The following is a 121,896-nucleotide window of genomic DNA, read 5'->3' on the forward strand; positions in this document are numbered from 1 at the left end:
CCGCGGCTGACACAGCCACTCCATTCTCTGGACAAACCACATTTCTTAAATACCATACACGACACAAGGCAGTCGGGTAGATATGTACATCCAAGTTGGCGGCTCGATGTTGTCCACTGGTTAACAAAAATCTTTCCAAAGCCCGTGAAATTTCATCGCCGTGACTCAATCAATTGCTTATTTTATATTTAAAGACCTACCTAACCTAGATACTACTAATAAGTTTTTATGTAAATAAAAAAGGCAAAAACTCTTGTTCTTTGTCGAGCAACATATTACTAATATTACAATTCGTATAGATTCATCGTCATAAGGACTCGTTCCGGAACATTTTCTATTATTATCAAAAAGTACATAATGGTATTGTAATCAGGAACATTCCACACAGCGGCCGTAATTGTGTGCGTCGCGTCGGAAGGCAACGTCTTGTGGCCGTTATCAGTGAAACGGCTGACAAGATTCTAGAGACACAAGACTCGACTCGACACACATAATTTAGTGAATATTATCTACTTGCGGTGGAGAGACGAGTGGAGTGTGCGGTGACGTCACAGTGGCCGCCGCGCCGGGGCCCGGACGTGACGGCCGACAGGCACACGCTTTCACATGGCACGCTCAAAACGCGCCTCGATCTGCAATGTTGCCTTTCTGAGCAAAACATCGTGTAGTCACGCAACAGCCGTATGTTAAATATAATGAAGGAGAGTAAAGCGCGAGACCATCAACTGGCATTAAAATAAATTTTATTATTAGCCAGAAGTGCAGTGTCGTTAAGCAAATAATCTTACTTTTGGACTCAAAGTACAAAAGTAAGATTATTTACCGTATGTAAAACTAAACAATTATAATATGCGTTAAAGTATAAATAGAAAAATGCTCACATAGCATAATTGCGATCATCGACAAACGTCACTCTATAATTAGGTGACTACGTTATTTTTTTTGGTTTGTTACTAATTCAGTTCAAATGCTTTGTTATGCAATTATTATTTTACATGTTTTGTTACTTACACATAATAAAGACAATTTTACAGGTAACAAGGTTGCAACATAGTCAAAACTTATGATTGAGTAATATTTCATGCTTCATCAAATTACAAGTAAAATCCACACAACACAAAACTCCAGCTCAAATAAAACAAAATTTTCACAACCAACATGCATTGAACTGCATACAGATACAGAATGCTGAGTGCAAGTGAAACATTAAGGTAACGCGTCTCTCCCCTGGCGCGCTAGCGTCTCTAGCGAGTTGCCATCAAAGTTCTCCGCAGAATACTTTATAAAAATATTTTTGTTGTACTGCTGCGGGAACTGCATAAAAGCATCCTGCTTGTAATCACATATGTATTTATTTGAAAGGTCAACATTTGTATAAGAGAACACTGTTTTCACTCAGAGGTGTTGTGAGATGCGGTACGGTGCGGTGCGGTGGCGGACAAGATTTCAATTTAAAACGAAACCCCCGCGAGTCGATTTCATTATCGAACTCCACACAGGACATCAATTCACGGATAACAATTTATGCAATGGTATTCTAAATGCGCATTTCAACAAGCTCAATACTAACTATCGGATGAATCAAGGGCACCCGACAGCTGCAGCGGTGACGCAGGTTTCGAGATTATTGTTTGGTTTCATGCGTGCCTTCTTTGTTGACTTAACCAGTTTGTAGTTTATTAGATTTGACTACCTTGAGCTTTTTTCTGTTTAAAAAAAATAGTCCTTTGTATTATTTTTTTAAACGTGTCCAAGTGAAAGCATCGTTATGCAGAGTTGAAAACTTACTGCTACGTACGTACTATTCCTATTATGAGTGTGGGCAGACGCGCTCCGTCACCTCGGCTGAGCCTACTAAACTGAGACTATCGAGGTGGTGTGGGCTACATGCACGTCCCCATCTGGGGGGTTCGAGCCTGCCTTTAGGCAACCACGTTCTCCAAGTGCGAATTAGTTCACTTCAACACACATCTTTTGAATTTCTCCATCGATATGTGCATATTGTATCACGATATTTTTCTTCCACCGTAAAAAGGTCGGAATATCGTAAACATACAAATATGCAATTCGAAAGTTGAAAAACACATTATATGGCGGAGTCGAACCCGGGACCTGTAGATTTACAAGTCAAGTGCTAAACCCCTGAGCCACCGACGTTCTTTGAACTCTTTAAACTCTAACTATAAATTATCTTAATTGCTTGCATCTAATCTACAATATGACTGTATCAATGATTTTGAATTTCTTATTGAATTTTATTATTATGTGCATTATTGTGTCTGCAAAATAAACCCTCAAGAGATAACTGCATTGAGAATACAAACAATGTGAAATGAGGAAGAGGTATTATCGTTCATTCAGCATAATAATTCTTGTGCTAAAAGGACACGATAAAAAAATAAACATACAGATAAAAATACAACTTATTTCTCATTTACATTTATTCATACATGGTTTATGCAATATTATGTATATAATTTTGTACAATATGCCGTTACTTGCGGGTCGACTGGCGTCTGGCCTGCAGCCTGCAGCCTGCAGCCTGCAGCCTGCAGCCACAGCGTTTTGCAGGGAGCACGCTGGACCTTGCCGTTGCATGCTGCTACACTCCGCTGCCACGCTGCAGTTATTGCATTCTGATAATCACCGCAGCGTGACATTTGAATGAAAATATTACAATGAACTGTTGCGTTACAAAGGTAACATCTAATTAACACTTACTTCACAAACAAAACTAATTCGCTGCATAGTGATGCTGGGTTGTCTATCTTAATTCGTTGTGTTCTGTGGGCGTGGGGGATGACCGATAGTTGTTTCCGAGAAAAGAATGAAACTAATGTTACATACAGATTAACGCATAATATATTATACACCTGTATCATCAATTATCATTAGTCCGCCTCTACTTCTCTACACAGCGCAGCGTACTAATGATCGGACAACAGAAGGCTCACCGATAGTACAGTGATATTCATTGAGAGATGAATGACAAACTATTTATATCCACAGTATAATAATTCCTATGCGATCAGATTGCGGCAATTACAATGTTCATTACAATGAATATAAATGTATTTGCATAAACAACGTGGATTTAATGTGTTCCGGTGCGGCGCAGTAAGTGCAGTCATTTGCAGGCGCGCCGCGTGTCCCTGCAGTGCGCCGGCGCCGGCACACAGCCGTACCGGGAAGTGATCTGCGAAGGCAGCTGCCATCAGAGGCCGCACCTGACGCACTGCCGGCACTCGCATTATCATCAGAATACTCACGTACAATGTAATGATATGGTTTCCATGATTGACTGTTACAATACTTACATATTATAAGAATTGTAATAAAAATTAGATTAGTGATCCTTACTACATCAGAGTGATCACTCCTGATATCTTGACATAAATCATTTAGTTAGGAATAGAATTCGGGACTCGCCGCATAACAATGGCCCTGTGGGTTCACTGAGATAAGGGAGGGTGCATACCAAGTGCCTCAAATTGCCCGCGCCCCCGATGACAGCTGTAGGTTATCACAGATAGCTGGTGATGACATCACATAGTTATATTTAAACTGCATATTTAATGAAACATTGTAAGTGTGATGTAGCACAAGGAAGTGCCATGAGCCGGCTCAATGTATATGGTTTTCGATCCAATTAATATCGGTTTAAAACAATTCTGGTTTTCGTCGGGTATCTGCGCATTCTCACACTCATTTAGCTGATAACAAGCACACGCTGAATATTTATTTCGTATCGACACAAACGAAGCAGTTGAAACGATGTTATCTTCTTATTCGTAAACCTTTAAGGATTATAAATAATCACCTTAAATTCGTAAAAATAAATAAAGTATATAGTTGTTTGTACATATCCGCTCTCTTCCGCATGGAACATGTTCTGTGCCGTTTATAAAATCGTTGATCGTTTGCGGCGCAACCGTTTACTGTTTACTGTAACTGTGTTGAAATTAGAGTAGGGCGTTAAACAAACCCTGTTTCTTTGTAATCACACCATTGAAAAAATACGAAGATATTTTAGTTTTAGTAAAACAAAACAATTATTTCAGGGAATTGGAGAATAAAGTCTTACAAAGTATTTTGTAGCGTTCAATTAAGCCAAGCTGACACCAGTAGAGTTTATCGCACAAAGGCCGAAGAAAAAGATCTGGCATTCTCGGAATTTTGCCTGGGAATTTTTTACCTGGCGAGGCGATTATTAACTAATGTTGTTCATTATGGTCAATGCAATGCAGTCGACTTCGGAGCGGACGGACGGCTACTGGTATGGCAACACTTACTAATAAGGATAGATGACAAACAGTCGGTAAGGTTCGTCGACTGGGCGTCTTGTCAGTAAGTCGAGTTGATCTAAATATATCTGTTGTTATTGTTTGTAAGTCACGGTAAGAGAATCGTGTTCTGGCGGCAATGGCTGTAGAAGAGTGGTGTATGGTTAGCCGAGGCAGTGGCGCGGCTCAGCGCGGCACTGAGTGCTGACACGGTCACCGCGCGCGCTACTGTTGTGCTAACGGTACCCGCACTGTGGCCGCGCCCCGCAGCCCCGCAGTCCCTGCGACCTCCTGCCACAACCGTACATGTCGCATGTCACTGCCTCAGCAGTACGATGTGCTCTCATTACTCAGTACTTACCATCAGGACCCACATTATCATCTCGTTACATTACTTTAATATAATGATCTAATGTTCGAGTAAAAATGAAGTAACGCGACAATGCGATACTACTTACTAAAATTTCTGATATTCAATGTCATACTTGTGGTTGTGTTCATATCTACGATGACACGGTATCGATTACTGCACACAAGGCGAACGGCTTGTTCGTTTCTTATAAACTCTTTTATTATAATTCCGCCGAATTCCCGGTAAGGTGAGCGCTATCATGTGTCAGGCATCCGAGACTCCGACCCCCTTCCTCCCTGCACCCGCGCATGCCGAGCCTGGCTTCCCCTACAAGGCCGGCCATGTATCTCACGCACAAAAACGCAGCGAGTTGACCGTTACGCCCTATAAGTGGACGACATGTTTCATTGAACAATTTAATTGGCATCAAATAGCAACGGAATACAAACATATTGTAGAGCGATTGAAGTAAGATAATAGTCAGCGAAGCAGCACGAACAATGTGTTTATGTCGGCAGTCGCAGAGGTCGTAGTGCGATGTGCAACGGACTGGGCGATCACTGACCACGTGACCAGGTGAAACCTCAGCTGCGCGCCGAGTGGCGAGTGGCGAATGACAGGAATGCTGCCTGTTGCCCTTGTGACGCCGAACGCGGCTCGCCCGCTGGTCTCTACAAGTGCAGTGTGACAGTGATATAGAGCAATAATTAACTTCATATATTAGTCCAGTATTAGGGAAATCTTTTTTTGAAGTTTGAGCTACAAATAAATCTTGTTAAAGCGTCCGATGAGATCTGTATTTATACGTGCGTCATTAGGCTGAGCATAAATAATCATTTTAAATTTATTTACAGCGAGATCGTCGTTTAGAGTCGTAACCTGCCGCCGGGACGCCGGACGCCGGACGCCTAGTCGCCAGTGCCCGGGACGCCCCTCTCACGTTCCGTTTGTACATTCTCAACATACACGTTAAAAATTATTTTAATACGATTTTATTGATCTTTAAAACCGAGACGGGCGCCTGCTGCGGAGTAAAGATTACTTTGTATAAATTGTACTAAAAAATAATATTTTTATAGCGGTAATAATCTGATCAAAAAAATCATGATCGATTATATGACCGTATGACTATGAGTTGCAGGTATGTACTTAGGTACTTACTCGATGCGCTCCGAGTGGAATGACTTATGTAGGTATGACGTGAGTACTGAAGTTAACATATGTCCACGACAACTCAGTGCTACAAACAAACACCATTTTTATCATCTTGGCTTATTTCTGCCGGCGGAGCGGGTTTTATTGCAAAAAAGTATAAATTATGTGCAGCGCGGCACAAACACGTTGCGATACTCAATAAACATATGGCCAGAGCTGGGCATTAACTCGTTAATCCGTTAATCGTTAATTAACGAAGTTAACATTTTGCTTAACGGATTAACTTTTAAGTTAACTTCAAAAAGTGTTAACGCTTTTGTTAACTTCCGTTAAACTCAACTTCCGTTAAAAAAAGTCCGTTAATCGTTAAATTAGAAACTTGGAGACGTGCTGTCATTTTGTTTAAATTATGCGCCACGCCACGCTCGTAAGTTCAACTATGTTGGGCGACTGGCGGCGACTCGAATGGTGAACGAAAGAGTTGATAATTGATATATGTGAAGTTCGCGTGCAAGTGTGATGCATCAGAGCGTCCGGGAAAGACGTAACCAACAAGCAAAATCAAAAGAAGGTTCGAAATAGCATATTTCATTACGAGTATGTAATAGCCCACATTCCGAACGCTCTTCGTCCCTGTAATGCACCACTTTTTGAGCAACTGTATTAAAACACTTTTTTACTCGTGCTTTTTCTTTAGATTTTCCAAACTCGTGCATTCTCTTTCCCAACTGTCAAAATAATGTCTGTTAAAAATACAGTTGAATTGATAACCTCTTTCTTTTTGAAGTCGGCTAAAAAGAAAAACCAACCACGAAGTTTTTACAAAAAAGAATCATTGAAGTTTTTATGATTCATGCAAATATTTCTAAAAAGAAGCCCCTAATTTGTCACAATATCAGATTTAATGATTTGATTCAATGAATTAGGTTAGTTTTCATTTTATTTCATCTCATTAAATTTCATTTTTATTTCACATCAATAAAAATAATCTACTGAAGACTTAGTTGTTTGGGCATAGTTCCCTTTGCCTACCCAGAATGGATGAAGAAAACAAAAAAATCTCTGTTTGTATTCTTTTACGGTTGGCGCAATTTTCCAAACATTTTAGTTAGTTGAGCTTATTGTGTTTTTATTATTCTATTAAATTGCTTCATTATTTCGCAACTGTATCAAAAATAGTTGTTTAGTACACGTGCGAAACTGTCATTACAACTGGTTCCTACTGTCAACCCTCACCTTCGGCTGCGTCTCGGCTCGGGTAGACATTTGTCGGAACTCTTTGCAATGACAGGCTTTCCGCACTCGTAATGAAATATACTATAATGCATTCATACTTGTCTCTAATACTAATGTGTACATTCTATAAATGTATAGTCAAATTACTATTTTAAACAAGTGTCGCTACATAAGTGTGAAATTAGTATGTATAATTTTGGTATGGTTAACTGTTAACGATTAACTTTAACTTGCGTTAAATTTTCGAGAATTTAACGCTTTAACGATTAACGAAGTTAATTTTTTAATTAACGAATTAACGATTAACGAAGTTAACTTTTCGATTAACTGTGCCCACCTGTGCATATGGCTAACATTGTTTGTTATAATACTTGTCACTACACTGTATTAACAAATATCTTATAATAGAAAGTTAAACAAAATCATATTAAAGCCCATAATTAATAAGACATGTTTACTATGGAATGTTTCATTATCAATGGAACACCAATCGAGTGAGTGAGACATTTGGCGTGTTTGAATGATGATGACAACTAGGGCGACCTCGTGCGTTGCGGTGGATGCTCTAATAATAAACTATGTGAGCTGGAGCCGCCTGCTCGGTTCAGCTTGGTCTGGACGCACGGCCGATGTAGGCCGCCCGGCTGAGGAGCCGACGTGATCGGCTTGGCCTGGACGCCTGCTTGCAAGAACCCAACAGGAAATTGTTTAGTAAACAAACACGGATCGCACCCGAACCACCGTAACACATTAATCATACTTGTTAGATAAACATGCCGGACGAGACCTGGCGTGAAAATCAAAACAGTATTTTATAAAAGTAAGTCTGTGTTACTTCCACATGATTGGACAGAAATTGTGGATTTCCACTTTGTGTGGTCCTTTCATACCTGTTTGCCTCACTCACTTGCACGTATGTGCATCGCCCGCCGTTCGCTATTGCAACATATTATTTAAGGCTTTCTCCTCACCTCGTATTCTCGTATCGTTGCGGAACAGTAATGTGATATGCGGTTTGTGACTAAAATAACTGAAGCTGTTGGGAAAAACTTTATTTATAATTATTATGTCTATCGATGTCTTAATTGTTGATTGATTAATCAATGATACAAGGTGAGGTCTCAACTTCATTACTTATGAATTACGGTCGTCGTTGATATTAATACAGATCTAGGAACGGAGGCCAAACAGCTTTGCACCTTCATTGTCAATAGACGTGGTCACTCGTCAACAAATGAAATCTGTTTGCGACAGATTGGATTGAATGCACTTTAACAAGCCTCAATTGGCTGAATAATTCCTGAATCAAGATTCAGCGAGGCCGCGGCGACGATCAGCCGGCAACTGCCTTTGTACCCCAGCGGACCTACCTCACATTGAAATATACAGACTTTTCTCATATTTGATAATATTGTTTCGAGGCTCAGATACATATTTACTTACCGGTAAGGACAGCTTACTTCGGATGAAACAAAGGGAGAGGTCATTTTGTGAATTTTTAAATGCTAGTCATTTTCCAGATTCCATCGCACAAGAAAATGTACAACAGCTGTTTTATATAAGTGTAAAGATACGCAGATTCAAACAAACATGATCGCCACCGCTAAGCAGCAATCACGGATCTCTGCACGTCATAAGTACCACAAAAACAGAGCCGACATGTTTACATCAACGGAAAGTTTTGCTGAACGATTGATCGATAAAATTAGTGTGTAGTTTGTTACGTGTGGTAAGTAGCTCTGCAGACATGAATGTAATCCTAGTGCGGTTCAAATATACCTACAACGTGTTGCACAAACTATGAAATCCTTTTAACTTGAAATGTTGCCAAATTCTGCAGCGATAGGATATGGCAGGGCTTGTGTCCGATGCGCCACAACGGGACAATAAAATACGGACGCTAAGCTGATAGAGCAGTTTATTTCCGCAATTTGGCCGCGGAATGGAGCACGTGGTTAATATATCAATACGTTTAACTTATGGTTTATTTTCGTATAATATCTCACACATCTTCAAATAAACAAGTAGATAACATTTATGTTTTAATTTAACATCAAATAAAATCTGAAGCTACGTGTTTTATCGCAATCCTTTACTTTAAGTAAGGTACTAATGGAGTACTGGATACTTCACCGGCAACTTTGTATGTTAATTATAATATGTTAGTTTCCAGCGCAGTAATGTTGAGTAAAATACGAAATCCTAGATCCTCGCTTTCGTTTCAACGAATAAAACGTGACGCACTCGACGACACAAGGCTTTCTCGACTCGCTCCCGTGTGCGTGATAGAGCACATGGCAGTAAGCACAAGGCACTAGGCACTATACATGATGCACTAGGCCCTAGGAAGACAATTCGAGTGTTAACGAGGTCACTCGGTTCAGATTCCTGAGATGTCTTTGTCAACTAATTAAATGCGTCCTTAACACTTATTAAAAATGTCCTTCCAAAACATAAATGTAATATTTGATTTTAATTGAATGTAATAATTCAGAAGGTTTTAATTAAATGCCTCGCCTCGTTGACGTTTGAATGGACTGCGCCGCGTGTGCGCCGCGTGCTAGTCACGTGGCCAGGTTCATCTGCGCACCACACGCGGCCGCCGGCATGTTGCCCACTCAGAAGCTACGCACGGCTCTCATCATATATATTATCATGTACTAAAATATCTATAACTACTCAAATAAATATAAAGCATTTGAATAGTCCAACAGACGATCTATCAACAACAGACTCGCTTCGTGAGTGTAGGCTCGCAGCTGGGATATCGCCGGCGGCGGGTTCCTGTCGTGTCCCGATCTTACAAATTGAATTTACTACAATTTATTCTACATTTTCTTCGAATACTCACATAAATGCGATGTATTATATTTTTATAAATAACTATGTTGAAAAGTATTACCATATTTTGAAAAAGCATCGCGTATTAATTAGTCCAGCTTATTTCCTGCAAGTTATACAATCGAAGTACAGAATTAACAATGTTTTATTATCACGAGTGTTTACTATGCAGTTCAGTTAAACATGTTGTGCCTTCAATGAATATCGTATTTATCTTTAGCACTGTTTTATTAATAAGTGTGCGTACTAGCATACCAACGACGTACAAATGAGGTGTAGGTGTGAGGCAGGCAGCGAAAAGCACAGGGAAGCTAAGAACATAATAACATAACACAGCATCGTGTTACTATTTCAACCCATAACTGTATTGCGTTATCGCCTAGGTAATTATAATTATGTGGGCGAGAGTTTATGAGCTATGGATGGTTGCGTTTATTTCGCGACTATATTAAGACTGAGTCGCTGCAAAAAGACTGTGTGAGTAACTTAGAGTGAGATAGTGCGCCGTGACTTTTGTAGCTGGCATTCCTAAACGGCGTTATTCTCGCCTAATTTCTTGCCTCGTTGAGGAATGGTCTGTCCACGGCGGTATATCCAAACCAGAACGCCTTTTAAGAGTCTTTCAAGAAGTGAGCGTATCAATTTCTTAAAGATCATCAAAGCATCTCCAGTTTCTCAGGGTTCCCGCCGATTATAAAAAAAAGGCTATAGTGTGGCCGATGGCCTCAGTGTTCAGTCGGCAGTCAAGGGACATGAGTGATAAGGGTACTCGCAAACTTGGCGCGACTCGGAGCAGTGGCGCCGGCGACATCATTAGTTGCAGCTTTGAGTGTTTGTGTTCGTATTTGACACTTTGTCGTGGGAATGCAGCCCACATGTGAACTCCGTCTATATGAAATTATATTTTGTACCAGTACAAATTATTTCTTATAATAAAAGAAAAATCCTAAAAAAAAAATACCTACTTCTTCAAAATATTATTTTTTATGTAAGTTGTGCTGCGATGATATTCACTTATATTTGTATTTAGCTTGAGCTCCGATTTCCCGCGAGACTGTTCTATTCACAGGCACGGTTCTGACGTGATAATATTATTTGTATTGAAGGGAAGGTAAAAAAGAAAATAAGAAATATAGTAAGTACCTACTTTTATGATCAAAAGTGAAAAGCGATATTTATGTTAGCAATGGTGTTGTTTTTGTAGTAACCGACTGCTGATTTCTTTAATATTCATATTGTATATAAGTTTTATGAATTAAGCAACAATAAAGCTTATTATTTCCAAACAAATACAAGAGACGCAAAAATTATTGTAATTTATTGTACAAATGAATTTTGTCAAATAATTTCGACTCTCACGACCGAGGTTCATGATGGAGATGACGCGGCTGGCACTGGGACAAACAAAGTATTTACTATATAATCCATGATCAATGAATGCTCTTTTTATGGGGACCTTTAACTTTTAAATTAAGAGTAATTAAGTAATTAGTAATTAATAAGTATTAAGGGTAAGTATATAACATAACGCTAATTATTTACTAAATAAAATCATGCCATTTTCTTTGACTACAAATATAATTTCCTCGAAAGAAAATTTATTAAAAAGAATTGAAGTTTTCTATTTTCATGTCGGTTGGCGCGGACTTCTAGGGCGTCTTCCGGTATCATATGGCAGTGAATTGGTTAAGAACATCATGTACCCTGCCGCTGCCCTACCCTGCGCCTGTCCTGCGCCTGCGCACTTCGCACAACACACATTACTAAGTTCTGAATCATGCCTAGACATGAGAATTAGTCTCGAGTGTTTGACTCAGCCACTCGATACCCTAAATTTATTAAGAACAAGTGCGAATTGCGCGCCGACAATATTAAATAAGGTGCGTAAGTCCGCTTACATAGTGTATTTAAACTGGCGATTCTAACACAAATAAAATAACCATAATTTTGTTATAATACATAATTATCATTTTTTATAACGTTTGTTAAAAACAATACAAGTTACTTTATCCGCACATGGCTTTTATCGACGTCATCATAATTAGGGTACCTATGTTTCGGCGCACGAACATGCGTGGAACTACATAACGGTGTTATAAGTACCTAACCTGGGAATGCTTATAGTTATTGCAAGTAGCGCGAATCCGGCCGGAGATCGATTTCGGCGTTGGATAACGTGCAATAAACGTAAAACAAACGCTATAAGCCTCGCCTCCGCTAACAATAACAAAGCAATTCTCTCCGCAATTTAAAATGGTTGCGAGTAGAAATTGCGAGAAGCCGATATAGCTTTTATTAATGCAGTTATTGGAAAACAAATGAAATCGTATTCCCTTGCGCACACCGACATCGACACTGACACCGACATCGACACCGACACTGACACCGACACCGTTTCACAATGATATAATAGCAATAGATAGTGAAGCTGATGTTGATGACTTTTATATGACAAACTATCAATAAATTGATACAATAAGGAAAATTAAAACTTTTAAATAATAAAAAATTGTCAAACAACAGCAGTAGGTGGTAAAAACTAGGTAAAGACTTCATAATTGCATAATCTTTACATTACATTAGCTCTTTTTGATCTAAATCTGCTCGTCCGAGAATCAAAAAGTCAATCTAAAAAAACAGAAGCCTCACTTTACCGCTATACCAAATATACTTCCGGGAATAACAAGAATCAAATAACTATCTCACCACATCCTGTAAAGCCGGTTGAGCTGTTTCGGTTACAAGCGGTCAAGATGGTACGGGCAAGAGTATGTCGATGCACGAAACAAACAAACCCGCGACATACAAATTTACAAGCCTATTTACTACCTGGGACAAAAACTTTCTCTCCCAAAATGCCTCTTGACTTTTCAGAGCAATGTTACTATAAAGAACATTGCTATTGTGATTATAATGTATGCATTTCATTTTCAATAATTAAACAGTTTAAAAATTCGTACGTAGGTTTGTTGTTTAGGAGATATGTCAAAATCACGGGTTATCATTAGAAGGCATCTACTGTTTTATTTCTACACTGTAGCAGTGTTTTGTGTTTATTTAAATCCCTTTGTCCCAAACGTAGTAAAACTTTGGAAGAAAAAAATAACTCGTCAATTAAACGTGAAGTAACGCGCGAAAAGAAACATAAAAAGTAAATTAACAGATCGGTTTATTGTCGTCGTAAAATGAGAGCATTGAGAAGACAGGCCGTCATCGCGGCGCGGTCGGCCATTGACGCACGTGCTTATATCTCTGCTGTAGGTGCTCTGCTCACCAAACCGGGGCGACTGAATACTTTGATCCGCCACAAATATTCCTTTAGATATTTGTTTTTATTTGAATCTTTAACAAACCATGTTAATTGATATAGGTTCTTGCCTAAGAAGATTTCAAGGTAAATAAATCTAAGCTCCAAGCATTCAATGGTTTATTCAAATTGGCACAACGGTCTGTATTGTGTTTGTACGAGGTCTGCCTGAGATATACGTCTCCAGCAGACGCTTCGCTTTGTATTTCGCAATAATATTGCTTGTTGTTTATCGGTCATTCATGGTTTAGTTATTAGTTGGCATTAAGAAAATTGTCTTCTATTATCTACGAAGTAGGTTAAGGAACTTTTAATTCCATTTCGACGTACCTTTACGCCCTATTTAAGTTCTAACATTATTAATAATGATTGAAAATTCCATTGCACTGGCGGCATCCGGCGACCGAGAGCGCCTGGCGTTTGGTATTTCTGCAATTACATTGCTCCTAGTTTATTGAACGAATCAACGATATAGGGTAAATTTTATTTTATACAATGTTCATACCTATACTTAATAATTGCATAATTCTATTAAATAATAATAAAATAAACTATTTAACACAAGCAAAAAAATAAAGTAAATAAGTATAATGGTATATCCCACAATAGAATGGAATTTATATCCCTAACGCAAAATATTACAATTAGTTACGGAAACAATATTGCTTTGTTCTCCTTCATTAACATTTCAGACTTGCAGTGGAGGGGGGGCGGTGTCGGTGCGGGGGGGGGGGGGGGGTTACAGCTCTCCACAACTGCACTGATTACTTTAGCCTTAAATTGTTTTCGGCTGCCAACATTTTTTTGTCACGTTTTTTGTGCAATGCGACGACGACGCGAAGGACGTCGTTCGTTCAGTTACTAGGTTAAGTTTGCGTGTTACATTAATTGTATGCGTCCTTTTAACAAATCTTTACATACGAGGGTTTAGTTTTTATAACTTAAACTCTGAAGACATATTTATGTATACGATTCATACAAATAACATTACGTTATCTCGTAAATATTGATAACAGCTTTACGTATGTAAAGCTTATCTTGCTGATGACCGAGCTTTATAATTCATGATATTATCGAAAGCTAACAAATATTTGTGGATACATTACGCGAACGATCTGACTCTACACACACAGTGCGATACTGAGATGTGCCAAATGTTTGGTACACATTAGTATCGAATTTCAACAGCCGTTCGTCTCGCATCGCCACGACGTAGTATATAACTCAAGTAAGTAAATAATACAATGTGTCGTACATTGTGGGCACTACCGATAGTTGGTAATATTTTACATTTTCATGCAATTTTTACATCAAAATTTCTATATGTTCTTTCTGTATGTTAATTTCTGAAAGCTTTCTCCGTACGATAAAGTGATCGTATATTTACGATATACGATCACTTTATCTTATATCGTAAATATACGAATATAAACATCGTTAACTCCTTTTTTGCATTATTCTCACATCGTGTCTGAGACCATTGAAGAAAATTACATATAAATGTTTTTGTATTATATTCTAATCTATGGATTAATTAATTAAAGGTGTGATGAACTCAAGGCAGATGAAATGCAAGTTAACTTCAAATATCCGCATAAATAGTAGGAGTCGGCTTGTCGGTGTGTTACTGTTTGTTAAACAATGATATAGAGCAGGCTCGGCGCCGCTGAGACAACAATGGAGTGAAGACGTTACACCATACATGTTTTATGACACATACAAACCGCCTGAGACATTTATGTAAGTATTCATAAAATGTTATTACCGCATTAAAAATTAAGTCAAGGCAACAGAGACACGAACTTATAATAGAGTCGTTATTTAATATTCAAACATGCATAAAAAGTAAATGATAGCTTGTTACAATAAATTTGTGTTGACACGGAATCGTTTTCTATTTACGTTGAAGTGAAGCGGGTGGCACTTTTACTAGATATTTGGATTTAAATTGATTTAACAATAATACGTAAGAACTTTATTATACGCTACGTGATCTCAATTATAGGAGGCAACGTGATCTCTCCTTGAGTTCCGAGCAGCAAACACGCCGCTCACCGCAAGGACACCAGCACGCTCTATTTCTGCAATCATACGTCCTTCCTGTGACACAGTGTCACAACACGTCTGTTCACTTTACCTCATAGTACACAAAGATGGTGTCGGCTAGAACAAAGATATCCGGTGAGAATTGATATATTTGGGTCGCTTAGTTCGCGTCTCGGGTGGCGGCGGCTGGCGGAGGGTTGGAGCAGTAAATAATAGAGTACACCTCAAACAACCAACTACAAACAAAAGCTGATATACATTAATAACTGCTCAATTAAATGTAGGTTTTTAAAATATACGTTTAAATATTCAAACAATAAATCTTGGCTTTTTGTTTTGCCGACGAGATAGCCGTATAAATTACAATAATTTAAATTGAAGAGCAAATGTTCGTTTGTGAGGCATTTAATACATTTGCTCTAATATGTATAATGCTAATTTTATTCACGAAGCTAACGATATACGTCACGAAGCGAAGATATTCTCTGTAATTTTCCTCATGTTTCGTTCATATTGCGATATTTCACTAAGGCCGAGGTTAATTTGAGTTTTTACCACAAAATTAAAACAAAAATAACAATGCCGATATTTTCTTATTTATGCGATACAATTTATGTCTATTTTCTTTTTTAGCTTCAACTTTTGCCTCCTAATTATGTACCTACGTATTGATGGAAAATCATTGTACAAAATGTTTCCTTAAATTCTTATTTCTTTTTTATCTGCGTGCTGACTTCTTTAGTTCATTATTTGTTATCGAAATTAGGTACGTTGATGTAATTATTGTTTAATTTTCTCAAGTAAAACTTTGTTACCGTTGGTTTCTCAGATCTCTGTATAAAACATATCGTCAATCCCGTCATTATAATAGACAAAACAGAGATAACACTTTGTTTTAAAAAGGAATTTTGGTCTCAGAAACCCACGGTTAGTCATACACGCGGATGGATAACATAGATGTTGGGGTTTAATGTAGTATAATACAGTGAGTACATACGATTATTGGGAGGAGATTGGGCAATCAGGGCGGGCAGTCATGTGTGAGGTGAATGTGTAAAGCTCCCTCGTGAGGCCCTCACCTCACACCTCGCACACCACCTCATCTCACCTCACACACCACGTGACCCCAACCTAATCGCCAGTTATTAGATCTGGATTGTCATCTTAGGTGTTGGTGTCGCTCAAATGATCTTACAAGTGCCCCTTTTAGATATTAATAATGGTTTTGAAATAAAAAAAAATATCGGGACTATTTGGAGAGCAAATGTGAAGAAATATTGATTATAGGTTTACTTATATTTCTTAGGTTCTGTTTTAAGTACATATACTCAGTACGTTGTAATACATTAGGTACGGCTGTTGAATTAGAAGTAGGAATTGAAATTCGTTTGTGTGTTTTGAACAAAAACAAGGGTTTTCTCAAAAGTTAATTCATTTGTCTTCCCTTTGGAAAGTCAAGTTTTATTTTCGTCTGGAATGAAAATTGAAATAAGTGATCCCGTCCTAATGAGGACGGCCAATCCCCGAGGAACCGCCTTCTTTTCTCTTCTATAATGAATTATTTTGAACAGTCAGCGTTTTTATCTCACCTCTCACCTCTTAGTATGCTAACTCTTAGAGCTACTCAAGTCCGTTATGACTTTTCACCTCACGAGAAATATTTTTAACTTTTGAAACAAAAAATCGTACATTCATAATATAGATTTTTTTCGTGATATGATATTATAGTTGTAGCATTTCATTCGTCATTTAAGTAAGTTAAACTGTGACTTCTTGTAATAATTAGGTTTTAATATTAAGGTAAAAAGTAGTAATCACGAGGTTAGAGCAGCTCTACAGTAGTAAGATTTGATGTTGTATGGACTACAAAAATTAGATTAGACTAGAATTTCAGTCACTGGATGCAAATAATGTCACAACAAATTATTTGAATAAAATTACAATAGTATTGTCAGAACGGATAAAAGCCCTTCATATCGCCCTTTAAATTTTCCCACGTTTGTACAAGACAAAGGGCGTGCTACATTATGTATGTAAAATAACTTCCAAACTTTATTTCACAACTTTGATGTAAAATATATTCAATTTGCCGAGTCCACTCTACATTTGATACGGTCCGCCTGACGCATTGACATCGTATATCAATATCAAAGTTACTCTATAAATATGTAACACAAAACACTCAATTTACGAGGGTTCTTCAATCTATATGTTATCTTGCCCTTTGTAAGTTTGATCCGGAGGTCCCGAGAATCATTCGTAGTGCCAGGAATGTCCTTCGTAACGGAGCAGTTTAGCGCCGCTCGAGATAAATTGATGGACAAATGTTTCGTTTATTGTATTGTGTGAATATATTTTATTTTTACCTGACTGATTCAGGAGGTTATATATTATTTAAGTTATGTGCGCAGTAATATTAAAGAGACAGTGTGATGTTCAGGTATACATTGTTATTTTGTTGATAACAAACAAACGAAATCACAATTTCATTTCATTAAAGGAATTGTCAATTACTTACATTCGTGAGTTACATCGCTAAATGTTCTCACTAACAATTAAACAAAAAAAAACAATGCAAAAATAATACCGTCTAATAACTTTCAAACTTTTATTCAGCTGTTTTTCTTGTACAAATTTCAGATAAAATTTAAATACAAAGTGAAGTCAGCCGCGGATCATTTTTTAATTTAAATTACAGTATGTAAATTAAGTTAAAACTTTCACTTTCACGAAGTCAATTAGTTAAAAAATTAGAAAACAAATTAACATATAGAAAGTACTGTAAGTTATTTTTTTATAAGAAAAGAGGGCAAACGAGTGGCGGGAACACCTAGGTGATCAACGACACCCATTGACATCCGCAACACCAGACGAACTGCAGATACGTTGCCGGCCTTTAAGGAAATGGTATGCTCCCGTCTTGAAGGTCCCAAAGTCGTATTGGTTTGGAAATACCGCCGAGGACAGTGGTAGTAATAATATTTAATTTTTGGTTGGTAAACAACAACTGCTGTTCTCAGAGTTGGATGAAAGATAAATACATGCGGCGGAGTGTTATAATTGCTTGGGCTTAAGACAAACCTGGGATCATGTTGTAATCGAACGTCGTGTTTGTTTAGGGTCGTCACTCGTCTCCACTCTGTTGGCTTTGACTATGTTAGCTACGTTTGTTCCGGCTTATTTGTGTCACGTTACCGTCTTCCGAACATGTAAATATAATTGTTCAAATGTTATAAATATTGTGACCAAAATAAATGACATTATTATCATCACAATTATCTGCAAATATTGAATAGTTGCATAAGCTCAAAGATAATTATTAATTTACGAGACTGAGTTTCATTTATATACATCGTAGGTACTTAATTTAGCGGAAGGCGACGCTGCGCGTTTTATACGTTTGCGAAGGACCATCTGTAGTTTTATTTATGTTTGCCGTGACACTCAACGCGGCATCAACCAGCCGATAAAATTACATCAGTTGAGTGAGTGAGTGACTTGACTCTAGCAGTGAGTGAGCGGCTCTGCCAGTGAACTGGCGCCACGCTCTATCTATCATTAACAGGCCATTAAGACGGTCATTTACTCATCGATGCCTTGCACATGTATGTTCACATAATAATTAAGTTAAATGCATCTATTTAGAGTGAATCGCATCAGCTCAGTGGTTCGAATAACCGTCTTCAGTTCGATTCCCAGACAACACTAACAATCTTATGAAATTTAACAAATTGCAGGATGTCACAATAGAATGGGCAAATATACATGCATACAATATTAAAAAACAACTAATAATAATCATATAGGTACATACACCTGCGAAATACATTATCTTCTGTTGGAAAAAACCTTTGTGTTGCCGTTTGATGTATCTATTTTTGTTTAGTTTTCTATTGAATTGTTTGTTTATAATGGTTTCAATTAGCGTATTTCTGTTGCGTTTCGTAGACGTCTATTTGCACGAAAATTACGAAGTTGAAATGAGATTAAACGTTAAATACCAGTTATCGATATAAACTAAGCAAAGTCGTAAAGTTGTCAAAAGGTAATCACGAAGCGAGATAATAAATGTAAGCGTTTAACGAAGAAAGTTGTTAGCGAAGTCGTTACTGAAGTTATTAAGTAAATTAGGCGACGGACACCCGCGGATATAGATCACTACAACGATGGATTATAGAGAAACGGATTACTATGTACCTAACATTCTGGCCCTTTGGTAAAGAAAAAAAAATATTCATCAAAAACCTAGTAAAGTGAGCCAAGGTTATAATGAAACAGATGTGTAAAATGTACAATAAAGATTTATTCATAAAAATTTACAAATTAAAACGTCTTTTTGAATGAAAACTAACTCATAAGTTTGTAAACTTACACAAAACGAGCACACAACCCAGCAAGTTTAGACGTCATTGTTCTTTTTTCGACAGAGGGGAATGCACACTTGATAGGTCTTTTTTTTACACGCGTTTTATCTAAAAAATTAACTTTATCTAAAGCACTAAAGATTAATTTCTACTACATCTTGTAACCGAAAAATAACAGCTTATGCAGTACAGCTATATATTTTAAAGAGAAAAAGTTGTCTGTCTGAACATTCCTCAAATATTATCTCAACAAATAGTCTGTAAACTCAAATTAAGTCTTGATGATATTTTAGCGCGTTTGTTGTTGTTGTTGTGGCGGTGTTGTCGCGGAATGTAGGGAGGGACGCGGGTCTTCAGCAATTACCTCAGTCCTCCGTGCGGCTAATTAAAATTCTCCGTAAATTTTATATTAAATACAACTTAGTCTAAGTTATCTTTTCTTTCGTTGTCAACGTTTTATCAACTATGTATAGGTCAGGGCGGAGTGATGCCGGAGCCGACGCATAATTAACATTACGTTTGTTGCAATTAAATCGCTGCTAAAAATCACCTTTCTTCAAATAGACCGATTAATTACGAAGACGACACATTATTGAAACAAAATTATCGGCAATAATTTGAATTGGTATCGTTTGGGAATCCAATTAACGAGTCAGTGAGATTGTGTTGGGATGAGTCTTTACCTCGGTGACCGGGAACTAATTATAAAGTCAAATTCCCGTGTGCAATGGCTCACGCAGTGCTCAAAGCGATGGAAAATTGCAGAATATAGTTTTGCATATTTTGTAAATATACAAAATCTGATTTAGGTGAAATGTGCGTATGGCGTAAGTCTACATTTGTCTCAACTAAGGTATTGTTGTTCTATAGCCGGGATGGTGAACCTGGATATGGAGAGATGCTTCCATATTGAAGTGTTTAATGGTTCGCGAACTGAGTGAAGTGTTGTATTGCGTGCAGCTAACATGTGACACTTGACATGGTACTTACCGGCTCTGGCGGGGCGGGGGCGGGGCTGGGACGGGGGCGGAGGCGGGGTGAAACAGTAGAGAGCAGTAATGTCTAGACGTTGTCGATGCGGTTACACTGGGTAGATGTGCGTCTGCAAACACCAAATGTGTACGGTTGTCGAGTATTCTTGCCGTCTTGTGACGCTGCTCTTAGAAAAGTAGCCACTCTGCGAACGAGACACAATCTGCTATGTATGTACGTCGCTAGACATCTGCGTATAATAAAGTGGAATTGCTGATATAGTTTAGAGTTTTATTAATAAGCGGTTAAACTATGTATCAGTTGGTATCACAAGTTGTTTGTGTCAAGTTACCAACAGCAAATGTAATTAAAACACAACATATCTTTCGGACGATTTTTTTTTTATCATGAAAAAGTTCATGCGATTTTTCGAAAAGTTAATACTAGGAATTGATAAAAATACATACACATATAAGAAATAAAATAAACATCAGATCAAGTGATGGGAGAACTGAAATACAGTTAGCGGTAACTTCTTCCTCGCCATTAATGTTGAAAGCGGAAAGAGGTGCTAAAGTTGAAGCGGCCGTTTGCTCCGCTCCTGCACTAACTTAGTTCCGGAGCCTGAGTGCATTAGAGCTCGCTGTCGTAGTTCGCTGGCGACGGTCACTCCCTCCTCTGCACCGATGCGAAGGCGACCTTTCGCAACACTTTTGTTTTATTCATTGCAGTGATAGAAAATTCCATTTTGGAGCAAATGGAATCCTTTATTAAGTTATTTTACGAGAACTCCTGCATTTTACGACTAAAATGGGTATATTTATTTATGCAAATCATCATCATTATTCCTAAATAATTAATTAATTTATTCCAATCAATATTGAAACATTTTACACCAGTGCACTAGAAAACATCGTATTTTAAATTGGCAATCACATTTCTGTGATAAATTCTTTTGTATACATAAATCTACTTATGTTTGGTTCACTATCCTGACTGCTAACCATACGAGTTTATTAGTAAACAACTTAACAAGCCCTTACTGTACATCGAGACACAAATCAGAGCAAGCAATGACGCTTACTGGCAATGAGTTCGTCGCCCTCGGAACGGGGTGCTGCCTGCCATATAGAGCTGCCGAGCTGTCGAGCTGTTGAGCTGTTGAATTACCGAGCTGGACTAATTTCAGCAATCTCTGTCGTATGCGGCATGAGCGTAATGACAGGGTATTGAATAGCAAGACGCGACAGCTTTAAAAAGAGACTACGACCGGTTCTTGGTCATTCTAAATGTGAGGCGCGTGTACAAAAATTGTAACTGAATAGCTTTGTAAGATATTTTAATCGTGTTTATCAGTTATTAAGGCACTTAGTCTGTTATTTTTTTTGGCCAGTAATTATGTTAAGTACTTTACAAAATACTACCAGCAATGTTTAGTACCTTTCGATATTCTAAATATACGAGTATTGTGTGACACCCTCCTTGGATCATATAGTTTGTAAGAAGCGGGTTAAATGTTATCTTTACACTAAATAAAGAAAAATAAAGAAAAAAGTTTTTAAAACATGCTTTTTGCATGTAAACACTGCCACTATTTATAAGTAAGTCGTGTAGTACGTACGTGTCTGAAGCTCGAAAAGAAATTCAAGATAAATATGTTTTACTTAATATGATTGCGAATACGATCGCTGGGAGGAGGTGAGTCGCTTTCTCAGCTAACATTTGGTATTTGAGACGTCGCGTCGCTCCGTGTCACTGCCGTGCCGGCGACGCTAGCCGCGCCGCGCCTCGCCGTTTCGAGCCGAGGACAAAGCGACGTAAGCCCCTCATTGGGATGCAAGTCTCGTCTGCGCAACATCTGCATTAACTTTTCAATGCACGCAGCTCATTCAGCAAACGTTAACTAAATGCAATAAATATTGCTTTATGCAAGAACATGGATTACTCGAATCCCTCTGTAGTTTTGAATAATTCTTTACAATAATCCTCCATATTAACTTTGTCATATAAGATTAGCCGATGAATGAACGTACACGTATGAACACGTTAAATGATGATGTGATTAGAAAAAAAACAGTTAGCCAAAAGTTATTTGTAGATGTTAAAATAATATTGTTATTCATCACACACCTCTGTTGTACTAAAAGTCAATAAGTTTAATACAAGCAACAAACATGTGAGAATATTAGTGCTACGTCTCTATCAACCCCCTCCCCCTGACCTCGCCTACGCTCGCGATCTTTTCGAGTTATTTATTGTTGTACATACATGAGTGGAGCTGGTAACGGGCGGCGGCGGCCAGCTGTCTGTTCGTAGTCAGTACGACAGCGCTGACAAAGTACCCACTGAGATTGACGGCACAAGATTCTAGTCTACGTTGAAATACTTTTATATTTTCTACTTGAAAAACAAAAACTCGCAACAATTTGTTGTCTACAATTTTATTTAACAAGTAGATGAATGTGTTTCGTGCGATCGATGTTTTTTTCAATTTGACTTTCTCTAGTAAATGTTAGATTATATCTTCAAACTATTGTGGAGGTAAATTTGTTTACATGCGAGCAGAACAGTAAGTAACTTCAGTCAGTATGTGTTGTGAACTGAAAATTTTATCTGGTGGATGTAAAAGTTTTAATGTAAAACTTTAAGTAGATCATACAAACTAAAAAGGGCGTATCAAAATCCATTAAAACGTGTGACTTTATTAAAAAGGTTGTTTTTGGGTCTGGACTAACTCGGTTACAATTTACATTAGGCGGTAGCGAGGGGGGCAGGGGAAGGGGCGGTGATGAGGAGTTGTTTTTAATTTTGTTACAAAAGTTTGTCGATATCCTGTTTCGTTGTGAAGTCTCATGATACAGTTTGTAATGAATCAGTTGAGCTAAATGAATCTGGAGTGAGCACAACATGAATACAGAGGTCCTTGTTTCAGTTCCGGCCTAAATAAACTGATGAGTAACATCACATTTAAAATGTAATTCTATTGAATGTATTTATAAACATTATTTCTTTGCTCCTAAGAACGTACACAATCAATGCGAGGGATAAATATTTCTAACAACTTTTGTCTGAAACTTATCGAATCAGATGAAAGTCTGAGCAGAAATTTCGAGCCAAGTAAAAAGGGACGAACAAGCTTAAAGAAAAATATTCAGTCAGAAAGGATTACTTACATCGCTCGTTAAAAAGTACCTTCACATCGTCCTTCTTCGACGTGCATTAAATGTAGGAGTTTGTATGCTTCAAGTATCTTTTTAGAGGTAATTTTGAACATGGAATAATAAATAATTAGATCGCAGTATTATCACTTGAATGTAGACTTACTTTGTGTCCGCGTTATCAGATGCAGTTAATTGGTGAGATAATTGTGTGAGTATCTTATCGATTGCTAAGTCATCAGGTATGCAGCTGCGGCGGTCGGCTGTCGCAATCGGGCTCGATGCCCTTAACCTAACCATCGGATGAGAGCTCTTCTTCTTCAGCATCGCGTACGCGGCACGGTTCAGCCAATACTGGTATATATTACATCGGTGCTTCAATTGCACAAAACAATGTCTATACTACAAATGCAGAAGTCTGCCTTAAAGTATATAAATATTTGTGTATTGTCTTGTGTTGTTATCAACACGTGTCAATTACACATCACACATATTTACATCAATATTATGCTTCTCTAGTCTAATCTCTAGATTATTAAATATTACTACAAATTATAAGATGAAGTTTATCGTAGTGCATAATAACAAGTGCAGCAAAGTCGGAGGCTGCAGATTGCTCGCGCCGGGTATGACTAGATCTGATCGGAGCATTCTTATGTAAACGTAGTTCATGTTATTTTTATATACAAAAGGCTTTATTGCTGCAAAAGCTGGTTCTTCGTACACGAGAGAATAATAAAGTGCAATTTGCTTCGGTGTGTTGTATGATGCAGGCTTAAACGTTTTATATTTGAATGACTACAATCTGTATTTGTACTTAATAATTAATAGAAGGACAGTTGATATTATTAGAATGTCCTGTTTACTTTATTTAGAAACATAAATATGCGCACACTAAAGGTTTCGTTAGGATTTAGAGTATGTAGCTAACTAGGCAGAGATGTGGAGCTTCACGGCTGATTTATCTGTGTGTCCGCAGCCAGCCGCAGCTCCGCGCTAATGAAAATGTAAAGCCCCCCCCCCCCCTGCGGACCCCGCGCACCCCGCACCCCCCGGCGCCGCACCACTGTCGCTAATTAATTGGACTAATTAAAATTTATAAGTGCTCAAATACGAAATGTAAAGCCGCGATATCATAACAGAAGAACTGTTTGTGCTGTGAATGTAATCGCTTTGTTAAATGTTGGTATTGTTTAATATTATACTTGAATTATTATGTAACTGTCATATTCGTATAAATATCAAAATGAATTAAAATAGGTAACAAAGACGACACCAGCTGATGATAAAGTGAAGGCAAGTGGTATTTTTTATTTCAAGGGGAACGTTTATCAACATGTTGTAGAACTTTTAATAAAATACTGATAAGTAGGTTTACTTTCAATTTTACATTATTTCGATTCTTTTGGGATGGCAGCAGCAGCTCCTTGCCAGGAAGGTATGGTTATTGTTTTATAATTTGATGTTACAATAATCTTTATAAAATAACAACATAACAAATAAAATTATTAACTAACTAAACTCCGCTATAAACTGACTAAGTATTAAACAACAGCTCGTCAGTCTGTTTGCTAATGGTTCAAGTGGAATGTCGTGTTCTCTCAAGTTTAGATAAAGTGCTCTCACATATAATAGTTAGGGAAATATTTAACTTCGATATTGCTTCGTTACTTTTATTTATTAGATTAACATAATTTTATAAGTAAACTAGCGACCCGCCCCGGCTTCGCACGGGTGCAATGCAAAATATACCTACTACAGAATAAATGCACAATTTATTTAAGGTACTTAAATGGATAAGGATTAATGCTGTATTGTTTAAAATCACTTCGTAAAAGAATAAAAATGGTTATGCTGGGTTATCCCTAAGAGATAGACATATACCATCGCGGACTTTTTTGTTGAACTTTTTAAGGTGAACAATACTGTAGTACATTATTTTGGTCTATCTCGTAGGGTTCAGCCAGCGTTTGCAATATAAGCGCAAAAAAACGTGCTTATTTACGACATCACATTAGAAAACTTTAAATTTATCAATGTTTCTCTACTATATTATGCATTTATTATACATACAAACCTTCCTTAAGAATCACTCTATCTATTAAAAAAAACCGCGTCAAAATCCGTTGCGTAGTTTTAAAGATCTAAGCATACCTACGGACATACAGCGAAAGCGACTTTGTTTTATACTATGTATTGATAACTTTGAAATAGCTTCGTTACTATTATTTATTAGATTAACATAATTTTATAAGTAAATATAACAAAAGAATCAATTAATACCGTCGCCCGCGCCTCAGGTCGCGCCGGGCAACACAGGAACGGGGTCGGGATCAATGAAACAAAATGTGCTAAAAATGGTCACCCCTTGCCCCTTGATATCTCGTTAAAATGAAGCTGCTAAAACAAATTCTTACAATTATTACATTCCAATTTATTAAATGTCGGCATCTATAATATTTTAAAGAACTTTTCGTCGCTTCAATTTAACGTGAATTTTAATAACTGTCAAAGTTCTAGAAATTTACTTCATCTAAATATGTTTATACGTTGAAAAAAAAAAAGCGTAATGCGCTTTAATTTTAGAGTTTTACTACCACTTACTTAACACAAATCTATAGATAATTGTCTTGGACTTAAAACAACGGTGTTAATGCCCTTCGGAAATCCTTTATCGATTTCTTCTTAGGGACAAAAATGTATATACTTAATGTAGTCTACATCATGTGAGTTAGTAGTTATTGTATTATACTGCACAAATTTTTAACATTAACTTTTTACTTTACTGGCCGAGGAATAGACAACATCTTTATATTCTTGTGAATTTATAAAATATTAGTAATGAATATTTATGTAACCTTGTGTACGAAAAGCCTTACTTTTAAAATATCATATTTCTTGGACATGTGAAACTAAGAAACTCATTAAACTTTCTTTGTAACAAAACACGTTATCTCTTACTTTTCAATCCAATATGGTTTGGTTACCATTTTTCACATTATTTTTTATTATCTACACTAATATTATCTTTTTTTATTCCGCGCGGACAAACTCGGGGTCAAAATCTAGTTTTATAAAAAAAATCAGCTTTAAAAGACTCGGTAATAGATTCAAAGACTCAGTTGTTTTTATAAGCCATAGATATGACTGTATACCTTTTGCTTTCACTAAAGCGAATTTATTTTAAAAAAAGATAAACTCCGACTAAAAGCCAAAAAGATATAGTGAGCTCCTGACTTATGTATTTTTCTTTCATTTTACAGTTGAGATATTTCACTGGATATTTCTTGTGTCGTCACCTTTTTTTTTACTTCAATGAACAATTTTCATGATAAAGCAACAATAACACTAACAAAAACATAGACAAATTTTCAATAGGCTCGTGACGATCATATTGACACAAATAAAATAATGAAAAATATAAATACGAGCGTTTTGAGAACGAAAATGGGAGCTTAATCAGTTCTAGGTACCTTTCTTTTACTTATATTCATTTTTTCTTTCATACTTAAGATTATATTTAGTATAATTTTTAATTAAAAAAGTTTGTATTAAATGAAATTTATATCTTCATTTTGTCGAGTTTAGCGATCGAATGCAATCATTGCTGAGGTCTGTTACTTGAGGTCCGAGGGTGGATTGTTCAGGGCATGCCGCAATGTTCCTATCTCTTGGAAATCGGTTCGTCTTATACATAGATAAATAGAAAAGTATCATTTATGACAAAATAGAATAAAAGCCTCAAAATAGATAGAAATCTCATGTTACTTAAGAACAAAATAATTTATTACATTTTAAGTCAAAAGTGATGAGGTTAAAATTAATAAATAAAAATACGGGCACAAAATATAATTACTTCAGATTAATTGCGAGCAGTCTTGGATAACATTTTTAAAATGTTGCCATAAGTTACATAATCCTTGAGAAATCAACAAACAAACGTACTAGTGTTTTTTGATGAATGGGCGAGGGACACGCGGGGTGTTTGCGTCATGCTGGGCCGACACTGAGCCCTAATCTCTGCCCACGCACACACACCCACGCACAAACACGGGAGAGGGAGCTTTAAATTCATAAAAGGGGTCAAAGTTTAATATTGCTGATTTAAAACCCACTGCCTAGTGTCTACTGTTCATTTAAAATGTGTCAGATTTCCTAATAAATTATAAAATATCTCTCGATCGACGTTCTATATGTCGTCATCATTAAAACCACATGAACTATGTAATTTATATTACACTATAAAAGAGGAAAATAACGACTCGTATTATAGATTCGTAAATGATACGTCAAAAGTACAAAAAGCACACATCTCGCATTTTCACCTAGTGCTGCATAAAACAGTAACGACGGCAGTAACCGCCAGAGGGCGCCACCCCCGGGAGGAGATCTCACTTTACAACACCTCTTACGACACACGTCCTGTGTCACAGTTTACAGTCGTCTTTATGTTTCTACATAATTTAATTAAAGAGTAACCTAACCTAACACTGCTTTAAACATCATTTAAATTGCTACCGATGTTTTTTGCACACATATTCAATGAGAAATCATTATGTAATATAGAGTTATCGGTGCGGAGTGCTGACATAGGACAGTCTGGTGGCAATGCTGACGGCGGCGGTTGCCGGCAAATGCATTAGATGGCCATGCTTTTCGGAACCTCTAATTAGTCTTCTAAGACTCGTAACAGCCTCTTAACTAAAATGTAATTTCTACTATGTTAAATTCTTTCCATCAAGCATCGTAGTAACGTGAGAGTTAACAATGTAAATTTACGACCAAGTTAGCAGCGAATTAAAATATTACTGTGCGTATACAAAGGCTTTAAGACATTGAATAATGGCAGAAAGTTTTTGCAAATTATCAATGAATTTTTATAGATAACAACCAAACTCTACATCTTACTTCTTACTAATATCATAAATGCGAAAATTTAGATTGTACTTGCTTATTAAATTACATTTCTGAGGCAAAACAAAGCCTTGTAATATAATGCAGCAGATGTAAGCTGCTTGCTTTTGTTCCTAATTATATTGTCTTATTTTCTAGAATCTAGATAGTAATAATTTACCGAAGAAGCGCGTTAGCAAATAATTTGTAGAAATAATTTATAAGAATAGATTTTAAACAATAATAGTGTGCGAGACTAATTATACCTACAGGTTTTCATTGATTTTTTTTTTATGAAAGTTTTATCAAGAAACGTTGTGAAACATTTGTTATCAAAACAAGTAAATTAATTTTTATGAGATAGTTTTTTCGCACAACTTTAAAAAAGGTAATAATTCATAGAAACGACATCATAAAAAATCAACCTTCTGTTTTGCAAAGCGCTTATAGCAAGTTTACGATCAATTTAAAGATCGTTCACAGAACTTTTACTGCGTTTAATGAGCATTTTAACTGCGAACTTATGTTATGATCAGTATCGGAGCTAGAACGACGTCAGAGCGACGCAAAAGTGCAGCGACGAGACGAGGCTGACAAGCAAAAGACTTACGACTTATTTTGCAGCCAATGCTAAGGACAGTGGATTTTTCAAAACAGCTTGTTATTTATAAAGAGTCAACTATAGCTTTAATGAAACATACGCATACAAACCGTTACAAATCCTTACTTATTATTAATATTATAAAGGCGAAAGTAACTCTGTCTGTCTGTCTGTCTGTCTCGCTTTCACGCCAAAACTACTGAACCGATTTAAATGAAATTTGGTACACAGATAGTCTAGAGCCCGAGGATGGACATAGGCTATATTTTAACAAGAAAAAAGGGTTTGTAAGGGGTTGAAATTGGGGGTGAAAGTTTGTTTGGAATTATCGTAATTTTTTACAAATAGAAGCTTGAATCTTATTTTTAAGGCTACTAATTTGATATAAATAAATATGAAATTCAACGTTTGAAAAAATGTTACCCTCAAGGGCGCTAAATAAAATAGGGGATGAAATTTTGTTTGGGAATATTTTAGACATTTGGCACGGTCCTGGCACACATCTCTCTATGTTCTTCTACATCCATACATCAAATCATAGCACGTCGGTTAAATAAAATAATTAGCCTAAAAAAATTCTACCCGAAGACAGAATTTCACGCGGACGAAGTCGCGGGCACAGCTAGTGTAGATATATATGTCTGGATGGCGACCCAGCTTATTCCTTAACTAGCGACCCGCAAAAGCCGGGGTGGCAAAGTATCTGATTTCGTTTCAGTTACATCAGTATTTTTCTGTTACGTTTATTTATTGCTTGTATTCTTGATATCTTTGATATCAGCAGCGACACATTAAGAAACCTTTTAAAGGATTAGCTTACTAAGTCATTTGGAAGATGCAGTGATGTTACTCCGATTCTTTCGACCGGGCGGGAGGCGGGGGGACGAGGCCTGCCTAATTATCCGAGCGACAGTCTCTCGACTGCTAAGCTGTCGGGCTCTCTGGGGCATCTCGCTTTTTAGTACGTGACGCCGGCTAATGTGCTACTTTACTACTCCATTTAACTTTACTTGTGTACATTAAAAAGTAACGTGTGAGTGACCCACTCCCATAAAAGTAAGCTCAGTTCCAGAGACCACTTACTTTGTTAATATTATATTACATATATTATATTAATATTATGTTATATTACATTACTTTTTAGAAAATTATTTACACTATTGTCTCTGTACTTATACCAAGACACGTCTCAGATAGTCGCTGAGCGCTAGCTAAGAGGTACAATAAGTTTAAAACCGCTACCAGTCTCTGCATGCAACCTTTTGCGCGCTCGTGTTACTTCATTTTATTATGATAATAAAACTTTACTTTTATGGATTGCTACATTACTAACTTTTCTTTGTTGGTTATTACAAAACGAGACTTTAACATTGTATGGTCTAAACTTATAATCAGCGTGTTCCCTTTAATATGAAACACGGTTAAATGTAGGAAGCGATAGATCGGTTTAATGTTTGGGGCTGCCGCCAAATTGCTACACATGAGGATCTTGTTTCAAACGATGTCAAGTTTTCAAAAGATGATTACCTACATCTGATTCTGCGATTCTCTAATAATGCCTGCGCCAACGTGCTCAGTGCTTTATTGGAAAAGCGTTTGCGCGACTCAAAAAATTTGTTGTAAATCTTATCATACTTTTCAATCATCTGATCAATATGAACCGAGATCATTGTCTAAAAGAGAATTTATGAGACGACTCTTAGAAGGTCAAAGTGTCCTCAAAAATTCAGATTTAGGCCAAAAAGTTGTCTTGTATTATTAGGTCGCATTGGAGGCGAGCATCCTTTCACAATAATTAAAAAGTTCATCATCATCTGGTGGATATGTCTAATTACAATACATTACAATAATTTGTTATATTACATGATATATGTTCAGATGTGTTCATGTACACAACAACAAATGTGTCATTATCAAAGCTATTATTACATACTTACTGAATTATTCACAATATCTTCGTAGATGTCGTGATGATAAAATTAATAATAGTTCCTACTAATCATAAAACCGATAATAATCAAATATTTTATTTCAATTGCTCATCCATTGTGTACAAACCGTAAACAGATGAAGGTCTCTCTGAGATACGACGTGTTATCAGTAACGTCTTTATCGATCCAAATCTTCAGATAGCAAAAACAAACATTCTTTTACTACACAGTGCGCTCAGTGTTATTTTTGTTCACAATTGCGTATCTCGGGTCTTCTCATATCAATACATGACAAGATAATGGACGATAGATTATCATTGGACGTTCTGTGTACCATGAAATTGCTGGTGTTTCTGGTGTCCCTGGTGACGCTGAGTGTGACGGTAGCAGCGGTGGCGGTGGAAGGGCAAGGGCATGTTCCCGAAGCGCAGAGTCGCGGCCGCGTGCTCCTCGTGTTCCCTGTTCCCGGCAAAAGTCATAGTATTCTGGGAAATTCAATAGCCGACATCTTGATAGATGATGGCTATGAGGTATGTAAATGTAGAACTCTAACGAAATGCTTTTGTAAACACCATATCTCGTTGATAATTCTTCTATTGGAACATAAAGAAAACAAAATCATAGAGCTTATTTTAAAATTACAGTTCTGATCGGAAATAAACAAGAGTATTTGTAAGAGGAGCATAATAATTGAGGTGAATGTTTCAGGTGACGTACGTGACGCCGTTTCCCAGTCAGTCCAACCGCACCGGCCTCACTGTGGCCGACATCAGCTCTATACTGGTAGCCGACCGGGGTCAGTGACCTTTGTATTTATACAGATTTTCAATGTCATATTTTTTATTAGCTTAAATTCTTTGTAACGCAATATTCGAGTATATTTTAAAGATGCCAACCATTTGGACATTGCAAATCTGTTCGAAAATCCGAAACCCAGCCATTGGGTTCTGACAATGGGTCACATGTTCGCGAAGCAGGCTCTTCACCACGCCGCACTGCAGGAGCTGCTCAACGACGATAAAGTAACCTTCGACCTCGTCATCGCTGACTGGTTCTACTCGGGACTTCTCGCACCGTTAGTATTGTTTCCATAAATATGTATAATGTTAATAAATATTTGTATGAACTCAGCCATATTGTAACACGTAGTTTGTGCCGTGTGCAGGCTAGCGGCAGTGTTCGACTGCCCGTTGGTGTGGTACTCGAGCGGGGACGTGTCGTGGCAATCGCTGCGCTACGTGCACGAGGCCAGCAGTGCGGCGTTGGCCGTTGATCCGCAAGAAAGGCGCGCGCCCGCCGCGCCCCTGAATACCGGGGACAAGCTGCGTCAACTGCTCCTGCAGCTCTACCTTACCGGGTGGACGCAGTCAGTTCACATTTATTAGTTAACACCCTCTACTTTATTTCCCGCCTTGGTATACCACCGCAGGGTCTTGGGTAGACCTCGGTGTGTCCACGTGGATCACTTTGCGAGTTTCTATTGTTGTGCGTGTTAAAACTTCGAAGCATTTAGGTGTGTGTATTCCTCAGCTACTATACAAGCCACATAGACGCGGTGGTGTACCGCGAGGTGTACAGCGCACCGCTGCTGCTGCGCGGCCGCCGCCCGCCACCGTACGAACCGCTAGTCTACAATGGCTCGCTGCTGCTGGTCAACTGCCATCCCCCGCTCGGACACAATCTGCCGCTGCCCGGGAACGTGCAGTACGTCGGCGGACACCACCTCAGCACCGCGCCGAAACCTTTGCCAAGTGTAAGCAAATCTTAAGGGGAAGTTTCTTTCAGGGTTCATAATCATTTTGCGCATCGAGAGATTGTTGAACAATTGTGGTTTGTATCGTTGGTTATTCGTCAAAACTTTACAGGACTTGCAACGTCTACTAGACGATTCTACGCATGGGGTGGTGTACTTCAACTTGGGCTCTAACGTGAGGAGCAGAGACTTGCCGGAAGCGATGACGCGCAGCCTGCTGGCGGTGCTAGGCCAGCTGCGGCAGACCGTGCTGTGGAAGTTTGAGGAGCGGCTGGATCATTTGCCCGCCAACGTGCACCTGTTGGACTGGGCACCGCAGGAGAGCATCTTAGGTTCGAGGACAGATTGATAATATTAATGTAGTACATTTTATGTAAGTATAAATTCGATAGGGGTCAAGTTGTTGTGATATAAACATTGGTTGAATGTCGGCAGCGCACCCAAACGTATTGGTGTTCATTTCGCACGCGGGGCTGCTGTCGGTGATGGAAGCGACGCAGCATGGCGTGCCGCTGCTCGGTCTGCCCATCTTTGGCGACCAGTTCGTCAACATCGACAAGGTCGTGCAGCGAGGCTGCGGTCTCAGAGTTGACTTCTCCGACGACTTCCCGGCGAGGCTGCAGGAAGCGCTACGTGAAATACTTGATAATTCTAGGTAAACAAAATTCACGAACCTGACCTGACCAATTGACAATACTTGTCAGTGTTACCTTGTGTAACTTGCAGGTACAGAGAGAACGCTAAGCAGGCGTCGCGGGTGTTCCGTGAGCGGCTAGCAGGACCGCGCGAAGCGCTGGCGCACTGGGCGCGGCTGGTGGCGAGCACGCGCGGTGCGCCGCATCTGCAGTCGCCCGCGCGCCACATGTCCACTTTCGTGTGGTTACACCTCGATATCCTTCTCGTTTTCGGTACCATTGGATGGTTCTTGTCAAAAGTCGTCAAAGTCATCAGAGTTCATTTAAAAGATTCACAACCAATGGACAATTCGATAAAAAAGAATGACTGACGTTTATTTAGAAATTGCTATTTTAAAAAGACAACACGAGATTTGAGTTTGCTGCTTTATCTAAGTCTAAAGCGATAAGTCAGTTTAGAATTTGGTTCCGCCATACGTAGGGCCACGCCCACTTAAGGAGGAACCGTCACATTGAATCAGTAACCATGACAATATTTAAATGCTTGAATAATTTCATGACATGCTGTAGTTATTGATAAATAAATATTTACCAATAACTTTAATCTTTAAAGTGTCATGTCAGATTATCACTCAGCTTGTACAGCTCAAATCAAAAATCCCCATTACATGTGATACTATTTCATTGCACTTTGTAACTTGTTTATAACTTAATCAAATACAGTAAAATACTCTAATACTTAAAATCTCTATTATTTTAATATTATAAACAAGTGATATCTCAGAAGTAATTAAAATATATAATGTAGAGTAATGAACACAACGCTCCCTCGGGTGCGAGTCCATCAGCTGTGGCAAATAACTTTCTGAATGCATTAGTAGTGAAATGGGCAGATAGACTGCGCTCAAATAGATCAAGCAATCAATGTTCTATAATCTAGTTTGATGGAAAATATTAGATTTAGAAATATTTATAGAAAGTGTTTGTTTATCTCTACTGTAGTATTGCACACATTATCATTCTGATCAAGGGTTTCCAAGGGTTCTTTTTAAAACTACATATTTATTATGTTTAATACTATTGGGATTTTATGATTGCAGTGAAACATTTGCAAATTGTAAAGCAATCCCATACATTATTTCGTTTTATTGCAACTATTAAAGTACAATATTCATCATGTTGGTGATGTCCGCCATGCCGCTAGCCGCTGTCCACCGTATCAACTCCATTGCCGACTTCAATATCAATACACGTTATGATTGCTGGACACACACAATTTGCGTTTTGTGTGTAGACATGGTGATTGGGTAGCGCTGCCAGTAACGAGGTGTGCGGCCGCGGCGCTCGTAAAACTACCCTCTGCCCCCCCCCCCCGCTCTCTGCCGTAACTAGACTATAAACTTTATGGCTGCATGGGATTGAGCGATGCTTTACAACTTTACTTTACCGATATAAAAAACAAAGGTTGGATGAAATAACTTGCATTACCATTTCTATAAACTTTGATAAAATTGACACAGCGCAATTCAGCTGTGGATCTAGTAACGCATGACGATTTAGACATAAGTTGTGTATCTATTTTAACATGACTTGTTTCTCCCGCGCCTGCCACGCGTCCCGATTGTATTGTTTAGTGAAAAAATCGTAACAACATTGCATTATTATTAGTAAAGACCTTCACTAGTTGAGAATACATCTTATTTATAAAAATAATACCAGTTTAGGACTCTTTATTCTTTATAGACTGAACTGGACTTCGGAGAAAATATAATATCTTGCATAAGCGCCATCTATGGTCATATAAAAACAAGTTGGCAACATCAATAATTTTTACTTTACATGTATTACGTAAGATGGCGCTAAATCAAGTTATTATTTTTTAAATGTACGCCATCTTAAAGCTTATGAGTAAGCGTTGAATACTTTTTTGAAATTGTTTCTTGAGTCTTACATTTATAACAAGAGATGGCGTGTTAGTATGAAGTACATTTCACATGCTCAAGTTTGTTTTTTACGTCTATGATAAATAACAAACCTGCCTTATATGTAGTTAGTTTTAAAATGAATAAGGTTGTTAAAAGCATTTTAAAAAGGACCAGCTCTTATAATTTGAACGGGTTATTGTTATTTAATTTAATACAAAACAATTAAGTAGTTATTTGTTTGTAAGCGCAGTGTAATTTAGTTAATATTTGTTTCAAATATTGTTAGCCAATGCAAAACAGCTGCGGCTTGGACCCTTAGCACAACACTCAGGATAAGTACCTACTTACTAATGTACAGTAAAATTATTTTTATTTAAAAGGTACTCTGCTTTAGGAATGTTTCAATTGTATGGTATGGGTCGACTGTTTAATGTTAAAATTTCTGTTGCGTCTCGTGTTGTTTTGTTCTGCTAAAAAATTCTTGAAATAAATACAACATGTTATTTCTTGATAATTGTCAAGTTTATAAAAGTAGTCGTTCTATGTGACCAAGTGCTTTAAATGTTATTTTCTGAGGTTAAACTGTGTTTCTCTTATACTTGACGGCAGCGGAGAGGGTTCCTACATACTATTGTACTCTTTGGGGTTGCCCTGACTTTAACATAACCTCATTAATTTGATCTCCACATACCTACAAGTAGTACACCGCCCTTTTAGACAAATTACTCTTTTTGAACTTACTTCTAACTTGTTTTAATACATAATTAAGAAAGTAATGATACATAATAGTCTAGTAAATTAGCAATTTTTACGTAAATACGATATTTAAGGCAATATTAAAATGTGCTCCAAATAGTAATTTGTGGTGAAGCAAATACCAATAAATAATTTATAAAATATTGCGGACCACCCGTAATACTTGGTCAACGTTACCACAAGACTTCGCAATAACCGGTATATTATATTTGGTTAACTATAACTTATCTAATTAATTCACTAGGCAATTGAAAACGAGTTTTGAAGTTCGATCATAATTTTATCATGCGACACATCTTGTACTACAAAACAAAGGTGATGACTGACTTAAGTAATAGAAATGTTCATACAAAATTATTTATTATGACCGCACCTTCGTAAACAGTTGCCAAGTGTATCAGCATATCGACGCTGGAAAGCATAAACGCTGTAACCCCGAAAGTATGAACTTTACAGGAGAGCCAAAAAATGATAACTCGTGAGCTGATACGCCTACAAGCATGCGGTATTTAGCAATGTTGTGTAGTTTGTGCTAACTTATAATAAAATCATTATCGTTTGATAATGTTTGAAATTATTAACGTGTGAAAAACATATTCGCGATTAGGGTTACAGCATTTATGCTTTCCAGCGTCGATATGTTTTGGATTTAAATATTGTATTAAAATAAAAATGAGTAAGCATGTTTATAACAGTTCATAATGTCAAAATATACAAGCTATTGCTCAGGAATACTTGGTGCAGACAGTCCAGTGCGGCTTCACCAAACTTCAAGAACGTAATTTACTCATAATGATACTTTTCTGTGCTCCCAGACTTTAATTAGCGTCTCTTGTGCTGCGATGTTGCTATTTTTTGTGTTTCATTTTGAAAATAGCTACTGCTATAATTATTTGAGGGAAAAATAAGAATTTTTTTCAAGGTTTAAAAGTAAATAGTAATATTCAATTCTTAGACCAATCCCAAATTATGTCTTTTTATGTTTAAACTATAACAGAAATTAAATGTAACAACATGAACGAAACAGAAAGTATCAGTGTCTCTGCTGCTACTGCTACCAATCAGGGTTTTTCTAGAAATGGGCGTACCTCATACCCAAATGTCGGCACATATGTATGCTTCCTCTAGTGTTGCAGATGTCTATGGGCATTAGTAACTAATATTTATTTAAGTTAAAAAAGTAAAGACATCTGTTTCTACGTTTATTTAGCTACAGTAAATGACTCCCTAGCTGCAAATAACGTAGATAAAACATTTGGATTTTCTCCGGCTCCGTTAAAAGATCTTAATCAATTCCATTAACTAATGAAAGCAGTGACGTGCGAACGCCGCGGCCCCGTCTACCGCACGATCTTACGTACAATTAATCTCTATTTAAATAAATATTAATAACATCAACTCCATTTTATTTGTAATGCTATGATTACCTGCATATTAACATAAGTAATGTACAAACATACAAAATACAGAATGTAACACATCTTTTTATATCGATACTCTGCAGGCGAGTAGAGTTGCCTTGACCAACTTTTATTCCAATTAAACACAAGTTGCAGACAAACTCGTAACAGACAAGAGGCAAGGCAAACAAACTCGTAACAGACAAGAGGCAAAGCAAACAAACAAACGCACCTGCAGACGCGAGAGGTGGGGGGGGGAGCCGTATAACATATAGCTGCTACTGATTTGTTCTAATGGATTTGGTTCAAGGTAAATTGAAGGAAAATCAATGTTTTCATTAATAGCAAAACTTATGGAGTTGTAGGCGTGTTTCGTATTTTTCTACTTTAATAACAATTAGCTATAAAACAATACTTCTTTTTAAATAAATAAAGCCAAATTAAAAAGAAATAAACCACGAAGACGCGAAACGGTAGAGCTTCTCGTGAAAAACAAAAAAATGCAAATTCGGCCCCTTAGCCGCGCTACAATTTAGCTTTGAAGAGATTTCTGCTACGGCTGCGACCGGCATCAAGAGCGGGAACGACTCGCGGGTCGACGGGAGCGCCGGGAGCGCCGGGAGCGCCGGGAGAGCTGGCAGCAGCGGGATGATCGATCGCGCGCCCTCAGTCAGTTATGATGATACGTTATTGTTTCCCCGCCTATTGTTTGTTTGTTGTGGCCACATTGTAGTTATGTACTTCTATTGAGGAGGTATCTTTTGTATTCCCTTGATTTGTGCCTGTTTGAAATTTCACTTTCATAACATGGAGCAAGCTACCCAACCTAGCAGCATATAACATCTAGGTACCTTATATAAGCTTTTAAATATTCAACTCCAAGAAAGATTTTCTGTCAATAATTGTGGGCTGCTGCTGAGGCAAATTCCCTTTTATAACAATATTGATACCTCTGTTAAAGATAATCATAGGAATGCAGATATGTTTTACGCAGAGATTTTGGACTGGTCAGAAACCAATGGTAAGTAGTGTGCGGCGCCACGCCGGTGACGCCCGCGTCCAATTAGTGGTAATGATAATAATCCATCATTGGTAGGATTTAATCGACTCGAGGTTTCCGCTCGCTGGCTGCGCTGCGCCGCTTCATTAGGCGACTACCATTTTATTTATTCCTGTAAGTCTAGAGAGCGTTGCGTCGGGGTCGAGTCTAGACTTTCAAAAAGTTAATCTCAATTATTTTATGATGTTTTATTTGTGATGTGATATTTTTTAATATTTTAATGAGTAAATAATACTTCAATAATTTTTAATCATTCTTGACTTCTAAAATTCAGCAGAATATCATGTGATAAATATGTAACTTGTTATATGCACGTCTTTGTGTATCGCCTCTAAATAAATATCTTCAACAAAGTTCGTAAACACTATTCGTTTGCATTTAACGAGCGATGCACACACAGAGCTATACAAAGTTGTAAAGCCGCCACTGCCGGTGTTCCGACGACGAGCTGCGCCGAGCCGCGCTGCGCCGCGCTGCGCTGCCCCGAGTGAGAGTGAGCTAAAAGTGTAACAGATCCCCGGCCCCGCACCTGTTCCTGCTGCACGCAGCCAGTCAGTGCAGTCGTCATGGCGACGGCGGCCGTTGAACCCGTCGGTCCCGCGCCGCCCGCTCTGCGCGACTCCCGATCGCGCCGCCCGCCCTCACGGCGCCGCCCGCCCTGCGCCTTTTTATTTGTAAACAATAGTATGACATAGAAATGTTATAAATAGTGTGTGAACTTTAGCGGTTGCAAGGCATGCAATAGTAAGCGCGCGGGGTTAAAGGCGCGCCGCGTGCCGAGTTGCTGAGGGCTGAGCGAGCTCTTTTGTGGCGACGAAGCAGATGCGGAAACAGCACTAAGAAGGGAGGTAACGACGCACATAACTCGAATTTTTATTGACAATTTTTTTCCGTAATAATTCAGTCTTTTAATAAAATACTAACGTAATTGTGCCAACACTTGCTTAAAATATTGTATTTTTGTGGACATCGTGTGGTTTACGTGAAATGCAAATGTATTTATGTATTTGCGTGAAAAAATATCTGATTTATGCTAAATGAAATATGAAACATACGTGTAAGTAAAGTAAGTTTTTAGTAGTTTATCAAGTATTTTATATCACAATACCTGCTTTTTATACAAAAACAAAATACTTTTTGGTTGTATCGTCCATTAGATACTGACGCGCCAATGTCCACATAACCCTGAAACTATGTTTACTTTATAAATTAATCAACTGGCTCGCGTTGCGTGTACAATGTCTGCGCGATGTCGCCGCTACCGCTACTACATCAATTAACGAATATATTCAAATATTAGGCTCACATTGAGCGATGCGATGAAACACAAATTAAAAATAATTTCGAGGAAACTTTGTAAATTCTTATCTGAATTAGTTATCAAATATCTGATATCGTCGTGACGTCGTTTAATCGATTGCAAAGAATAATAATACTAATAAACCGGGTGACTTAGTTCGCTAAACTCTTAAATTACAAAGTTACTTCGGCCCAATTTACTTATCATTAGATTTTCCTCGCGCTCGCGTGTCAGGAACATATTAACTGATTGTCAACATTTTATAAACGTTACCTTGTGTTTATGTTTATGATCAATATAGCGGCGACTTTAAGATGCCAGAATAAATGTAATTAGGGTAAGTAAAAACACAAATATTTATAACGTAGTTGATTTCAGCCATCGTTAAATCTTTACATTCAGGACTAACAATGACTTATATCTGTCTAAAATATCTTCATACAAGATATTGAAAATACGAAGTGCTGCCAAATGGCGACCTAAAGAGCTACATGACGTATTACAAATGTTATCTTACTGTGTCAGTATTGTTTGTATGTGGGTGACCGGGTGGCATTGCGTCCCAACTGGCGGTGCCTTGCACAGAGTCAGCCACTCAGATGCACCTTCGATGACTTTACATGGACGATATAGAGTATTGTTATTCCTTATTGTATTTTTTTTTGTATAATGCTTTACTTTAAAAAGTGGCTTATATTTCTGTTGACGCTTGTGGAACAATTAACATAACTTGTAATGTTTCGTAAACTCACATCGTTCTTGTCTTTCAACCGCAAAATACACAAGTATATAAGTGTATGCGATCGTATTTGAAGCTTTATATGTGCTCTGTTTAATTATTTAAATTCATTTTATATAACACTACTTATTTTATATAGTAAATTAATCATATCACTCCAAATCAATTACTTTTACATAATTAACATCAGCTTGTACAACTTCATATGCGTACAATAAATGTAAATAAATTGTCTCTATTTGGTCACACATTTTTTTTATCAGATACCAAACACCATTACTAACAGAATCACTTTGCTCAAAGCTAGATGTAATCTACAGTATGCAATATACCTACTTGCCCATAAACTTAATAAAGTTGTATGATTTTGCGTCATAGATGTACATATATAGAGACTAAGACGTTCCCCTTTATCATAGTAGCAGTGCTGTACTAAAAACTAACAAAGAGTCCATGTTTGTGTATTTCTGTCTGCCCTTGCAGCGAGCATCGAGCATTGCGCTCTGTTCACGTGCTCGGCTCGCTATCACTACGTTACTGATAACTGATAGCTGTGTTATTGTTTGCAGAAATAATATGACCGCCTGTGTTTCAGTACGATGCATATCACAGTGAAGTACCAGTTACCATCAACACTTTATGAGAAAATGTAGTCAGAGCTAGTGATATAAATATTTAAAATCGTCATAAAAATGAACAACTATTATAGTGATAAAGTGTAGTAACACTAATTAGAGATCATAGGCGAAAATAGTCCATGTGCAGAGGTGAATTGGCTTTTGCCATCTTGTGTCAGTTTAGACTGGAATGACACGATCGAAACACGTGCATAAAAATATTGTCATCGCAGTTTATTCCTTCGAAAGGAGAGAGATGACTGCATAAGTTTTGTGCGAGTGTTTTGACTATAGGATTTATGAAATTACTCACTGTAAATGTTGACAATAATCTTGACGACACACTGTATGATGTTTTGCGGGCGTCTGCAATCGACAAACTGAGAGAAGTTATCTGGACACGTTAACTTGCCGCCGCCGGTACTGTCCGGTGGGTTGTATCCGCCGCTCCCTGTCGTCGAGCGCCGCGCCGGAGAAATATGCACACTCAAATAAAATCGACATAATACTTATAAAGCAGGATAATATTGAAATAAAACTTTTGACAATAATGATTCAAACTTGTATCTATTGGAAATCGCCGTCCCTTGTGTTGACAAATTGGAAAACCAATCAATATTATCTGTGGATAGTTTCTATATATTACATTTACTAGAACGATGTACCTACTTCTTGCTTATGATGACGCTAAAACGACTCTTTGTCTACATTAAAGGCAAGTTTGTGTAATGTCATCATTAATTATACGATAAAGTCGCTTGCAATGTGAAGAGGATCACGATGTTATGATCCTCTTCACATTCAGGACAGAGCAGGTGGTTTTATTTATGCCGTCTCAAGTGCATCGGGGGGCTGTCGTTCATCTCGGTTCACAAAGCCGCTATCTGACGCACCGACCGACAGGTATCATAGCTGGAATACGCGCACGTTCAGAAAAGTACATCCCATAGTGACGGCCCCACTGAAATTAATTCCGTCCTCAAACATAGCATTATTTCAGGCATTAAAACGAAGCATTGATAATTCGTAGTAGAGAAATCAAACGAAACAATCATTCATCATCATCATCATCAACATCATTGTCAGTCATGGTTCTAAAATTTGATAATCTTTGATTGATCAAAAAAGCGTTTTTTTTTCTAAAACCGATGCATTTGTTATAGGAATGCTTTATCATTTGACCACTTTATTAATAAATTTGAAGTCATTTCAAAAGCTGTGTGTAAAAGGTTGTATGTGCGTCACTGATGGGTACTAAGTGTGGTGACGACACGAGGCAAGAACCAACGACGATGTCTGGAGGCACAAGGAGTCAGCTGTGGGCCTAGCACGAATGTTTGCGACAAGCGTCTTCGTATTGTAATAGTCAATTAAGTCAAAAGTAGTGAGATTTTCAGTGAAGTTTACGTCCGACAGGCGCTTCACAAACTTTAGTACAAATTTTGTTGATGGAGATAGTCACAGATATTCGTGCTAGGCCCACGTTTCGTTATCTGTGGCCGCTCGTGTTCGGCGTTCCCGCGTCGCTCGCTGTCACCGTCGCGCCGTCCGTCACTCGGCCGTGGCGCGCGCTATCGCCGGCCAGTGTTTCGGTCACTTCGCGCCATTTACATTTCTTTTTATTCATATTCGATTTTCAAAACTGTGTCGTGTCAAAGTTTAAAGGTGGTAAATGTTTTCAAGTCAAATGTAAGTTTTTATTTTTTCACAACACGAAGCGAAAGTTAACTTTTAGATTAAGAATTTTTTTTTCTTAATTTTTGTTAATACTATCACAATAAAATCACTGATTTTTCTGTCATAAAGATAAGTAGATAGGTTTAATTAGTTAACGAATCGAGACAAGTTTACTCTTTGTCAAATATACTAAGTACTAAATCTAGGTTAAGTGCGATTAATGATTAATAATTTATTTCTTTGTCAACCGCAATCTAAAAGTAAACTTATTTTTAATTAACACTTTTGTTGATGAATTTGTAAATGAAAGAAAGTGCCATTGACTCGTTATCTCCGATAATAAAATGTATTTATTAATCGCTACTTTTTGATACGCACAAATATTGAAAGGTGACTTATTGCGTGTGTATTTTTATCCTTTGAACGTACTCTACTCCACTCTACTCGTAACGCTTAATGTCTTCGTTAAATGTATAACTGGGCGGTATGCGGCAGTAGTATACATTAATTTTTGAGATGGAAATAACTAAGTACATATAGCATGCAGAGTATATACAGATTTTTAAACTATTGAAGAAAAGGTTAATACTCGATTTTAGTGTGATATAAATGTACATATTGTTTACATTACTGTCATAAAATATTTATAGGTATGATGCAACGTGTTGTTTCAGCCGCGATCTAACGACATTATAAAAATAACGATTATAATCAAGAGCATTTTTATACATGAATAAAATTTTAGATTATCACACGTACATTATGTTTATTTATTTATATATTTAGCCGCGCCATTTGTGTCCGTTTTATAATTAGAAGTGATCATGTTTTATTAGGTCACTTACAATTCCACAGAAACAGTTTACCGCACACGGCGCGGTGGAAACGTCTTGATATTTTAACCTAATTTATATTTACCTAAAAGTATAAAATCGCCTTTATGTTTAATAGAAATACAATTTTATAAACACATTTGTCAGAAGATTCATTTTAACATCGCCTTAATAACAAAAACTAGAGTAAATAATACTTAGTAAGTTTTGAATAACAAAATGTTTAATTTCCGACTAATAAAATAACTTGTCTTTTTCTTAGACTTTTTATATAAGATTTTATTCGATTAGTTAATAAATTTAATCAAACACACTTCCACAGTTAATAATGCCACCATACCTAATTTTTTCTATTTCCCCTACCTGGTCCGCTGCACTATTCCATTTCATGTCGGAAGCAAATGTACAGTGTAAGCACACGACAAATTTATTTATCAACATAATTATGAAAACTTAAAAAAACCTGTTGTACGAGTATGTCAAGGTAGTAGTAACTCCGACGCAACAAAGCAGTGGGCCTAGCACGAATATTTGTGACAATCGCCATTTTATCGTCATCGACATTTGTGCAGCGCTATCCGGGGTATAGTACACCAAAAATCTCATACTAATGTTGACTTAGTTATAGGACGTGGCGCGCAGTGTAATTTGAGCTATCTGTCGCATGTTGTGTTCTAGATAACAACTTTGTTTGTAAACAATCTTTAACTATTTCATACTCTCTGAACTCGAGTCATGTTAATAATTATCTTATTACAAATGCATCGCGGAAAATGTTTGCATTTCAATATAGTTAATTGCTAAATCTTTCCAATTCTTTTTTTATGAAAATTAAACTTACAATATTAATTCCACAAAGTTTTCTAACAACAACAGTCTAGTATAGTCTATTTTCAATTAAATACCATAAATGTCATCTTTAAACAGTGATCGAAGGACATAAATATTTTTTTTCTTAGTTGTCCTAATTAGGTATTGACTTTATTTTTTTATGTCACGTATTTTTGTTTACTTAAATAGTTGTCACATTATCAGTATATGATACATCTAATATATATAAAACATTACACGCGCTAACTACATATATTACGAGTATCTTCGACAAACAAAGACGTGTGACAATAACACGTACGAGTGACAGCTCGATTGAGTGCTGTTAATTACTGACAGCTGTAGACGCAATTAATTAGGTATTAAGTAAACATTACGGTCTTTTATTCTTGTTTATTGTAGTAATAGTAGGTCACTTTACATGTTGGTGCATGTCTGCGAGACGAGGCGACCGCAAGACAACACGCGTGCTGTCCCACGTGCCTCACGAGCCTCACGCGCAATACACAATTATAAAATAACAACAAATTCCCCCTCTATTAATTCTAAGAAATTGAACATACTGTTTGCAAAGAGGAAAACATTTAGCAAACAGATTAACCGCACAACCGAAAATTAAAATGACCATAACGTAAATATGTTAATAAGTTCCGTAACAATAGAGACTACGTGTTTTTCCCACTTGTTTCATACTATACCATTCATTGATAAACACAACAATTTTAATGGTCGTGTTTGATGACATTGAACTGCACTCTATTTGCAGTAAATGTGATGTGAACACAACACGAGCAGTGTCGGGTTCCCGCACATCCGCACGCTCATTTTATGTCGGTACCAGAGACTCTTCGCATAGGTGTGCGCGTACTTCATACCAATTCAATTATTCATTAATTAGTTAATTTTATTGTAAATAGTCACAGCTATACAATACGGTTAAATACTTACTTAATTTAGTGAGTTTTTTCCGTAAAAAATCAAAATCTTACTTCTTTCTTATAGAGAAAGTTTGGATGGATGTTCCGCTATGGGTATATTTTATCCGTGTTTCCTTTGATATGTTAACTAACTGCAGTATTACAACATCGATATGACAGGATGATGGCAATAGATAGATTAAACAATACAAGTGGCTCGCGAGCCCAGCCCAGCGCGGCGCGGTGACCTGCTGCGCCCGTGGGAGCAGGAGCCCTATGCTGCCACGTCACCATGCCACCAGCGCGGCAGCGCGGCAGCGCGGCAGCGCGGGACACCAATCAATAGTTCAGTGACACGGCCCGCCCTGCAATGAAGTCATACTGTGACAGATTGCTGATAGCCAATTGCTAACACCACGAGAAATTATTTTAATTACCCGATTAAGTGTGAGTCGATGATGAAAGTAAATCAGGGAGGAAAGATATGAATTAAATTTAAGCAGGTTGAGAAAACAAGAGAAATACTGTGCAATTATGATAGAAAAAATTTGTATTATACTGTTGTCAAGGCGACGACGCTTAGCTGCTGCGGTCAGTGCTTATCAGTTAATATAACTTGGTTTAATTTACTTAATGTAACGTTACAGACTTTATCGTAAGAGTGGGTAACATGGGATACAGTAAGTTAGGATAACTTTCGTACTTGACTTGGGAGCGGCAGTGCGAGAACCTACCAAAATTTGGTAATATACGTCAACCGCCGCTCGGCCTCGCCCAGTTCGCGGCCTTGCCGGGTCAAGGTTCACTTTCGAATACGAATCTCATTTAATCATCTGGAAACTTACCAGAAACCTTAAATAATAGCGTAATTCAATGTAACAAATCCCAGTGGTTAAAGAAAAAATATTTGATCAAACCTGGAGCTAAAACATAAAATCGCACATTTTTGGCGTCTACGTAAGAAACCAAATTTAATATATGTATGCCGAATTGATATTTCAGTCATTGACATTGAAATACAAGAGGTGCGCATCGCCTCATCGCCTCATCGCCGCCGCACAAAGGTTATATTTTACTGCTGCAATAAATATTATAAGAGTATTCGATCATAGCTGCTCTGTACACGGCCATCGAGTGCTCGTACATACGACCTTCGACATATAAGATATTACAACAAAAGTATTCACGGTCATCAGAATTATGAGAGAAGAGTACCAGTAATACCAAAGGCCTTGTGTATGGATACACAACGCCAGCCTAACATCTTGCGAACGAACGAACGAAGCAATCAATTGGTTTTCCTTGTTATTAGAAATTCCCCGAACCGTCCTGAATCTGGGTCAATTATTAAAATAACCCAAGTAAATAATTTGCAGTAAAATAATATTGCAAAAACAAATTATGTTAAACATAACTTCTATTTATTATTCTTAAATGTGGCAACCGTAACTTATTGCTTAACGCATCAGAATGTCACAAAATAAAAATTAATCAGGGGACATTTAAGAATGATAAATTGTGTTATAAATATAACCACTAATTGATGAGGAATGAAACAAAATCCGTGCTAGCGGGAAGACATCGCCACATCGGCTACTCGATATAAATAATTGACAAATATAGCTCTGGAATGTTTGTCTGTCCACACGCTAAACGAACTTTTAATATAGATTCCTCAGCTGAAGATGATTGTCAGAACAAAACTCGTCGGATTAATACTCAATTTGCACGGTCGCTAACGCCAGCTACACAATTTCAGTTTAAAGTACAGTTTAGGTGTGTAGCCGGCTTTATTAGACATATAAAATCGGAACCACACCACGTACATTTGGCAATTAATTAATTTAATATCCTTATCAAGCTACGGCTGCTCGGGATTTATAATTAATTATTGGAAATACAGAGTAATTTCTGATTTCCGGTTAATTCACGGTAACAACGTCAATTACAGAACTATACAATAAAATAACTTGTTTACTATGACGTGACGTACGCCGCCAAGTTATGTGTGTGTGATAATCTACGTTTTCAAAGGAATTTACTGAATCTCATACTTTTATTACTCCCATTGGGCCAATGGATATTCAACCCTAATTATCCCATCGCCTTTTACAAAAAACATAATTTTACAATTTAGTCATAAAAAGATTTACCGAACAAAACAACATTATAGGTATTTTATAATAGTATACAAACTTAATTCTCGTAACCAAAAGTTTTTAATCTCTTTGTCATTATTTGACACAAAAGGGTCATTGATCTTTTTCTAAAAACTCGCTATAGTAGTCTGGCTACCTGATGTCTATAGCTAGCAGTAGGTAGTAGCTGCTCGCAAAGTGCAGAAGTATTGCAAACAGGTCGTGTTTTGGTAATTTGTGCGTGTCTGTATGTGTTATTGTTTCCACTGTATCAGTGACGTGAAGTTACAGTGTGCTGTGGGCCCGGGACCGCGTGCATGTACAGTGAGTGCTGGAAGCAATTGTTTATTTATAAAATTGGTAACATTACATAGATAGAAGAAAAATGTTCCCTTAGCCTTAGCCCTAAAAATCCTTCGTAATATTTTGCTAATCAAGGTTTTTCAAAATTAATATTCAATGCATTTGATGCCAAAATATAAAATTCGGTACTCCAATAGAACAGACTTTGTTTATATGCAAGGCGAGATCCGCGACAGACCATTTGCCATAATTATGAACATTATTCATAGAATAAACTAACTGCATACATACAAATTAATAATGGTTGGTCGGCGGTGCACCGGCCCAGTAGCAAATAGGAGCTTATGCTTATCTGACATCAGGTGTTGGCCGTCTGACTGCAACCCGCGCCTCGCAGAATACTAACCAGCCTAAACCTAACATTAGGCGTAATGATACGACCAATTACCTCTGACCGGAAGTGTTACAAACATTTATATTTTTATTACTCTTTATCTTCGATGTATAAATCAACAGTTATAGCTAAGAGAACGTGACTCAACTAGTATAATTCTAGTATTAGGATGCAGACGCGAGAGTCGCACAGAGTTTCCATGAACTATCTTAAAATAATTTTACATACGTTTTGCTGATAGTATTATGTATTTGAATTCACTATTAAATTACAACTGCCTCTATAACCTAATGCCTCATTATTATAGCAACTTACGTAGTTTGTCTATATAGTACATATTCTTCAGATAAATCTTCTAAAATTAAGAAACCTTGTTAATTAGATACTCCCGCAACACTACCAGCCACGACAGAGAATAGGCACCACTGCACACTGTATAAACTTTATTAACGAATGTATGCTGTGGATATGCCAATGACCTTGTACTCTTAAGTACGGAATGTCCAGCATGAGGTCTATCCTTTGATTCCCCTTTTTATGATATAAGTTATTTCAATTATTTATTAGTATCTTTGCACCACTTAACAAGAAGGTGGTAATTATTATTCTATATTCATTTAATTTTAAAAATATATGACCTAAAACTCGGGGAATCGTAGCACCTTAACTTTATGCAAAAAGGTCATATTGACACCAACTTGACAGCTGTCAGCAGGCGTTGACAGCTGTCAAGTTCACGATAATCATTGCTGTAATTATGCATATTATTTTTTAGATTCTTTATCTCTTTTGAGAATATAATACCAGACGACAAAATATATTGGAAACATGTAAGAATTTCATAAATTATTACAAAATAATCTGCACTTATCTACATACTAAAAATACCTTTACGTCGCCGTCATGAACATTTAGAAGTATAGTAGAATACAATGTTAGTGTATTTACTTTATTTACAAAACGGAATCTTTAATTTTATAATAATCTGTGAATGCTTGACTTGAAACATCGCGAGATTTGCCAGAAACAGGTTACCGATTTTCAATCCTTACTGCCTTACTTAATGTTATAGATGCGAAAGTAAATATGTCTGTCTGTCTCGCTTTCACGAAAAAACTACTGAACCGATTTAAACGTTATTATACAGATAGTATAGAGTCTGAAATAGGACATGGAAAAATGGTTGTATGGGTTTGAAAATTTGCCGTCGTCGGGTTGCAAATTTGAATGGAAAAATCGTAATTTTTACAATTCGAAGCATAAAACTATTTTTAGGCTGTTAATTTGATATAAATAAATGTAACCTTCAAAGTTTTACCCTCAAGGGTGCAAAATTACTATAGGGAATAGGATATGAAAGTCTGTATAGAAATATGTAAGTTTATAAGTATGAGAATGTTTTGTAAGTTTAATATTTTATAATTTTAAGTCAAATAATTAGTTGTTAAAAATGCTACCCGAAGACAGTATTTCACACGGACAAAGTCGTGGGCATAGCTAGTTTACTAATAAAATAAAAAGTTTTTGTAACAATTGTAATGTCTTTTGTCATTGATGTACGAGTAATAACATCATTCCTTAAAAAAATGTGTGTAAATATAACCTTGCCTGAAAATACACAACGAAAATATTCTTTATACAGCATGTTCAAAAAGATTATTTAAAATTGTAAAACATACAATGAACATCCTGTGATGCAAGGATACAGTTTATCTTTCCGGACAATCAAACTAAACCACAATTAATTACTTGACGTACAAATATTTCCCTGTAAAACAATGTAAGGGAATACCGCGTTGTGCTAAAAATAGTTTTCCTCCTGAATTTGGTTATATATTGTTTGTTCTGAGTCTTGTTGTTCATTGCGGCCGCAGATGCGGTGGTGATGGCCAGCCTCGCTGCTGCGGGTCCTCGCCTCCGTCCCGGGAGATGACCGCACCCGCCGCAGCACGCCATGGCGCCGCATGCGCACGATTGCGAAGAGGTAGGCACCAAAACAGTGCCGAGGAACTATATTCTGTATACAGCATCGCACTTATTATGTTTTTTGGTTGGGCTTGACGATCAGCTCAGATCAGATATACGCACGAGAGAGACACTAAGTAACCAATATGACTTTTATGTTCAGAAATAAATGACCTGCTACTAAGTATTTGTGTCGATACAGATCTATGTGCGATCATAATAACAAATATATGTACGAGTATTTCATTGTATTATTTTAAAAATCATTCGTATTATCTAATCTGCCAGTTTCAATCATAATGAAATTGAAGTTTACTAGACGTTAGTAAAAAAATGGACAAAACTAAAAAAAGCTTTATTTTAATTAGTGTCTATTCGATGTCTAGGTGGAACACCTGAATGGCGAAGACTTTCAGGAGGATCCGGTGCACCAGGGCCGGCGCATCCAGCCCGAGGGTCCGCCGGCCGCGCGCGCCTGGGTCGAACACGAGCAGCCGGAGCGCGGCAGCGACAGCCGCACTAGCAGCCCCGGCGAGAACCGGCGCCTACTGAGCCCCGCGCCCCCGCCTCCCGTCGCCATCCCCCGCCATCAGGCCGGACTCGCCCTCGGTGTCTGGGCCGTGTCCAAAGACAGCAAAAAGAAATCGCAAGAGAAAAAGACAAAATGCCAACTCGTGAACAATGTGAAGAAAACGAAAACAAAGTTCCAGAAGAGGAAAGAGAAGCTGATCGCAGTTTTGAAGCCTCCGTACTTCATACTCACCATGATTATTACCATAGTAAGTCCGCATTGCTCGTTGTCCCGTTTTTGAATGTTGCATCACTAGTGTTATCATCTTGATCGATGCCGCATAAGAACACTCTATTTATGTTTTCATAATTAATAATATGATTTATTGATACGAAACATTCATTACTCTAATATTGTTCTTGTACAGTCTTTGTATCTCTAAGGTTTCTCTATAAGTGCGTGTTGTTATTGCAGATCTGTGTGCATGTGTGGGGCACAGAGGACATGCGCGCGCAGCTGGAGTGGGCGCCGGGCGCGTGGTGGCGCGCGCCCTGGCGGCTGCTAACCTACAGTTGCGTGCACGCCACCAACGCACACCTCGCCCTCAACGCGCTCGTCGCCCTCGCGGTAAGAATTTACGAACTTTAATTCTAAAGCAAAATAAACTATTAAAGTTTACGTACTTTAATCTAAATTGAGGTTAAAAATATCTCCAGAAGAAGATATAACTCCAATATATATATTGACTTTTATTTGATTATCGTACGGTTTATGGACGTATTTTTGTATATATATATTTTTAAATGCAACAATCGTGCAGCAACCTTTGTAGTAATAGTTGTGGTTGTGTGGTGCAGGTGGGGTGGCGGCTGGAGCGCGAGCAGGGCTGGGCGCGCGCGGCGGGCGTGTGGTGGGGCGGCGTGGCTGCGGGCGCGTTGGGCGCGGGCGCGCTGCAGCCGCACGTGCGCGTCGTGGGCGCCTCCGCCGCCGTCTATGCGCTGCTCACCGCGCACCTGCCCAACGTCTGCCTCAGGTCACTAGTAACAAATACTACTATTCGTTTCAAAGACACCGCGCCTCATTTGCACTTATTTAAAACCGGGTGTCAAAGGATATACATACATCTGATCTCTTTTCTGTCATATCAGCAGTACCCTTAGCGCTGACGTCCCGTGACGCCTGTAAAACGCCTTGTAAACACGAAAGTTGTCGTTCAGATTCGGTCACGTGCCGTTGTGGTGGTTCCGGCCGCTGAGCGTGGCGGTGCTGGGTGCGTCGGAGGCGAGCTGGGCGCTGCTGCGGGCGCCGCCCACGCCCGCCACCGCGGCGACCTACAGCCACGTGGCGTGGGCCGCGCACGCGCTCGGCGCTGCCGCCGGCCTGCCGCTCGGTTTCCTCATCTTTGACGGTATGTAACTAGGTTTTTTTTAAATGATCCGTTTCGATCGTTTGCCTGTACTTGCTCGTTTTGTAAATGCAGTTTTCCTAAGAAAATACGATATCCTTCCTGTACTTTTTAAACAATTGGAAATATGTATCGTCATAGGTGAAAATTCAAAAGAGCGGTACATGGTGGGCGCGCGCGTGGTGTCCGGGCTGGCGCTGGCGGGCGGGCTGGCGGCGGCCGCGCTGCACCCCGCGCTCTGGCACGACCACACCTAGCTCGCGTGAGCCTCGCACCCTCGGGGACACTCGCCCGATACTATCACATGAACGTGATTAGGATCAATTAAACTGAATGCGATTGCTTTCAAGACTGATATTTCTAAAGTGCAATTGGCTCTGTCCGTCCGAAATTATCTTAACTAGACGTAATGTATATTTAAACGTCCTCGTCTAGTGTTAGCAAGTATAGCAGTCAAATAGCAAATCATAAGTCACTCAAGTCATCTCAAACTGTTGAGAAGAGTCGATTTTAACACTGAAACATGCCGTGGCTTTCACAAAATAGATTGTCATCATGAGATATTTTTTTGGTATGGCTAAAACAGTATGTAGCGTGTTGTCCTCGAAACTTTGCCATAAAAATGACACAACGCAATAGACACTTTTGTGACATTCTTTAATATATCTGGTTCGAGCACAATGGCTCACCCTAAAGATCACGTTGATGACAAATCAATTGTAACAAGTATTTTTAAAACAAAAAAAATCAACGTATTAATTCGACGCACATAAAAACTGTGCGAATAACATATGTCAAGTTTGTGAGTTGTACAACTTGCTGTCAAATATACGTATGTACGTTACTATAGAGTACAAAAGTGAGAGAACATTAGGTAATTAGTGGCCAGTTAGGTGTTCATTGTTTTGTGTCTGTTGTAAAAATGTACTATAATTTGTAATATATACAAAAGATGATAGCGTAGTAAGTTAATGTACGTTATACGACTACAATACTAACTGAACCTCATTTTATACTTATCCTAGTTAGTATGTGAGTGTTGTTTACACAAACTATTTTATACTACGATTTTCTTATACGATTTTAGGAATAACAACAAAATTTTAACATATAACATTGTTGATGGTAAATTATATATTTACGGACTATTTCCAAAGGTAATTTGGTAAATCGGTGCATATCCGTTGCGAAAACTTTATAAGTAAGTACTCATTCTTTGTTAAGAGCAAATAATGTATTTTGACGTGAAATAAATGCTAGCAAGGGAACCAGGATATCTGGTTGGCTGATATCTGGCACGATACGTTGCAACTCACTTTGTGTCAGACGTAAATGAATATTTGCAAGGCTTATTTCAAGGTATGAGTAAATATATCAAAGGTGCATTCAAACTATTAATTAAGATTAAATTAGTTATTGTGATTTCTATGAAATCGTTCCATCTTTGTTTTGTATCAAAACATAAAATCTAAGTCAACTAAGTTACGTTTTCAATTAAGTCTAGTTAGTAAGGTTTGACAATGTTAATTTATTTTTATTATTACATATTTAAGTGTTGGTTAAAATTTTGACGGACGCCATCAAAATTGGGTGCTAAATTATAAGCTAAAAACCTTATGTTTTGAAAAGCTTTGGACCAAGCTTTGCTTAAATGTAAAGGTATTTTTACTTTGTTTGTACATAGTGGTAGAAGATATCGCCTTAAAGCATACATACCTTTTCAAAAACTGTATTAATACAAAGAAACATTAATTTTCTACGTAAATTCCAAAGTTAACTCATGGTCCAGAGTCAGCAAACTATTTGCTTTTTTATTTTTATTTGTAGAGACACCAAAGATATTGTTTTATCTAGTCGATGTAGATTTTGTATTTATAATTTAATGGACATATCTATATAACTTAATTTTGCGTAAAACAATCTGTTGTTATCTGTTTTGAATAAATTCCATTCAAGAAAATAACCAAACCTTAATAAAAAAAAATCAAGAAACCCGACTGATTGAGGTTCGAATAAATAAGATATTTGCTGCTCTTAAAGCCAACATTTTTTTTTAGCTAAAACTAAATAAACTCTATTGTTATATTTAACACTTTTTATTTTAGAGATTTAAAAAAAAAGTTATGAAGTGTGAGATTGAACTCGTTTTTGAATAATTTAGAATTTTTCATCCTACGTCTACTACATTGTGTTTTGTGTAAATGTAATACAAACTTTGACACTCCGGGGAAGAAAACTCATGGAATGATACCTCAATGGTTAAATCATTCAGGCTCTAGACCGTCACAATGAAACTCGCAAACATTATCCTTTTGTCAGTCGGGTAATAAAGTTACGTTTTAATTTTATTTACTTAATAATCCATACACAATGTTACTATTATTAAGACTTTGAGTTTACAATGTAATATGGATTGTGTTACACGTTTTTGAATTGAGGCTAAAAAAAGGATATTGCTGTCCGGTTGTGATTCAAAAATCATTGTTGCAGTGGCAATGGCCCCTACAATATTATCTAAGTGCAATTTTGTAATATGTTTTTATATTGGAATCTGGTTAATGTCAAATAAAACATTTTTATTAATTACTTTTTTCCTTTAAACCTGTAAAGATAACCTCTGATATTTAAATAAAAATTTCTGAATAAAACAACACGTTAACTGCCGATAATTTATTTCTTTGATTGTTACGTAAGTATTTATGCTACTAATTATTTAACATAACACATTGGCAAGTCAGCTTCTTATCTTTTAAATTCTTGGCTTCGGAAATTACGAACTAAATATTCGCCGCCGTATCATTTTATTCTGTGCAAAATTAAAGTATCTATGGTATAACTATGTCTGAGATCAACACTAGCGGCTGTCGGTGACCTAGTCCGTAAATAGTAATTTCTTTTGCTTTAACAAAATCTTATCTCTCAGTATCTGATATGCTGTTTGATTTCGGACAACGCCTTAACTAAATCTATCGCACTCTGTACAATAACTTTAACTAATCCAGTAAATATATGTGGACACATGGTCCACGGCGGTCAGTTCATCTTCAATGTGTGCATGTATGTCATCATCCAGTCGTATTGGAGCAGCCGAGCTGGCGACACTGCACGCCCAGCTCCGTGCACCGGCACTCCTGGCACGAAGACGACAGCTCAGCTATTATTCTCTCGACGCGATACATTTTACCGTAGATGTTGCATCCGGCCAGTTTCAAGAACCCAGGGCCTAGACCACCGCTCAAGTGGTTCGAAGTGGACGGTCTAACATTATCTTGCGTAATGGACGTGTACTGAACATAATCAGACTTTTTAGTAACTTCAACTGGTTTCGTTGTGATGAAAGGTTTTTCGGACGTGGACATTTTTGCTGGGGCGGGCTTTCTGGTCGGAATCGGCTTAAACGGTACCGTAGTAGGACGAGGGGTCATCTTCTTAATAGCGGTCGATTCACCCAAAATCAAATGATCGATACGGTTTATTGCACTTTGGGGTTGATGATGTTTTACAGGCATGTAAGGTGGACGATTCGTAACCGAGGCGAGCGGAGAAGAGGATTTGAACGGTTGTCTCTTCGTTGTTGTTTTTGGCGCTTGCGTTGTTTTTGTAACGATATTTGTTATTTGTGTAACTGGCACTGTCGATTGTTTTACCGGTGCAGCTGTTGTCGTTGCGTAACTGTCACTTAACAACAGTTTTAAAACGCTTCCCAATGAGAATCCATCATCATCACTGTCGTCATCATATTCCTGTGAATTATCATTATCCTTTTCTGAATCTACTGCGACTGTTGTTGGTTTACTACTTTGTTCATTCTTTTCTGTGGAACTTTGTTCTAAATTGATATTTGTCACTTCTGACTTAAACCGCTCCTCGTTTATCACCGTTGAGGACATTGTAGTTATTATTTTTGGTGGAGCAGTCGTCGGTGTATAAGATTGGAGCGTCGTATTGTCTACTATATTTAATTCCGTAAATACATCAGAACTATTTGCTGATATTTCTTGAGATTTATTTACGAATGATATTACAGGTAAACTCCGTGTGGACAGAAACTGTGGGGAAGGTGTAGTCTTGTTTCCTGAAAATAATAAACAACATTAAGAGTTTTTTTATAAAACATTAATCATTTAAGAAGTCGTTTACTGGGTACCTGAGTTACAAATAAGATCGCCGCAACATAAATCTTGAGAAGAAGCGCTGGTGGGGCGCCTCCTGCAACCGGGTGGGCTGTCGCACGGCCGAGCCGAGCACTGCAGCTCTCCCCAGGCGCAGGTGCACACGGAACATGCTAAGCTGATCGCTTCTCCTTCGACCACCCTCTGACCATCTTCCGACACACATTCTAAAAAAATAAGCAGTCCATTTAAATTGTCTACGCTTTCGTAATCCGTTTTCCTAAATCGTGATATACGCGTATGTTAGCCGTGGTTTATAGCTTATATAGGTATTATTATTATAATTTATAGTAACATGTTAACTGAATAAATTATTGTGAATCAAAAATGTTATATATTTACAATATAATTTCAATATCGTTCTGTTACATGAAAACAATGAATTACCTTTGGTAGTATCAAGTTGCATGGAAGTAGTCAAATGTGGCACAATGGCTCCGGCCGGGGTGCTGCTGGTGTACAAAGCATAAAAGTCATCGTTTATAGCCGGGTCCTTTGGTATAAATCCTCCTAAAATATTTAATTAAAAGTGTTTACTTATTACATTTTAAAAATAAATTTCAACATTCGCGTATTGATTTTTATTTTACAGCACCTTCAGTTTCCATTGGTGGTGAGAACAAATTAACGACCGGAGTATCCAGTTCAATCTTGGTATTGTGTCCGGGTAGTTTGGTAGTCGCTTTGTTCGCTTGCGTCAGGTCGCTGCCGAGCGCAGTGGTAACGCTGTACTCGTGGACTGATGTTATTATGTCACCGTTACTGGGGTACTCATTCGTGAGGTGTACCTCGTGTGCAGATAGTGGGTACTGCGCCGATTCTATATTTTTTGATAAAAATATTGGAAACTGAGTGGGGTTATACAAGTCCTCTCGCCTCGTCGCAAAAGGATCATCCTTCCCCTCCCCGCTCGGGAAGTACACGGGATATTTGTCATGTCTATCAACAATGGGATACGCGTGGCTTTTCTTCGATGACGTGTCATCGTCCACGACGGCGTCCGCTGCAACGAAAGGAATGATCCTAAAAATAGGATTACATGAAAATTACGGTGTATGTGCGTACACAAGAATTAAACAAATATGAAAAATTTTAATACTTTAAATTAGGTAGCGATGGCGGTAACGTCGGCTTGTTGTAGTAATATTCATACTCGTCCTTAGTTTTCTTAGAACTGTTTTGGATGCTACTTGTGTCCGGGGCCTCCGCATTCGTCACTTTGGTGGCCGAGGGCGCCGGGCTGCTAAGCGTGTTGTTGGTGCGCAACGAGCTTATCAGAGAACTGGTCACGTTTATGATGTAAGACTCATTTTCATCAAAGTCCTCGTTGTAATTTCTGTCGGTGATGATATCGTTCGGATTGTATGTATGAGATTCAAAACTCTGAGCTATGTTAGGTATTCGCGCTTGGATGTTTTCTACGTCAGAATAGTTTTCCGTCTCGTTTGCCTTGGTAGAGTTTATAGTTACGGTGGTTGTCGATAATTCGGCCGTACAATTAATTGTTCCGTTGATGATAATTTTGACGGAGCTCTCGGGCTGCTCCGTGGCATCTTCCTCGGGTGTCGAGGCCTCCGTAGCCTGCGACGTCATTCTGTCCGTGCTGACGATGACTTTGGTCGTCGTCTGTGCGGTTGGCGTCGCTGCAGTTAAGCCTTCTGTCGATTTACTCGTAGTTTGGGTCGATGAGTCACTTGTTTTTCTTTTAACTTTGGTCGTTGCAGTTGAATCGTGTTCATCACCCATCAACGAGGTCGTAGTTTTATCCGTTACGGTAATCGACAATGCCTTCGTCACATTATATTGTTCTATCGGTGGAGCGCTGCGGAAGGATCGATCTTTATTTTGAAATGAACTCAAAGTGTTGTCTAATATGGGTTGAGTGTGAAAATCTGGCAATCCTGAAACAACATAGCGAATACGTCAACAATAAAAAGTATGTTAAGTACTTAATATTTTACCGAAATCGATATGTAATTTATGCAACTAATTTAAACAAATGGAAGTGTAGGTACCTTGCCGTTGTTGGAAGACACATTGGTACTGATGAGGGCAGCACTGGCCAGCCTCCAGCAGCGGCCTGCAGCCTAGAAGCGGAGGCGCGCAGGCCAGCGCCTGGCAGCGCACGGCGCCGCGCAGGCAGAAGCATTGCGAGCATGCCGCGCCATCGCGCGCCTCCACGCGCTCCCCCTCCGCCACCCACTGCCCCTCTACCTGGCAATCTGAAATCGATAATCAACTATTTGAATGTCACAGCTACGAGATTATGTTATAGTTTATCTCAAGACGAAAAGAGCAACGAGCAATAGAATAATCTTCTGTACGATAAGAAGTAGATACCTATAAATAAGTGAGCACATCAGTAATAGTAGTATAGAGCGTTACCATATATCAGTATAAAGCCGTGGCTTACCGTGCAGGTGGTGTTCGTCGGGAGGTTTGGTGGTGGGGTGCTCACAGTAGTATCGCTGCGGACAGCAGACGCCGGGCGCAGGCCTGGCGCGACAGCCCAGAGGCGGGCGCAAGCATTGGGGCCGCACGCAGCGTCGCGAACCTCCCAAACAAAAGCACTGCTCGCACGCTGTCGCCGAGCCCATCGCCGAGCCCGCTGCGTACACCGTGCCCTCCTCCTCACATACCGGGTGCTCTACAAAGTGTAGTCCTTTCATTAGCGCACAAACATTGCTATTAAGTTAAGCAGTCACTGAACATTGGTCTTCTACAATATTCTCCCATCGTATGCAGTCTTCCGCTATTTAGATATGGATATTCTGTGCATAACGGAAATCACACAATGTATATCTATATATATAAAAGAAAGTCGTGTTAGTTACACCATTTATAACTCAAGAACGGCTGAATCGATTTGACTGAAAGTTGGTGGGCAGGTAGCTTAGAACCAGGAATAGGACATAGGATAATTTTTACCCCGTTTTCTTTTTTTTTTTTTTATTCCGCGCGGCCGGAGTCGCGGGTAAAAGCTAGTTTATTATAATTGAATGTCTTAGTGAGCATTTCAGAGATTATTTCAAAGAGTACCGTATGTTTGAGACTTGACCACTTCAGAATAAACTTCCTCGTACTTAGTGATGATGTCAGGAACCCTCTCCATTATGTCCGTGAAATCTGTGACCAATTGAACATTGCATTAACAGCGGTGAGTCATCACAAACTTACTTTATATTGAACTTAAAACAAGCGTTTTGTGCAATCTAACACATGTCAAACTGCTATTGTATTTATTCCCAGTATTAAAATGCCAGGACAGTAGCAATATCTGTTTGACATGTTTCATCAATATCTGATAATTGTCCGCTTGATGCCACTGGTATGCTGACCTGAGCAATGCAAGTGCGGGCAGCAGGCGTCCCGGCTGCGTTCGCTTTGGCAGGGTTCAGCGGGCGCTGGCGGCGCAGTGCAGGCGCGGCGGCGGCAGGATACGCCGCCGCGGCCGCAGCGGCAGCGTAGGCAGGGGGCGCGCACCGGTACCACCGCGCCCTCGGCGTAGTGACGCCCCTCATAGTGGCACATCGCCGCCATCACAACATCTGAGGAATGTCATTAACTCATTTAATGACCATACTGACATGACCTCTTATATTAGATCAACAAGATGGTAAGGGTCGTTGCACAATTCCATTTTTCGCATTCTTCGCTCTACTCTCTGTGCATACTAGTTATATTTTTTGAATTGTGTGTGTGAATATCTGTGATCACAGCACTTTTACAGCTGAAAAATATTACCTAGAGTTCTGCTCTGTCTTCCATTTACCGCAAGTGTGGCTGCAGCGCCTATGGCGGAAACTGTAAGCAATATATTGCAAAGATGTAAATTACAATAGATCATAATCATAGTAGATATTTACGTGATACGCTTATGTAAATTATATTTATCAATACACACACAACCTCGCACCGCCAAATTTGATTAACCAATTATAAAGAGAGCACATCTATTGACATCAACATCATTAATGTCTATTTCATTATCAAATACTATCAATTGATCCTTCTATGATCCAAAGGAAGTTGTAAAAAATGTTTCTTTGCGATTTAATAATACAAGAGTAGCATTATTTATATTGCTATTAAGATAAACAATACTAAATTGTGATGACTGCAAAGTGCGGTGGTCACAATGTTGACCTGGCGGGCTGTGATGCGCGCGTCTCGGCGCGGCTCGGACGCACAAAAACTGCGAAGAAACGGCGGCGGAGCAGCAGACAATCCGTGCTATTCCTGTTCCTCTCACACTGGAGCCGGGGTTGGTGGGGTATGGGGGGAGCGGGGTGTCATGGCGAGACAGAAACAAATAAAATTTAATGGCTCCACATTGTGACCGCCTCGGGAACGTTACTTTTGCCGTTTCTGCGAAATTGGTCAGGTCTGAGAGAGGTCTGAGTTAAAAATAAACGCAAGGTTAACTTTAAAGTGAACTCGGATGGTAACTAAATAAGGATGTAGTTTCGATTTGCTGTGAAACCATAAAGTTTACGCTGTTCTGAAGATCTCAAAGGTCTGCAAAAAATCGATTTTATGAAGCGCTTCGATACCATGAATCCTGTATTTTAAAACTCGCTTCGTTCATTCTATTAATTACCCTCATTAGAAAATAAATGGCATATTGCAATATTCGAGTTTCCACAGATGCATGCGACTACGAGTTGCCGACAGGAAACCAGGACCAAATGGCGAGGAAGGCTCGCCAAATTTGGCGGATTTACGACACATCCACTAGAGTTGTCGTTGTACACTCACTTATTTGGGTAGATTTCGTTGGTTCGTTTACTAATTAGAAATTATTAAGATCAGTAAATATTTAATGTACTAGTCTAACGGCTTACCCGATTTAAGTATATGTCAACATATTTGGGTAAGTTTTCGTAAGGCCTGCATGCAACTACTTACAAGAGTATGTTTGCAGAACTAAATTTAAAACAGGCTAACACAAAAACTGAGCTTTGTAGGTTCGTGACGTCAACACTTAATCCAATAAAACTTATCATCATTACATATACATATGTATAATTTAATCCACATTAGCTTTGAATTGAAAACATACATTATGAAGGTCGGAGGTCAATTTATATTGTGTGTCAGTTTTAAATTAAAGTTTTTTTTAATGTAAATTAACAGAAGATGAAACGTTTTTGTTATTATAATGTTTTTACCAACGTAAGATTTTTAATATGTCTGTCTATGTAATGTAAAATTTAATAATAAATAAGACGCCGAATATATACTAAACTAGCGGTCGTCCGCGATTTCGTCAGCACAGGATAAAAAAAATCCTATAAAATGCCGGCCTGCAACTGCTACCTTCCCGTCAAAATCGGTCTAGCCGTTCCAGAAGTTAACCGGAACGAACACGCCCTTGCGGAAAGACAGTCAGACAAAGGTTTCAAAAATCTTTTGTCGTTACCAGCAACTCAAATACATCATATGTACGAAGTATTTTTTTATTTCAAAGGTGGCAAACGAGCAAACGGCCACCTGTATTCGCCGAAATAGCGAGGCGATCGTTGCCCATAGACATCCGCGAATGCAGATGCATACCATTAATCAACGGAGAAGGGGAAGCACAGAAAGAGGATATTTCACCTTCCAAATCTAATTCCATTTCCTAATAAGGAAAAGGTAGGAAGGGAAAGAGGACTAAAATTAGGCCTCCGGCACTCATCGGGCGAAACGCGTTTTGTGTATTTGCCGTAAAACTATTATCATTGGTGATGAGGCGTTGAGTTTATGACACCAGAACAAACTGTAAGACTTAATTATATCTATTATTATCAGAGTGCACCTTAATATTTTAAAATGTACATAAACACGGGGAGCTGTGCACGTTTTTTTACTACTTGAGTGCTTATGGGGTTCAATGTTCGTGTTTTAAATCATTAGAAAGTACATAAAAATAATTATTAAACATTCAACTATAAGTACAAGCGAAAGCTTGCGTTTTACGGCAAGTACACACGTATTATTTTTGTTCTGGTTTTTTGGCATTGCTCGATAGTTGCGGCCCGATTACACTGTCTAATTATTAAGACAATAGACCATTGGTGCTCCGCCGCCACACCGACCTCAATCACTGTTATAGTTCACGTCTATTGTTGTCCATACACAAAATTATATGACGATTTTTAATGATAAGAAATTAAAAAAAATAACAATAGTAAGTTATACAAAATTACCGTACAAAACTAAACTACATATTTTGATCAATTTTATCAAAAATGTGATGAAGAAAAACTATAAATTTTCCGATTTTCCTTAAAATTGATATATACGGTCTAAATCGAAATTATATAGAACAAATTCAAAAGCTCTTTCGTGAGATAGTAATCAAGCAAATATACAACATTATAGTAATATGTTACATGTAAATATACCTTGGATTTGTAGGACCTAAGGTAAAACAAGAAGTCAATGTGCAAAGACAAATGTTAGTGTAATAATTATAAGCTTACTTATTGAACAAGAATACGTCTATTATTGTTGAATATTTTATAAACATTAATTACTTCATTTCTTAAATTCTTAAACTATGATAGTTAACAATGGATGTTTAGTGCTAGCTCTATAAAAATATATTGAAAACTTTCTTTTACATTTTACTCATTATGTTTTAATGGAGTGTTTAGATCAAACTATGTGGCCTGTGAATTCTATAACAATAAATACTCTATTGTATGTAGAAAGGTACAATAATACTGATCCAGTGTAACTGTAACTAGTACAGACAATGAGGTTCCCACGGCGCAGCTCCCAGCCCCCGGCTGGCAGCGGCGGACAGACGCACTTCCGTTTGACCGGATGTCGTGAAATAGACGTACTTGTGTTAAATACTAATATGACTTTTTTTAATTCATTCATTCAAATACAATATGGTGTTCGTACTTATAAAACTTATAAAATTCGTTTACTCACGATCTTATCCTAATTAATTTTTCAACAACTACTTAATGTTTTTTGGAGTTTTGATAAATGGTAATAGTCGAAAATGCAAACATGCAAAATATATTGTGTGTGTACCGTTAATTATAATACAGATTAGTGTTTTTCAAAAATGCCCCCGAGTACCGGGTACCTGGTGCCGGGTGTTGGGTACCTGGTGTTCGCGCACAGAACCGGCCTCATAGACAACGGCACATCTCGTCGCTCGCCATTAAATATTCCAGTTTGTCGAACAAACAAACACGTTACGTTTGTCTTCCAACTCATTCACTAGTAACGACCATTTAAACAGATCCAATGAGATATACTGAACTGTACTTTGAAAGCATGATGATAGGAGCTATTATTGAATAATAATTAGATAATAAGAGGTCCAGATGTAGCAGTGCGGTCGGCTAGCGGACCGCCGCGTTTGCATACATTATGGACGCTACTCGCTAGTATCACCGGGTTGTACATAATATAGAATTTCTTTGCTTGTGACGCAATCAATATAACCACAAGATTTGCAGAGTTTTTAATTAAATTATTAATTTGCGCGCGACACAAATTGGCTCATGTAATTGTAATTATTTCAACAAAGTCGAAATTAAACAATTAACATCGAGCATTGGTTACACAGAACTAAGAAAATCAATGCGACAGGCAACTGGCGATAGACAATACACGACAGGCGACAGTAGGGACAAAGCTCTCACCAAAATAAAGCAAAAGTTTTCACGTCGAATTGAAAACGTCATTTGTTATGGTAACTAGACTGTATGCTCTATTGTTTTGTCCGCTCTACTAACACACATCTGCAGTCCGAAGTCACGAGAGACACACACAGCTAGCATCTACCATATGAACAGATTTACGAAACTCCTAAAATATACACTAAATAGCTCGCGAATAAATCCTTGTTCTTTGTCAACCGATCAACAAGTAATCAAAAGGACAAACACAGAAAACAATACATAAAGAAGCCACTTTTCACTGATGTTTTCAAAGGTAAACAAACATGTATGTATACCTCGAAAATAAACTTTTGTAAGTATCACTTCAGCACTTATTATTTTTACAATAAAAAATAATTAAATAATAGCTAAATATTTAAATGTTTGTAATGCCAGTAATATTTTTGCATACAAAAGTAATACTTGTATATATTTGAATACTTATCATACTCGGGCTCGCGCCCGTTGAACTCTAATGTATGGGCAGAGCGGCCACCGCGCCGCTACACCTACAATGCCACTTGCTATACTCTACGCCGACACCGACACTCCGCAATTAGCAAGCATTAAGTTATTACACCCTTTACTTAAATGTAAGGCTGTAATCTAAGGCCACACACTTGCGAAATAAGTGCATGTTTAACTGACAAGTTCAATAATAAACTGTTTTAAAAGTATAAAAAATAACCCGGCATAATTGTTAGTCAGCAAAACCATTTAGCGTCAAACAAAAAATCTATATGAAGTTTAAAAACAAAACTAACGATACATATAATTCACGACAGAGATTCGTGATATTATTATACATGTTGTTTAAAATAGTAATTTATAAGAACAAATAATAATAAATCAATTACGAACAAAGTAAAAACTTTGGAGTAATTTTATTTATGTATTTTATTTACTTCTCTTTATATTTTGACAATAGTAATATTTGTTTGATTACTTACAAAATAAAATAAGTGCCAGATAAAACATCTTCATAATCTAAACATATTCAAAAATGTACTCACATTTCGGTGCAATCAAACCAATACCATTCAGTATTAATAAGCAATAAAAAGCTGGGAGCAAAAAATATGTAAAAAAAATATTTCGGGATAGTATTTGATGGCCGAAAAAGGCAATAATCAAAAAGTGGCGGCGTGAGGCGCGTTTGTTCTTAACATATATCACTGGGGTCGTCGACCGCGTATTTGCATGGACAAAGGACCTGCGGAGGCGCACGCGAGCAGCGCGATGACGTTCAAGCCCGGGACAAGCATGATGCGTGCGTCGCCGACCACGCCGGCCGCTCTACTGCCGCCAACCGCCGCCGCCGCCGCCCAGTGCCCAGCGCTCAGTCGTACCGGAAAGAGGCTCGACCCACCCTTTTCATAATTATACCATAGCCTGTAATTACTGTAATTGCGATCATTTTTTGTCACTTGATTTATGGTATATATATGAATATTTGATTTTGAATACTACCGCGTTCATTCCTATTAAGTCTTCAACAAGTAGTTTTCGTTTGCCAATGTCATTGTGTTTACATTGCTTCTGCAACTTTGTAGTGTTTACTCCATACGATGCGGAGACAGTCTGTCGCCGCCTTTGCCAACCACAAATCTGGTACTGAACCTCATATACCGATTCATAAAGCTGCCACACGCTTTAGCCCAGCAGTCAGCAGTGAGCGTCCAGTGGCCAGTGGTCAGGGTGGCATTAACCGTGCAGGCTCCACTTCAAGCTCTGCTCCAAAATTGTGTAAGTAGCAATGATTAAGACGTGCTCAGTTCACAATGCACTTCAGTGCCCAAAGCGCAATGATCACAATTAAACTCAAAGTAAATCTGATGCAATTATTTGGTATTCCTATGTTATAAAGCACAATATTTCATATGTCTTCCTTAATCGTACTAAAATCATTGCAAAAAATAAATGGTTTCACATTTACAACCTAACTGGATCTGTCTGCGACTGGCAAAATTAACTTTTTACAGTGATTCGATCATCTTAGGTTCCGAGAAGGAACGGTCGACGCTGCGCTCGGCTCGGCCGGGATAAGGATCAAACCGATACGATAGCGCCGTGCCGGTGTACGCTTGACCCGAGGTCGTCGACCTTGCCACTCGTTCAATAAGATAACACCAACCGTAATGTCAGCCCAAAAAACTTAACATCTTACTTCTATTGTATATTAGTTGCAGGTTGACAGCCTGTGAAGCTTTGCGCGACCGAGCGGCTTTTGTTCAACGCTCGAAGCTCGCTTCTACTTGACTGAATTGACTCAGCTTGGGATATCCCAAATTATACTTTTCAAATATGCAGACAACACCATATAGTTATGTCTACAGGTTATGATATTGTATAGTAAACATTTTGTGAATTCACAATGTGGTTTCCTATCTATGGAACTTTGTTGTGCACTCTAAGATCCCGCAGTAAAACGTGATAACTCCGCGGTCATCGCTAGTGTAAAAAAAGTTGTGAAGATGCGGCTGAGACCGCGTGCTGCGGTCTGCCTCTCCGGTGTCATATTTCCATGACCGTATTATATCGCTACACGGAACATATACATACATAAATGTTTGTAAGGCTAATATAATAAATATTCATAAAAAACTCTAGATACATTATACATATCAGTAATGTATAAGTACCTAATAAAGTATACATAAGTACCTAAGCTTTTAATTAGGTTTTGTTAAATTGTTCCCGTTGACACTCGCTGGTTGGAATAGAAAGAAATCGGACTCTAACCTTTCAAATAAACTTTGAATAAAAATCGAAGAGATAAAGACATATATATAAATTGTGTTATTATTGAAAACAATGCGCTACAACGCTTGTCCAGACAAACTTGTTTCGTGTGGGCCGACAACGGCTGACAGACGGAGGGAGGCTGGGAGTTTTTGTGCGCGATGGACGCGAACAATCGGCTGCCGTTCCGCACCGCGCTATCCTGCAACAATGTAGCCGCGGGCGCAGGTTGCTAGGCGCAGGGTCCTAGGCGACGCAGGAAGTCGCCGCGTTACCGCAGGTATTAAATATGTGTTGGTAATTAGCTCGCTTCTAGGAAAGCGACGTGAGCGCTCGCAGTCACAAGAGATGGGGACGCGCAAGAACTCTAAAGCCGCAGCGTCACTTTTCTTTCCTAATTTTTTCTTCTGTTGTCAAGGGAAGTACGAAAAAAATTACTTATTGAATCTTCGACTTAACAAGTTTCGAGGTCAAGACATGAAGTATTTACCTATACTTTTTTATCTTCGGCTTAAGGAGTAAATTTTTTAAAATACGAGTTATCTACCTAAATATATAAATAAAATTTAACGAAAAACCAATTTTTTTTCTGTCCGCTAGGCCACGTTTGTTCTGGGACGGCTGGACCGGCTTTTTTGTTTCAATTTTTAATTCAGCGCGGACGAAATCGCGGGCAAAATCTAGTCGAGTATAGCCATGTACTAACATTTTGTCCCAGTTACAAAGTTTATGTAATTCGAGAACCGAATATTTGAGGGTTCAGTGGAAGGAAGCAGCAATTTTTTACTTAGGTTTCGACTTGACAATGACTTGTTATAGAAATTCCATTGTAACTGTAATGTTATTTGATTTTAATTATAATATTCCTTCATGACTTTGTTGTAAATTTTTCATACATCTTTCATTTTTCATATATTTCTTCATACTTGCTCGTCATCTCTTAACCGCGAGAAACATTCGAGTCACTCTTGCAAGCACAGGTTCAAACTTTCAAAACGACGATTAAAAGGTAAACAGCTAAATTAAAGTGATTGTATAAAGCTATAATAAGTAATGTTACGCGTTATATACGCAAGTGGTTTAATTTAGTAAATAACTGAAAAGTGATGAAGGTTTTCAGCTCTAGCCGCAGCACAGTGCGGACACGCGTACACAAAAAACGTGCTTTCCCAGGCCGCCCGTGCTGTGCCTACCGCGCCATCATATTCACATAACAATATTGGCTCCAAGAAATAGTACAAACTTAAAGTTCATAACTATCCTTTTTGGCCGTGGACACGAGCTGGCATATCGGGAGCTCAAAAAGGCTAATCGTGACAAGAATTCCGTCTTCATTTATTCTGTACCCACAAGAAACCACGAAGGTTTAAAGTTATACAAAAAACCTAACGGAGCCGGCAAGTACTTATATACTTTCGCAACACCATCAAATCTGCAGCAAACACTCATATAAATTTAGCTTGAAAAGCGATATTCAAGAAAGAGTAAGTAGTTTATTACAGTGATTATAGTTAGCTTAGAAGAATTAGTTGTTACTAATTCCTCTGAGGAAGTAAGGTATTAAGATGTGAAAAATCATACATGGACAATAAATTGCATTTAGAAATACATAGATTGTATGGCAAATACAATAATAGAAACTCTTGCATTTGCAGGGAGAAAGTGCTGTTAACTGATAATAACTGGATGCGGGCTACAAGTTGGTTGCGTCAGCGCGCCGGCAGGGGCGCTACTTGTGTTGTCCTTCAACACTTCCACCGAGAGAATTACGAAGAGAGAGAAGCAGAAGTTCAATCTTCCCTTCATCTCCGCCGCTGCTTTTCCTTACCAAACCAATGCTTCCTGTTTCCTTACTACATAAGTGCGTTGTCATTGTGACGCGACTCTCTACTATAAAGCTGGAGAGATGTCTGAGCACATATTTTGCAAATGATTATAAATAAAAGATGCTTCATCGTGTGCTAAACATGTCTGCAATGTTGAGCACACAACTTAAGCATATAAGTACATAACTTAAGTGCTTAAAGTTTATTAAGTAAGTACAGCAAATGGTTTACCAACACAACAAGGAAAAACACAATCAATTAAACAATTTAACAAATAGCATGATCACGTCTTAAACATAGGGCGAGTGCATTTCCCGCAGTATGTAATTATAGAAGTCTTGAATTGTATCACAACATTGTACGACGGCGACAGGCTGCAACAAATCTTGCTAATGGCCGTTTACCTCCCTGATGCAGCCCCGCACGTCTCCGCGAGCCGCACGAGCCTCTATTACAGGGAGGTTTTTGCGTTAATTAGCTGGCGCGAGATGCAGCATCGCGACCCCCGCGCCTGCGAGCCTTCGGCAAACATCCGCCCGACTCGTTCATTATAAAATTAAAACGCAAAAAGCACTCTGTTAACATTTTATTGCGTAGTCAACAAGCAATTCAACGAGACACGAATGCGGCTCATCTCCCGCTGCATGGCTCGCTGCACTCCAATTACATGGATCCTGCATGTTTCGAACGTTTTCAACTATCTTTATGCAGCAATTGGAAATACTTATACCTAGTTAAAATTGAACTTTAAGAGCTTAAGGTTATTTATTGTATTTCCCTATGTTTCCCTAATACTTTTGTTACATATCATGTTTCTTTATAGTCTGTTCGAGTAAAAACGCCTTTCAAATAAAAATAGCAATCTGCAAAAATTCAATCACGGATTTGACAAGTACGCTTTGCGAAGGCGTGAAGTTAAAAACTTAGAACATCAACAGCGGACAAAATAAAAATTTACATAAATTCTGTTTCTGTTCTATGCAAAAATATCGTCGTAGTACTCTAGCCAGCGACTTCGTCCAAATTAAAAAAAAAAAAAACTTAATTAGTAGGCTATGTGTTCTTCCAGACTTCTTCATTTATGCCATATTTCATAGAGATCTGTTGAACCGTTCTGGAGATATCTCCTAACAAACTTCCATCCATCCATCCATACATCTAAACTTTTGCATTTATAAAGTGAGTGAAATTAGCATACAGCATCACATATGTTACATATTTCACGAGCGCGTCCGCGCTCGTGCCTGGGCTCGTGCCCGCGCCGCGAACAAGTAACGTGAACAAGCAAGTTATAACGAAAAATAGTGATTCCGCTCACAACGTGCGTACCGCTGTGTACCGCTGCGTCCGTCCGCATGTCCGTGTGCGGCGTGCTCATTTTAAGTTTAACACGTAAAATAGAAGAAAGTTTTGATTGAGAAAAAATACAAAGACAATAACAACTCAATATTACTTCGTAAAACTTAACAGAATCGTATTATTTTATTACAATAGTTCATAAATAATTATTAAAAGCTTTGAGTGGCTTTGAGAATTTGTCTTGTCGATCTTAGCGATCATGTTGAGATATTCAAACTACAACCCTTAGTTCGATTATAATTATGATAGATGCCTTTAATCAAGAATTCTAACTTTCTTGTGGCTCGATGAATAAAACAGTTTATTGAATTGAACCTCTGTCATGTTATTGTCACGAGTTGTGTTGTCGGCGCTTTCCCTCGTCCCGGCCACAGCTCATACGCCATCATTGACGATTCCACTCAACTCACTACGCTGCGTGTCGCAATTGCTACCAACTCCTCGCCCCGCCCCGCACCACCCGGCGCCCTGTAGGTAGGGATGTTATGTTCTATATGCTTTGATGTACATATATGTGAATCATTGCTTTTGTAACACAAATGTACGGGACATATCTCATATTAGTAAAATAATCAAGACATACTTTATATGAAATTGCATGTATAGCCCTTTAGTAACTCTCGATATTGATATAGGTAGCTTATAATAAGCGGAACATCACAATGAATTATTTGTGTCCAGCTCGTGTATGTATTACGATCACGTCATGTGAGTGCACAGAGCACCGTGGCCGCACATTGCCGCCACCGCGGCGCCGGCGTTTCACTTCGAAGGTATACAAGAAGATATTCCCTAACTACTATGTCGTACATGTCATGAGACATAGAATATCCTGACGCCTACTATCGCTGAATACTTTTTAGTTCGTTATTGTGACAAATCATTTGTACGTTCATTATGTTATTACTTTAACAACGTAAATCAAGCTTGAGCATCACTGATAAATTGTTATTATAAACCCAAACAATAACAACTGTAGGATTCGATTGTGAAATTGAGCTCTCGTTGTCGAGTTCGGCATGATAAAGAAGCATCGACTACAAAGGCGCAGGTGAAGGACGATAGTGAAAAAATTACCCAGCTGTTTATGCCATCCGCCATTTCAACGACTCACGTCCATCTGTAGAAGTGTGTCACGAATTGGCATCATTGATTATGTCATAATTTGAATATTGTAATTCGTTTCTACATAGTTGTCGAGGATCAATTAAGTTAACCGCAGCGGTGTAGCAACGCCGGGGACACAACATCGGCGCGTCCACCATATCAGATGACAGATCATTGACTGAGGTAAATATATATAAACAAGACAATCTAATCCACCAAGACTAAGATGATTTAGTATATGAGATATGGCAGTAACGAAGTCATTAAAGTGTGAGCAACAATAAGATAGCATTGCGTAATTTGCATAAAGTGCACCATCGCCACTCACTGGACGGCGCAGACGTAGACGCTCTCCGCGGCAGAAGCATTGCGTTGTTCACTGAGTTGGTAAAGACAACATATTGCGCAACTAACGACTTTGTTTCCTCTAATTAAGGTCCATTTCTAAACTGTGAATGTTGAAGAGTAATTGTTTGTCATACAGTCACATCTATTTCATCACATTTAATTTTGGAGTGAGTAAAAATTTGAAAATTTTAATGTTTTTGAAAATTATATAAATCAAAATTATTATATAGAAGAATGCGGAACCCGAGACGCTTTACAATTACACAACGGTAAAAATGAAGATACTTCTTTAAAATTCAACCGCACCGAGAAATTCGAGGCACCAGAAAGAAAAAATATTCTTACAAATAAAACGTACTCTATCATTAAAATTTAATTCGCATGTTAGAAAGGCTTAAAATGTTTTTTAAAGATGTTTCTAATGTCATCATGTAAGCAATCATCATTGTACCAGCGAGTGATTCCCCCCCCCCCTCACCCCACGGATCGTGGGGGGGGGACAGTCAAACTTGTTTTATTATATCTATTAATTAGCATACATTTGTGACTTGTGTGGTCAGATTTTTGTGCCAACTTTGGTACGTTTCAAGGCGATTACGTCCATCAATATTCATCGAGCTTAGATGAGGAGTTTCGAGTCACTGACCCCATTTGTCGTATAAACATTTCGTCTGCATTTTTTTAAATAAATCCGAGTGTCTAACCTGTCTATCCAGATTTTTATGTGGTTTTGAAAGGCTTTTTGTGCTGAGATATTTCAACTTTACATTAAACAAATACATTTAAAAGAAAGGCAAAGACATATTTTTGACGTTACCTCGTCACTTTATTACTAAGAATATTTTTTTATTTACAAACATACAAAAAAGATGGTATTTTATCACAATAACTGTCTTGTACTTGCGTCACCAATAAATTAAAAATAAGTCAACATCTGCTGATAGCCCTGCGTCGCCTCCTCTGGACACCAGTAACTCTGGAAGCTTCTAGATCTTTCTGGAGCGACGAACGAACAGTTACGATAACGAGGGTAAGCTTCTGTTCTGTTGCGATGTTGTTATGAAGTTTGTGGTTTTTATCCCAGCGATTATTTGATAGTTAGATCTTTATTCAGAGCTGCCTTGCAAAGTAGGTTCTTTGTTATATTGAGGTAGTGGCAAAGGTTTTATAGGAGGCTCTTTTACACTACCGCTATCTTGTACTTATAATATCGTCTTCTAAATTTACTGATGTCCAAGTAATTTTATTGTTGATTGTTATGGCTAGGGCGTTCTGAAGGCGGCCTAGTGGCGGCCGACCTGGTCCACCTGACTCTGCAGGTTGTTGATAACCTCCTCGGGCACTTGGTCGCCCAGGATCAGCCTTAGGTCGATCTTCTGGTTGCCAGGGATCGACTCGTACGCAGCCAGCTCGATACCTTCCTGCACCTGTTGTTAATTATATAATTTTGAGAATACTTTTACCACATCATTTCTTAAGAAATTCTTGTTACATTTCTTGAGTTAGCTTCAAATTAAAATAATTTTACATACAGTAAAATTTATTGTAGGATATAAAAATTTGTTACTTTTCAATGCCATCAACAACATTTCTCCTTGAACTCATCTTGTACTAATAAGGTACTTGAACTACGTTACCTTCTGTATTTCGGCGTCTTTGGGTATGAGGAATGTGTTCTGTGCCTGCTTGATGGCCTCCTTGGTGAAGGCGGCTCCCTCCCGCTGCGGCGCGCCTCTCGCCGCTGCCACCAACGCCAGCGCCATCAGCGACCACACGGCGAACCTCATCTTCAATTTGTTTGTTTGTTACAAATACGCGCTTCTGAAATATATGTTTTATTACTTTAAGGTCAAGTGACAATACATCAAACAATGCTACGCGGCCTACTACAACGTAACGTCTAAAACAATTTCTTGTTGGTATGTATCAATGTGTTACATGTTAAATCACATTAATTCTATGACTTATAGAATGAAGAAGCTCGACTTCACTAATTCAATAAACAAGTTACATAAACACAGCGCCGGCTCCAGAGCGCGCGCGAAAGTCGACCCTCGGCCCGCGAGGTCCGGTACCACTTTTACTATTGACACAGAATGTTTCACTTTGAACGATTAAATTAGAGCCTTCCTCTTAACGTGAACACGAATTGACACTTTCTTATTGAATATTGATAGTAACCAACAAGGCTGGTGTTAAGTCTGGCGAAGGCTGTGTGAGCTCACCTGCAGACTGCGGAGTGCGGCGCGCGCGGCGCCCGCCCGCTCATATAGCCGCCCCACGCCTCGCCCGCCCCGCGCCCCAGCCGCACACCTCCCCCGCGCCACTTTCACCGCGCCTGCGCCTGCGCCTGCGCAACCGTCCTCACCATCGGTCGGGGCTACGAAAGCATTTCATCTTCTCCGCGAATGTGATATCTCGATGACATAATTTTTTGCATTATCAACATTCGCAACGCTCTGCAATACGTTGACATTACTCTTTCTCTTCACATGCTTCTAAACTACTGCCGGCCCCTGTGTTCCCTGTGGATCTTAACATATAACTAACACAATCAAAATTGCGAATCGGAATCTTAATGAAAAGAAGCTCGGAAAATGTATTAAAATCATGCACAGAGACTAACACGTAGTAACGGAATAATCACATTTTAATTTGTGTAAACACAAGCGCGTTTTGTGGCCCAACATTGAAAAGGACTAAACGAATGCAGTACACAAAGGTAAGTCGTGCCAAAATAACAATGCATTTCTACATCTGTCCAGGACATGTTTATTTACTAACTACTGATGATTTATAAATGAATGTTACGAAATGTTAAGTATGTCTATACTTTTCATACTGAAAAAAAATAATATGAAGCTTTATCGTGACCTTGATGTCACGCAAATCTGTGAGAAGAGGCGCTAAGTGGCTAAGTAACAGATAGAACATCTGAAAGCAAAGTGCGTCATTGTGAATACAGGGTACAAGATCTACCATCATCAGCTTGTCCTTAGTCTTCTGAATTATTTAGTTTTGTGAAATATTTTTGTTATAAAAAAAGCATAAACTTCATTCTGCACACCCGAGTTACCGACTCAACTGTTTAACGTTAAGTACCAATTGATTGTCGCCCTCATATTTGAGCTATCTGACAATACATCACCACCACCATACCACTGCTGGTGCATTGGTTATCTTTGAGCAGAAAGAGAGAAACATACGAGTAGTTATTTGGAATTATAAAATCAATAATTAACAAAGGCACCATCGCACCTATCTAAACAGACTTAACATCGATACAAAAATCTTACTTAAAGCAAATTATTATAGCATGTTTTTGGAAGATGTCTGTATTAATTTATATCGATAGAAAGATGTGTATGCTAATGTAACCGGTCTCTGTTTATGAGTTAGTGTGTATGCATGTTTGTCGCCACGAAGCCAGTGCAAATGTTTGCTTTGGTACTGATTCGTAGCCGGCTTTTATAAAATAAACATTGATAAATGTGTAAAACAAGTTACAATTGCATATTACACAATATGAAACTGTAACAGGTCATGTAAATACATACATAATATCAATAAACATATTGTTAATAAATTTTGGTTTTTGCCGAACTTTAAATAATAAGTAAAAGAAGAAATGATTCATTATAATTAAGTAATAAGTAAACATATTCTTAAAGCCTTATTGTAACTTCTATAAAAAAGCCATCTGTCCCGCAGGTTGCAAGGATCTTTCGATGCACTGCTTGCTGCTGGTTCTGGAAGACTGGCGGGTCATGTGAAGGAGCAATCAGTCTCGAGTTGCAACTCAAATCTCAATAGCTGTAACATAATGAAAGTAATAACAGCATGCGTGCTCATCTGACCGCACACCGCACAGCCTCGTTCACATTAATATGTAGATTTATTGCGCTGCACTGCGGAGCGCCTGCGCCTGCGCCGGCGGGCCTTAATGTAGAAACGAAAGTGAATTTTGAGCATCGTTGTGCAGACGTTAGGGCTGTTACACAAAATTCGATAGTATCGCCGTTACGTCACCACCGCGTTACGAAATTGTTCCGTGGTTCAAAGTTCACTCGCCATAAACGTTAGGTAAACTAGACAGCTGCAATTATTCCTAGCGTATTCAGTAAGTAGTTAGTGAAGACCCGAAGACCTTTGTAATGTTAGAAATTTGAGCTGATCGTTAGGAACTCGATATCCGTACGTATACATACGCTAACAAAAATTATCTAATGCAGATATCTTCAGGGCCCATTCCTGCAATGACATATCTAAAAACTTAACTTTTGCTACGAAGCAATGGCAGAAGAATTAAGTTAAAGCTTTTAATTTTTTCGTAAAATTTAACCATCGATGTCGATAAACTAAACGTTATCCAGCTAGACCACATTGTACTTGGCACATCACTACGGGGCTCATACAAGTCAAATTCTGTGAAGGTGTACGCGGAAACGCGTTGCAAGTAGTAAGTGGGCTCCGATCCGGTAGAAAGGCCCGCACGAACTTTGGCTAAATGACGACATCTTAATTAGAAAGGCGCACTACGGTTTTAAGTAATATCCCTCAAAGTTATAAATTGTTACATCTGTCGTAGAATAGCGTGTCTCTTAAACCATTAACTATTTACGACAGTTTTACCAACAAAGCCGTTAGAACTGACATAATAATAATCGAATGTTTACTTATTTTGCATACTTAAATATCAGTTTAAGATGAAAAACCCGTCGTAATGTGTAAGATACGATATTGAAATGCGTTCGATGACATTCGGAAATCGGAAACTTTTTAACTACCTATAATAAAACAAAGAGTTATCAAACGCTAGGTCACCCAGCGGTGTGATGGCAGCACATCGTGCGGTCACAGTGAACGCTGGCCACATTAGATCAATTCACCGATTAAATTAGAAGGGTCCACGGACCCTTCTAATTGAATTCTTCTTAGGTTTTGAGAGGAAACTGCGTGCAGTATATACTCACACATAAAATTTATGTTTCTTACTAAGATAATTTTATACAATACCAATTATTATATTTAGAAAGCAAAATCTCAGGAAATATTAATGGAAATTTTATAGTAATTAGTTTGATTTATAGATATGAGAATTCATACGAACTATTCGTTCGAAAACAAGTATATTTAAATAACGAACATAATATTATGATATCGTTACGTAAAGTTAGGCGCAGTGCAGGCAAGAGTAAAGTCAAGTTTCGGTGTCGATGCGCGTATTTGAACCAGTTTCCTTATAAGATAAGTAAGCGGGAACTCTGCGCCTGCACCAGCTGGCGAGTGCTTGTTGCCTGCACCCACTGCCTACATATGTATATATTTACATTATAAAGATGTATTACTATTACTACTATTACTAAATAGAAAGGTCCCTTGTTAGAATAAGGTAACATTAAAGATACAAAGACTTCCCCCTGTCCCTAATGAGTAAGGAAAGGATCTTTTACCGATGTAAATCTTTCAGCAGTATTTACTCTGTACACACTTGGTATATCAAAAGCGGTGTATTTCTTTCCCTTGAAATAACTGAATGTCAATAAAAAATTTCGACACATGTCACTCGGTTTGATTGCGATGCAGATGTCCGTCGCCGAGCACTGAGCGCTGTTGAGGTCACATATATTTCTCAATACTCACTTACCGTCCATCCATGCGTAGCTTCGCTTGTTACTATTGTATTATAATCAAATCTTCTGAAATCATAATTGTGAATAGAAGCATGACTTTTAAAAGATGTCAGGTAAAACTGCATTCCGACGGCCAATTAATACGTACCACATCCGAAGTAAGCGCGCTCCAAATTATGTGGTGTACTAGGTAGACCGAGGCAGTCTGTGTCGATAACATTGATTTATTTGTAATAAATTGGGAAAACTGAACTGGTTATTTTTTTCGATAACAAACAAAACAAATATAACTTCTTTTCTATCGAAAGTTTTGAAAAGTTAAGTTACTTTTTTAATAGCAGGCACAGCAAACACAACAAACGAGGTCCCTAGTCACTAAGATGTTACATAACCTCTGCCAATGTCCAGACTACGAGGCGGAGTAACCGAGGCGATGTAAACCTATTGTAATAATACATTTTAACAGTGGTAGACACCAGCAACAACAACATCGGTTGCACTATTAGGCCTCGCCAGCTGCAATACCACGACCACACAGAAGACAGGCGTCAAATGGAAGCAATCCCGCGTTTCATCTAATGAGTGTGCGCGCCGGAAGCCTAATTTTAGTCTAAAAAAGCCTTATAAGAAAAGTGTAGGAAGAGGCAGTGGATTTGACAGAGGATGGGACGCATGTGCATCCTTTATCGATTAAAAGTAGGAAACGTATGTATCTGCAATTACGGATGTCTGTGAACGGCTGTCGCTGCGCTATTTAGAATCCTATTGTCTCTTGCTCGTTGCCATCTTATACCTAATATAAAACAACATGACTAACAAAAATAACAGAGGGACACCACACTTCAAACTACACTACTACCATTGTTCATAATCCAACGTTATTAAAAAATTAAAACTACCAATTCAGTCTAATGTCTTTTATTTGTAAAAAAAAAAACAATAAGTATTAAATAATACAATGAGCACATGCGCTTATTGCCCGGGAAAAGAATCAAACGGTCTTCCGGAGCAAGAAGGAGCATTTGGAGGAATCTCACTTAGAGCCTAACGCCTGCCGCTGGCCGACGTTATCACAAACTAATAATAAATATCGAAACCGCATCGGTCTCTATACGAGGACACGGACAAACGAATGATTTGTGTGAAATAATGTGCGCCCGAGCCACGCACTGACACTGACCTACCGCTACTTGTAGTCACTTTGTGCAACAACGAAGACTATGTGCGATAACATTTATTCTAAAACACCTAGATCTCTATTCATAAGGTTCATACTTGATTATATCAAATTCGTTTTGTACCAAATTTTGTTGCATTAATGCAGAACGGGTACGGGCGGACCTCGCTCTACGTTCTCGCGGAGTCCTACAGAAGCGGCGAGTGACGGCGAGTGACGGCGCGCGCCAGCTCTGTGACTAGCTTGCTTGCTTACTTATCAATCGTTTTACTCACGTTTCTCACTAAAATAAATAACTTATCTAACGAGAAAACTTGCGCCCCGACGAGAACCCATCGAACACGTCGGTCACGTCGTTTCGCTTCCCTCGTATTACATCTACATATCTATAAATAATTTGTCCAGCTAGTACAACGGACCGGTATATCCTGGCCTCCGTAATCAAAAATATACAACCAGCCGAGAGATCTTTCACGGCCGGAAGTCGAATTGACACGGCGTTTTTATATGACAAGGTAATTTATACTCTTTATATCTAATAGTCTCTACGTTAACTTAAAGTTTCATGAACGAAACTTATTCACTATAAAATGCTAATGAGCTGAGGTTCCATCGACAGTCGCGCGCCGCCCTCACTGCGCGGGACCGAACGCGTCCGTCGTCTGCGCCGGACTGTCCCCGTCCGCCGCGCTGTCCGCCGCGCTGTCCGCCGCGCTGTCCGCCGCGCCCGCCGTCGCCTCCGACACCGGCGCTGCTGTTGTTTCGCGTGCTACAATTGTATCGCTTGCGGCATCAGACGAGTCGCCCCCAGCGTCAGTGGTAACCTCCTCGGTGACTGCTCTCTCGTTACTCTTCTTCATGACCACCTTCGTAGGTCGCCTGTTGATCGTCGGCACGTAAGACTGAGTTATGATCTCGATATCTTTCTTCTCCGTTTTGTTTTCAGTTTTTTCATCAGATACGTTGTCGATGATGGGCCGCCGCGTGGTCGGCTCCGCTTTGTCGTTGGGCGCCGGCGAGTCCGTTATCGTATCGGTGTCGTCCTCGTCTTCGATCTCGACCACCTTCGGCTTGCTGCCTCCTTTATATTTGAATGGCACCTCGGTTATGGAATTGAGGTTCCAATTTTTATTTTTACTTTTGTAACCGGAATTGACTGGTATCAACTCTTCAGAATCGGAGATAGTCGTCGGACTCGCAGTCTGATGCTCCACGTCGAGTGCCTCGGTGTGGTCCCCGATGGCAGCTACGTCCCCGACTATGTTAATCAGATCGGTCAGCACGTTGTTATTCCTGCCGCTCGGTTGCTCGATGAGAGCGGAGCTTTTTTCGGAGTCTGAGGAAGCTTGAATAGATTCCACCACCGTGGTGGCACTCTCTTGAGAATCGAAAGCTAAGGAACCGATCTCCGTCGTTTCAAAACTTTCGAAAGATTGATTTTCCACGTATGGCGATACCGTTTTAGAAAGCTTAGTTCCAACAGAATTAGTCGGCAACAGTTTGGTATCGCTATCGTCCAGCATCAATGGATCAACAGTTGACATCATTGCTCTATCTTTGGTTATGTTTTCAGACGAGTCGTGAGGATTTTGGTCACTTGTTTCGATAGGTAGGGAGCTCAGTTCCGTCTGTGACGTCACCTCCGTGCCTACGTTTGACTTTGAAATGGAACTCGTAGTTTGTTCTCGAGGAGAAACAGCTTCGCTCGTCGGCGCTGAGGATTCCGTCGAATTGCTGACGGCTTCAAGCTCTTGGGAGTCGGGATCATCTGTACTCGTAGGGATACTATCGACAGGCTGTAAGTTAATCACATCTCCCACCTCCTCGGTGCTATGACCGGTCACCGGGGTCTCTGCGCTCGGGGCCATTGTACCGTCGCTCATCTCGACCGACAATCCTGTATGAGATGGCACATTTAATATCTCCGTGGGTAAAACTGATCGCAAATTAAGCAGAGAACTCTCTCTCGATTTCGATGTAACTATGGTGACTCCTTCATCCGATTCAGTGATGCCACCATCCGAAGAAATTTCCCGAGGGTTGGGCCACGCGGCCGATGTCGCTTCGGAAATATAGCTCGATATAGTGGTGGCGGTTTCCTTAGTGACGGCCGACACCGCAGCGGCCGCGGTGCTCGCGACATTCACCAATTCATGAGCCACAGACATGTGCTCCGTGTCCAAATTTTGTTCGGTGAACATTTCTTCCTCGTGATTTCCAGCCACGGACAAGTCGTCTGGTATCGGTGGAAAAGCAGGATTATGATCGAATAAGGAGGTATCTTCTTCGTCTATCATGGACGATTTACTGGGAGGCACCGAGGCTTCGTTAGATGCCATCGACGGTGAGCCCGCAGTGGCGACGGCGACGGGCAGGCTAGCGGTATAGATGTTGTTATTTATCGAGTCCTGTGTTGAGAGACTGATCTTGGAGGGAGCGGCATCGTTGGTAGCTTGCGAGGCGCTGTCCTTATCCTCGCCAGACTTGGACGCTTCCGGGGGTGCGGAATTATTGGAAGATAACGAAGTCTCGTCCTCGCTCATTTCTTGGGATTCAAGATTACTTTCAATTTTAGATGTCTCGGACGTGGCCTCGCGCGGTATGAGTGGCGACTTGGACGAGGCATATTCTGCACCATCGACGCCGGGTGAGGGCGGGATCTCCTTTATTTTCACTTCAGTGATAACTGGGATCTCAGACACTGGGGTGATTTCTTTGATTGTTATTTCATTTTTCGTCGGTTTAAGTGGTTCCTCAAACGCCGCTGGCTCGACGCCGGCGGCGACCTCCTCCAGAGCGGAAACACTTGGCGCTGCCGGCGAGATGCCGGGAATCGTTGTAACACCTGAAATAGGAAAAACCATAATATATGTAAAACCACTTTCAATGTATTTATACTTTTTATAATTTTACTGATACTTTTATGCTTTAGTATTTTAACTATATTTGTAACATGCACAATTTGTAACTTTGAGAGCCTCTCCTGAAAAGTTGTCAATTTGCACATTGGCCCGTAAGAGCCATCGATCTTGTGACTTTACTTGTAAATATGTTAATGTAGTCCCATACATATGTTTTGTCTATAATCAAAACAATGGTAAATAATAATAAATTTTTATAATTTTTATATTCCGCATTCTCGGGAAAATGAGCGCAGCACGACACAAGGCTTAATGGGAAAAGACATTCGGTCGATAATATTAAATGGACTCGAACGTCATAGACATATAATAAACACCTATTACGTGCCGAGAATAGTGACAGAAATAACAATATGGCCGAGATAGATGTCTAACCTCTGAGCGGGCAGTTGTCGTACTCTGGGCAGCAGCGGCCGGGCACGCGGCGCGGCGTGCAGTCGTCACGTACGAAGCACGCGATGCGCCGGCAGACCACCTCGCCGCCCTGGCAGTAGCACACGCGGCACGGGTCCTGCGGGTCCACCAGCTTCTCGCCGTTGCCATACACGCGCCCCTCCTGCTCGCACTCTGACACACAAAACCCTCAACTTTATATTTAAGGAAATAATTAAGTTCGGAGTTCTTTAAAAAGCGGAGGTAGCTAATTAGATTTGGTAACCAGAACCGATAAGTTCAATCAATTTAGATTTGGTGCAACTATTATAACTTTGGGTTCGATTGCTTTAGTCTCGTTGTTAAATTGTCACAATAACTTGTCACACTAAGTTGTGACAAGGGGCTGGTGTGGGCGCTCACCGCACTGGTAAGTGGGGCAGCAGTGGTCGGGCCGGTGCAGCGCCTTACAGCCGGGCCGCGGCTGGCACTGCTGACGCTCGCACTGCACGCCGCCGAGCGCGCACCGACACCGCTCACACGCGTTCGCGCCACCGAACTCGTCGCCCGGCATGTACACCACGTCGCCCACCGCGCACCCGCCTGCAACACGTGCAATTTACGCTTTAAGGCCCCTCCTTATACACCATACTGGTAGGATGCTCAGTTTTCGGGAAGCGAGAAATTAATTCTATAAATTAATTTGAAAACAATACATATAACCACTCTCGTTTAGAACATTGCAGAATAGTCGGTTTAACACAACAGACATAGCGTAACATTCTTACCTTCCTTGAGGCCGAGGTCTAGGCTGGTCACGTTGGGTAGGGGGCCCACCGGTCCTGGAATAAAATAAAGGTACTTGGAATCAAAATACAGTCAAAACAATATAATATTGTCACAACATGTGAAAGGAGGATACCGAAAGTATTTTAGATATTAAAGTATACTTTAAGGTTTAATTATCTTACGTCTCTGAGAATCGCTTTATAAAAGTTTTAGTCATCCCTGTCATTATCTTTGACAAAACAAGAGATAACAATATGTTTAAAATGGAGATTTCGGTCTCAGAAACCCACGGTTAGTAACTTATAAGTACTTTTATATTTCTAGTTTGAGACTGGCTCTGGCGAAGCATTTTCAATGATACTCGTGCCTTTATAAATAATTCCTTTCAAGTAAAATGAAGCTATTACTTTTATCTTTCAAAAAACTCAGTCTTTAGTGGACGAGAGGCTGAAAGAAAACCCTATCCGCCGGCTAATTTGAGGAGTCTTTGAATGGCCGAAAGCCTTTGCGAACAAAGAAACCTCTCCGTGCAATCCGGCGGCTAATTGCCCTCTTCCCCCCTGCCCCCTGCCCTCCAGTCACGAAAAGCGATCTGCGGGAAAACGCGACCCTCTCAACTTGCTCTTGTTAGCAAGTGCCTCCGTATTTTGCATTAATGTATCGTTGAGTTGAATGCATTCCCCATACTTTTTCCACATAAGCATAAAAGCTTCCTCTCTGATGTCGCATAGTCTGCGTCGCATAACATAATGTTTGGAATTTCATATTGTCAATGTTTCGAATTAATACAAATTACTATGATATTTTATAATTTCACAATAACAGAAGGAAGATAAATTGCGCTGATTACGTGTGGTCAAAATAGGTAGGTAGTAAAAATCTTGTACACACGGCCGAGCCCGGTCCGCGTGCTGATTTTCTGGTTACGCTTATGGTTTGTCATTGTGATATCTTCTTAAATATTTGTCACATTTAAGTGTTTAAGACAATTTTAACCGACATTACATTCCTTTCATAATGTTGAGTGAAGAATTATGTATCCCATCTTTTTGGCAGACAAGGAGTTTGCGATCTGCCAAAGAGGTGGCATACTGGCCATCAAGAACTTTGCCTTTTGTATTAGAAAAAGATAGGTGAAAAAAGTTAGAGAATTAAGGAAAGTGTGTTAACAACGGAATGTAGTAATTTTATTAGAGTTTTATGGAATTTTAGTGTTAATATGTAAATAGTTTAATATAAGTGATTTTAACAACGTAATAAAAACATTTTTGGTTGCTGTGCTGGTGTTTTCAATTTATACACATAACGAACACATTTATTTGTACAAGGATTAATATTAAAACCGATTATTAATAAATACTGAAGGTAATTATTAATTGCTTATTAAAAAAGTGGTTATTGTAAGAAAACTGTGAAAGTTATCGGAGATATAGAAATATGATATTTATATGTTACTAAACTTTAGTTACAATAAATATAGCCTATGTCAATTGATAATGTAGCTTTCGAATGACAAAAGAATATTTGTAATCCGTCCAGTAGTTTACATACGAAACAAGCAAATTTTTCCCTTTTATAATATTAGAATAGATGTAAATAATAAATGAACTCGTGTTGCGTTCAAGAAGAGCTCAACGTTGATACTCCTATAATAAAAACATTTAAATTCAAATTATAAAAAAACGACGTAAAAACCATTTTCATTTTCACCGAAATATCTCGAATGACGAGCTTCAACCCTCAACCCCCTTACCAGGGATGAAATGCGAATAAATAACGAGGGCTGCGGAGACCCCCCTCATTCCCGCACATCCCTCACTAAGCACGAGCTTTGATTTATGTACCGCGAGCCGCTATTCATTGGGACTCGTAGTTTTCACACCGATATGTATACATTTGCTATCTGTACTTCATATCACATACGAATGTTTGATTTTGTTCTTACGTAGCTAAAACATTGTGAAAATGTAGCAAGTAAGTAGTATAACAATTTTTATTATATTCGTGTGCCATTTGCGCTATATTTTTGTATGTTTTGTATTTCAAGTGACAGAAATTTTTTAATTAAGGTGTGGATTTGATAATGTTTTCATTTGTAATTAGTTTTTTTAAGTCACTAAACAGACTTCTCTTAGGTTTACCTCATAAATCCGAGATTGTTTATTTTATTCACATTATAGATACAAAAAGGGAGTTTTTAATAAAGAAAAAAATAAACATATAGATGTGTTGCGTGGTGGTTGCGGCCCGCGGCTCACAACGCTCATGAACAGCGCTTGTTTATTGCCAATAAAGCCTCCCGAACATTTTCCTAATGGAAAAATAACAACAGCGTAGCACCCGGGGGTCGTTACATACCGCTTTTCACGTACAACAAGTTGAACTGGATTCCCCTGATTTGTTGTTATTGGTGTGCTGTAGAAATATACAAAAAAGCCGGCGCAGCGCGGTTGCTTCTCATAATCACATCGGGAGGAACGCGGAAATAAATACAGAATTTATGTAAAAACTACACAATATTAATGTCAAGTCTTTGTTGGTTTGTTTGCTAGTTTAGTTAATTAATTAACATAATATATATTAAACTTATTACTAATTAATTAACATAATTATTAAACAACCTTTTAAAAGTAATAAAGTTTAATCAAAAATTTTAAAGCTTTTTAATTTTGTTCGTGGGGTAACCCTGAAGAGTAGCAGGCCTTTATTACAATGAATCTCGAGGAAAGCAATTACATTTCTTCTAGATGATGTAATGTAACATGTAATAATGCTAACATAACTAATTCAGTTTGTAACAGCATTGCCCCGCAACCGTTAAATTGGGCATTGCGAGCGCCGAGCGTATCATAACGCACTAGCGTGCGGGATCGCGCGTGTTGTGAGCCGCGTGCGAGCTGCGGCTGAGTGTCAGCGTGCATGTCATGATGTAAGGAACTATTGACAATCATTTGTAACGTGTTACGACGCACCTTAAATGTGCAAAATACATGAAGACCGATAGTTTCTATGTTGGCTAAAACATTTAGTACTGAAGGACGATCATTTGCAAATTATATTTTTTTAATTAAAACAGTATTTTAATGTAAATCTCTAGTACAACGAGCACGTGCTCTAAAAGCGACGCATGTCGGTCGTGTCTTCTGTCGCGGATGAGTCACCGGTTGTTGAGCGTGGTTACCACACGCGCTGCGAGGCGAGGCGAGGAGAGCGCCGCTGCTTTAGTAACGCCGCCGCTTTGTTTGGACATATCGTACGCTATTGTATTCCAAATAATTGCTTGCGTGTTCATACGCACATGTCATTTGTCACACACGTTTCGTTTAGTTTATTGTATTAAAATTATGGTTTCAAACTTATTTGTTTTGTCGAGAAACTAAAGTATCCTAAAGAGTTCTTGTATTTAATTTTCGTGTTTTCTCTCGCTTTATAAATATTGGAGGACTAAAGTAGAAGCTTTAGAGAGATTTTAATACAATGAACAATATAGATGATTGATCTGTCAATTTATTAAGTATCGCGACCATTATTATTTGATGACTTAATTATCCCCAGAAGACGTCAAGCGCAGCGGAACTAAACACCGCCGGCCGCGAACCCGAGCCCGCGACCCCGCGACCCCGCGACATTGGTCTCGCAGCGCCACTGGCCCGGCCCGACCGTGGCGAGCAGGCGGGCGTAGACCTTCTAGTGACGGTCACCTTACCAGAGAACTAGAATATAGATCACTGTCAATGTCATCCACACGCACAGTAACGTATTCACTTACATCAGTTGCACTTTACTGCTATGTGTAAGATCATATAATTATATTATACTAGCTTTTACCCGCGACTCCGTCCGCGCGGAATAAAAAAAAAAAGAAAAGAAAACGGGGTAAAAATTATCCTATGTCCTATTCCTGGTTCTAAGCTACCTGCCCACCAATTTTCAGTCAAATCGATTCAGCCGTTCTTGAGTTATAAATGGTGTAACTAACACAACTTTCTTTTATATATATAGATATATAATAAAGGATTGAAAATACATAAAGGATTTGAAGATTTGGGCGTTAGGAGGCTGAATGAATGGATGGATAAAAGACTTCTTAATTTAAAAAAAAATAAGATTACACCAAGTTTGTAACGTCAGCAACATATCTCTTAATAAATAAGGAAAGTCATGTCAGCGCATATTTGTATAAGTATAAAAATAAACAAATTTAGTAGGAAGTCTGACTATTGAAAGCAAGTTCGATGCGGGTTCGTCGCGCCACTTGTGCACCAAGCTAGCGAGCGGACGTCGAGACGTGACGCAGCGTGACACGGCGGACGAGCACACTCCATCACGCTCACCTAGCGGATCTATTGTCTCTTCAGTTGTTACATCGTTACATCACTAAATATAGAATATGCTTGAAGCGAGATTATTTATTATATTTTGTGGCCCGACACAATTTTAGCGGTGACATGACAAGGAAAATGAATAACGATTACGCCACATGCTAAGGACATAGTATACTCATTCACAAGGTCGAGTCACCCATTTATTTTGTATTGTCAATGAAAAGACAAAATTAAATTTTATTTAATAATAAATTATAATTCGATATGATTCCAATAAGTGAATATTTTCCTGTTACTCATCACACAAACACACATCGTGTACCTCGTAAGAACATGTCACGGACCTTTACACCTGACAATATAATGAAGATGATTCAAGAGGCATCTATTGCGTCACCAGTCACCGCCGCTGGCACTCCGCACTCCGCACACCGCATACATTGTAAAGTTAGTTGCTTTCCAACGAAGATAAAAAGCAAATTGCAATGCATATACATCAATTATACGAATAATAATAGGTTATTTAATTATGAAAAAATTAGGTACCATAATAGTTGACAGCACTACACACAGTAAATAACAAAACTACTCAGTTACATTGAGTAATATTAAAACAGGCAATAGTTATATGTAATCGGTTTATGCTGTGGAATAGTTAAACATTAAATTGACAGATTAAAGTATCATAATCTTATTCCTTAGTAGGCAAAAGGAAAAAGAGTTAATCATAAAACTTAATAATGCAATTCAATAAACGTTTTTTATATTAAACCCTTTTTAGTACAAAAAAAATGCATCACAAACTCAGCACTGTCATCTCAAACTTTCAGCTCTACCATAAACGGAGTTGCGGAAAGAAAACCTGTGCGGTTTGGCAATAACCTTGTGCATCGCCGCGGCGACCTTCACCGCGTGCCACAGTTCCAGTGCGGAAGCGGCAATGTATTTATTGTTACGCGATGGCGCCGAGCTGTCACAAAACACGAGCTCTTATTACGGACGCTATCGATTTTCCCCAACGCAGACAACGCAAATGGCTTTTTCTGGTGCAATTGTACCCTGTGTAGCACCACATTCAAGCCAGATATTTCAATGCTCTGTTTTCTTTTTTGCATGTCATATTGTAACGTTTTTATTTTATGATAACAGAAAACTTTGCCAAAAGGAGGTCCGTGGTCTCTGCTTAGTCTTCTGGGTTACGGGCGTGAGTTGATGTACAAATATGTTGTGCATTGAGCTCTCTATTCTTTAAATTAAATCTATATATTTTTGTTTTATAAATACATGTGGAGATCGATAGTGTTAAAACAAAACAAATAACATGTTTGAGATAATAATATACAATTAGTATCATAATATAATACAATAATGTATTACTATAACTTCAAATCTCAAATCGTCCCGTGGTACAAAAAACTGTCTGGGATCTTAGAAAATTATTTGTTACTCGAATATCATTTTATCCTAAAGCGGGTAAAACAAGTCGTAATATCAGTAAGCAGCGGTCAGCGACCACTCCGCGGTACCTAGATTGAACATCATACCTCGGCTGCTCCGATGGTGTCTTGAAAATGGTCTAAGCAGTGAGCAGTAGTAAGATGAACATTACATCAGTGTCGGAATGGGTAGAGATTGGACACGTCCCGACAATACAAGTTACCACCGCCGCGACGTCCGTGATAACATGTAAATATAAACAACCCCGTGTTTTTACTTATTTTTAATATGTTCTGCGTAAACTGGCCGCTAAGATGAAAACGCTCTCAAGTTAGAAAAATAAACTTGAAAACTAATTAATATCACTAATTTTCTGTACTATATTTTTGTTGAAAATCTTTTGGTTTAAATATTTGTCACTAATTGATACTGTTATATTTTCTATACCACATTGTCTATAAATGTTTCTGGAAGTAGTGCGTGTGGTAGAAAAGTAATAAACAAGCAAAGTATGATAGCAACAGATTATATCACACAAACGACACAATAGCGGTGAAACAATGCACAGCAACACAAGTCGGCGTCGTCGCTCAATTGGATGACATAACATTGACGGAGCGTCCATTTTCCTACGTACGGCGTGCTAACGATGCTATCGAAGTGGTCGCCAGCGAACGGTGCGAACCTTGTAATCTCGAACGTACTTGGCACCACACACGGGATGCAGCACGGCGACAGGTAAACTCAGATATCCCGCAATAGTGTCACGTCGCGTGAATATCCCATCCTCACCCGTTGTCACATGGTCGCAGTTGTGCGCCGCGTGACATGACCCCACTCGACGGAAAAGCGCTTCTCGTAGCGAGGAAACGTCGCTCTGAGAGATCGAAAGCTTCCGAGTGCAGTCGTAAGCGCACTCGGAAGCGCTTTATACAATTTAAGATTTTTCTGTTTGGAAGACAAGTCGAATAGTACTTTTTTTAACATTGGTAAGCAACATTACGTGGCTAATGTCGTACTTCATTATATAGCAATATTTTCCAGCATTTATAATATCGTAAACATGTTTATTAAAAGCAATGCGTGATTAAAATTTTATAACCGTGCATAATAAATGCTTCAAATTAACTATAATATTTTTATCGTTAAAGCTTATTAGTTTAATGAACTATGACTATGATGAGGTTTTAAATTTTAACATTTAGACAAAAAGCAATTTTGTCAGTTTGTAAGTATAGCGTCGAGTTCGACAGTCTAATCTGGTGCCGCACAAAAAATGCGTTGTGTCAGGATTTTCTTTACTACAGCCATCATCCTGTAAATGCTTGAATAAGTATTACTCTTGTTAATAATTTTGGTGAGTAGCATCTATTAAAAATCTACTAGTCTTCTAGTAATAATTTTTATCAAAATCGGACCACCAGGGGCGGAGTTTCGCGGTAACACATATAAAAAAAACAGTCGAATTGATAACCTACTTATACTACAAATCGATGGATCCTAGGTATAAAGGCCAATGTAACAAATTGATAATTTTATTTCTTTGTGTAAAAGCTACCTCTCAGTTTAGTTAACAGCGTGCACTAAACAAAATACACATTTAAAGGTGTAAGTGTTATGTTTTTGCTGCATTAAAAAGGTCTATGCGGCCTCTTTTCCTATATGGTTGAAACTTTGAGAGTCTCTCCTGAAAGTTGTCAATTTGCTCATTGGGTCTTATTTGTAGGAGACATTAAATAATTTGCAACATCGACATATACTATGGTATTCTAGTGTTGCGGAGGATAGTGTCAGTTATCCCGTGGGGCAATTATGTGAGATGTGTGATGCAGTCGGAGGCTGGAGCGGGTCGCGGCGGGGAGTGCGACGGGCAGGGGGCCGGCCCGGCGGCATTCCGCGCCTGACTCACTAAGTCCGTAAGTTACAGTCCATATTGTTACAATGCGGTGTTAATCACTTATTATTATTATATACATACATATATGTGTGTATATATTATTTAAGAGTATATATCATTCCAGGGGTATATTACTATCAAGAAGTATGCTTGAATAAATCATTTTTTACGAAATCTCAAGCCTAAATCCAGAATTCTTGAAAAATTGATATTGATGTAGTAATTAAAACAAAATGTTTAAGGTTTACCTGCAATTAAATGCTTTACGTACAAGTATTCTGTAGCAATATGAAAATTATTAGAACGGTAGTCGGCTTCAAATTACACTTTGTAATTAGTACGCGCGCGTAACTGATTACCTAAGCAAGCGCAAACAAACTGCACATTACATTACGTCAACATTTATAATATGCATATGAAGGTATTCCAAGATACAAGTTCCTTGGTATTGTTTATTTTTTATTTCTATTTTATTCATTTTTAATTATACACTTTTCGGCTTGTTTTACGATACATTATTCTGATATCAAACGATACTAAATTCAGTAAATTACATCAAAAAATTGACAGCAAAGGACTAAATTTTTTATATGCACCAAACAGCTACATACCACAAGGCTTTCGATTATTAGTGCACATCTCACCGACTCAAAGGCGGAGGCGGAGGCGGAGGCTACGGACACATCATACGCCGCTGTTTGTTACATACGCTGTGTGCTGAAACCCTATTCACATATTCTTGTCTTTTTAAATATTCTAGCAGTAAATGACACCAGCGCCAATATCTTTAATGGCGGAGCTGTTGGAAAACTTCTGCCTTATATCAGCTACATTCCTCTACACTCATCGAGGCTCTAAATAACTTGATATAAACACTTTTTGCGATGTTTAAAATTGTATCTCATATAACTTCATTATTAAATGCCAGTGTTGTCCGGTTTTTGCGGTGATATTCCATTCAAATAGATCGACATAAAGCGATGTGTTTTATTACTTCTTTGATGTACAATGGTAGAAAATATAATGAAGTCATTGTCAATACGCAGACTGCCATTTTGTGTTCGAGTCGACCATAAACGGATTATTTATTCTAGTTCATTACACAGAAGAAATGGATTAACCACAAAATTATACTCAAGTTTAAAAGTGCATTATTATTAGTCCAGAACAGTTTTACACAAAATCACTGCTTCTATTGTTACATGATATATTTAAGAAGTTATGTACGTGGAAAATAAACCAAAACAATAAACAATTATTCCCAAATTTCTCCAGCTTAGTACGTATTTCAAATAAATTAAATAACCACATCGGTGAGATACTGATCAATGAATAAAATAATTTCATCCCCTCATAGTCAAGTAATGTATACTGTTAAACAAAAAGCTGTATGAATCTCTCACATTAAACATTAGGTGTCGTTGATAACAATCTTTCTTTGAACTTATTCAGTTTCAAGCATAATTAGAAATTTGAGCAGATGATTTTATCTCCTCGTGCAATTCGAGTGGGGCGGTGCAAATAAAAAGTTGAAAAGATGCTCGGCCGGAACGCGAACCAGTGGACCTTGACCCCTCCTAAATACAACTCGCCGCTTCCGCGAACAAGTCACTTGAATCGTACGGTCACAGTATATATGTTATAAAGATGTCACATTCTTGAACATATATATTTTTTATTTTATCATTACTTATTTTAATTTGTTGTAACAGAACATTGGGGTAATCACATCAACAAAAGAAGTAATTACAATAATTGTAAACGTGTACGACAGCAGAAAATAACATTGACTTAAGTAAAAACAGTTCATGTCTGTACTGTTGAATAAATTTTCATTAACTATAAGTCTACTGTATGTTGCTACTCTGTGTCCTAACAAGCGTTATGTCAGTAGAATGTCTCAAATCAACAAGGTCTCGTATCACAGATGCGTCATACTGCTACTATTCCAAATATTTCTAAAGACCATTTTACATGACCACAAAGCATAGAGCATAGAGCAAAGAACGAACATACCATGAGACTAAAGCAAAAGAGTTCGAAAGCTCTGCACTGAGTGTGTTTAGCGGTTTACTCGCAGAAATATCAGCATTGTTTTTCAGTCATTTGTTTGAGAATATAAATGATATTGGGCGTAAGTACCAAGGTGGCAGTCTCCAGACAATGAGACAGACACGCTCTAAGCGAGCTTATAAAGTTCATGGGCGAGCTTAAAGTTTAGTAAAGTCGTGTCTCAGTCAACGTGAGCCATAGCGCACGAACTGAGTCACATCGCTCAGTAATCTATGCTTAGTAAACATATTATGTTTTGACGCGACGTATTTATTACATAACCATACTTAAGTTCAAATGACTTTATTATGTTGAAATGTTGCTTAATATTTTGTTAAAGCAATAATAAATTAGTCGTCAATATAAATAAAGTTTTTTAACATATAAATAAATATGATAAATTACATTTTAAGTTTTCAAAGGTTTTATAAATATTTTGTTACTTGAAATACTTGTCACGTGTAATACTTAGTATCGATCTAGGAATCAAAATGGTATCAAGGAGTATATGACAGACATACATATGTAATGTATGTGTTGTATGAAGTAAATACATACCCGCGCTGCACTGGGAGGCGAGATAGAGCGCGGTGAACAACGCGCGCAGAGCCCTCGCCGCAGCCATGCCGCCCTCACGCCTGCAACAACACACAACATCATCATGGTTTTTTATTATATGCACAAACATTATTGTTCTTTATTAAGATAATTAAGTAGTCACAACCACAGGTGGGCACAGTTAATCGAAAAGTTAACTTCGTTAATCGTTAATTCGTTAATTAAAAAATTAACTTCGTTAATCGTTAAAGCGTTAAATTCTCGAAAATTTAACGCAAGTTAAAGTTAATCGTTAACAGTTAACCGTACCAAAATTATACATACTAATTTCACACTTGTTGTGGCGACACTTGTTTAAAATATTAGGTCCTTACATATGAAATTGGCGTTTTTCGTACTGGCCACTTTAATCACGAATTTCTCCTCTTTGGTAAGGAATTCCAAATTCAAATTTGTACAGCTATAGACTCATGTATTTGTGGTTCGATGACCGTCATTCATTTGTTTTTTTTCTTCTGTTTTTTTCTGTTTGCGTCACTCATTTTACAAAATGGAAAACTTAAAATATCGCATTATTTACGAGTACGAGTTCCGCCGTGGCACTAGTGCTGCGGAAACGACTCGAAGGGTGAATGATGTGTATGGCGGTCGTGTTGCAATAGAAAACACAGTTCGTTTTTGGTTCCAACGTTTTCGTTCTGGAAATTTCGATCTGCAGAACAAGCCCCGTGGACGGCCTGAGACTCAAGTTGATAATGAAGAGTTGAAGGCTATTGTGGAAGCGGATCCATCGCAAACCACGTCCGAGTTAGCTGCAGGCTGCGATGTTAGTGATAAAACTGTTTTAATTCACTTGAAGCAAATTGGGAAGATTAAAAAGCTTGAAAGGTGGGTACCTCACGAATTGACTGAAGCAAACCGGCAAACGCGCGTCGACTGTTGCGTTACATTACTAAACCGGCACAATAATGAAGGTATTTTAAACCGAATCATTACCTGTGATGAAAAATGGGTTCTTTACGATAATCGGAAGCGCTCAGCGCAATGGTTGGATCCTGGCCAGCCAGCCAAATCCTGCCCCAAGCGAAAATTAACCCCAAAAAAGTTACTTGTAAGCGTTTGGTGGATTAGTGCCGGTATTGTTCATTACAGTTTTCTCAAATCTGGCCAGACTATTACGGCTGATGTCTATTGTCAGCAATTGCAAACCATGATGGAAAAGCTAGCGGCTAAACAACCTAGGCTGGTCAATCGCTCCACGCCACTGCTGCTTCACGACAACGCTAGACCACACACTGCGCAACAGACGGCTACTAAATTAGAAGAGCTTCAATTGGAAAGTCTAAGACATCCTCCGTACTCCCCGGACCTTGCTCCAACAGATTACCATTTTTTTCGAAATTTGGATAACTTCTTGCAAGGGAAAAAATTCAACTCCGATGGGGCAGTCCAAATCGCCTTCAAAGATTTTATTGATTCCCGTCCGACTGGTTTTTTTAGTAAAGGGATCAATGAACTACCTATGAGATGGCAAAAGTGCATAGAAAATAATGGTTCATACTTTGATTAATTAAATATATTATATTAAAAAATATTCGACTTTTTGTTCCTCCCATACAAAACGCCAATTTCATATGTAAGGACCTAATAGTAATTTGACTATACATTCTATAACACATTAGTATTAGAGACAAGTATGAATGCATTATAGTATATTTCATTATACAGTGTGGAAAGCCTGTCATTGCAAAGAGTTCCGACAAATGTCTACCCGAGCTGAGGCACAGCCGAAGGTGAGGGTTGACAGTAGGAACAAGTTGTAATGATGGTACCGCACGTGTACTAAACAACTATTTTTAACTAGCTTTTACCCGCGACTCTGTCCGCGCGGAATAAAAAATAGGAAACGGGGTAAAAATTATCCTATGTCCGTTTCCTGGTTCTAAGCTACCTGCCCACCAATTTTCAGTCAAATCGATTCAGCCGTTCTTGAGTTATAAATAGTGTAACTAACACGACTTTCTTTTATATATATAGACTGTCGCCCGCGACTCCGTCCGCGCGCAGTTAAAAAAAAAGAAAAAAAAATGAAAAATAGATGTTGGCCGATTCTCAGACCTACTGAATATGCTCACAAAATTTCATGAGAATCGGTCAAGCCGTTTCGGAGGAGTACGGTGACGAAAACTGTGACACGAGAATTTTATATATCAGATATAGTTGCGAAAAAATGAAGCAATTTAATAGAATAATAAAAACACAATAAACTCAACTAACTAACATTTTTGGTAAATGGCGCCAACCGTAAAAGAATATAAGCAGAGATTTTTTTTGTTTTCTTCGCCTATTCTGGGCAGGAAAAGGGAACTACGGCCATACAGCCAAGTCTTCAGTAGAATATTTTTATTGATATGAAATGAAAATGAAACTTAATAAGATGAAATAAAATTAAACCTAACCTAATTCATTAAATCAAATCATTAACTCTGATATTGTAACAAATTAGGAGCTTCTTTTTAGAAATGTTTGCATGAATCATAAAAACTTCAATGATTCTTTTTTTTTGTAAAAACTTCGTGGTTGTTTTTTTTTAATAGACATTATTTTGACAGTTGGGAAAGAGAACGCACGAGTTTGGAAAAGCTAAAGAAAAAGCACGAGTAAAAAAGTGTTTTAATACAGTTGCTCAAAAAGTGGCGTATTGCAGGGACGATGAGCGTTCGGAATGTGGGCTATTACATACTCATGCTTTTATATACTCGTAATGAAATATACTATTTCGAACCTTCTTTTGATTTTGTCCTGTTGGTCATGTTTTTCCCGGACGCTCTGGTGCATCACACTTGCAGGCGAACTTCACATATTTCAATTAACAACTCGTTCGTTCACCATTCGAGTCGCCGACAGTCGCCCAACATAGCTGAACTTACGAGCGTGGCGTGGCACGTAATTTAAACATAATGACAGCACGTCTCTAAGATTCTAATTTAACGATTAACGGACTTTTATTAACGGAAGTTGAGTTTAACGGAAGTTAACAAAAGCGTTAACAGTTTTTGAAGTTAACTTAAAAGTTAATCCGTTAAGCAAAATGTTAACTTCGTTAATTAACGATTAACGGATTAACGAGTTAATGCCCAGCTCTGGTCACAACCTAACTTGCTACTGTAAAGTATCTCTATAGTGCAAATATTTTTATACTGTTTACGATAATTCCAGTCCCGGCAATTTCGTAAAACTACGTTTCGGTTCCGAGGAATAGAGTAATCATATTGAATCGAAAGGTTAATGACGGCGACATCGAACAAGGAAAAGCGATCTGACCATTACAATGGAAGGACATTGATGGCGGTCAATATTATGCAAACAAGCTACATCACCTGACTTAAATGAATAGCAAGTCTGGATTGCCTTTTATTAAATTTGTTATCCTGATGCAATGAAGTATGTATAAAATTATAAGTATACAAAGGGTCATCAACGATTATGTTAAAGTATGATCTGTTTCAGCGCGCGTTGCCTCACAATAATCATGATTGCTATCAAATAAAAGCATCATATGCAGGACAAAAAGACGGAGGCAGTCTGAGCAGGCGCCAGCGCAGCGCATAGCTCAGGTCGTCGACCTGACTGGCATGAGCCTGGTCAATGGATCTGATGCAACTCGATGCTTTGCACACGACTTTTTCTCTTTTTGGAATTGATCACATCTCATAATGAGAAGCATTACGAGATCAATAGTCACTTCACTCCACACCACTACATACCGGCTCTCTTATTTATATAAATATTTATTTCATTTTTTCTATAGAATAAGGGGGCAAACGAGTAGCGGATCGCCTAAGAATAATTGATCTGACACTCATGGAAATCCGCAACACCAGAGTAACTGCAGATGCGTTGCCAGCGTCAGTCTTTACATTTTGGATTAACAAGTAATTACAGAATACATTTAAAACGGGTATCCATTTTCTTCTCATAACTAAACAATGTTAGTAGAGATTACAAACATTGCAAAACCCACCGTCAGGTCCATGAAGTCAATGGAAAAAAATGTAAGTCTATTTCCATTTAGCTTCAACATAAATTACAATCAAAATACTTTGAAGTAATGGTAACTCTAGTAATCGCAAATGCAAAATATACAACGTTAGGGAGGAAATCCCGGGCACGTGGTAATTGAATGGAAGCGAGGTTAAACCAGCGGCTCGGGGTCAACGACCCGCACCCAAACACCTTCTTAACGATGCTTTAGAAAGTACAAATGCTCCAATATCAAATAATTGACAGTTAGACGCGTAACCTCGTTCCGTGGTGTGCGACCGGGCGGCGCTGCGGCACAGCGGCAGCGGCAGATGACCGGCCGATGGCCCATATCTCCGCTGAGAACGGTTACAAAGGGGAGCCGTCAGGTAATTCTGTGGCCGGTGACCGGTAGTCATTTTTCAATCGCAGCCTCAATTGGATGATGGACCTCGCAGCTCCCGCCCGCGTCCCGACCGTCTTCCGCTAGCCTTCCGTGTGAAAGTAGACACGCGAAAAGACTAATGTTACCAGAACGGGAGAATCCGTCGTCGTCAATATATAGTTATTATTTTGTATGTCATCTCCTTGTGCTATATAGCATAGAAGTTCACAGCAGCCTTTGCATAAGCAAACATCACCACAATTTGATTTATAATTATAACCGATTGCATTTTTTTTATTATTTAAAATGGACTTTTTTAAACAAGAGATTAACGTAGGTACCATTGTGCCTTTCTTGTCGAAGCCTATTCATCCTTATTGCTTACCTTGTGTTTAATTAACAGATTATTTAACCACAAGGATCGCAAACCACAGACCGCAGACCACAGATACCGACACATACAAATCTGCATTATGTTTCAATGTCACTACTCTCACTCTATATGGAAGATGAATCGGGAAATGATGAACTTAATTAATAAACAAAACGATTAAAAAAAATATATGCACATTATTTTTCACTTACATAAGTTGCTTAATTTATAAAAAAAAAACATTAATAATTCATAAGTGGTAGCTTAATTAAACGTGACATGAATTCCGTTATTTAAAAATGTATGTATTATAATATTTGAACAGGTCACAAGCTTTGTACTTAAACTATGTGCAATAAGGACAGTCTGATTTGATTTCATGTTATATTCAAGGCATTCAAGAAGACAATGTAGCAATCAGCTTTGTTACGTTTGTAAATGAAAAAAAAAAAAGAAATAGCGCTGAGTTTTTGTAGGTATTTATTCCTCTGTAGTCTGTACGTGCTGGCTGGCCGAGTGACGCACAGGGCCGACTTCTCTAATCCTAAAGAGGCACGTCTTGCGCTCTCTAAAGGGAAATTATACCATAGATTGGATTCAACAATGTCCAATTTGTTTCACAGTCTGATGTGAATTTAAAAATTGTAATTTAATAAAAAGCTTCGTGTTCCGTCTGGAAATATTTTATCACATTATTTTTATTTTATTTTGTCTTCATCAGGCGTTATACTTCTCAAACCGTTAAAGTAGTTGTTTGTGTCGTGGTCGTGGTAAACTCTAATCTCAGTTGAATACAATCGAACTAGCTGTCGCACGCGACTCCCTCCACGTGGGTTTAAAAGAAACTAAATCCGTTAAAGATATCTTCAAACAAACATCCATACATGTATTTACAATATTACTAAGAAGTAAGACAATAATTATTTGACTTGAAATTTTAAATATTTGACGAGAATCTGAAACAAAGAAAACGACCTAGGATTTGTGGAAAATTAAGTTATCTTCTGTGATTTAACTAGAAAGTATCAAATTATATCAATCTACTATTAATACGTATGTATCAAGAATTTCCGCAAAATGTGAGGGCGTTCGTTGACCCAGTGTGCCGGTGGCGCACTGCACCGCTAGGTGGCGCCAATGCCTGGTCGCGCGTCGCTCCCCAAAGCATTTTTTTGCAATTTTTCAATTTGGTCACTTTGATTGCTTTGCGGTTTATGTTTTTTGTGAATCGTATTTTTTCGAGGATAATTCTTCGGTTTCCTGACCCTGCGCCTGCGCGGTCAAATACCTCCATGTGGTCACATAGCGTTTTCAATCACAACGGTACATATAATTAATATTTTGGTTTGGCTAAGAATTAACAAATTTGCAAAGGCCATGGTTGCACGAAACCCTAAAAAATTTATGGTATGTAAAGTATACAAGACTCAACTGACTCAAGATTGACTTGAAGAAGACTTCCGACATGACTTAGCAACAACCTTCGAGTCTCATTATTCCCGCCAGTTATTTGATTGACGTCGCCGCAGCAAAGTACGGACATTGTGTACTCAGTACTGACGTAGAGGACAGGTAAATAGTTACGGTCTTATTTCTGCTCGATTTGGCTTCAAATATTGACGGCGGTGTCTAACAAGGCGGCTGCAAACATTGACTCGGCCTTGATTTGTGAACTGTTTGCGCGCCCGATGTGTACATGTGACGTCACTCACAACCGTCAACACAGCATTCGTGACGTGACAAAGATAATTACTTTGCGTTATTTACCAACGGCCGTAAGGTTTTGGTGAAGAAAAATAATGAACTTTAGAGTAAGCTCTGAGTACTTTCTGACGATTTCGTAGCAGAGCTCTGTGAGAGAGCGAAATATGTCGCTAGCAAAAAGCTTTTCTCAAGACAGAATTAATTTTAATTTTAAAAACATTGTATTTAATATATGTATATTTACCGTTACATTCTAACTGAAGGATGCGTTTTATCTCAACACAAACAATAATGAATAACTAGAACCCGAGGCAGTTGACCGCACACAGTCACATAACCACACAACTTAAAGATAACCAATTGGGAATAATATCAACATTTAAAAACAAATCTGATCGCAAACTAAGTCAAAGTAAAGCAATTATAAGTGAGAAATAGAATCTCATAAGTAACAAATAATGTGACCAACATTAAACATTTAGGAGACAATATAAACAGCTCGCAACAAAAACAGCTAGTCAGTATTAAATGTTTGAAATTTTAAATGACAATATTTACATACATAAAATTCGAGGTCTGTACTAAAATCGAGGTCTCAGCTTTATAGTCATGGGACACGAAAGCAAACACCAATAGGTAGAATAAGTATCAACTAAACAATACTCCTAATAAAATAAAATAATAAAATTCTTTTTCCATCATCAATAAACTAGAAAAGGAGAATTACAAGATATATTATGTATTCGTTGAGGAAATCCCATAACAATTTGCAGATAATGAAGCTATCAATGTTAATTGACGAATTAATAAACTGTCGAATAAATGTCGATTGATAAGTTGCAATGCCTCGCTGTCTGTCTGACCGTGGGTCACTTCTCTTGAATCCGGCCGGCCTCCGAGAATATGCCTTGCTTGTTGCTTGTCGATGGTTCAATCTGCGTTTTGAAGCTCTGCAATTCGCAAGGAATGTTCTCGTTCAAATTACACGATTATAGAGAACATTACAACCGAGTCATCAGATAGAACATATTTTTTATCAAGATAGAAGAGCTACAAAAAGTCATTAACAGGAGAATAGGCTTGGATGAGACTGCGGTCGGTCCAGTAGTAATATCTATGATCTATCTGCAAATGCCTCGCCGGCCGCCGCAAAAACGTGAACAAAAAGTGCCCGGAGTTGTCGGCGGACGCTGCGGGCGAGGCTCGACTGGCGCAGTGACTCAGCCTTTATTTGGTTTATCTACGCAACGACGCCGGTCCAGCTGCTTGTATTTTTAGACTCGCCTGATGAGCCATCTCTAATGATGCTATCAACTTTTGCATATGCAATATGTTTGCTTGCAGCACTTGAATAATACATATCTAACATAAGTATTTACTGCACTACTACTTTATGCAGGTTGCGTTGCAGTGAATAAAACCTTTAAGTCGAATATATAACGCATCAATTTACCACCCAAATTCTAATACATATAGCAAAATTATAAAGAAGAAATAACGTAGAAACAGTTGAGCAAACAGAGCACGCTGATGCTCGCGTAGTAAATACTTTGAAGTTATTACAAAGGGGTATTGTTGAGGCTCGACCATTGTGCACTGTTTGCAGAAGGCGGTGTCGCTCGCCGGCGCGGCTGTTTCCGCCATCGTTTCCCTTTACTTTATTGTTTGTTGCTACGACCTAGTGCGAGCCAAATTGGCACTATGACCCGTTGTGTTATTATATGCACTGTGAAATGAATGAACAAGCAATCTCAAATTTAATTAGGCATTTTAGTGTCAATTTTTCGACCATGAGTTATTAGACAACTAAGAAGCAAATAAATCGAATCAGTTATTCGCCTTTTTATTTCTTCCTATGTGCGAATGTCATGACGTGCTAGAAGTCAATGCTGATGCTATGCTGATGATAATAACAAGACCATTGTCGGAAGCACAGCCGAGGAATGACCCCATTGCCACGCGCCAGCACTTCTCTTCTTCACAGATAACTTGACACATTACCCGTTAAAATTCCTAAGTATACAATTTACAGTTGACAAGACGTCTATTGAATACTAGCTCGACTCCGTCCGCGCGGAATTAAAAAAAATGTAATAAGTAGCATATGTGTTCTTCCAGACTATGTTCTACATCTGTGCCAAATTTCATCAAGACCCGTTGAGCCTTTCCGGAGATACCTTCAAACAAACATCCATCCATCCACCCAAACATTCGCATTTATAATATTAGTATGATTGTCATCAAATTGCTAAAACTAAAGAAGAGATATTTTCACAACTTATAAAATGTGCCCACTCATGGTAATACGTACTAAACATCTATCTATATATATAAAAGAAAGTCGTGTTAGTTACACTATTTATAACTCAAGAACGGCTGAATCGATTTGACTGAAAATTGGTGGGCAGGTAGCTTAGAACCAGGAAACGGACATAGGATAATTTTTATCCCGTTTTCTATTTTTTATTCCGCGCGGACGGAGTCGCGGGTAAAAGCTAGTATCTTATAAAGAATCAAGATTAAAACTCCAACTTGTATGTGTAATAAATGCGTAGTATTGCGAAATTCAAATCTATCATCTGTTTGTCTAACAGTACGTGAAATTAAGTTTAAACAATGTATACCGTTTTATTGTTAAAGTTGTTCGCAACGAGCAGCGAACAGCGAGCAGCGAGTGGTACTGCGTTGTCAAGTTGTCAATGACCCAGTTAGGGAGGTGTTTCGGCAGACGAGACACGATGTGGGTTCTGACATTGCAATTAAATCACGATGTTTATACGTATGGATAAGTTCTTTCAAATTACCTTTGATACTATAAGACTACGTTTTGACCGCCAATAGTGATGTTACTCAGCCTGTACCTATATAGCCTATGTTACACAGTGATAATGTAGCTTTCTAATGGCAAAAGAATTTTTGAAAACGGTCCAGTAGTTTTTGAGTTTGTGTCATACAAAAAAAAACTTTCAGAATAAGATTCATGTAATTGATATCGACCACTCTTAGGTACTATTCAGACTGCACTAGCGGGTGCGGTGGCGGGCGCGGGCGCTCGGGTCTTGGCGTCTGCGTATTCACAGTGGCGATCGAGCTACGAGTGTCATTGCACATGTGATAGGTCGTTCTCAAACTTTGCTACGTATTTAGAAGACATGGATGAAGATTTGTTTTTATTAATGGAAATTTCATACTTTAAATGGAAATTTCAATATATGAAGTTTGGCACACACGATTTAAATAAAGGAAGAGAAAATTTTGGAGAATTTTATGTATTATACGCTGATTTACGGACGTATCCGGATAAATTCTTTGAATACACGAGACGACGCTTCGGCGGGTGAATCAAAATGGTTTAGAACCACACGCGTAGTCGCCTAACAGACGCTATATCACTGTGAACGATACGGGCGGACTGAGCCATTAGAAACTCCCGCGCCATGCGCGCCCGCGCCCGCCTCATGAAGACGCGCAGCTCGCGGGAGCACTGTGAACGCAAATGGCGTCTGCATACATTTTGATTTACACGCGCCCGCGCTAGCACCCGCGCCCGCCGGCACTCTGAAAGAGTACTTATGGTATATTTCTCGGGCAGGCTAGTGCCAAATTGGCATAATCAAACTTTTGCGTAGATATGAAAAAAATGTGCATTATTTAGTGAAACATCATGCAAATAATATGAAAGCTCACCGCACAGTTTTGTTATCTAATTAGCCGCGTGAATTATTCATGACGTAACGTAGAGCAATCGACAAGTCCGTGACCTCACGTCATGACGTCATGTCATAAAACTTTATGTTATCTTACCTCACTTTATTAATATTAAATAAACATAATCATGTGGACATCGTATTTTGTGCAATATTAAATTGTAAGTGAGACAAGGGTCGGATGGAGGTTTGGTCCGGGATCTCCGGCTTATTGCCGACAGTCATACCAACTCAGTAGTGAGTCATGAGACACGACTCGCGCCAACTAGTGGACACTCACCAAGCAAAGGTGAATAACTGTGACATTTTAGTAACGTTTACCTTTAGTAAGCCAAGGATCTAAATAAAAACAAAGAATACATTACTGACATTGCTTTTACTACTTTATAGTAAAATCTTCCTCAAATCAATATCTCCAAGTTAAACAACAAATAATTTACTTTATCTAAGATATTTATAGACTCTAAGCTCGGGCTACAACCTTGACTATCACAAGGTACTTTTGCATAGCATTGAGAATTCCCTCTTCAAATATTCCCACGTTAGCCAACGCGTCCCGTTACGTCCACACCTGGTCTATTGACTTAGCCCGGCCACTGGTAACTTGTACGACTGGCCAACGCTGTCCAGTGGCCTCCAGAGCGCCACAACGAGTCCCTGCAGCCGGTTTGATTCCGAGCTTATTTTAAGTCTCGTCGCTTTATAATTGAAGTAACAACAAGTCAGCAATAGTAAAATAATAATCCAATGCCGTTATATCCCATATTCTCCCTCCACTATCCCGCGAAATCCGATACGGGCCGCCACAGATATAAAAAAAATACTGCCTATTCTTACCATGTTCATTTCTTTCTATTCACAACCAATCACATTTTAACAATGATCAATACAAATACTTCTTAAAAATTAATAAAAGACACCAAAGATCCCTTCAACGAAATCGTCCTATTTAAAATTTATAAACATTGTTGTACTAAAATGTAATTATCGATTTAAAATACAACTACCCATGAGTGAGAAATAAATTTAAATGGGATATAAGTATTAAAGTGAAATACCGAATAAGTTTTATGAATCATATTTCACTGTCATTTTATGCAATTTTGTAATCAATTTACATTATCGTCATATAAAAATCAATCAATCAATTTATAGACAAAAAAATATTCAAAAAGGCAAAACTTACATGAAATCGCAATAGGAGAATAAAAAAAGCACAAAATCAAATAGGTTCCTTGTCAGAGAGTTCGCACATAAACACAAATTAGCACAAAATGTACGACAACGACAGGCAACGGTACCGTAACTACTTCTATTGAATATTCGCTGCGCTGTTCGGTTGTGCGACTCGGCGCGCTGTGACGTCACACGACCACTCGCCTGCGCCGCGCACAACACACTGACTGAACTCGCGCCAATATACTGATACAAAATTTCAGTGCAGCAGATATAGCTGAGGTGTCCGAGTGGTTAAGGAGTTGGACTTGAAATCCAATGGGTTCTACCCGCGCAGGTTCGAATCCTGTCCTCAGCGATCTTTTTGTTCTTTTTAAATTTTTTTTTTCAATGAAAAAAAATCTATAATTTTAAAGGTTAGAGATTTTTTGGTCATTTAAATAATATAAATATTTTGTCAATACGCATATATCTGAAGCATTACAGTCTTGTATTTGCTGTAACTAACTTTATTATCTGTAGGGATTAAAAACAAAAAAATCACAAAATTTCGAATGGTATTTTGAATTAATCCCGTTCCGAGGTAACGCTGCACTTGCATCTCCCAGATGGGGCTCATTGGGGTAAATCGGGCACTGAGACAGTGACTCTAACGTAACGTAAACACAGCGCTTGTTGTCAGTTAGCAAGCTCGACAACCCAGCCGTGATGTAAACAGTGCGCCAAGATGGCAGACACGGCAGACCGTCACTACATCTCACCATAACAAACAACAAATATTACACAATCATAAAAAAAATTAATTACTTTGTACTAAAATAAGACTTGCGATTTTTAGATAGATAGATAGATTCGAGATTTTGGTTGGAGATGGAATGATTTAGGCCCTAATAACTATTTTATTACTTCGCTTGTTTAAAAATGGATATAGACTAGAGCTTTTACTTGTAACTTGTAAAACAATAACGAGCTGCTCTCAGATAATATATAAGTGTATAACGCTTTCACGACCCAGATATACTTTTTAAACTGTGCTTTACCTGTATTATGCCACTCGTAAGAACGTTACATTACATAGAAATGCTTGAGATAATGCTCTAGACCCGTGTTTCCCAACCTTTTTGGATCCATGTCCCATTTTTCAGGATGAACATGACTATTGCCCCCTTATAAATTTTGTTTAGAAATAAATTTCTCTCGAGGCCTAAATTTACAATGTTAGAGAAATAATTAAATACTACTTTTGGCTGACTAGATCAATTTCATTTAAAATTTTTAAACACGAAAACACATATAAATAGTTTAAATGATACGGATTTTTGTCTCTAAAACGTTTTTATGTACTTTTTAGCACTGGCTATCATTGTAAGGATGTAGCCTTAAGTTTTTAAATCTCTGAATTGCCCCCCACTAAATCCGAATGTCCCCCAGGTGGGGCGTACGCCCCACCTTGGGAAACACTGCTCTAGACTATATTCACCTTAAATCATCGATAACACACGTAAATAGTTTGTTATTCAATGAGGTAATTGTTCATGTCGGTTCTCTTTAAGAAACAAGTATTGTATTGATGCAGTTCATGTTAATTACCAGTAATTTCACAGAACTACTAATACATTTTACAGAGTGTTAAAATGTAAAACAGTGACGTTTCTTGGAATATATATGAATGTAAAGTGGCTGTCACTATGGCTCTATTTAAATTCATTCATCAACTAGCGGTCGCCCGCGACTTTGTCGACGTTTTAATACACTAAATAATCATTTAACAAAAAATATTAAAACACGATGTTCTATTTTTAAAAATTATTTTTGGGTGATTTGTTTAGATAAATATAATAACAATAATAATTAACATTTTAACAATTGTTTTTGTTTATTTTACTTTTAAATTTTTAAACACTTAATTTGCTCGAGATTAGGAATCTTCACGATTAAACTTGTATGAAACATTCCATCTAGAGGTATGTATGTATGCATACGAATAGCAAATACAAATGTTTCTGATTTCATCTCCTAATCTATTTAACTTACTCAAAAAAATATATTTTTGAAATTCACCTATTGATTATTATTATTTTAATATTTTTGTTCCCATATAATGTTTTAAATAATCAAGACATTATTAACTAGAGTTTTATGAATTTACAAAATATGTTTTATTTTAAATGTTAATTACGAGTAATGACTTACGACTCACTTACGATGCACATAAAATTATATTTCATTGTTATCATCAATTTTAACCTTGCAATAAAATAATGCGGTAACAATCCCAGTTCTTAAAAGAATAACTTCCTTGTTAAAAGAAAAAAATCTTCACATCGGTAAAACATTTTAATTCAAATACTATAACCATACGAGTTATAAGGAGGCTACGCAACAAGCTACAAGTATCATCCAAAGATCGCAGACGAAAATTGCCGGCGGCCTTCGCGATACGAACATGGAATTTAAATTCGTCCTAAAATACGCGGGCGGTTTTCCCGATGTTGCACAAGAGTATGACAATGTGGACGCAGCTGCTGGTCACATATGGCACAGAGTCGATTGTTGTTCAACCAACACAACTAAAAAAATACTATTTTAATGTTAAACTCAGGTATGCGAATAAAAGATGAATCTGATAAACATATTTCCGCATCAATTAAGATTCCATTTGTTTAGTCGATGACACACTGAGGCTGGCCATAACTTTTTTTTATAATAACTTTAAGTATGATAATATGAACCACTACAACCAAAGAGGATGTCTTCTGTGGCCTACGCGGGGCGGATATCTCATACCGTTGTAAATACGTAATACTCGTAGTAAGTGCACTTGAAAATGTCGGCCATGACATGTCGTATCAGTTGACTGTTTAGCGCGTCTGTACTTGGATAGATACAGTTCAATGCAACAGCATTGATGCGACGCTGGCGGTGGATGGCGGGGGGTTGCGATGCGGGGGACGGAGGTCGCGTGAGGTCCTGCCCTCACAACATTCACAAGCCTCCGTTAATTATTATATAAACGTGGGGATGTACACATCATTTGTACTCGAACTATATTCGTATGTTTATGTTAGGCACATTTGTATATATTAGATCTAATTCACACCGCAGCCGGTCAGCGCGAGGCTCGGCATTGGAAACTAACTTTGTATAATGAATTAAGAAAAATATAATGAATTCATACATAAAACTATTCAAATAATAAATACGACAATATTACCTACTCGTACATTTTTCGATTCAATGATATTAAATATATCAAAAGAACAAACTCCTCACGCTACGTACTAATATCTGGTACACATATAAATGTACTGGTGATGACAGTCGATCTTTGCTTTGCTCTGAAAACCCTGATTGAGTCAGCCGTGCAACTTCCTGGTGTCGCACGTGACAGTGCGACAGCTCCTAAACAGGACAACTGATGTGCCCGCGATAGGCACAACTGTACAAATAGATTAATACAATCTGCTTTACAACGCACAAACTCCAACCATCAATCCGACAAGATTTAATTACTGAGTTGAATACAAATGTCTTTACTTAATTTTTTTTTTTATAATGTTACTAAAAAAATCCAACATGCTATGTAGACAACGCGACGGTTAAATTTGATTTAAAAATACAATTTATTTTTCGGGCGTCACATTCATTCTTTTGTCCCTATAAGGTCAAAAAGCATTCTATGTATGTACAGTATATTATTATATAGTCTTCAGCCTTTCATAAATGTGACAATCGGAATTTAAAAAAAACATGCGATGCAAATTCATGCATATTTGTGATGTCGAGGGTCCAATGGCAAAACTTTCTAAGTAATTTCTTCTCAAAACATATTTATCATAACACTTTTATCATTATAAAATCTTTTTTCTAACACATCATCTGCACGACAATCATGATTCTTGTCTTCTCTCCCGAAATCGTAATATCTACATATAACATGAGAAAGTCAGAAACCTACGAACAGTTTAATTTGTAACACCCGACAGTAAAATAAAGACGGGTTCGTCGCAACACAACCCTAGTATAAAGTTAGTATTTAAGTTTTTAATTATAACATAACTTTGACCTAAATATTTTTAATTAAAAATAAAAATAAAAAATGTGTGTTAGCATAAAATATGAATATCATATTGCAGTGTCAGTTAATACATGTATGAAAGTGGTGACGATGCATTTCGTTACTCCCGTATTAATTACGACCGGGCGACGTGACGCGCCGTGACACAAATTCACAATATAAGCCCGGCCTCGGGGTGGAATTATACAGCCTCTGATGAATAGAATCAACCCTCAGCCCCACATTAACACTGCAACCTCTCATCTCATCTCTTGTGCTACAGATTTCGTTCTATACTTTAATCCAAATCTCATCAACATCAAATGTTGGTCGATGTAAAATTTCAATTGCAAGCCATACGGGTGCTGACATGTCATTAAATTATTTTCTAAAGTCTGCAAATAACTTCAAACTTTGGTCTTATTGAGCTCTCTCTGTGACACGAATAGTGAAATCATTTCGAAATAACTGCTCCAACTAGCTCCGTTAATCTCAGTACAGTCGCCCGGCTAGTTCGAATCCTCGGCGTATTACAAGGTCACGGTTGTCACGGCAACGGACAGCGGCAGCGGAGGCGAGAGGAACACGTAAGTTATGACTTTCACCAGCGGACGGCGACGAGCGACCAGCAACCAGCGGACGGCGGCGACGGTGGACGGTAACGGTGCCGTCCGATTGCCATCATTACGACTTTATCCTAATTACGTCTAGCGTGTAACGGTCCGAGGCGGCATGGCGACGAGCAGACGACGGCCAGTGTTCAGACAAAGCACTGTTACAATATAAAGTTGCCACCACACTAACTTCCTTACTTGTGATCACTAACTTTGTGCAAGTTTTGATGTAAGATAAATGCCTGTCTTAAAAGTTTGTGTGGAACCATTTTATAACATATCGTCAGAAATGCCATGGTGCTGCATATATTATGCTATTCCTGATGCTACTTCTGGTTAGAATGTTGTTATTTAAGTTTACGCCCCCTCTGTAATGGTGGATGGCATGGCACGCAATGTGGCCAACGCGCTATAAGATCAATAAGTGAAATCTGCAAGATATACCCGCGCAATAAAATGTTCCAATTTATATTTTAAATTACATCTAACCATTACCCAACTGTTAAGTTAGTTAGTTAAGATTTTTTTGTTTTTATAGTGGCGCATAGTTCCAAAGTGGGCCTTGGCCTCCGACAATAAGACTCCTCACCTTTGTTGGTGCAGTGCTGGCGCCGCGCCGCCTCGACCCCGTCCAAGATTAATTATAATGAAATTACGAATCATTATTAATGTGAAGATTTTCATAACCGTTCTACAACGAATGCCACATTTTTGTAAACCTTATTCGCTTCTAATTTTTTTTTATAAAGCATGCGGTTAAAAAAAATCTTTAATCTAAGCTTGTTGAAGTAGATAAGCGGGACAAACAAGATGACTCACTATACTATAGGAAATATATACATGTCTGTTCGTTATCTTGTTATATGTGTTACATTTTATATGTAACTAGCTTTTACCCGCGACTCCGTCCGCGCGGAATAAAAAAATAAATAGAAAACGGGGTAAAAATTATCCTATGTCCGTTTCCTGGTTCTAAGCTACCTGTCCACCAATTTTCAGTCAAATCGATTCAGCCGTTCTTGAGTTATAAATAGTGTAACTAACACGACTTTCTTTTATATATATAGATTTCACTAGCCTAAAGTATCAGAGACTGCAATATACCTATAGTAACACGCTGTTTACGGGTTTGCACTTGAATCCATAGTCATTTTCTATGAGGTCTATATTTGTTCGTATTAATCTTACTAATATTATAAATTCGAATGTTTAGATGATGGATGTTTGTTTAAAGGTATCTCCGGATCGGCTCAACGGATCATGATGAAATTTTGCAAAGATGTAGAACATAGTCTGGAATAATACATAGACTACTTTTTGCAACAGAGTCGCGGGCGACAGCTAGTATTAATGATATAACTTACGAGAAAATTCTATCATGATAATAGAGTAATGTCTTTGTATTTATTTCCTTTGCCACACAATATTGTAATTTATCAAACAATAGGATACTTATTAATCACTTAATATAACGTCAGCAATCATTTCAATATATTATACTGATCACTTACAGAAGATTATTGTTGGCGCTAACATAGCATTGTATGTTGCCAAGCGTCATCCTTACGACACAATGCGATTCTATATTTGAATCCCCTTTTTTTGGTCAAATGCGCACAATTTCTTGTGCTATTTTAAAGTGGTGCTACAAAATTGTACAATATTTATGACTAGGACACACTGAACCATACCTAAGCATTGTCTTACGTGTTTATGTTTTTCTTCATAATTATTCACCGAAGTTTTCTTATTAAAATAATAGAATACATAATAACGTAGAGTCTCACGTGTTTCGACCTTATCGGTGTAGGCAGACATAACAATTGCTATCGGTCTCCACATCTACCTAGAGTATTACGTCCCGCATGAAACGTGATAGAGGCGTGTTAGTGGTATCATCACGCGGATCTTAACCAGAGACTAGAACAAGATACTTATAAGTTAAGAATTGTTAAATAAAAAGGAAAAACAGCACTGCTAGTTACATGGCAATAAAATGACCACATATGTTTGTTTACACATGCGAGTTGGATTACAATGTAAAGGATGGTAAGTGTGTCGCTGGGTCACAGGTGCGCCCCGGTTGTGCCGACAGCCCGGCGACCCGGCAGCCCGCCCTCTCTGTACTCAGAGTCACACCAGGAAATACCGTTATAAAACAACCAAATCCACAAAAGAGAAATGCGTTTAGCTCTTCTTGTAATATAAATAAAGCCATGTGCAAGCACCATCGCAATAACAAAAAAGTGCAACAAAGTAGTCAAGATTTCCTATGATGAGTGCAGATCCTGCCCGCGGCACTGTTACGTCAGAGCTGTCGCTGCTGGCAGTCGCCGGTTGCAATTTCACATCCATTCACACGTTTCGTTCCACACCCACACATCTCTGCATCTAACAAACAAACTAAATTGAACGCCTCAAATGTTTCCGGTCGAACAAAAACATCGGCGAAAGTTAACAAGTTTCATAAAAACTCAATAGCTTCGTGAGATATTGTGCGATGACAGATTATAGACAGAGGGTGGCAGTGGCAGCAGCGAGGCGGTGAGTGGCAATTTGTTTTTGTGCACAACGTTTAACTTATGTCATCAGGAATTTACTCTTATCGCCAGAATAACGTAACATTTAATGAGTTTCGTTCTTTGTTTTCTTTTTTTTTTCAAGCGAATTAAACTCTATCGTAGATATAGTAAATGAATTCCTTCCCAAATCCTATTTCCTAATTCCGAGGCACGTTATGATACTTAATCGTGTGATCATTTTTCCATTGAAATAAGAATAATAATGACAGTTCCAAGATAATTACTGTAAATAACAAAAGCTACCATCCTTCCACGACACCATTACAAGCTCCACACGTAACTGTCAAAGTTTTTGTTATAGCCGCACCTCTCTATTTTTCACATCCATGGTGTACATAAACATCTTGATTGAATGTAAATTTGAATATAGATATTGGCTCGCAATTGTTTCAGGACATGTTAGAAAATATCTAGTGGCAGTGTGTGCAGCTTTGCGGTGGGCGCGAGTCCCGCCCTGCCTGCCTTGGCGTGAGTCAGTGGGCAAGTTCAATGCCATGCCGTCGCCGCCGCCGCGCCCTCTACTGCCAGCCGCCTCGCGGTCTACAAAGTTCCTCAATGCCGTATGCTAATGTACTCTATATACTCAAAACACAGATACACTAACGAAAACAAACTACAGTATACGTTCAAAACAACTACGGTTAAATTGTAAGTACACAAACAAAATACGATTCTTTAAAGCATTTTATTTACAATTCCAATGAATTCAAAATAAAGTTTGAGATCAAACTTTGGAAGCTTAAATAATTGTTACAACGTAATGGAAACTATAAGTTAAGATTAATTTTATAAAACGCTATCAGATGCTCGCCTGAGCTGAGTGTTACTGAGTCGCTGTATCAGGTATGATCTAAAACTTCGTGAGCACGTACCTAGTACACTTTATTTGTTATCTATGTACTGAACGGCGAAGAGTGTATGTATATGTAGTGCTGGCGACATCAAAGAAGCCTTATATAACGCCCTGTGATAACGTCCGTCCTACGAGGGACAAACCAAAACTCAACAGAACATACAAATACAAGAGTAACGAGTTATAAAACCGGACCTTAACGCGAGATTCATCGAAATGCTATTAATAATGTTATAAATTCTTATGTACAAGTGCACAACATCGGTGTTGTATATTAATTGAGTGAGCGCAACATGTAAGGAGTGCCCTTTACAATGGCCGCGTGTGCACTGTGTCCGTTTTCATATTCAAATAGCAAATGGAAGTACTTTCCATGAGCCACTACACTTTTATTTAGCCATTATTTACTGTTCCAGTGATAAGAACGGATAGAAAAAACTTTAACCGAAGATCAATCACCCGCTTCTTATCTATTTAGAGGCTTTTTAATACATTTTCCACGATCATTTTAGTGCATGTACTGTTATGTAATGTGAGCAGCACATAGCTGCGCCGTGAGTCAGCACAATACGATAATTGCAGTCCTAGCGCCTAGTGCCTGAAGCCCGCCGTAGCTTGCGCAACTCTACAATGCTATTTCCCAAAGCTCGCGCTTGCGCCGAGTGTCTTGTAACAATGTGAGCTTTTGGTTTAAATTGGTTAAAATAATATTGTGTATTATTAAAAAAGTAGCAAACCTAATTGAAAGTTAGCTAAAGCTGGTCTGGGTACTATTAATTTTATTATAACAATCTTACAAACATAAGGATGTAAGTTCGAATCCACGAAATTACATCCTTGTGTTTGTCAATTTACATAATTTATATTACGAGTACCGATACACTCAAATATATGATTCTTATTTCTTTGATAAATTGGACTTAGACGTGAAGTCCTGAGAGTTGGGAGTGAACGAAATAAACTTAACAAAAACGCTAGTCAGAGACGTCTCGTATCTCGGCTTCGACACTCTCAGCATGTTTAATATTCCGCCCTGAGGATACCGGCATATACGGACGTGAAAATAACATTCCATCGGCTATGTCATGTTGCACGTGTGTGAAAGTGTTTTTGATGCAACTAATAAGGTGCACAAAAGAATTGGAACCTGCACTAACTTGATGTTAATTTAGTGCGTTTTGTAAACATTTCAATAGTTTATTACAAGGCAACCTTATTCACCTCCACCTTGACGAATAAACCATAATTAGTTTCGGCCATGCGGTGCGCCCGGCCGGATGACGCGGGTCTTGATTTGTGTAAACTATTCAATAAAACCTTATTAAAACAGCAAGAGTTAAGTAGTGAGATCGGCTTCGGAAATCTGGTTAATTAAGTGCATTAATACAGAAACATGACCGTACACAAGATGTACGTATTTAACGACATGTAACATCCATTCAAACTGCTCACTTCCGCTACTCGGTGCTGCACAGCGCGGCGTCGTGCTCGTCCGCTGAGTAACGCTATTGTGTCGCTTTTCACTTTGTAATACGGTTTGTTGTCGCGTACGCAGGTAGCTCAGGTGTGATGTGAGCGTTGGGGACTCTGTACGTCATATTTATACACAACGGTTGCGACCACGACGCAGCTAGGCTCGGACCACACGCCGGTAAAGCTGGGCACACATATATCGTCTAGCTATTTCACCAATATATACTGGTGAAATAATGGTGATAAAGCATACAATTCTATATAATACATAGGTATAGTTCTAGGAATGCCCCTATAAAAATCTCGCCGATGTCTTAACCGAACTCCAATTAACAGGATAACTTTGCGTAACGGATGCGTGACATACATGAAAATATTGGATGAATGCCACAACGACTTGCTATGATGTGCGGGTGCGGGGGTACTCGCGAGTGCAGCGGCGGCTTGCGGTGCTAAGCACCCAGCACAGTGACGGCGCCGACTCCGGTGCTAACTTATACCATATGACTTGCATAACTGGCTATGGTAATTGTGCGCAGCATCACGTGAGCGCGGCGAGGCGTGCAGACGCACGTGAGACGCGCGTCCTGTTCGTGTACGACTAGCGATGTTTCGACTAATGTGCACGTGCTCTTATCGATCAATTATCGACGGAGGCCAGTAGAGTCTCCGCCGGCTGCAGCCGCGACTCGCCGTGGCCGTCGCCGGCTCATATTCCTTCCGACGGTTCCGTCTGCCGTCTCGGACGATTATACAATTTGTAGAAGCCGTTTTTAGTTATTATGCAAAAAGCGAGGCAGAGGTCATTGCGTCAGTGTTTAATATTCGCGGCGCGCAGAGACAGCCTTCGCCGGAGGCGGCGGCGGCGGCGGCGGCGGCGGCGGCGGCGGCTGGTGCGCGGGATGATGAGTGTTATTAGCACACGTCCTGGCCTCAATGTCCACCCGCACCCCTCATACAGTGATGCATACCAGTGCAGCCCAAACAGAATTGCACTCACCATAAATTTTGTATTCGCGCCAAAAATGTAACAGGTGAATTTCACATAATTAAAAACATAATTAAAAAAACACCAGCCTTAAAAAATCTAGGACTATGTAGTAAAAAAGAATATTCTGAAAATTTTCGGCAAGATATTGCACTAGAAGACATACGAACCTAAGTTAAAATTTTATACTTATACTTATAATTTTACGGCTATGCTAAACTGATTTTGCAGTCGGAGGATAGTAAGCGACACTTACCGGCTCATCCTGTGCTCGGGCTTTCGAAGACGTAAATATGTCAGCGGAAGCGGAGGCGTGTGTTCAGCGCGAGTCCATGCCGTGCGAGCGGCGTGAGGTGCAAGACGCGAGTGGCGCGGGCGGCGGGTCTCGGCTCGCGCTGGGCTGGGCCCCTCCCCGCCCGCGCATCCCCAACACCCCCGCACGTCCATGCCTGCAGCGACCTGCATTCTGCGGATTTTGCGATCGCTCATCGCTCGTGTCCGCTGGGTCAATGTCCTGTCACTTCTTTTTCTATTTCTTCCACTTTGGATATAACATTAACTAGGAATTGCTTTCCACATTATTTTTCTAATCTTCAACTACAGGCACTACTTTTTTACTTTAAACATTGTAAATACCTACCTCGCTTTTGTCCGTGATTTCATTCCCGCGGAATTACAAAAAAACTCGGAAATAAATATAGCCTATGTTACTCAGTGATAATGTAGCTTTCTAACGACAAAAGTATTTTTGAAATCGTTCCAGTAGTTTTTGAGTTTATTCGTTACATACAAAAATACAAATCTTTCCTCTTTATAATATTAGTATAGAAGTTAAATATTTTTCAATTGTATCATGTACGCACATTTTCACTTTTCGGAGTATAAGTTCTCGAAGAAGAAACATTTGTCAAATCACAAACGGCGATTGGTAAATTTAAAAGAAATGTAAGTAGATTATAATAATTATATCAATAAACATGTCTTATCGTTGATTTTACTTTAGAAAATACAAATTCATGTTAGTTTATTGGAATACAAACGCAGTCTTTGAAAACAGTCATAGAAATAGTTAGGTACACAAAGGACTTGAATTACAATGTCAATCGGATAGGACTGATTAGTTTCTACAGGTCGACTTTAGTTTCGATTCTCACTGCCGCCGATGTCATCACATTGAAAATTGAATATTCACTGATCGTTTAAAAGCGAATCAATAGAAAACTACTGGAAATGGATCTGATTTATCTATATCATAATATCAAAATATTACAATCATTTAAGAAAGAAATGTTATCGGAGTCGATAAAAAAACGAAAAAGCGCAATGCAATTGTTATTGTTTTCTTAATTCTAGAAAGATTCCTTTGTAAAGTTTCTTCAATGTTGTATAGGAACGCAGATGGATAATTAAACTATTTTCCACAGCTGAAACACATTTATCACATCATCCCTTTCATCGTACTTGAAATAACTGAGATAACAATAAAACTTTTGTATTCGACATAATTTGTCACTAATTTAACTTACACACATCCAGACCGCTCATTGTGTTACTTTGATCATAAAAAAACAAAGTTAACGTACGTCCTGTACGTTTTAAATTAAAACTTATATATGGACAATTCTCTTGAACCATCCAAAGTTGATGATGAAGCTGCTTAAAAATACTTCTGCAAGTGTAACGGCGAGTTCCATCCCTTTCGTTCTCTTTGAGGAAAACGGAGAAAACAAAAAACTTGAGAGGTGTCAAGGGACACCCGGATGGAACGAAGTTCCTTTCGATTAATTAGTGAAGGAACCAATGTTTATTCTATGAATAAAAAAACTTAAGTCTTCACAAGAAGTACATTTTATTTCTATGAATTTTCGTTATATATTGACACGTTGCCATGGTTACTATAGCAAAAAGTGTCGTGACAACTTTTCGTAAGAATTTTTTCCGTCTAGCCCCCTTTCATAACGCGCGATAAGGAACTTCGTTCCAATATTTTAGTAAGAATATTTGGATAATGGAAACCGTAGGTAACGTTGTATGTATGATAGTTGTTGACATTTAAATGCAATAAGAATTTGTAGAGGTTATTCATTTTCTTTTTATTGAGTCGCCATCGTACCAATGTAATATTTTTCACTCGTAATTATAATTAGTACTTCGTTTACATTTGAATTTATTAAATTGCTTTATGGTAAGTGAACTTGACAAGAGTCTTCTAATTTGACGTCAGAGGTCTGCTTGTTAAGGATTCTAGAAAAATCATTGAATTAACAGTGTCATTAAATTGCCAATTAAATTAATATATCATGTTACATTAAAATCAAATATATTTTAATAATTAAGTGCAGTAATATTGCATTTTCCTTAGTAAGTATTAAACATTAGGTGAGTGACCCAATGAATCAGTGCCGTGTACAGTGTGCAGAAAAATTTTAGCAACACTAAGACGACACGTGTAGATATTTACAGTTAATTTATACATTTCATACTCATATTAAATAGCTTTACACTCGTTGATTGAAATAATGTTTTTGGAGTTGTCATTTTGTACGTACAACTTTATATTCGATGGCGCGACGGTTCTACTGCAAAATGGGTGTAATGAACTTTCAAGATTGAATATAATATTTAAGTAAGATAACTGGCATATGATATTTTTACGGCGAAAACCATTACAACTGGACCATTATATACCGAACAGACTATAATACCGAACCATACACATTTCCGGGATCACAGGTAGCCAGCCTATAACAAATTTGATCGAAATCCATGAAGCCGCTTCGGAGATACCTTCCAAAAAACATCCATCCAAACAAACATCCATCAAAAAATATCGCCTATCGCATATAAACTATCGTCCGCGACTCCGTTTGCGCGGAATTGAAAAAAAAAAACTTAATTAGTATCCTAAGTGTTCTTCCGCGCTGTATTCTACATCTGGCCATAGCCATTCTGAAGATACCTTCCAACAAAGGTCCATCCAAACATCCATACATAAAAACATTCGCATTTATAATACTATCAGGATTTATGTATAGTGGTGTGTTTTACTTTAGATGTTTATTTTAAATATAAGAGGTGGGCGACGTGTTTAATCAGCCGGTGGTATGAGCAGAAATCACTCGCATGAAGGATCTCAGAGGCTATTTCTCTTTTATGGCTCGCACGGGTCCGCACGCGGAGTATTTACGCCGATCGCACCGCAAAATCATTGTGGTGTAAAGTAGCCTCTCCCCCGCATTGTTGACCCCTACACATATTATAAATACACCTTTGCTTTTTTTTATCTTATAGTTTCTCTTTCCGTCACAAATTTAAATGGATACCACTTGATAAATATATAATTATCTATTTACTAAGTAAAGTGTCATAATGTCATTCAAATTTACAAATGGGTTAAGTAAAAAACTGAACAAACCTATGTAAGGAAAAAACAATTGTCGGGCGCTGGTGGCGCAGCACTGACATCTTTTGCATTTATTACGACTAATATAAGTGACAAGTTACGGAGGCGTAATTCTGTTTTATTTCTCGTTGCATCCTTTTTACGTCTCACACATTCCTCTGCTTTATAATACTTGTTTGTATTCACATTGAAAATACAATCGAAAAAAATGAACACAATTTTTTTTTTATTAATTAATAAATCAAGAATATATATCATTCAATTTATGCATATTGTACTTTTATGCAAGTGTTATAGCACTTATTATGTAAGGCAATGTGAACCAAAACTACGTTCTTTGACAAACAAGTACCTACTTATATTGTGATGAATCGCACTTTCACAGCAACCTATTTGTCATGTTTATTAAAATAATGGCGAAAATTTAACAAAGTACACACATATTACTTAAATTAAAGTTATCAACATGTAAGTTGTCAGGCCAGGGAGCTGTCGAGTCAGCATTGGATCACGCCACCGCCGCCGCCGCTAACGCCCAACACTTACGACAATCGTGTTATTGCAACATTTCACCATGCTAAGCAATTTAATAGAGACACAACCTGTTTTGACACAGAAATTAAAAGATAGTTACTTATTTAATAGACTCATGGTATAACATGTTAAATATTTATTTAAGTCAGTTTTTTGTATGTTTTCGGATTTTGTCGATTCGCGAATGAATGGTCATATAATTATAATTCGGGCTACGTAAATTTACTTTAGTTTAGAAAAAAAAAATATTTGCTTTTACAACATGGATTTATTTAAATATTAAAATGGTAGGATTAGAACAGACGACGGCCGCGTGGCGCCTAGCGGTGAGCCTCCGGTGACTCAGCGGTCCCACACCGCATATCCTTGCGTCTTATGTATTTAGTAACCTTTAAGTACCTTACTCATCTTTAGCAAGCTACAGTTAATTTAACATAAGCTGTTCTAGCATTTTATTAGCGAATTCTGAGGTGTAAGATGATGAACTTTATAACAATAGGAACACTGGAAGTAATAATTTTATAAATTGATTGTTATAAATATAACCCAATAAGTAAATAAACAGAGATTATAAGCATTCAGATAAAGAAATTTTGTTACAAATGTAAGTATATGAGGGTAATCGTCATCCATGGTCCATAACTGCCTCAAGGTGACTCATATTAATGTCTACATGTCTATTTATTTACGACATATACAGCAACCATAAACTATTGTAGTTATGATGACGTGTCAGCAAAATAACGGAAGTCGTTCTCGAATTTCTTCCTGGCGCCGGCGCCGAGCGGGCGACGGGACGCGGCCGACACGGGACAGGCGATGTGGCGACACGGCGCTGTATTATCACTCGTAAACAACCTTTTTTTTTCGCTCACAATTTTATAGATAAAAAGAAATGATATACATCGTAATGCACCAGGTAAGGCAAGGCAAAGGCTCTTTGTGTTGTACTTACGTATTCTTACAATTCTGCACTTTACACCTTTGAAAAATAGATATACTTAATTATACTATAGGTTTTAAAGATTTTGTTTCTTAAGAAAAGAAAAAAAGATTCAGTTTGGTCTCATTCGTATAACAAACTATTAAAGATCATCCGACACTAACCTAAGTGAGTTAAGATAACTTTCAAGTGTTTACTTGCTAAGATCGACTCGAACGACCTTGAGGAGTCCCTTCGCGCCATCCTGTGCCGCCCGGGGCGCATGGCGGTGGTACAGGGCAAGGGGCGAAGGGCGCAGGGCGGGCCCTGTATCGATCCCACAGCCTCTGTACCTGCGCCCCCACCCCCGCCCTGCCTTACGCCCCGGCCTCGTCCGGCACTTGCGGGAAATTAGCAATTATTCAAAGTCTTTTGAAGTGAGCAAACTAATATCTATGATAACTGTTTCATGAATCATGAAAAGCTCAGTAGAAGTTGTGAAAATACTAAATTCAATTATAATTGCCTCATTTTCCACAACTTTTACCGGCTTGAAGATGAACAATTGTGAATAAATTACGAGTAAATTCTTCCCTGTCACAAGTTCTCTGACTTCGTTAAATATAAATCTTACTCGTGTTGGATTTAATTTTCGTCTTCCATCGTTACAATACTTTGAGAGTTCTATAAGACTTTTATGTCTATCCATTGTGAGTCTAGAAGCTAACAATTTAAGTTCAAAATGTTAAAAAAAATTGTGTTCTTCCAGTGAATAAGTTTTATGATATCAGCTGTCGATTTTTCTATATTTTAGAGCATGTTATAAAAGTGTAGTTATGACAACAGGATATTTTACGAGTACTTTATATTTGCTAAATAGAGGATACGGGCACTGTAAACTTTTTAAAATTTTTGCTTGTGGTTACTACGAATATGAAAGTCCCATTTCTAAATTTACGTAGAGACACCCGTAGTAACCTTAAAATAATATTAACAAATCAAAGGCTTTATCACCTGTCACTTGAAATTAATTAAGTGTAAATCGATGGCAGTTAAAGTAAAATCATCGACGAAATAGCGGCTCAAATATCACAAGATTGCAAAGCTGTTGTGTTAGACAAGCAAGCCGCATGTGCAGTTGTGCAACACTGCGATTCCACAAAATGTGCTGCGCTTTGCAGGTTGCGCAGTACTTAGGGATGCCCCGCGCGAGCGGCGTCAGCTAATCAACCCCAAGTCATTGACCATCTGGTCAAAAATAACACGTGCCAGATTGAACTTCTTCTCTTTGTACTTACTTCAATAAAAATATGTACTTAAGTTTGTTAAAATGTGTTTGCTTGCTCATTATGTCTAATTATTCTAGTGGATTCTAATGTGTATGCCTTTTGTTCCATTACAATAAGAGGAGAACAGAGCTCTCAAATAAAAACAAAAATAACGATAAAACTACAATGTATAATTTTTTACTAAAGTGTTTTATTTTAATTAATTAAGAAACGGCTTAACTCACGTTTGATCGTCCGGTGACGACACCGACTAGTTTGTTTTATTTTCTTGAATTAATATTCCTAAGCTTTGTGAAAGTTATATACCCTAAGGGCTAACATAAAAACTGTTTTTCAAAGCGTTTTTCATACAGTGCCGCTTGCAAGGATTTCGGTCGCTCCCGACCCGGCCCAAGTCGTGGCCGCCCCGTACTCTTCCCGCTCAAACGAACGACTCACAAAAAGTCTTTCATTTCGCGAGAAACTGGCAAGTATAAGCCGTCTAACCTACTTCCCTTAATACCTTCCCCTATTCCTACGTTTAAAAATGAACCTTACACCGTTGGAAAAAGATCTAATAGAAGCTGGCAAAAGGATGGCGAACTGCTGGGTTTAAAGTGCGGAGGGAAATTGGAGAATGTTAAAGCCTCCGTTTATTGCGCGGGGTCAACAACTGGGGAGGAGGCCGCGTGTTTCAGAAATGAAACGACCCACTCGACTGTAATCTGAAGCAGTCCTCTGTATGTTGTGAGCAGAGCCGCAGCCGCCGCCGGCCTGCACCCAATTCCACTGAGTGCCCCCGCGCCGCGCTGTTGACCTCGTATACGTCCAGATGAAATAGCACACTTAAAAATGTTAGAAATTGTGTGTGGCGAATTGAACTAAATTGTAGTAACTATTGTGTCCGTTCGTTCTTAATAAAATAAATATAGCTCAAATACAATAGGTACTAAAATATTTTAGATGATACAATAAACATGAAATAAGCAAATAAAACCGAAGAACGTGTATTGTTTTAATTGAATATAATAATGTTTATTAAATAATATTGTTTATAAATGATTAGTTATAATATCTTTTTGTATAGTCTATTCTACTCTTAGTCATAGTCATAACTTATCCGAAATAATAAAGTAAAAAAAAAGAAAACC

The 121,896-nt window shown here is 38.4% G+C and overlaps 6 protein-coding genes and 1 non-coding gene across 7 annotated transcripts; 3 read left to right on the top strand and 4 right to left on the bottom strand.

Annotated features, from left to right (window-relative positions):
• The first annotated feature begins 31,358 nt into the window (after positions 1–31,358).
• LOC106713866 (UDP-glucosyltransferase 2) lies at positions 31,359–33,898 on the top strand. The gene is made up of 8 exons (XM_014506757.2): positions 31,359–31,669; positions 31,848–31,935; positions 32,028–32,214; positions 32,305–32,505; positions 32,670–32,892; positions 33,005–33,224; positions 33,328–33,547; positions 33,619–33,898. Exons 1-8 carry the CDS (start codon positions 31,439–31,441, stop codon positions 33,896–33,898), a joined length of 1,650 nt encoding a protein of 549 aa, XP_014362243.2. The 5' UTR covers positions 31,359–31,438.
• Positions 33,899–39,367: 5,469 nt separating this feature from the next.
• LOC106713857 (protein rhomboid) lies at positions 39,368–54,349 on the top strand. Its single transcript, XM_045686969.1, has 7 exons — positions 39,368–39,516; positions 50,292–50,401; positions 50,769–51,161; positions 51,368–51,520; positions 51,751–51,926; positions 52,111–52,301; positions 52,440–54,349. The coding sequence occupies exons 2-7, from the start codon at positions 50,372–50,374 to the stop codon at positions 52,553–52,555; spliced, it is 1,059 nt and encodes a 352-aa protein (XP_045542925.1). The 5' UTR covers positions 39,368–39,516; positions 50,292–50,371; the 3' UTR covers positions 52,556–54,349.
• Positions 54,350–55,005: 656 nt separating this feature from the next.
• On the bottom strand, positions 55,006–59,209 carry LOC106713874 (mucin-17). Its single transcript, XM_014506770.2, has 7 exons — positions 58,884–59,209; positions 58,486–58,692; positions 57,570–58,371; positions 57,066–57,493; positions 56,858–56,980; positions 56,446–56,637; positions 55,006–56,373 (listed from the first exon to the last, which is right to left on the bottom strand). Exons 1-7 carry the CDS (start codon positions 59,137–59,139, stop codon positions 55,364–55,366), a joined length of 3,018 nt encoding a protein of 1,005 aa, XP_014362256.2. The 5' UTR covers positions 59,140–59,209; the 3' UTR covers positions 55,006–55,363.
• A 273-nt stretch (positions 59,210–59,482) lies between these two features.
• On the bottom strand, positions 59,483–60,017 carry LOC123720952 (kielin/chordin-like protein). Its single transcript, XM_045677785.1, has 2 exons — positions 59,809–60,017; positions 59,483–59,596 (listed from the first exon to the last, which is right to left on the bottom strand). The coding sequence occupies exons 1-2, from the start codon at positions 60,008–60,010 to the stop codon at positions 59,499–59,501; spliced, it is 300 nt and encodes a 99-aa protein (XP_045533741.1). The 5' UTR covers positions 60,011–60,017; the 3' UTR covers positions 59,483–59,498.
• A 12,556-nt stretch (positions 60,018–72,573) lies between these two features.
• Positions 72,574–73,638, bottom strand: LOC106713869. Its single transcript, XM_014506760.2, has 3 exons — positions 73,534–73,638; positions 73,160–73,343; positions 72,574–72,949 (listed from the first exon to the last, which is right to left on the bottom strand). The coding sequence occupies exons 2-3, from the start codon at positions 73,307–73,309 to the stop codon at positions 72,806–72,808; spliced, it is 294 nt and encodes a 97-aa protein (XP_014362246.1). The 5' UTR covers positions 73,310–73,343; positions 73,534–73,638; the 3' UTR covers positions 72,574–72,805.
• Positions 73,639–78,964: 5,326 nt separating this feature from the next.
• Positions 78,965–114,985, bottom strand: LOC106713873. The gene is made up of 6 exons (XM_014506768.2): positions 114,875–114,985; positions 92,684–92,763; positions 82,414–82,467; positions 82,049–82,228; positions 81,629–81,820; positions 78,965–81,177 (listed from the first exon to the last, which is right to left on the bottom strand). Exons 1-6 carry the CDS (start codon positions 114,880–114,882, stop codon positions 78,965–78,967), a joined length of 2,727 nt encoding a protein of 908 aa, XP_014362254.2. The 5' UTR covers positions 114,883–114,985.
• Trnas-uga lies at positions 104,328–104,409 on the top strand. The gene has a single exon. It is a non-coding gene; the product is annotated as a tRNA-Ser (tRNA).
• Positions 114,986–121,896: the final 6,911 nt, after the last annotated feature.

The sequence above is a fragment of the Papilio machaon genome, chromosome 4 (genome assembly GCF_912999745.1).
Source record: "Papilio machaon chromosome 4, ilPapMach1.1, whole genome shotgun sequence".
In the NCBI taxonomy this organism is placed as follows: domain Eukaryota; kingdom Metazoa; phylum Arthropoda; class Insecta; order Lepidoptera; family Papilionidae; genus Papilio; species Papilio machaon.

Bases quoted from the DNA above. Each gene is read 5' to 3' on its own strand.
- LOC106713866 (XM_014506757.2), top strand. From the start codon at position 31,439: ATGGACGATAGATTATCATTGGACGTTCTGTGTACCATGAAATTGCTG. The intron at 31,936-32,027 runs GTCAGTGACCTT...TATATTTTAAAG, and splicing joins TATACTGGTAGCCGACCGGG to ATGCCAACCATTTGGACATT. The intron at 32,215-32,304 runs GTTAGTATTGTT...TGCCGTGTGCAG, and splicing joins TACTCGGGACTTCTCGCACC to GCTAGCGGCAGTGTTCGACT.
- LOC106713857 (XM_045686969.1), top strand. From the start codon at position 50,372: ATGGCGCCGCATGCGCACGATTGCGAAGAG. The intron at 51,162-51,367 runs GTAAGTCCGCAT...TTGTTATTGCAG, and splicing joins TCACCATGATTATTACCATA to ATCTGTGTGCATGTGTGGGG. The intron at 51,927-52,110 runs GTCACTAGTAAC...GTTGTCGTTCAG, and splicing joins CTGCCCAACGTCTGCCTCAG to ATTCGGTCACGTGCCGTTGT.
- LOC106713874 (XM_014506770.2), bottom strand. From the start codon at position 59,139: ATGAAAGGACTACACTTTGTAGAGCACCCGGTATGTGAGGAGGAGGGC. The intron at 57,494-57,569 runs GTATTAAAATTT...TCCTATTTTTAG, and splicing joins CCATCGCTACCTAATTTAAA to GATCATTCCTTTCGTTGCAG. The intron at 56,638-56,857 runs GTAATTCATTGT...TTATTTTTTTAG, and splicing joins GCAACTTGATACTACCAAAG to AATGTGTGTCGGAAGATGGT.
- LOC123720952 (XM_045677785.1), bottom strand. From the start codon at position 60,010: ATGGCGGCGATGTGCCACTATGAGGGGCGTCACTACGCCGAGGGCGCG. The intron at 59,597-59,808 runs GTCAGCATACCA...AATTGGTCACAG, and splicing joins CCCGCACTTGCATTGCTCAG to ATTTCACGGACATAATGGAG.
- LOC106713869 (XM_014506760.2), bottom strand. From the start codon at position 73,309: ATGAGGTTCGCCGTGTGGTCGCTGATGGCGCTGGCGTTGGTGGCAGCG. The intron at 72,950-73,159 runs GTAACGTAGTTC...AATTAACAACAG, and splicing joins AAGACGCCGAAATACAGAAG to GTGCAGGAAGGTATCGAGCT.
- LOC106713873 (XM_014506768.2), bottom strand. The intron at 82,468-92,683 runs GTATGTATTTAC...ATTTTATTCCAG, and splicing joins CGCCTCCCAGTGCAGCGCGG to GACCGGTGGGCCCCCTACCC. The intron at 81,178-81,628 runs GTTAGACATCTA...TTCCTATTTCAG, and splicing joins CGACAACTGCCCGCTCAGAG to GTGTTACAACGATTCCCGGC.